At 46.9% G+C, this 109,504-nt stretch overlaps 1 protein-coding gene across 1 annotated transcript; it reads left to right on the top strand.

The window, feature by feature from the left end:
• The first annotated feature begins 5,856 nt into the window (after positions 1–5,856).
• LOC142769175 (uncharacterized) lies at positions 5,857–97,062 on the top strand. Its single transcript, XM_075872160.1, has 5 exons — positions 5,857–5,979; positions 59,640–59,791; positions 69,653–69,729; positions 78,635–78,751; positions 96,879–97,062. Exons 1-5 carry the CDS (start codon positions 5,869–5,871, stop codon positions 97,031–97,033), a joined length of 612 nt encoding a protein of 203 aa, XP_075728275.1. The 5' UTR covers positions 5,857–5,868; the 3' UTR covers positions 97,034–97,062.
• Positions 97,063–109,504: the final 12,442 nt, after the last annotated feature.

The raw sequence follows: 109,504 nt of genomic DNA, 5'->3' as shown, positions 1-109,504 counted from the left end.
CCTAAAGGGAACTAACATCTTTGTTCAGAACGACTACTCAAAGCAGACGTTGGCAAAACGTAAATTACTGTGGGAAAGTGCAAAAGCCGACAAAGAACAAGACAAGAAGGCATTTTTCATGCATGATAAGTTGCGTGTAGGTGATGATCTGTTTATTTAGAATGACGTAACAAACAAACGTCAGTTAATTGAAAGCCGTCGGAGTGCCACGGCATCGCCTCAGTCTATCGGCAGTGCACCCGATAACGAAAGTACGGGTAGCAAGTGTTGACCAGCTGCGCAGAAGCAAGTTAGGCTGATTAATATGAATGCTCGAAGCATCGGAAATAAAACCGCACAACTTGAGGCTGTACTCTTAGCATACAACCCTCAGGTAGTTGTAATAACGGAAACGTGGCTCCACAGCGAAATGTGTGAACAAGACTTAGTGCCTCCAGCTTATGAAATGTACCGCAGAGATAGGGCCTCAAGAGGTGGTGGAGTTGCAGTACTTGTTAAAACAGGAATTACTGTCATCCGTTTACCTGACGTTGAAAGTACAGAAAGCATATGCCCGAGGCTTTCACTCTTCAATAAGTCTTTTGTATTGTATGCAGTGTACAGGCCGCCGAATTCGTTGCCGGATTATTTGTTTAACTTGAAAACCCATATGAAAAATTACAGTAATCAAAAGCTAAATGTCCTCAGCGACTTCAATCTGCCTAATATTGACTGGAACCAAATGCAGTCGACATCAGATTTGATTAATGCAAATATACTGTTCGATATAATGCTTTCCCACAATCTCGCCCAAATTGTTCAGCAACCGACACGTGTTGGTAATGCTTCGTCCACGTTACTAGATCTTGTGTTCATGCATCGCACTATTCTTGATTGCTGTGTTTGTTTTGAACCCGGTTTATGTGATCACGACATGGTCACAGTTTCTTTTCCCTTGCATTGTAATCGCTCCAATAGCCCACCTAACTCTAAACAGGTCAAAAATTTTTCCCGTGCTAACGATACGAGCATCCAAGATTATCTTGAATTTGAATTAATGAATTTTGATGGCGACGACGCTGCTGTTCTCTGGGATAAGTTTAAGAAACTATGCTTCCACTGCATTGAACGGTTTATACCAAACAAAACAAAAAAACCCCAAAGTTCACATCATGAATCACAAAGCCAATAATACAAATGAAGCGTAAAGCCAAGCGCTATCGGAAAAAAGGTGCTCCCGCTAACATTCTCAGGGAAATTCGTAACTGCCTCTCCGAGGCTATTAAAAGTGCCAAGAACTTTTATTTTACTGTGAAGTTACAAAACTTCATCAAAGAGGACCGTAAAAAATTCTGGTATTTTATTAGGGACCGTAAAAGCTCTGTAAACCGAATAAAGTTTAACGGCACTATAATTGACAATCCCCAAACGATCGTGAAAAATTTCAACGACTATTTTCATAGTGTTTTTTCAACTTCTACCCGGCCTGTCTCAATTAGCATTGACGCTTCTGATTCAGATCCTAACCTCATTTCATTCGATGGTGTCCTAAATTTACTGATGCGATTAAAAGTTAAATCAACCCCTGGACCAGACAACATACCCAATGCATTTCTCCGGCGATATGCTGAAATATTGGCCAAGTACATTGTTGTGATCTTCCGAGCCCTAATAGGTTCAGCAACTTTACCCATCGATTGGAAATCGGCACGTGTTCTGCCCTTTGTGAAAAAAGGGGACCCAGAGTGCATACCAAACTACCGTCCAATTTCTATGACTTCCGCATGTTGCAAAATGCTAGAACATATAATTGCCACTCGTATAAACAGCTTCTTTGATGATAACCACATGTTATCTCCCTTTCAGCATGGATTTAGAAAACGGTTTTCCACAGTCACCCAGTTGGTCTCAGTTATTCATCGCATTGCTTCTGTTTTAGACAAAGCTGGTCAGGTCGATGTACTGTTTTTAGATTTGAGTAAAGCCTTCGACCGTGTTCCCCATAACAAGCTCATCGAGAAATTGCAGACTATAGGGCTTCCAAACTACCTAGTATCCTGGGTGTCTGCTTACTTGAACGGCCGGAAACAGTATGTCGACGTCTGTGGACAAACATCACCTCATCTCCCAGTAGATTCCGGCGTACCGCAGGGTAGTGTTCTAGGTCCGCTGCTGTTTATAATTTATTGCAATGATATTGTTAATGCTATTACTGATCCGGTTAAAATAAGACTTTTTGCAGACGACTGCATTATTTTCACAGATGTACACTCGCCAGATGACCAGGTCGCTCTCGACACTGCCCTTAACAATATTCTTTCGTGGTGTAACAAATGGGGCATGGTGCTCAATTTCGATAAATCTGTTTGCCTTCGAATTTCTAACAAAAAAAATCCCATTCAGTTTTCCTATTCCTCCAAAAACCAACCCTTAAAAGAAGTCAGTCAATACAAATACCTAGGTATAACGATAACGAATAAGTTGTCCTGGAAGGCACACATTGCCGATGTTTCGTCATCGGCTTTCCGTAAACTGTCTTTTAAGGCACAAACTCAGAGACGCCCCGTCGCAAGTGAAACTATTAGCTTATAACACTTTAATACGTCCAAAGCTTGAATACGCTTGTATTGTATGGGATCCGCATACTAAGTCTAACATATATTCCCTCGAAAAGATTCAAAGACGAGCAGTGCGTTTTATTTACTCGAAGTATGGTTGTGCTACATCAGTTACTGAACTAATGCGAGATAACAAATTCCAGACGCTACAATCGCGGTGCCAGCTTCTCCGTCTAAAATTCTTGGACTCACTAATTAACAATAAACTTGGGCTACACCCATCACATTACGTTACCCCAGCTTCGACCAGGCAAACTCGTCATTCTCATGTCCGATCTTTAACTCCGTATTTTGCGCGGACAGATTTATTTAAGTTATCCTTTTTTCCGAGTACTGTAACAGAATGGAATAACTTGCCTTCTGATTTCCTCCAAATATTCGATCTTGATGAACCCAATGTTTAATTCTGTGAATATTGACCCCCCCCTCCCAATATCGCTTGATTTTTTTTATGTTTCTCTTCTACTCGCTCTTCTCTTACACAGATGTATTTTAGTCAAGCTGTGTCACTCATGTACTGATCTTGTGGTTGTGTTTGTGCCCCTCCTGCTTAGGCCTTTTTGGCCTGCAGTATTTCACAAATAAATAAATTAAATGTACATGTATGTGCATGTGTAAGACCATTGTGATGAGTGAAGAAAACGACAACGACGGAAGTGCGGGAAAAGGCGCGTGTAATGTGCGCGTGAGTGTCAGCGAATCAGCTGATGACCTGTGGTGGCCCATAGAGGTGGCGTGCCACGATTGGGCCACGGGCGACCATCACGTGGCGGTGGGCTTTGGGGCTGGGGACGAGCCGAAGCAGCGGCAGACGGGAGACAGCGGGCTGAAGCGTCGGACGCAGGCGATCCAGGTTCCGGTCAGGGAACGCGGCCGTCCACGCTGCTGCCGTCCAACCACCAGATGGGCGGCATTGCCGGCACGAGTACTGCATCTCGGGGCGCGGCCTGGCCTGCTGTTCTTTTCCTTGTCGAGGGCATCGCGGATCTCGGCGAGGCGTCTCCACGGTCAGCCGTTCGAGACAGCGATGAACGTGGCCTGGCTAATGGTCACGATTGCGTCGAGCATCGCGTCTCGGCGCACGCTCTTCGCTGGACGGGCTGGCCATGCCCCGCATGGAGCATCGCGTCTCCGATGCGGGTTGACTGCTCCGTGGCCGCACCCATGCCATCAAGCGCCGGTGTCATCAGAGTGTCGCACATCGGCAAGGGACGAGCGAGACGTTTTGCCGGGCGGGACGCGGGAGTGCGCACAGAGGAGCACGGAACCGGGCGAGGTCCAGGGTGGCCGAGGATCCAGGTGCCAGGAAAGTTGCTGGCTGAATCTAGGATCGCCGGGCGGTGCCGAGTGATGCGCCAGACTCGGACGTGGGCCACGAGCTCATGAGCGGCAGTGTGCACCCGAGGGTACCTGGCGGTGCCCTGGCCAAGAAGAAGGAACGTGCGGAAAAGAGAGCTCGAGGGTTGAGGCCACGAAGGCAGAGGAAGCGGTCTGCCGCTCGAGAGGACGAGTGCCTGGGAGTGTTCCTGAGCCGGACGTGGGACCCGTACGTGTCGGCCAGGTCGAGCTCCGGTGTGTCCGGTTGAGGTCGAGTCCGTCGGCCTGTACAAGGTGCAAGGACGGGGCCTGCTGAACGGCTCCTTCCTGGGTGCAGTGGCCGGGAGCAGGTTCGTGGGCGAGGCCTACCGGGCGTGGTCCTCGTGAGCCGGGGCCTGACCCCGGACCTCCGGAGTTGCGACCCTGACTGCTGGGTTGGCCGCGACGTCCGACTCTACGGCGCTGCACACGGTAGCGTATCCGTGCGCCGTCAGCCGTTCCACCCATGCCATGAAATAAAAAAGTTCATGTTAATCCTTTCTCGTCCGCTATCAACAAACATAGTGACGAACGTGTTCAACCATCACAACTATGTATTTGCCTTAAATACCTTTTCTTAATAATAAACCTTCAGTTGTGACAGCAAACATGCACATGCGCGAAGGACCATGTATCCGCTTTAAATACCTCTTCTTATTATCACATTTTCAGTTGTGAGAGCAAGCGCTGTCTTTGTGAGCCTCTTCTTTCCGTCCATTTTTTAGTGCGCTTTAACAAAATTTTTAATTATGAACGTAATCCAAGTGGCCCAAGTTGCCATCTTTCTATCATATGAGACCTTACATTAAGCGTTATATTCACACTCTTGAATGCATTCAAGGAAAGGCTGTGCGATTGGTATTTAACAAGTTTCCCCTTAACCTACTTCTCAGTTTTAGTGCAAGCAAATGACATTCCCTTACCCCAGGCACGAAAAAGAAAAGCTAGCCTAGAATTTCTTTATCAACTTTGAAGCATGGAACTAGCTTTAAATCCATATCTGTATTTGACACCCCTAGATTGAAGGCTCTCCCGACACCATTACGCCAACACCTTAATTCCACATTTTGCTCGCACTGACATATCCTCCTCATTTGGAAGAACAGTTAGTGAATTGAGTTGTATTATTATTATGTGCGATCAGACTGCAGAGTGACATTGTTTCGTCTTGATTGCGTTTGTGAGATTACTGCTTATTTTTTGTTTGTTTTAATCACCCCGCATGAACCACAAGTCCGCAGTATTGAAGGAATAAATAAATAAATAAAAAATAACTGAATAAATAAGTAAATAAATTAGTAAATAAATAAATAAATAAATACTAAAATTTGAGGCACAACATCATTGCGTAAGTATTAGGTGGTGAGTTTTTAGTAGGAATACATAGACACGTTATTCTGAAGACAACTGTTTCCTACGCTGCGCTGAAAATGCGATGATATGCATGAAAAAGCGTTTTGCCGAGGATAAGGTGCTGCCACTTGACAGGACGTGAACAGTACAAGAACTACATCACGCATGGCTGCGTGTGAGACCAAGACTCATGTAGTATGGCTGACAAAAGGTTATCCTGATTTGGTGACGTTTGCAGCGAAGCACGCAAACTAGCAACGATTGTTTTAACTTTGTGCTTTTCGACATGCACAGGTAGTTAGTTTGACGTACATAAAAGGTAAGCAAAGTAGTTAACGTTAGCCCTAAAGAATAATCATAATCAGCAACAAGTAATTGTTTTCACTGTGTTCACTGAGCAGCAAAATAGCATTGTTTATGAAATTGAAAGGTGAAGTTATTTCAAAGGGCAGCAACTTTTTCGCAGTAACTTTAGTTTTTTAGGTTTATTTCATATCCACAGCAATATAAGCCTCATAATATTTGGGCAGATCACTTTAGGACGAAGCACTACTTTGCTAAAATGTACGCCTTACAAGAAATTCTGATCTTTCTAGCAATTTCGCTATTCCCTAAGATCACCGCTGAGATGAATGTTTCTGTTGCGAATGTGACGGTGCTGCCCATCGTTAACGTAAGAGAATACTTGTTTAGATACTACAAATTATTGTCCGTGTGAAATAGGGATTGGTTGACTTCTCAATTGTTTCCACGCCGACTGCGGACTAACACTTAAATAAAGCAGCATGCTTTAGACGAAACTGTATTCAGCATGTGTGAAATTAGTGCTAAATCGAGAATGGAATAACAGAATGGCTTTGGTGTGTAAATTTCAGGCTCGCGGTTGCTGACGGGAGGCGGTCGGAGTTCGTCGAAAGACAAATTGAGACCACAGGTTTACATTATTTATATGAGTTTCACTGGACTGCTGCAACACAGAAGTCATCTAGTAATTTTGATTATTTTTTTTATTATAGTAAACATACTGCTTCGCAAGGGTAGCGTTCATCATCAATCATGGAAGTTTGTGATAGGCAATCGAAATTAAGCAGCGGTGAGAGTACTGAAGAAAAGTAGCAGGTAGACAAAATTTTCTGACGGAGAGCGCCAAATTGCTGAAATGCCTGAAGCCTTCTTCCACATATAGTAATATCTCTACCACGCATTGCGACACTTGGGGATTTTTTTGCCTTGTTTGAGTAAGCATGCTAATGCACATGGAACGAACAACCGAGGCAAAGATTTTAAATTAACGATCCTTTTCCACGCGAGACAATATAGAAGTTAGCTCTTTATTGCGTACCAAAAAAAAAGCGTTTTACGTGGGGAGTTAAAAGAAAACACATGCTCTGCACTGACAACCCTGTACAAGTTTTTCTAAATTGAATTTCCAACTTACGGATGACTTACAGAATTATCTCCGGAATAATCGCACTTATATTCACACTGTTCAGTGCCTTCGATTGATATGTGGGGTTTAACGTCCCAAAACCACTATATGATTATGAGAGACGCCGTAGTGGAGGGCTCCGGAAATTTAGACCACCTGGGGTTCTTTAACGTGCACCTATATCTGAGCACACGGGCCTACAACATTTCCGCCTCCATCGAAAATGCAGCTTTTCAGTGCCTTCACCGCAGCTATTCGCGTTCCGTGCCATCAGCACACCACTTTTCACTTCAGCCGCCATCACTTTCATGAAGTGGCAGTACGATTTGCTATTTATAAAAGAATGCCAGACATAATGAAACCAAAGGCTAGAATGCATGCCAAAAAAGGTGCTAAATCCTGTCCCAGACTAGGAAACAGCGTTAGGAAGAACTTAAGGGGTACACCAAGGTGAGCAAATCCGGTGGTGTGTAGTTGTGAGGCCGGTGTGTATTGCCTTCACCAAACACCACGTAGTATCCCGAGCGTTCAAGTAAACGCTATGGCTTGGAATATTGCCAAGGTAGCTTTCTCTGTGTCCTGCGCATGATAGAGGTGCGCAAACGCAGGCATATATAGGCTGTGCTCCAATTACTAGACAGCACGTAGACAGTCTACGAAAACTGCTTAGAATACAGCATCGAGCCCATGCTGTCCGAAAAATGGAACACATTTAGGCAGCTGGATGGATGAATGGATGGATAGATATGGCTGTACCCTTTAGATCGGGTGGTGGCTAGCGCCACCAAGCTGTAATAATTAATGAACCAAAAACTAGATTTTTTTTCCTTAAATATTGAGGGTAAGGATTCGTACTTTGCAGCGAAGGGTTTAATTTTTACCCGTGCCTTGACTTTAGCCACCAATCAGATAACCTCCTTCTAGTTCATTCTACCCGCTTGAACTCTGTTTTGCCCTCACTGTCCCTGAACCCCTGTGCTTTCAAAAACTCTGCGCCCTTAACCTGAACTACAGGGTGAAGCCCTTTACAAAACATTATCAAGTGTTCGGCAGTTTCTTCTTCCTCTCTACACGCACTGCATACCGTGTCTACCCCTTCGTATTTGGCCCGATATGTCTTTGTTCGCAATACTCCCGTTCTGACCTCAAACAGTAGAGAACTACCCCGAGTATTATCATAGATCCTTTCCTTGGCAATTTCCTGCTTAAAAGTTCGATAGATCTCTAGTGCGGATTTCGTTTACGCGACAATGCGCCACCTCGCGTCGAGAAGAAAAAGCTAAAAGAAACAAACGTAATAGTTGTATTTTCTGAATTATTTCGTGTTGAAATCAAAAAACAAATAAACGTTACTCACATTGAGCGTTTGGGAAAGTGCCAGCTTGTTGGCAGACGACGATTCCGGCGATATCCGATGTATCTCAGCTGTTTGCTGAGCCACCATCTTGTTTAGACAGCAAAGTAGCCTGTATCGTATTAGTCTACGATGCGGTCTTCTCGGAGCTGTCTATTTTGCCGGCTACGTGAGGATTTGAATAGGACTTGAGATGGCCGCCGTCCATTTAGCTGTCTATATAGCCATCTACGGTAAGTATTGCAACACAGCGATAGTCAAAAGGTTAGCTTTCAAAATGAACGTATTTAAGGTAAAAATAAGATATTACAGTCCTCTTTACCGTGTAAATTTGCAGATAAGTGATCTGTAGCAGTTATTTTGTGCGGGGTAGATAGTTGACGACGTTGACGTGGTCTTAAACACTGAGGCTCGGCAGCATGCGTTCAGGCTTCATGTATTTTTACCTGAAGCGGCGATTTGTCAAAACGTCAAGCGGAAGGTTTTGACCAAAATGTTGAGGTACTTAGGTTGTGGAAGCTAGCCCAGCTGCTTCAGGCATCTTTTGCTGCCCCCTTCTTTCACGTACCAGAAAAAAATAAAGATACAAATAAATTAAAAATTGGCAGACCCCACGTACAGTGGGAATCGATGATAAGTGAAGCACGAAGGTGAAATGTTGATATTGCCACCCACACGTAGTGGGTCGACTGCAAGAGCGTCTCTACCATCTGGAGGAAAGAACGAAGATTTGCGTGTCTCGAGAGCCAGCCACGACTGACGCATCGTCCTAGAGCTAGCTACCCGGTTGTTCAATATATCTCCCAGTACTTGTGACTCATCGTGACAAACTGGTGGAAGGTGCTGGGTGTCTCACGGATGCTGCAGACCCCCCAAGGAAGCCGTAATACGAGTCCAGTGCCAGTCAATACTCCCGTGCATCGGACGAGCCGCCGAATCAGGGGATTGCCTCCGGAAGTCAACGATACTGCTACCACCACGTCAACAAACATGGCCAGCACTTCGGTACAAACCTTGCCAACTGGCACGGGAAGCACGTCGTCGAACCGATATACGTTGGAAAGCCCACGGGCACCGACGACGTTCCATGGTACGGAGAGCGAAGACGTTGAGGACTGGTTGGCGGACTTCGAGCGCGTAGCCAACTTGAATCAGTGGGACAACGCGGCGAAACTGGGTCGTGTCTACTTCTATCTCGAAGACGGGGCTCGCACGTGGTATCAAAATCGAGAAGAGCAGCTGACGACGTGGCCAGAATTCTCTCGTAGACTTCTGCAGACATATGCCAGCGCTGACCGCCAAGAAAGAGCTGAACGAGCTATTCTTGCCAACGTCCAGTCGCCAAACGAAACTGTGACCGCGTACGTCGAAGACATGACGCGTCTCTTCCGACGGGCAGATTCAAGAATGACGGAGGACAAGAAGTTGCGTCACTTGATGCGTGGTGTCAAGGACCAGGTTTTCGCCGGCCTCGTGCGAAGCCCTCCGAAGACGGTCGCGGAGTTCTTGTCTGAAGCCGTGACAATGGAAAAAATGCTACAGCAGCGATCAAACCAATACGACAGGCAAGTCAGTGGCATGTCCAGTGCTGACATTTTCGCCGCCGCTGGGACCAGAAATGACTCTCTACGTGAACTCATCCGTAATATCGTACGTGAGGAGTTGCAAAAGGCTGGTGTAACACCTCATCCTACGGTTAGCTCTATTGCAACCATCATCAAAGATGAGCTGCACCAGGCCCTCCGGGACACCTTGCCTCCTGACACAGCTGCGCCAGCTCCTGCTGAATACCACCGTAAGACAACCTACGCGGAAGCCTTGAAACGCCCTGCTGCATCGCCGCCCTTGTTCGTTCATCCTGTCCCTGCAGTTTCACTCGAGTCAGCGCAGCACATGCCATACTACGAAGGCACGTACACGCCACCGCCCCTGCCCTTTGGCCGTGGTGCTTCTGTTGCCCATCGTTCGGTACAACCGGTCCAGTACATCGACGATCGGCACTCGTATCCTCGGAAGTCTGATGTCTGGCGCACACCCGATCACCGGCCTCTATGCTTTCATTGCGGAGAAGCTGATCACTTGTACCGCCAGTGTCCTTATCGCCGTCTTGGGCTTCGCGGCTTCTCTGCGCACTCACCGCCCCCCCGTTACGGTCAGAGACCACGCGACATCCAAAACTACCTCTCCCAGCAGCATGAACCACCGTCTGCCGGGCGCCAGTCGCGCTCGCCATCACCGAGGCGATTTTCATCAATGCCCCAGCGGTATTCTACCGCACGATCTCCCAGCCCCCGCCGGGAAAACTAGCCGAAGCGACCTCTGGGGGCGGGGTCGCTGAACGTCGAAGCGCTGAAGACCTCCTATTGACGCAGAACCGTACAGAAACTGGTGCGACATCACCTGCTGCTACAAAGGATAGCCGGCTTTCACTCGACATAGCAGTAACAATTGATGGTTGTGTAGTTAATGCGTTAGTGGACACCGGCGCAGACTATTCCATACTGAGCGGGAAACTGACAACGCAGCTGAAGAAAGTAATCACGCCGTGGCATAACTCGCAGATTCGGACAGCTGGTGGCCATGCCGTAACTCCACTGGGTGCCTGCACAATTAGAGTACAGATTCAAGGGTACACATTCGTAGCAAGCTGCCTTGTTCTACGTGAATGCTCCCGTGACGTCATTCTGGGAGTTGATTTTCTACAGGAAAATGGAGCTATCATTGATCTGCAAGAGCGCCGCGTCACGTTCTCAGCCCAGCGAGCAATCAACGTGCAGGATGACGGAATGCGTGTCGACGTACTCCGTATTTCTGAACAGAGCGTGACGCTTCCTCCCCGAGCCAGTGTTCTAGTCGACGTAACATGCTGTGGTTTGAGCGATGGCGATGTGATGGCCGAGACAAATTTAGAACACCTCCTGCAGCAAGGCATATGTGTAGCGAGAAGTGTAATTCACGTTCGCGACGGCCGATCTGAATTGCTCGTTACCAACTTTAGCAACGAGCATCGACACCTTTTCCGTGGCACTTCGATAGCGTTTGCCCACGAAGTAGCAAACGTAACCAACTGTCCCACGTCAGAAATAGTGGATAACGCAGACACATCAATGAGCAACATTGACATCAATCCTGATCTGTACACCGATAACCAGACTGCGCTGCGAGCGCTCTTGTTTGAGTACAGGTCTTGCTTCGCAAGTTGCTCAAAGATCCGCCAGACGTCCATCACTCAGCACAGGATCATCACGTACGAGGACGCACGCCCAATACACCAGCACCCCTACCGCGTGTCGGCCAAAGAACGTGAAGCGATACGTACGCAAGTTCGCGAGATGCTTGATGATGGCGTTATCGAACCATCCAACAGCCCGTGGTCATCTCCAGTTGTGCTTGTTAAAAAGAAGGACGGATCACTACGCTTCTGCGTCGATTACCGAAAGCTCAACAACATGGCCGAAAAGGATGTGTACCCGCTACCGCGTATCGACGATTCGCTGGATAGACTTCGTCGTGCCCATTATTTCACTTCTCTCGACCTCAAAAGCGGGTACTGGCAAATCAAGGTAGATCAGCGAGACCGCGAAAAGACAGCCTTCGTGACTCCAGACGGCCTATACCAATTTCGAGTAGTCCCTTTCGGCTTGTGTTCAGCGCCGGCAACTTTCCATCGAATGATGGACACTGTCCTCACAGGGCTCAAGTGGCAGACTTGTCTTGTCTACCTTGATGATGTGGTGGTCTTCTCTGCCACGTTCGAGCAGCACCTACAGCGTCTGCACAGCGTGCTGGAGGCTATCTGATCGGCGGACCTCACTCTAAAGCCACAGAAGTGCCACTTCGGCTATGAAGAACTGAAATTTCTTGGACATGTAGTTAGCGCTGAAGGAGTCCGGCCCGATCCAGACAAGCTTGCCGCTGTTGCCGAATTACCAGCTCCTGTCGATAAGAAAGCCGTCCAGCGCTTCCTTGGTTTGTGCGCCTACTATCGCCGGTTCATTCATGGCTTTTCACAGATAGCAGAACCTCTGACTCGTCTCACAAGGGACGACACGCCGTTTGTCTGGGAAAACGAGCAACAAGCAGCTTTTGATGAACTGCGACAGCGCATGCAATCAGCACCCGTTCTCGCTCATTTCGGCGATGATGCTGACACAGAGGTCCATACTGACGCTAGTAACGTTGGGCTTGGTGCAGTGCTCGTTCAGCGTCAAGACGACATCGAAAGGGTGATAGCCTACGCCAGCCGCTCTCTATCCCGTGCCGAGGCGAATTATTCCACTACGGAGAAAGAGTGCCTCGCAGTCGTGTGGGCAATCACCAAGTTTCGCCCGTACCTTTATGGTCGTCCCTTCAAGGTAGTGACGGACCACCATGCCCTCTGCTGGTTGGCAAGCCTGCGCGACCCTTCAGGAAGGCTAGCACGGTGGAGCTTGCGGCTGCAGGAATTTGACGTCACCATCGTCCATAAGTCCGGCCGTAAGCATGAAGACGCTGACACACTGTCACGCGCACCAGTTCATGTCGTCAGTCAGGAAGCAGAGGAAGACGAAGGCTTCCTGGGCGCCATTAGCTCATCAGACTTGAGTAAACTGCAGCGGGATGACGCAGAGATTCGTCCGATCATCGATCATTTAGAGGGCCAGGGCACAATCATACCACGTCATTTATCCCGCTCGTTGCCGTCGTTCTGCCTTCGAGAGGTTGTGCTGTACAAGAAGAACGCTCGTTCGAACAACCGTACCTACCTCCTGGTGGTTCCTCGAGACATGCGAGACGACGTCCTTTTCGCTTGCCATGACGAACCCACATCCGGTCATCTGGGCTACTCACGGACACTTGCCAGAGTGAGCGAGAGGTACTATTGGCCAGGACTTTCGGCAAGCGTCAAGAAGTACGTCAAGAGCTGTCGGGAATGTCAGCGTCGAAAGCAACCATCTGTTAAGCCAGCTGGTTTGCTTCAGCCCATTGAAGCACCCTGCACGCCGTTCGACCAAGTCGGCATGGACATTCTCGGGCCCTTCCCCCTATCTGCGGACAGCAACAAATGGGTGATCGTCGCGACCGACTATCTGACACGCTACGCTGAGACGCAGGCGATCCCACGAGCCACGGCTTCTGAGGTAGCACAATTTTTCATGCGCCACATCGTGTTACGACACGGTGCTCCTTCCAGTATAATAACGGACAGAGGGACGGCATTCACGGCGCAGCTTATGGACGAGGTTTTCAAACTGAGCAACACCAGACACCGAAAGACAACTGCGTACCACCCGCAAACCAACGGACTTACCGAGCGACTGAATAAGACCATCGCAGACATGATCTCAATGTACATCGACGTACAGCACAAAACATGGGACCGGATCTTACCTTACGTGACCTTCGCGTATAATACCGCCGTGCAAGAGACCACGCGATTCACGCCATTTCGGCTTCTCTACGGCCGCGAAGTGCAGACCATGCTGGACTCTATGCTGCCGTGTCAAGACGAAGACGAGTTGACAACTGACGCCGATGAATTCGCAGAGCGTGCTGAGGAAGCCCGGCACCTCGCGCGACTACACATCGGCCAGCAACAGCAGGCAGACGCACGGCGCTATAACATCCGCCACAGTGAAGTATTTTACAACCCCGGAGACCAAGTTTGGGTGTGGACGCCCGTCCGCCGCCGTGGCCTTAGTGAAAAGGTGCTGAGCCGGTACTTTGGCCCTTATAAAGTGTTACGTCGCGTCAGTGACGTGAACTACGAAGTGGTTCCGAACTCAACATCGCAGGCACGGAGTAGGACACGACCGAGGTCGGATGTCGTTCATGTGTTGCGCATGAAACCATTTATTCCGCGTTGTTCATAACTTTTTTCTTGCCGTACAGCGTTCTTTGTGTTATTTATTTATTTTTGTGAACTTGCTTCTTCGTTCACTGATTTTTCCTATATTGGCACGCTCGTTCATTTCTATTTTTACTTTATCCGAATTTCCAATTTCTTTTTTTCCACGTGCCCATGTCGTAACATCGTGGTGGTGCTATGTACTTTTCTTTTCCCCTTTTGGGACTTTTTTTTTCGGACTTTTTTTTTTCTTTTCGAAAGGGGGGATAATGTCACCCACACGTAGTGGGTCGACTGCAAGGGTGGCTCTACCATCTGGAGGAAAGAAAGAAGATTTGCGTGTCTCTTCTCGGCTCGAGAGCCAGCCACGACTGACGCATCGTCCTAGAGCTAGCTACCCGGTTGTTCAATATATCTCCCAGTACTTGCGACTCATCGTGACAATATGTCACTTTAAAATCAGCACAACCTTACAAGGTAGAGGTAAATGATGCCGTACGTGACTTGCGTGTTATGATTATCATGTTTGGTGTGTCGTTTACCTTCGTCATCTATTCACGTCACGTGACACTAAATTCAGTATATGTGGAGGCCAGCGAAATGGCCACGAGCTCGCTATGAGCGTGGTATGTTGTCACGTTCTTACATGACACGCGTGTTAGGATTATCATGTTTGCACAAGTCATATATTTTGTCATCCAACGACGTCACGTAACACCAAATTTAGTATATGTGGAGCTAGCAAAACAGCCGCGAGTGCATCACGATGGAAGGGCCCAATATACTCCAGGGTAGCGTTGACGCGCGTGCATGCTGAGCACAGCGACGCGACGCTAGTAAAACGCGAGCACTCCACAGTCTGATGCCAGGCGCGACCAGCATCCCTCGGCACGGCCCGACGGCAACTGGCGCGAAATTCTTCATGCGGCATTTCGCGCCGATGAGTTACCCAGACGATAGAGTTTTCTAAAATTATTTAGAGGGGACTCTATCGCTTCGGTCGTTGAGCGACCATGGGAATGATGGGTATTACACAATTTTGCCTAGTCTTCGTACTTGCGGGCGGCTTCGTTTATTGCTGTGTTTTGCTTTTTTTTCGAAGGAAAGAACGAACCTTTTGAACTTCGCTACCCAATGGACAGTTTGAAATAATCTGCAAGTCGGCTCACGTGTAAGGATTGTTTTCCAATCAAAAACACTCGTTCAAAGATCGCTTTTCTCGCTCATTGTGCATCGAAGGCAAGCGAGCACGCGAATACGACAAAATGTCACTTCTTTGAGTTACAGTGATGGCACGAGAGCACGCGAGTACAACACAATGAACACGAAAATTATTCTGTAAACGAGAGTTTTTGGTTAAAAACAAACCTTACAGGAAAGCTCTCTTGCAGATTAATGCAAACTGTTCATTTGAAAAGGTCAGTCTAAAAAAATAAGGTGGTGAAGCGCAACTGGTGAACATTTGCTGTTTTTTGTTTCATGAGAAAACAGCGACAAGCCACACAAGCACACACGGAGCCACAAGCAGGCCACAAGTACGAAGATGGGTGTGTACCAAGGAGGATTTAAAAAAATTGCTGGAGTGGAAATGGTTGCGCAGAAGTGAAGCCGTTCCTCTGGCAAGATGGCGGCTGTGGCGGCCATCTTACTAGGGGCATGGTAAAGCATCACCGTTCAGCGATTAAAAACGGGGTGTTACCCTCGCACGGCCAACGAGTTTAATGTGGGAACTTTTTCGGGTCACTTAGTGCTCCAAGTGCGTCTTACAGGTACTAGTTTTCTTTAATAAGTCTTTAATGGGAATCAAAGTTCTTTGAAGATTCAGTCATCCATACTCGTTTCTGTATGTTATTCCGTCGGGAACAACTACCTTTTAACATAGAACTATCGCAGCATTTACATAACATATCAAAGCCACTTGATCTTCAAGTGGGCACTATCAGAAAAGAGCATGTTTCCGCCATCTTGGCAGTGGCAAAAGCTGGCTTCACTTCTGCTGGCAAGGCGATGCAGGAGCTTCCACTCCAGCAATTTTTCTTTAATCCTCCTTGGTGTGTACTAGCCATCACTTCCAGGCTTGCTGAAGCGCCGTGCGTTGCAGCTCCCATACACACTAGCGCCACAGTCTCCTTCAGTGATTATTAGAAAACTCAATGACCCAGAACACGCTGTGTCTCCCTCTTTTCATGACGGAGGGACGCCGGACGCGCTGAAACGCACATGCGTCGATGCAACGCAGCGCGTGCCTTAAGAGTATATGGCAGGGCCGGCACCTTGCGTGGCTACGCTGGAGTGACGCGGAGAAAGCAACGCCAGTGAGCACGCGCATGGCGTCACTTCAAAATTTATTAGCGCCTCAACTGTGGCATGTAGTCATGTTCTCACAAGACAAGCATCTTAATATTATCATGTTTGCACCAGTCACATGCACTCTTCATCCATTGGCGTCACGTAATACCAAACTTGGCATATGTAAAGCTAGCAAAACGGCCACGAGCGCATCATCAGTGTGGCATGTAGTTATGTTGTTACATGACATGCATGCCGACATTATCTTGTTTGGATGTGTAATTTACTTTTGTCGTCTGTTCGCGTTACGTAATACAGAGTTTGGTACATGTGAAGCTAGCGAAACAGCCGCGAGTGCATCATGAGCGTGGCCTGTAGTCATGTTGGTACATGACATGCACCTCATGTTAATGATGTTTGCACTATTATCATATCTTCATCATCCAATCAGGTCCCGTAATACAAAATTTTGTATAAGCGCAGAAACGGCCACCAGCGCATCATGAGCGTGGCATGCAGTAATGTTGTTACATGACACGCATCTCATGATTATCATGTTTGCACCAGTCACATACCTTCGTCATTCATTCACTTACTGTAATAATACTGAATTTGGTATATGTTACGCTAGCGAAATAGTCGCGAGTGCATCATGATTGTGGCAAGTAGTCATGTTGACACGCATGTCATTGTGTTCGTCATGCAAGCATGCCACACCATACCCGTTTTGCAACATGCCATGTGAATGAAAACACTGAAAGAGCTGCCTGACCATGAATTGTAAATCATGAAATTCACGGCATAGATGTCATGATTTTCATGTTATGACCAGTCAAATATGTTCTTCATACAGTCATGTTATGGCCTACAAAGTTTGTTATCGATATTACAATTGAAACGGCCAGGAGGGCTAAAATTCGTAAGTGGCTAGATAGATAAATAGACGAATATATATATATATATATATATATATATATATATATATATATATATATATATATATATATATATATATATATATATATATATATATATATATATATATTGTTACGACCTCAGTAGGCGTCTGGGGGTTTATTGATACACGGTTCGAGGGACGAGCCGTATCGGCGCAGGCAGATGATGATCTTCTTCTTCCACACCCCTTGCTTCTTTTTCCTTCTTCGTCCGGCACATACGTGGCGTAACATTTCCCCCCTCGCAGACAAAGCGCGCCGCGCGTTTCATGCAGTGTCGCGTTGACTGAAAGGCTTCAGGCGAGCGACATGCGTGACCTCTGTCTTTCTGGAACGTCTCCCGCTAGCTGTAAGACGTGCGATGCGGTAGTCGACTGCGCTCAGGCGGTCAAGGATAACAAAAGGTCCGATGTAGTGCGCGAGCAGTTTTTGGCACAAGCCACGTTTGCGTAAAGGCTTCCACACCAACACGAGATCTCCCGGAATATATGTGGCCTGCCGGTGCTTGCTGTCATAACGAACTTTCGATCTGTCTTGCGAGGCTATTGTACGTAAACGAGCAAGACGACGAGCTTCTTCGGCGAGACAAAGAGTTTCTGCTAGGGAGATTTCTGATTGGTCCCGATCAGAGAAGGAAAATATTGTATCCAGAGTATAACGGGGGGGTCGAACATAGAGGAGGAAGAACGGGCTGTAGCCGGTGGTCTCATGTTGGGAAGTATTAAACGCGTATGTGACGAACGGCAAGACATCGTCCCAGTTCTTGTGGTTCGAAGCAACGTACATAGAAAGCATATTCACCAGTGTTCGAATTGTTCGCTCGACGAGACCATTCGTCTGCGGGTGATAAGGCGTCGAGTGTCTGAGCTCTGAGCCACACATACGGAGAAGTTGTTCGACAACGTCTGCCGTGAATTGACGTCCACGGTCACTTATGATGACGCGAGGGGGCCCATGACGCAGTATGATAGAATGGAGAAGGAAGGACGACACTTGACCAGCAGTCGCGGATGGCAGGGCAGCAGTCTCGCAGTACCGAGTAAGATGGTCAGCACATACCACAATCCATCTGTTGCCTTTCGATGAACGCGGAAAAGGGCCCACCAGGTCAATGCCAATTTGTTCGAACGGAGAACTGGGAGGCGTCACAGGTTGTAGATGTCCGGCCGGAGCTGCTGAGAGAGATTTGTGCGCCTGGCATTGCGCACAACTGGCCACGTACAACTCAACTGACTGGCGCATACGTGGCCAGTAGAAGCGTTCCTGGGTACGATGAAGAGTGCGCGTCGTTCCGAGGTGACCTGAAGTGGCGTCATCATGCATGGCGTACAAAACAGATGACCGTAGTGCCTCTGGAACCACCAGCAGGAAGCGGGAACCGGTGCCGGAGATGGATTTCTTGTACAGTAGACCATCACGGACGCAAAAGCGGCTTTCCGGAGTGGATGCTTGTGCGATCACGAATAACGGATTCAAACTCACGTCCTTCCGCTGCTCAGTTTCAAAGGTGGCCTTATCCGGGAACGCTGGTGCTACGGACGCAATCAGATGATCGAAATCGTCAGCGTCGCAAACTGTAGCATCAACTGGCATCCTTGAAAGGCAGTCTGCGTCCGCGTGTTTCCTGCCGCTCTTGTACGATACCGTGAAGTTGTACTCTTGCAGCCGGAGGGCCCAGCGTGCTAGACGGCCTGACGGATCCCGAAGGTTGATAAGCCAGCACAAAGAATGATGATCCGTAACTACTTGGAAAGGACGACCGTATAGGTATGAGCGGAATCACTGCACAGCGAAGACGAGTGCAAGGCATTCTTGTTCGGTCACAGTGTAATTGCGTTCCGGCTTACTTAAAGTACGACTGGCATATGCGATTACGTGTTCCACTTGATTACATCGCTGTATGAGGACTGCACCTATGCCAATGCCGCTTGCGTCGGTGTGAACTTCAGTCGCCGCAGAAGGATCGAAGTGCCGCAGGATAGGCTGCGACGTGAGCAAGAACTTCAGTTGGTTGAAAGAAGTTTCACAATCAGGAGTCCATTCAAAACTAGCACCTTGGCGGAGAAGGCAGGTCAGTGGAAAGGCAACTTCTGCAAAGGCGGGAATAAATCGGCGAAAGTAAGAGCAGAGGCCCAAGAAGCTCCGAAGCTCCTTCACTGAGCCAGGTGTCCCAGCACCAGTGTTTGTCGAGCTCCGAAATGACACTTCTTTGCATTAAGAACCAAGCCAGCATTTCGAATACATTTCAAAACCAGCTCTACCCTTTCGTTATGTTCACTGAATGTACGCCCGAAGATAACAACGTCGTCAAGATAACACATACAGATGTTCCACTTCAGGCCGCGCAGAATGGTGTCCATGAATCTTTCAAATGTAGCGGGCGCGTTACATAGACCAAAAGGCATCACGTTAAATTCATATAGTCCATCCGGAGTAACGAAAGCCGTCTTTTCTTTGTCCATTGAATGCACAGGTATTTGCCAATAGCCTGAGCGTAAGTCTATGGACGAAAAGTAGGATGCTGAATGGAGGCAGTCTAGAGCGTCATCAATGCGTGGGAGAGGGTAGACATCTCTCTTTGTGACGGAGTTTAGACGGCGATAGTCCACACAGAATCTCCAGGTACCATCCTTCTTTTTGACTAGAATCACGGGAGCCGCCCAAGGACTCGATGATTCTCGAATGACACCCTTCTGCAGCATATCACGCACTTGTTCATCAATTATCTTGCGCTCAGACGGCGACACTCGGTAGGGTTTCTGGCGGATGGGCTGTGCTGTTCCCGTGTTTATCCTGTGGAGAATCCGAGACGCGGGAATCGAGGGCGCATGGTCATGGGAAAAATCGAAAATCGCCACGTATTTCGACAAAACGTCCAGAAGCATGCGGCGTTTGTCAGTAGTAAGTGACTTGTCGATCATAGGTAAAAGTTTTGAATCGGCCGTAGAAGTATTGGCTGAGGCCCCACCTGGAGCATCACTGAGGGCAGCCACTGCCATCGGTGAGTATGCTTTGAACTTGGCAAGCTTCAGTCCTCCTGGTAGAACCACCGACTCAGCTGAACAGTTTACCGCCCATAGTCCTGTGCGTCCTTGAACGAGTGACACTATGCAATGCGGCACCAATGTGTTCTTCTTAATGCAACTGAGATGAAAGGGCTCCACTAATGCGTCGAACGCACTGTCACTGTTTTCAATGCGTGAAGAGTATACAGGAACACAGACTGCAGAGAATGCCGGCACAATGCTATCTTCACTGACCCGGAGCGCACCGTGCTCCCTGTCTGAATTCTCTAATAGTTCTCCAGGGGCAGCATCACATATGTACACCTCTCCATTTCTACAATCAACAGTGGCGCCACACATTCGAAGGAAGTCAATCCCCAAGATTATGTCGTGTGTGCTCCTTGGAAGAATCGTAAACTCTGTGACAAACACTTGATCACCCAAGCACACTTCTGCGGTACAGACACCAATGGGACACAGCGAGTTACCACCAACGCCACAGAATGTTGTTGCCTTCTCCCACAAAAACATCACCTTTTGTCCTAAACGGTGTTTAAAAGCAGCACTCATAATCGAAACTGTAGCACCAGTATCCACCAAAGCCATCGTACACACACCATCAACAAAAACTTCTACCTTGTTCTTGAACATCAACACAGACGGGGGTATTTCGTTTTGCAGCAAGTCACCAGCGACCTCACCCCCATCGGCCGCACTATTTAGTTTTCCTGATGTGGTGACGATGGGCGGCGCCGTGGCGATGGAGACCGGTGGGATCGAGGCGCAGGAGGTGGCGTCACACTTCGATCAGAGGCAGGGGAGTTGTTGCGCCAGTGTCCGTGCCAGAAGCTGCTGCCGGGTCTTGAGTCGGTGGGCCAGTGTCCTTGAAAAGGTGGGACAGCAGGTTTATCGGTCAAGCTTGTCCACTGATCATAGCGTGGTATGCGCGAACGATCGCAATACCTCGATATGTGACCAGTCAGACCACAGTTGTAGCACACAGGCGCAGGACGAGGTCGTCGCCGTTCTTCGAAGTGTTCACGTCTGCGAGCGTTCGCGTAAGCCCGAGATTCAATGAAATCAGTTGTCGGTGGGTGGTATGGGCGTACGGAACGGAAACGTTGAGGGTACTGTGATCGCTCGTAAAAAACCGGACTTGACTGCTGAATACGCCGAGGCCCTGCAACCTCCGTTGCGTTGACGGATGGATGTTCATAAACTGTAAGCTGTGGGGCAGTGGTGTCCTGCGGGAAATAGGATGGAGACGTGGCAGCTGCCCGTTCACGTGTCATTTCGCCATGTCTGAGTAACTCTTCCCGAACAATTTGGCGGATGGTTGCCGAAAGGTCACCAGTTGAGGCCGCTTCTATGCTGGCTACTGAGGTGACATTTGCCAGACGACCAAACTTAGGCGCTATTCTGCGCTGCTTCAGGGTTTCAAACGTGCGGCAGTGCCGTACAACGTCAGACACTGAAGTCAGGCTTTCCCTGCTAATAAGGAAGTTGTAAACATCTTCTGCAATTCCCTTCAGCAAATGCCCCACCTTGTCCTCTTCCGACATGCTGGAATCGACTTCCCTACACAGCCTCAAAATCTCTTCAGTATACACGGTGCAGGTCTCACCGGATAGCTGGGCCCTCTGTGCAAGACTCTGCTCGGCAAGCTTCTTTTTGCAGCTGAGTTGCCGAAACACTTCTTGATTTCTTCAACAAAGCGTTCCCATGTTGTCATTGGCCCTCCCGGAGAAGGTTCGTGGCTCTCTGTGATACGGCCAAGAACTGCTGGGGACTGGTTCCCGAGCTTCTGTTTCGTCAGGCATGATGGCCAAAGAAGGAGGCAGGCCGGCGAGGCGACGACTCCGGCGAAATCCGAGGGGTAGCGGTCCCGTCGTTGGTTCCTATACCCAGCACCTCCACCACTCTGTTACGACCTCAGTAGGCGTCTGGGGGTTTATTGATACACGGTTCGAGGGACGAGCCGTATCGGCGCAGGCAGATGATGATCTTCTTCTTCCACACCCCTTGCTTCTTTTTCCTTCTTCGTCCGGCACATACGTGGCGTAACATTATATATATATATATATATATATATATATATATATATATATATATATATATATATATATATATATATATATATATATATATATATATATATATATATATAGATAGATAGATAGATAGATAGATAGATAGATAGATAGATAGATAGATAGATAGATAGATAAATAGATAGATAGATAGATAGATAGATAGATAGATAGATAGATAGATAGATAGATACGCTCAAATTCACCGAAGTTCGCCAAGAAATGCTTCGCATTTAAAAACTATATATGGAACTGAGTAAAGCATTCCTGCCACCGTTAAGTTGAGTGCTTCTTTGGTGTACAAGGGCTTTATTGTGAGTCGAGTTCAGCGTTCAATTCACATTGCTAGCTGTTTTTTTTATCTACTAGTGATGGATGAAATATGAACCCACCCACAAAAGGAGCCGCTTAGGTTTGTCATTTCACTGTAGCGTCACCATAGATCATCATCTTCATCATCATTTTATCAGCCATCGCGCCTTGAGTTACTCTATATGCTACCTTTAGGTAGCATAGCTGTGCCATTGATGAAACTCGTCGCTCGCGCCGCCACTTGCCCAGCGCGTTCACGTGCGCAAAAAGCGTCAACTTTAGGGAAAGTCAACGTTACGGCGATGCGTTGCTACGCGTTCCCGGCTCACCAAATCACTTATCTTCTTTTTAATGTTCGTCGAATCAATACCGCATGGCAACAGAGCGAGCGGACGCGCTCTGGGCTCGTGTGGCGTTTCTTGGGCGCACGCTGAGATGCTGCCATGAAGTCGGCCGTGTAAGCGCGAATGTTGCTGACAGAAGGAGTGGCTTTCCTGCATGACATGAACGTCTGAGTGGGCAAAATGGTGGACCTATGCGCGATTCTGCTACCTAAAGGTAGCATACACGGTAACTCTAATCGCGCTTTGCTTCTCACGCCCTCATGCGAGGGCTCGCGCTAGCGACGAGCTGACGCTCCTGGCGAACTCTACGCCGGCAAACGCAGCAGCTCCGTTTCGGCATCTCGAGTACAAGTAGTGAGATGGCGTTTCTCGTCTTGGTATCGATTAGTCCATGGCGTGAGAACAGCGCAAGTGAAAACATGGGACAACGAGACAAGGTAAGACGAGCGCTCGCTCCTAACTGACGTTTATCAGTGTAAACAAAGAATTTCTGAAAACGACAGCTTGTAAGAAAACCACAGCGTGTGATAAAAAGTCCCTCCTTCGAAAACACAATGCTAACATGACCAAGCACTCTAAACCATCAAACCAGGAACAAGCTCTAGCGTGCTTGCTCATCTCGGGTTCGTGTTTTGAAAAGGGTGTTTTAAAATGACATGCTGCTTTTTTTTCTGGCATGCTGTCCTTTTCATAAATTGCTTGTTGTTTGCCGTAAAAACGCCAGTCAAATAGGTCATGAATATGCGCCTCCTTCTATTCGCCATCGCTTTGCAGCCACCGCGTATCGGCAAACACGCTCGTGAAAGCGTGAAAAGTATGCAGTTCCTAGCACAGTATTTGAACCCTACGTTATCGCGAGAGTGAGCAACGCTCAGCTAAATGTGTATAACGTCAAAGCTTACGCTAACATGTCAAATTCGCAAACGACAGCGTTTCACAGAAAGAAACAAACACAATAAAGGTGGTGCTCTTAAAAAATCAATAGCATACCTTTGATTCGCGCAGAGAACACATAACGTCAGCGGGGCTTCCGGTCCCATATGGTCTCGGCCACCTTTGAATCAAATCAAAGTTCTCTCTCATTCAATTTTATACCAATGAACGGCAAGCTTTCTTATCGCTTTTTGGTTGTCTTTGGAGGGTGCGAACACTTCGAAGTCCGGTAAATTGTCAATACCAGCGACAGTTGGGTCCGCAGCACTTCCCCATTGGGACCTACTGCAGCTGTACACTACGCGAACATTCAGTGAACGAGGCACATCATATCACCTTGCAGCACGTCACATGCGTAAAAAAACACGGTCATCTTCATGAACTCGCAAAAAAAAAAACTCTTGAAAACCACGACACGCTTCGTCAGGGAGCATGTATGTACACGTTTACTCTGCGGAATGCACGGATCAAAACTGGGTGACGTCAGAGGCCATGCCCACAGTCGTGAGCATGCCTGAATTTTTTCCTAGGTGGCATTGCCCGGGTTCGAACTTCACTAGGACCAGACGGTTTTATTTTTTTTATTTAGATTTTCTCACTCCTTCAGTTGCCGAGAAGCTGATGAGTTTTGAGGGGGGGGGGGCGTGCATGCGCAATGAGGGTGTAAATGCCGTGAAGAGGGATGCCTCAAAGAGAGAGAAGGGGAGGGCAGGAGATAAAAGAGAGGGGAAGGGACGCGCATGCGCAGTAGGGGTGGTCACACCGCACACCAGATTGAGCTCCACCATAAGATACTTCACGTCCAAAATGTATTCGCACAGGGACCCCATGAATACCTTACAACTTACGAATAAACGTCAGTAAGTGTATTGTACGAAAGCGCACAAGAGGCGCAGGCGCTTAGACAACAATACAACGAAACTTTAAAGAAACAAGCTTGTCAACGTTATCACAACGCATTAATTTACCTTTATTCTCGCGTCTAGACTCAAGTAATTTCTCGGCATGGGTATTGGTGAAGTGGTGACTTGATGAAGAGAATCGTTTAGAGTGGTCCACCTTTAAATAGATTTCAATCTGTTTTCAGTGTTTTTAGGATAACCAGTAAGATGAGGACGCCGATTTAATAGTGTGTTTCAAAAAAGTTATACAATGCACTTGTATAGAAAGTAGAACAAACGCTGATTTTTGCTATATCTCTCATATAATCAAAGCTGTAGTGAAACGGCAGAGCTTTATATTTTTACAGCATCATTTCTGCCACAACAGTATTTTTTTAAACCTGCTTTGTTTTAACTTTTTATAAATAGTTTGTCAGCGTGGTACGACGACCTTCGATACCGCGAGCATCAGTTTCGACTTCGGACATCACTATAGTCCAGCTACGCGTCTGATCTGGGAGAGGTCCACTGCGTCAACAACGAACAGCGCACTTTACCAACTTGACATGTCGAGGCTGTTTCGCAATGAAGTGCCTTGCGAGACATAGAATGTATTCGTTTGGCGTATATTGAGGTTAAAAAAAGCTGTAAATGTTACTTTCAAGTAATCGCCCACATGAAGAGAATGTTTCCGTCGTATATATTTCACTGAGCAGCAGAACATGAATCAATATAACAAGAAAAAAGTTACTTAAACTTAGCTTTGATTTAAAGGGACTTTACTTTGTTTTGTGTAACCAAGAACTCCATCAACATAAGCTTCATCACTCTGCGCTGATAGTTTGAGCACAAGGCACTACTTTGCTAAGGTGTGTGCGTTACAAGGCATTCTGATCTCTGTAGCAGCATCGCTATTTGCTCAAGTCAACGCCGAGACTGAGGTTTCATGTGAAGTGGAAGACGTCTTACCTACGTGAATATAAGTACACGTATTTTCATTAGTAGTTTTAATACTTGTGAAGTATACAGTCACAATGATTTTTCAAACGTTGGCATGCCCTTTCTTCCTTGTGGAGCGTTACTTCCATAAAACCGCTAAACCAAGTAAAATGCCCAGTCGTTTATCTGTTGTCACAAGACATGGAATAGAAGAGAATATTGTAAGCAGCGATCCGTAAAGGGTATCAGGATGTTTACATCGGGCCGTTCGAAAATAATCAAGTCCGGTATGATTTATGCTGCTCTGCAAGTCACGCTCCAGTGAACGTGCACGCATACGATAATAGAAAGTTTCATGAGCCAAGCAGAAATGCTTAAGTAGGTAGGCTACACTGACACGGAAATCGCCAGGAATGGCCAAAATCTAATGAACTGAGTGAAATGGGTGAGTTAGACGCGCAGGTCCTAAATTAGGCAGGTTCTTGAATTAGCGAGTCTTGAAGGGAAAAAACTTAGCTGATTCCTGTCTGCCTTGTAGGCAACATGACTAAACGGTTTGTAGGTGATTGAGTGAAAGAATAAAAAGAGCAGTAGAGACAGAAAAAAAAATACGTAAAACGGGGCACTCACGGCAAACAAGCGAAGAAACAGTGGAGGAGACATAGGAAGGATGGGAGACATGGTCGAAGGAGTCCCAGAACGAACCACTGATCGGCGAGAGCTACATGGCGCCATGAGATGAGAGGAGGGGCACAAGCAGCTGATAGGTGCGCGAGTGTGCCAATCAGCCATTGTGACCTTTGCCTGTGCTTTTTTCTCTGTGAATACATCTTGTACAGAAGTCACCAACCCCGTAACATATTGGTGAGAGGTGCTGGGTAACCACCAGGCAACGAAGCTCCGCTGCAGATGTTGCATCGGTTTTCCAGCCATGGCCAATGCTGAGCCCTCCGCGTCAACGTCAGCGTCTCCAACGAACACGGCGTCGCTACCATACGTTTTTACACCTTTAAGGATCCCAATACATTCTGCGGGGCTGATGGCGTCGACGTTGACAATTGGTTGGCCATGTTCTAATCAGTGAGTGCACCAAACGGATGGGATCCCTCACTTCACTTGACTAATGTGCTGTTTCACTTGAGAGGAACGGCCAAGGTGTGGTATGAAAACAACGAAGGAGAACGCACAAGCTGCAACTAACGCAGAGCCCCTCAGCGGTGATCTAGTGGCTAAGTTACTCGGCTGCTGACCCGCAGGTCGCGGGATCGAATCCCGGCTGCGGTGGCTGCATTTCCGATGGAAAGTGGAAATGTTGTAGGCCCGTGCGCTCAGATTTGGGTGCACGTAAAGAACCCCAGGTTGTTGAAATTTCCGAATCCCTCCACTACGGCGTCTCTCATAATCATATTGTGGTTTTGGGACGTTAAACCCCACAAATCAATCAATCAATCAACCAATGCAAAGAAAAGAGGCAAGAGGTGTTTGGCGAAACCGCCAGTCGTAAAATCGCCGCCAAAAAGAAATTAGCCTGCCACGCCCATTCCACCACAGAATCATTATACCTCGCATACATTCAAGACGTGCTGGCCCTCTGCCGAAAGGCCGAAAGTGACATGACAGAAGGTGACAAGGTCGGGCATGTCCTGAAAAGGGTTGCCGACGACGCGTTCAATCTCCTGATATGCAAGGGCTGTTCTACCGTGGACGGAATCATCAAGTGTCGTCAGTTCGAGCAGGTGAAAATTCGCCGCATTCTGGAAACAATCGCCCGACTTCCAAACACCGCTGCAACCGGGAGGCACCGGGAGGCCTCACGCGCATTGTTAGTCGCGAACTGGAAGCTATAGTGTCCTCTGCGTTCCATATTTCTATTTATTTATTTATTTGTTTGTTTGTTTAACAACACTGCCAATATCATTAGAGATTATAGCAGGGAGGGCATATGAAAGCAAATATTTGTTTACACAAAGTGCATTGACGACTTCCCCAGCAAACTCTCTCTTCGTTCCTACCAGATTAAGTGTAATAGACGTTGTAGTAGACGGCGTACTTCAACAAGCACTTGTGAACACCGGCGCAAGCATTTCAGTCATGAGTAGAAGCGAATTACCGATGCCACTCCTGTTACTGTTCCTATTGTTAAAGCCATCGTGCACCAGGAGCGTGAAAACATCGGAGTGCATTTCGAGTGCCATGTCACCGCGCCCAGTGTCAGCGAACGCTCTTTCACGATGCGCTCCTCCGACCGACGGTTTTCTCCACGTACTTCCGACCCAGCTGAGTGGCGAACTGCCGATGACCGCCCTATATGTTTCGACTACCACCACGTTGGACATATTGCTCGTTACTGCCGCAACACTTTGTCCTCGGCACCTCGTGCTACGACCAATATGAGCCGTTTCGACGGCACCACCCGCACTTCTCCTGCCCAAGAGTCCAATGCCGTCTCGGAACACTGGGTACAGCCACTCGCCTTCACCACGCGGGCACCACTCTCGTTCACCGCAAACACGTCGCCCAACATCCCGTTTGCCGCATCCACGGCGCTTGTCGTCCCCCGTGGCTTCCCGCCGCATCGTCTCGGAAAACTGAGAAATGCAGCCCCCCGCAGGTGGTGCTGCATTGACGACTTCCGCAGCTGATCCTCTCTTCGTTCCTACCAGACGAAGTGGTATAGACGTTGAAGTAGACGGCGTACCTCTACAAGCACTTGTCAACACCGGCGCTAGCATTTCGGTCATGAGTTCAAGCCTATGCACACGTTTAAAGAAAGTTCTGAATCCAGCGGCTGCACAAATGCTCCGTGTTGTCGATGGCAGCACGCCGATGGTTCTCGGTCTGTGCACTGCCCACGTAAGTATAAAGGACTACACTACATCTGTCATATTAGCCGTGATTGACCACTGCCCTTATGTGGTCATCCCAGGCCTGAACTTGTGGAATTATTCTGCTCTTATCGATATTGCTACCGGCGTCCTTCAGCTAGAGGTGCCTCAGATAGTCGCACCCCACACTGGCCAGCCGCGTCTGTGCTCTCATCAGGGTGTGTGGCTGTCACCTCAGGCAGCCACCTACGTCGTTTTGACCGCACAGAACAGGTTCCCGATGGTGAATATGTCCTTCTCCCTGTCGCCGACGTTCTTTCAAGCCGCAATATCACCATTATTTATACGCTTGTGACCGTCAGTAATAACTGTACCTCTCTCACACTTCTGAATTTCAGCTTCCATCTTCAAGTGCTTCGATTGGTTGATATGTGAGGTTTAACGTTTCAAAACCACCATATGATTATGAGAGACGCCGCAGTGGAGGGCTCCGGAAATTTCGACCACCTGGGGCTCTTTAACGTGCACCCAAATCTGAGCACACGGGCCTACAACATTTCCGCCTTTATCGGAAATGCAGCCGCCGCAGCCGGGATTCGAACCCGCGACCCCCTCAAGTGCTTCCACGTGGCACGTTCTTGGCCAGCGTATCTAATGCTGACAAGTTTGAAATAGCGGCTCTGACAACCGAGATTGATTTACTTCAGTCTCCTGTAGCTAACAGCACCTGTTCTCGGCTGGATCGTTTCTCGAAGATGATTGCACTCGACCTCAATCCTGCGCAAGCCAACGACATCCATCGCCTTCTCACGTCATATACCGACATTTTTGATTTTGACGACAGAGCTTTAAGGCAAACATCTACCTTTCCGCACAGTATACACATTGTTGACGCCAGGCTTATTCGCGACGCCCCTATCGCGTCTCCCACACCGAGCGCAGAGTTATCCAAACGGATGTTGACAAAATGCTGAACAAAGGTGACATGAAACGATGAAGTAGACCTTGGGCCTTCCCTGTCGTCCTTGTTAAAAAAACGAACAGAACCTGGCGCTTCTGCATTGACTGTCGCCAGCTCGACAAGATCACGCGAAAAGACGTATACCCGATACCATGTATCGATGACGCGTGAGACTGCCTGCATGGCACTACATACTTCTCGTCTATTGATCTTTGGTCCGGCTAATGGCAGATTCCTGTCAATGAAATGAACCGCGGGAGACGGCCTTCATTACACCGGATGGTTTATACCACTTTAAGGTCATACCCTTTGAACTATGTAACGCCACTGCCACATTCAAACGGATGATGGACTCCCTCTTGCGTGGGTGTAAGTGCTCTACCTGTCTCTGTCACCTAAAGATGTGATAGCCTTTTCATCTGCTTTCGATAGCCACCTGACCCATCTCACTGCAATTCGCGAAGTCTTCATAACCGCTAGGCTACAACTCAATTCCGAGAAATGTCTATTTGGCCGCCGTCAGATTGCCGTTCTGGGCCGTCATGTAAATGCCTATGGCGTACAACCAGATCCCGAAAACATCCGCGCCGTCCATAACTTTCTGGTGCCCCGTTCTACATCTTACGTCCGGAGCTTCATTGGCTTATGTTCGTAAATTCGTGTTCGTCTACGTTGCCAAGCCACGCAATTATTTGCTGAAGAATGTTACCACATTCTCGTGGGGCCCTGAGCAGGCTCAAGCGTTCACCGCTCTCATTGGCTACTGAACTACACCACCCATACTTGTCCGATTTAATCTTTCTGCTGCCACAAAATTTTGCACCGACGCCAGTGGCCATGGTATCGGCGCAGTTCTCGCACCGTGGCACCGCGGCAGACATTGCGTGATAGGTTACGCCCTTCGCCTGCTTTCCCCCCCCTGATAGGAAATATTCCATCACCGAGAGAGGGTTAAGTTTTAGTTTGGGCCATCGATAAGTTCCAGCCATACTTATTCTCCGTTGTTGCGGGCCACCACACCCTCTGCTGGCTGACTTCTCAGAGGAAGCCGACTGAACGTCTGGGTCGCTGGGCTCTGAGGCCCCAGGAATTTTCGTTCAGCGTCAGCTAAAAGTCTGGCCGTTTGCACAAGGACGCTGACTGTCATTCTCGTCATCTGTTGGATCCTCCGGAGTCTGTTGTGCCTTACCTGGAGAACAGCGTAATGGCGTTTACTGGCATCAGCGATATGTGCACAGAACAACGATGGGGGGACTCAGTGCGCACCATCATCGATTCCATCCAGTCTGACAAACATGACGCTGAATCCCGCATGTTGGTGCTGCATGACAGCATCTTCTACCACCGCAACGTCAGCACTGAAGATTGTGAGCTTCTACTTGTCATCCCTCGTCGTCTATGGCCTGCCATGCTTCAACGCCTTCACGATGCACCAACAGTGGGACACCTAGGTGTTTCACTGATATACGACCATGTGCGACGTCGGTTCTTCTGGCCTGGACTCTACCGTAGCGTGCATCGATATGTCGCCTCTTGCGACCTCTGCCAGCACCCGAAAAGACCTTCGCTGCTGCCAGCGGGATTTCTCCACCCAATTTAAGTCCCCTCTGAACCATTTAATCGCTAGAAAATGGGCCTTCTTTGCCCTTTTCCAACGACAACACTCGGAAATAAGTGGATCGCCGTCGCCACAGATCATGCGACCCGTTACGCGATGACAATGGTCATGCCAACTAGTTGCGCCATTGACGTGCCAGTTTTTCTTCTTCATGACGTTATCTTACACCACGGTGCACCTCGACAGCTGCTTACGGACCGAGGCCGCTCTTTCTTGTCCAAAGTGGTCGACGACCTTCTTCAATCGTGTGCCACAGCACATCAGCTATCTGCCGCCTACCACCCACAAACTAATGCCCTAACTGAACGTCTCAACCGCTTGCTCATAAAGATGCTTTCGATGTACGTCTCCGAAGATCACCAAGACTGGAAAACCACGTTGGCCTATGTGACTTTTGTATAGAATTCCTCTCGACATGACACCATGGGATTCTCACCTTTTTCTCTTTTGTATTTTCGCGGCCCCATATTGCCATTTGAAACCACCTTGCCTCTCGTGCCATCTGCTTCTGAGTACGCTCGCGATGCCATTGATCGGGCTCACATGGCTCGTTAAGTTTCCCAGTCTCATCTTACCAGGTCACTGGATATGCAAAAAGCCCGCAACGACCACCCGCATCGTGATATAACGTTTGCCCCCGGTGACCGCGTGCTCCTTTTGTCACCGTGTTGTCGTGTAGGTCTCTCCGAAAAACTTTTGTCCCGACACGCAGGACCCTACCTAGTCTTACATCAAGTTAGCGACGTAAACTACGAGATAGCGCCATTGCACTCCAATACGTCACCAAGTTCGTCACTTGTTGACATTGTCCCTGTTTCACGCATGGAACCCTATTTCTGTCACACTTCTCTGGACTCGCGCCGAGACGGCACGCCAACGCATGGGTGTCCTGTTACGGAGATGAAGTAAAGGAAGAGGAAGGGCACAAGAAGCTGACGGGCACACCAGTGTGATAATCAGCCAATGTGACTTTTGCCTGTGGTTTTTGCTCTGTGAATGCATCTTGTACAGAAGTCACCATCCCCGCGACAATATGTACAAATGCACGCACAGACATATCTTAAACGTCACACGTGCTTTATATAACAAGTTGTTTGCAGTTGCATAGCTATGCCGACAACACGAATAGTGGAACTACCTGTGGTCATAAGCTGATATGAAGTGCTGGTGTTCGCTAGGATCGTATAGCCCCGGACGCTGCTACATAGATCAAGTTCAGCGAATAAGCACAGTTGACGTTTACCCTACGTGGCGGCGATATGATATTAAAACATATGTAATGTTTTAAAAACTGGATAGCCAATACTGCTGCCACAAGAGATGATGTACGATTATTAGCGTCTCTTTGAAAAGTAGTTCTGAAAACTGGTACAATATTTGATTGCCACGCACAATGCCGGGATCCGATTCTGGCATAGACACTGGCATTTATTTTTTGGATTCATCGCATCAATGCTGGTTATGTAAGTCCTTCTTAAGACCGATGCTGAAAATTTCGAATGTATATTCTCGCGTTCTTGCCGGTGGCACACAACCGCATACGTGCGACACATACATGGCCGCGTGTACCCTTCATACGCCTGGCAGGAAAGATTTGTCGACGTGCACGACGGGATTGTGACAATATTCAAGTCACAGCCAGCGAATCATATTTGTCAAACCATCTTACTCTCTCATTCTAATTTTAGATAGATAAATACGTGGTGCTTAACGTCTCAAAACCACCATATAATTATGAGAGACTACGTAGTGAAGGTCTCCAGGAACCTATACAACGTGAGGTTCTTTAACGTGCACCAAAGTCTGAGCACACGGGCCTACAGCATTTTCGCCTTCATTGAAATTGTGTCCCTTTGTCCCTGACTCAAGAGGCTGGCCCTCAGGCCCTCATGCCGAAACTTTGGAAGTAATAAATATTTGCGCAAGTTCGTCCGTCGTTTCTCTCTCTCTCTCTCTCTCTCTCTCTATATATATATATATATATATATATATATATATATATATAAACATATATATATATATATATAAATATACATATATATATATATATATATATATATATATATATATATATATATATATATTGTGGGCATTGATCATGCGCTTCTTTTTATATATGAATTATTATCCATCTGGGTCTCTTGGGTCTCTGTCCTCATCTTCACTGGGTGTCACCACAATCATCATCGCGTGTGTGCACGCTCACTCTCAGACTGCCCGTTCGCTGCTGAGCCCTTGGGCTGAATAAACGCTGTCTCAACCCAGACGTCATACGTGGTGGAGGTAGATTTTAGGTCCTCGGTCCTCTCCCACTTCGCTCGACTCCCTGGAGCTGCGTTCAGGCCACCGATTGCCTCCACTGTCTGGCAGCATGTCACAGAACGAGCCTGCCGGCGCTGCTACCATCACTGCTGCCATCTCTACCCCGCCGTCTTCAGCCGTGCCTCCTGTGTACGTACACAGCCACCAGCGTGATCCCCCTCTTTTCGCTGGTCTTCGCGGGGAAGACGTGGAAGACTGGCTCAATGAGTACAGCCGCGTGAGTGTTGCTAATCACTGGGACGATGGCGCCAAGCTCTGTTACGTCTCTTTCTACTTCATCGGTGTGGCAAAGACTTGGTATTTCAACCACGTGATTGACTTACCCGACTGGGCGACATTCCAGCACCAGCTGCAACATGTTTTTGTGTTACCGGCCATACCCGCCGATAACATCCCGGCGAATCTTACACTTCCTACATTGAGGATGTCCTTTGATTGTGCCGGCGTGTCAATTCATCTATGACGAATCGAACAAAAAACGCCACATCTTGAAAGGCATTGGACGTGTTGTTTTCAACGCCCTCATCGCGCAAAATCCAGCTACCATCGCTGACGTCGTCACGACATGCCAGCGCCTTGATTCGCTGGACTCCGTTCGTCTCTAACCGCACATTAATGACCACCACTCCACGTCCCATGGCCATCTGCGTGACCTCATCTCGGACATTATACGAGAAGGATTGCGGTCTATGGGCTTCACACCTCCTTCATCGCGTTCAACACAGTCTTCGGGAGTTTCTTTGTGTGACCTCATTAGGGATGAACTTACATCGCTGACCGGCTCTGATCTCGTACAACCACCTGTTTCTCGCCCCATATCAACCTACGCTTAAGTCACTGCCGCGCCTCCGAACAACGTACACGTGACATTGCCGCAACAATCTTACGCGTTGGTTGCGGCCGCTCCCCCGGTCAACTACTGTTTGATGCCATCTGCCAAAAGCATCAGCAAGATGAGCGTCGGGGTTACAACAAGCATGAACGAGATACCTCGTACTATCAAGGTCAACGCCATTCATCACCTCCACACTAGTCTCCCTCTCCGCCCACATCGAGTGCACCTCGGAACAGCCGGAACTCAAGACACCGTTCACCTTCACCCTTTCGCCGCTCCTCCTCCCCACTTCGGCCTGCCTCACTCGCCAAAGCCAGTCATTCGGAAAACTAAGTGACGCAGTTTCTGGGGGAAAAGCTGCATTCCAAATTAGGACTGATATTCCTCCACCAGGTACTTGCAACATGATTTCGGTGGTAGTGGAAGGAGTGTACTAGGATGCTCTGGTGGACACGAGTGCAGCATTTTTTGTTGTGCGTTTTGAGTTAGGCCAACGTCTGAAAAAAGTGATGACCCCTTACAATGGACCTACGCTGGTTACTGCCCAGGGGTATACTATTCGCCCTTCCACTTTCTGTACAGCCCACGTTTGTATTGATGATATCCGACACCACATTCAGTTCATCGTCCTGACTGCTCTCACTAAATAATTTTAGGGCGGGATTTTCTTTCTTCTGCTTTCGCGCCTGTTTGCTGTGGCCAACGCGTCGTCGACCTCTCCGACACGGACTGCACGCTCAACGACGAACCCCAGAGGCCACTTCGTTTTACAGCTGCGAGAAATACCGAATCACCACCAGGTCAAGAGCTAATTGTAACTATTACCTCCAAAGACATTGACCATGGTGACGTCTTGGTCTCACTATCATTTAGTTGCGTTGGTAAAGGCATCATTCTCGCTTCCGGTGTAGTTCGTTTTTTTCATGGGTTCTGCGCTTGTCACCACCGTGAATACAACATCCGAAAAAATTCTACTTCCTCAGAACACCACGGTGGCCTACGTGACAGATCCCGAGCCTGCGTGCATCAAGCCACTGCATGCCGCATCCTCCAACTACATCCCTAGTGGCAAGCCTGCTTCTTCCGCCTTTAGTGCAGCTATTCGCGACGACTTGGCACAATCACAGAAGGAACAGCTACTTGCTTTGTTAAAGAAACACGCACGTTCCCTCAATGTTTACTCCTGGACGTTGGGCCACACTACTACTACAACGCATCAAATCCACACAGTCGGAACATCTGTTGTACGCCGCCGGCCCTACCGCCTGTCTCCTGCTGAGAGAAAAATTATTGAAGAAAACGTAGCCGCTATGCTCAAACGACAGGTAATTCGCCCCTCATCTAGCCCTTGGTCATCGCCTGTGGTTCTGGTTCGTAAGAAGGATGACTCTGAGCGCTTTTGCGTCGATTGCAGGACGCTCAACAAAATAACTCACAAGGATCTGCACCCAAGGCCTCGCATTGACGATGCCCTTGATTCTCTACAAGGCGCGAAATACTTTTCCAGCCTCGACCTGCGTTCCGGATACTGACAAATTGCTATGCACGAAGAGGATAAAGAGAAAACGGCATTCGCAACCACCGAAGGGCTATACAAATTCAACGTTATGCCATTCGGGCTGTGCAACGCGCCCGATACATTTGAGCACATGATCGATACCATGTTATGCGGCCTCATATGGAAGACCTGCCTCTGCTACTTGGGCGACATCGTCATTTTTTCGTCAACGTTTCCTCAGCACCTACAACATTTGGATGACGTTCTGACGTGTCTTGCCGCCGCTGGTCTCCAACTCATCACAAAAAATGCCGTTTCACAAAAAAAAAGCTATCAAGGTTTTGGGCCACGTCATGACAAAAGACGGAATTCGGCCCAATCCGGACAAAATAGTTGCGGTGCTTCGCTTTCCGCGCCCCACAAGGTCGACGGAGTTGCGAAGTTTTCTTGGTCTCGCCTCCTATTTTCGCCATTTTATACGCAGGTTCGCATCAATAGCGGCTCCACTGCACCAGCTTCTTGCTTCCGATGTTCCCTTTCGGTGCTCGGAAGAACGTCCAACAGCATTCAACCTTTTATAATGTGCCCTCACGTCCGAACCTGCACTCCGCCACTTTCATGAGAACGCACCGACCATATACATGCGGACGCTAGCGGCCGTGGTAAAGGTGCTGTTCTGCTCCAACGGGACACCTCTTCACAAGAGAGAGTAGTTGCATATGCCAGTAGAGTTCTAACTGCGACCAAGAAGAACTATACCATAACAAAGCAGGAGTGCTTGGCTGTGGTCTGGTCAGTGCAAAAGTTCCATCACTATCTCTACGGCCGTCATTTTACGATCGTTACAGACCACCACGACCTATGCTGGCTTTCCACACTGAAGAACTTGTCTGGACGCTTGGGTCGGTGGATTCTACTTTTACAGTAGTATGACTTCGATATCACTTACAAGTCAGGTAGTAAACATCAAGACGCCGATCCGCTTTCGCGTTGCCGCTACGAAATACCCAGCTCAGCAACGGTCAAAGTTCGGCCATCACTTCTACTGCAGCGCCTGCACTCACCTCAATTGATCAGCTATTCTAGGATGACAAGCGCACGTTTCACTCCTGCCAGTTGTCTGATCTGTACTGTAGGCGTATTATGAACCAGCTCTCGGGAGCTTCCCATCCATCTTACACGTGACATCGTCGTCAACTCTTGCGATTTAAGCTGGAGAATGGAGTTCTGTACCGTCACATCTACCACCCAGATGGTCAACGCTGGGTTCCCGTGCTACCACACTCTCTTCGTCTTGACGTGCTTAAAGCCTTCCAAGACGACTTGACTGCCGGACATCTTGGCATTCAAAAACATTACGACCGTATTCAAAGTTGCTTCTACTGGCCTGATATTTCTACTAGGATCGCGCACTACGTCAGTTCCTGTGTCCTGTGCCAGCGCCGTAAAATCCAGACAACTGCAACGGCCGGGCCTCTGCAGCCAATTCCGTGCACCACAACGCCATTTGAGGTTGTAGGTATTGACCTTTACGGCCCTTTTTCCGTCACATCTACTGTCAAACGATGGATAGTGACCGCAGTAGAACACTTGACACGCTACGCGGAGACAACGTCTGTATCAACTGCTTCTGCTTTGGAAGTGGCCGACTTCGTTCTGCACGCCATACCTTTGCGCCATGGCGTCCCTCGTATATTGCTGAGTGACCGTGGAAGGGGTTCCTGTCAGAAGTGCTAAATAAAGTCTTGCGCACCTCTGGAATAACACACAAGACGCTTCAAGCTACCACCCTCAGACCAACGGTCTCACTGAGAGGTTTCACCATACTCTAGCTGATATGATAGCCGTCTACATCAGTCCAGACCACAAAAACTGGGATACTCTTCTGCCGTTCCTCATCTTTGCCTACAACCCGACCATTGAGCGCACCATCGGATATTCGCTGTTTTACCTCGTTTATGGAGGTTCCTTTACTTTCTTCCTCGACGTTTCCTTTTTCAACAGTTACGTCAACTCGTCTCCGTCTTCCCGCGAGGAATACATTTCAAGACAAGCGTGGTGTCGCGATCGAGCTCGCATCAACACGGAAACACGACAGCAAGATCTAAAAGTCATTTATGACGCACCCCATCGCCTTGTGTTATTCCGACCTGGTGACGAGGTGCTCATATTCACACCTATTCGTACACCTGGTCTGTATGACAAGTTTCAGCCACACTTCTATGGGCCTTACATAGTTATCAAGCCGACTTCGCCCGTTAATTATCGTGTGACCCCGCGTCATCCCAACAGACTGCCATCACCGCACCACAGAGATCGTGCACGTGTGTCGCATGAAGCCTTTCAGGCGACGTTCTCCGTCACAATGACTTGCTACGACCAGGTTGGCCACTTTTATGAGGGGAAATTAGCGTGGGCATTCATCATGCGCTTATTTTCATATATGCATTATCATCCGTCTGGTTCTCTGTCCTCATCTTCACTGGGTGTCACCACAATCATCATCGGGTGTGTGCACGCTCGCTCTCACAATGCCCGTTCACTGCTGAGCCCTTGGGATGAATAAACGATGTCCCAACCCAGACGTCAAATAGTAATATATATATATATATATTGTTGCGAATGTATTTACTACTTTAGAGTAGAAAAGTACTCCAGCAGTCAAGATGGCAGCCGTTGTGTGTTTTCGAACAGCCCAAAAACGTCGTCGTCTTCTTCTTCGCACCGCCCGCATAGCTGCATAGCCGCGAACCCGCAACATCGACCTCCGGCGGCGAAAAGCGCCGACCCGGCGCTTGTTAGCAGGTGTTGGACGAGATGTACGGCTTGAGGCGAGCGACGTGGACGATGTCGGAAGATGTGGAAGGTATCGAAGGGTTTAGAGGTGCTATTTCATAGGTAACATCAGTTACCTGCCGTAGCACACGATAAGGTCCGGAATACTTGGGTAGAAGCTTTTCAGCCAGACCAACATGTCGCGACGGAGTCCACAGAAGAACGAGGTCACCTGGACTAAAGTGGACGTCCCGATGGTGGCTGTCATAGCTACGTTTCTGACGGAGCTGCGAGTCCGAAAGGCGCTGGTGGGCAATCTGACGGGCTTTCTCCGCGGTGCTAATAGCGCGGCGAGCATATGCTGTGGACAGGTCGGCAGGGTTGGGTACAAGCGTGTCGAACGGCAATGTCGGGTCTCTTCCATACAAAAGGTAAAAGGGAGAATATCCAGCAGTGTCGTGGCGTGAGCTATTGTAAGCGAAAGTGACAAAGGGTAGCGCAATGTCCCAGTCACGATGATCCGTCGACACGTACATGGCGAGCATGTCAGTGAGTGTGCGATTCAGACGTTCTGTGAGGCCGTTTGTTTGAGGATGGTAGGCCGTCGTAAGCTTGTGCTTGGTTGCACAAGAACGAAGTAGATCGTCAATTACCTTAGATAAAAAGTAGCGACCGCGATCGGTGACCAGTTGACGAGGAGCACCATGATGTAAGATGACGTCTTGAATCAAAAAGTCGGCGACATCTGTAGCGCAGCTGCTTGGAAGAGGTCTCGTAATTGCGAAACGGGTCGAGTAATCTATGGCGACGGCGACCCACCTGTTACCGTCGGTAGAAAGAGGGAAAGGGCCCAGCAGGTCGAGGCCGACACGATAGAAAGGCTCGGCAGGTACGTCGATCGGTTGAAGGAGCCCGGCGGGGTGTACCGCTGGCCTTTTGCGGCGTTGGCACGACTCACAAGACCTAACATAACGTTGTACAGAACGGTAGAGGCCGGGCCAGAAAAAGCGTCGGCGGACACGGTCGTACGTTCTGGCAACACCAAGGTGGCCAGCCGTTGGTACATCATGTAGTTGCTGAAGTACGGTCGAGTGCAAATGAGTGGGTATTACGAGTAGTAGTTCGTTTCCCACATGGTGCATGTTGCGGCGGTATAAAATGCCGTCTATGACAACGAACATGCGAAGCGAACTGTCTGTACAGCCTGTGTTCAGGCGGTCGATTAGCTCGCGTAGGGACGCGTCACGCCGTTGCTCACATCCCATGTTGCCGAAAGCAGAGAGCGAGGAAATACAGATGGACGCGTCGTCGGTTACTAGATCTGGAGCGTCAACGGGGTACCGAGAGAGGCAGTCGGCGTCTTGGTGTAAACGGCCAGACTTGTAAACCACTGTGTATGTGAATTCCTGGAGGCGCAGAGCCCAACGAGCAAGGCGCCCCGTTGGATCTTTGAGGGCTGAAAGCCAGCATAGAGCGTGATGGTCAGTGGTAACTGTGAAAGGCCGGCCATATAAATAGGGGCGGAATTTACCAACTGCCCATACAAGCGCCAGGCACTCGCGTTCCGTAATAGAGTAATTGCGTTCGGCAGGAGAAAGGAGCCGGCTGGCATACGCAAGAACTCGATCGTGACCGGATTGACGCTGGGCTAAAACCGCGCCAATACCGTAGCCACTAGCATCAGTGCGGACCTCGGTTGGAGCAGACGGGTCGAAGTGGGCGAGAATCGGTGGCGTGGTCAGAAGTGTTATGAGCTGGGAAAAGGCCGTGCCTTGATCAGGACCCCACTCAAATGGTACATCTTTCTTCAAAAGATCAGTGAGGGGGCGTGCGACCTCTGCGAAGTTTCTGACAAATCGTCGGAAATATGAGCATAGGCCCACAAAACTTCGAACGTCCTTGACACAAGTCGGTACAGGAAAATCCAGGACAGCTCGGACTTTGTCGGGATCGGGGCGGATGCCGGAGGAGTCAACGAGATGCCCTAGAATAGTAACTTGGCGATGCCCAAAATGGCATTTCGAAGAATTAAGTTGGAGCCCAGCCTCTCGAAATACTGAAAGAATTGAGGAAAGGCGCTCGAGGTGAGACTTAAAGGTTGGGGCAAACACAATCACGTCGTCCAGATAACACAGGCAGATAGACCATTTAAAGCTGCGCAAAAGCGTGTCCATCATCCGCTCGAACGTTGCCGGCGCATTGCACAAGCCAAACGGCATTACCTTGAATTGGTAGAGACCGTCGGGCGTTACAAAGGCGGTCTTCTCCCGGTCGAGGTCGTCCACGGCGATCTGCCAGTAACCGGAGCGTAAGTCTATCGAAGAAAAATAGGTTGCGCCATGAAGGCAGTCCAGGGCATCATCAATACGAGGAAGCGGGTAGACATCCCTTTTGGTGACCTTGTTTAAATGCCGATAGTCCACGCAGAAACGCCAGGTATTGTCCTTCTTTTTAACTAAGACTACAGGGGACGCCCACGGACTCGATGAGGGCTCTATGATGCCTTTTGTGAGCATCTTATTCACCTCCTGTTGGATAACTTGGCGCTCTGATGGTGACACTCGATAGGGACGCCTGTGAATTGGAGCTGCATCACCGGTATTAATGCGATGTTTGACTTGCGATGTTTGACCTATGGGCCTACCGTCAAAGTCAAATATGTCCGAATAGCTCGTGAGAAGATCAGTGAGGTCTTTGACCTGAGACGGCAACAGGTCTGAGGCAATCATCTTAGTTACATTGTTGAGCCGTGTAGAGTTGGCTGCGTCGGTGCTATGCGGGTTCGGCGAGGCGACTGTGGCCAGTTCACGTGACACTGATGAGATCTGGCACTCGTGTGACGGTGAAAGAGTGGCGAGAACAATGCCTTGTGGTAGGATTTGAGGGCTGAGTCCGAAGTTCAGAAGAGGAAGGCACGTCTTGTTCGCTGTGACAGTTAATATGGTGTACGGGGAGGAAACGTTGCGGGCCAGTAAAACACCAGGAGAGGGAAAGACCACGTAATCCCCATCCGGAACACTGGGATATGGTTCAACTGTGACACAAGTTAGGGCTTGGGGTGGGAGGCGAACAAACTCAGCGCACGAAAGCTTGTTCTGTACCATCTTCGACTCTTCGGTGGCCGCAGGCAAGTCAAGTTGCACGACGCCGGCTGAGCAGTCAATTACAGCGGAGTGGTCGGACAAAAAATCGAGTCCAAGGATGACGTCATGTGGACAGTGAGCGAGAACATGGAATAGAACGGACGTCTGGCGGTCGGCGAATCTCACACGCGCGGTGCACATTCCGAGCACAGCCGGGGTCGCTCCACTAGCGACACGTACAAATAGGGACTCTGGCGGCGTAAGGACCTTGTTTAATCGTGCACGAAGGTCAGAGCTCAGAATTGAAATATGTGCGCCGGTGTCAATAAGGGCAGTAACAGGAAGGCCATCCACTTCTACATCAAGCAGGTTTTTGTCCGTAGTCAAGGTCAGCAGAGGGTTTTCAGGTCGGGAGTCCAATGCAGCGTCACCTCCGGGAGCTGCATTGCTCAGTTTTCCGAAGAAGGGCGTCCACTAGGGTGGGGCGACGAATAGCGGCGGTGCTGAGGTGACCTGGAGCGACGGTCATGCGGGGACGGCGAACGGCTGGACCGGCGGACTGGTGTCGCAGGAGTGCCATTGTACGGTCCATCGTCACGAGCGCTGTACTGCAGGGGCCGGTGGTTGTCGTCACGTCGATAGCCAGGAAACGACCGAGGTGGATACGTGCGGAAACGACAGTAGCGGGAGATGTGTCCTACACCATGACAATGAAAACATATAGGCTTGTCGTCCTGTGTCCTCCACTGAGCAGGATCACGATAGCGGCGGAATCTTTCTGGTGCAGGAGAAGGCGCTATGGTACTGACCCGAGGTTCCGTCAACGAACATACAGGCTGCAGCCCAACGTTTGCCAGCTCCTCTCTCACGACCTGTTGGATCAACGAGATCGTTGGTCGATCATCAGATGGGCGGGTCAGAAAAGACGGAGACGCGGCCTCGATTTCTCTACGAACGATGCGAACCACACTCTCGTTGTTATGTGGTTGACTGCATGGCGGCTGAAGGTCCTCGCAAGATGACGTAGCGGCCGTGTTCGGAAGACGCAAGAAATTCTTGGCGACCCGGCGACTCTTCAGCTCTTCGAATCGGCGGCACTCTTTGATGATGTCATCAATGGTGGAACAGTCTTTGGAAACCAGTATGTTAAAAGCATCATCTGCAATGCCTTTAAGTAAATGGCTTACTTTGTCTTCCTCGGACATGTTGGGGTCGGCACGATGGCAAAGGGCGAGAACGTCAAGGATGTAGGTGACATATGATTCGGTCGTAGTTTGTGCCTGACCAGAGAGTTCTTTAGAAGCGGCCCGCTGGCGTCCGACGGCCTTACCAAACAGGTCACGAAGCTTCTGTTTGCAAGTATCCCAGCTGGTTATGTCCGCTTCATGAGCCTCGAACCACGCGCCAGCTGTTCCGCAGAGATAGAAGCCAACGTTGGCGAGCATCATCGTAGGGTCCCACCGGTACACTGCTGCAAACCGCTCGAACTTCGGAATCCAGTCGTCAACGTCAACATGGTCGGTGCCGCAGAAGTTGCCAGGGTCGCGCGGTTGCGTCAATACGACCGGCTGTACAGGCTGCGCCGGAGTCGCGGCTGAAACAGGAGCGGCAGAATTGGTTTCTGTTGCCATGGTCGGGCAGTCGAGAACACGTCCGCTTCGAAGTTCCGTCTTGCGTCGTACCCAGCACCTCCACCAAAATGTTGCGAATGTATTTACTACTTTAGAGTAGAAAAGTACTCCAGCAGTCAAGATGGCAGCCGTTGTGTGTTTTCGAACAGCCCAAAAACGTCGTCGTCTTCTTCTTCGCACCGCCCGCATAGCTGCATAGCCGCGAACCCGCAACAATATATATATATATATATATATATATATATATATATATATATATATATATATATATATATATATATATATATATATATATATATATATATATATATATATATATATATATATATTGTACAGAAGAGGAAGTACTCCGGCGCAGAAGCAGCAGCATCGAGTGTGCAGCAGCGGCTCGAGCTTGGAAATTGCGGCTGGTGCATCGCCTTCCAAGCCTTCCAAGCATCAACCTTTCTGCTTAATAAATCTCCTTTATAATTGGTGGAGCCGTGCCGGGTACCGTCCCTTACACCTTCCCGCTACCATCCTGGAACTCCGTTCTCGACGGCTACCTTCTGCTATGCCGGACGCCGATCAGCAGACGCTTCCATCTCTTCCGGCCACCTGTCCAGGCAGTGTTCCTCAGCGGGAGCCTCCAATCTTCAGTGGAACAGATGACAACGACGTTGAAGAGTAGCTCTCGACTTTCGAACGGGTGAGCGCTTTAAACAGATGGACGGACGCGGACAAGTTGACACGCGTTTCGTTCTACCTCGCGGGTGTAGCCAGCCTTTGGCTTAGAAACCACCAGGCAGACGTCCGAACGTGGCCGCAATTTAAAACGGCGAATGTAGCAGTCTTCGATCGACCTGCCGTCCGAAAACTTCGTGCCGAGCAACGTTTACGCACACGCGCACAAGAAACGGGTGAAACCTTCACAAGTTACATAGAGGACGTCGTCGATTTGTGCAGACGCGTGAACGCCGAAATGACGGAAGCTGAAAAATGTAAGCACATCCTCAAAGGGATTGACGACGACGCTTTTCAAATGCTCTTGGCGAAAAGACCGACCACTGTTAACGACGTAATTAGCCTCTGCCAAAGCTACGATGAATTGCGGAAGCAGCGAGCTCTGACAAGACGTCCTCCAGCGCACAATTTGGCATCACTGTCTAGTATGATCAGTGGTCATGACCACGCGTCACTAATAGCCGAAATAAAAGCATTTGTCCGCGAAGAAGTTGCACGACAGCTTTCCTTGGTGCCTTTCACACCAGAAGCTACCACAACTTTACCATCGTCTCTACGTTACGTCATTCAAGGAGAGGTCGGCGAGGCCTTACCAGCTGCTCGCGAGCCTAATCTTGTGACTGCTCCTCTCACCTACGCCGCGGCTGCAGCCATGCCAACTCGCAAGGCGCCTGCGCCTCCGTTCTAGCCTCGCGCGAGCTATCCCCCAGCTCCAGTTCACTGGACCAGCACTAACACCGCCAACCCGTGGTGCACCCTCGATAATCGCCCGATATGTTACGCTTGTCGACACCCCGGAGACGTCGCAAGGTATTGCCGCCGCCGGACGCATATCACCAATGAAAACCGCCGTGAGCCTTTCCTTCCCACTTGACTCCAACGCGCGATACGGTTCCTCAACTCCAATGCCAGCCCGCTACCAGGACGACCACCGCCCTCGGCCGGGACGTCTTCGCTCGCCCTCTCCACGCCGCCGCTCGACTTCTCCTATGCGTCGACGGCCCGCACCTAACGAGGAGGAAAACTAGACGACGCAGTTCCTGAGGCAAGAACTGCGCAAGTTTCGGTTTGCCGAAGTCCTCATTTGTCACCTACCAACGTTATTGATGTGTTCGTCGAAAATATCCCTACTGTCGCTCTTGTAGATACCGGTGCAGCTGTTTCGGTTATAGATGCTGGATTTTGTCGCTCAATTCGTAAGGTTACGACGCCTTTCTTTGGATTATCGCTTCGCACAGCCAGTGCTCGACCTGTTCAACCGACCGCAGTATGTACAGCCCGCGTGACAATTCAGGACGTTCTGTATACGATAGAGTTCGTGGTTCTTTCATCATGCTCCCATAATATTATTTTGGGATGGGAGTTTTTGTCGCGTCATAACGCCGTAATCGACTGTGCTAGGGCTGAGGTCGAATTTTGCTCACTGGATGACCAAGCGTCCGTCGACACCCAGTTTGCCACTAAACTTGTCGTTAGCGATGACACTTACGTCCCTCCATGCTCTTTTGCATTCGTGCCAGTTTCATGCAGCGCCATATCCGACGGCATGGTCTTCTTCACACCATCTCCAATATTCGTCGCCCGAAGAGCCCTCCCCTGCCTTTTGCTGCTCTCGATCTTGTAGAAGGGTCAACCACGATGCCAATTTATAATCATGAGTCGTCGTCCTTATCCCTACTTTGTCACGAGTGCCTTGGCCACGTCGAGACAATCAGTTCTTCCAGAATTATATCCGTCCCCGATGAGGTGCCTTCTACCTCCGTCTGTGAACTGGCTGTCGTCTCAGCGCCTGACTGAACGTCGGCAAACATATTTCAACCATTCATCGCTGCATATTTGACATCTTCGCAGCGTTCACAACTCCTCACCATTCTTGAGAGCTACCGCCACTCTTTCGACGTTGAACAAACATCTCTCGGCCGTGCCTTAGCAGTAAAACACCACATCGACACTGGGTCCCACTCACCGCTGCGACAACGACCATATCGCGTGTCCGCTACAGAACGCCGCGTCATTGCTGACCAAGTAGACGACATGCTTCGCAGAGGCGTCATTCGACCTTCACAGAGCCCATGGGCGTCTCCGGTGGTTCGCGTCAAAAAGAAAGACGGTTCTGTTCGTTTCTGCGTCGATTTCCGGCGATTGAACAAGATCACGCTGAAGGATGTCTATCCACTACCGCGCATTTACGATGCTTTGGACAGTTTGCAGGGTGCTGAGTTCTTTTCCTCGTTAGACTTGCGGTCAGGCTACTGACAGGTGCCTATGGCGGAGGCCGATCGCCCCAAAACCGCTTTTGTCACGCCAGACGGCTTATATGAATTCACCGTCATGCCCTTAGGACTTTGCAATGCACCTGCAACGTTCGAACGAATGATGGACAACATCCTGCGTGGACTAAAATGGAAGATATGCTTGTGTTACCTCGATAATATCGTGGTCTTCGCCCCTAACTTTGACACACACTTACGTCGCCTTCAGCACGTCCTTACTTGCTTAACTAACGCCGGTTTGCAATTAAACTTCAAAAAATGTCGATTTGCCATGCGTCAACTGAACATTTTGGGCCACGTTGTTTCCAAGGAAGGCATCCTCCCGGATCCCGAGAAATTGCGAGCTGTTACGGCGTTTCCTAAACCGGCGACCATCAAAGAACTTCGAAGTTTCATCGGCTTGTGTTCGTATTTCCGGCGATTCGTCCGAAACTTCGCGTCTATTATATCACCTCTCACGCATCTTCTCAGCAGCTGTAAAGACCTCTTATCGTGGTCCCCTGCCTGCGACGAGGCTTTCACCACCCTGCGACGGCTTCTTACGACGCCACCCATTCTACGCCATTTCGATCCTGAAGCTCCAACTGAAATCCACACCGACGCCAGTGGTGTAGGCCTGGGTGCTGTGCTCGCACAGCGTAAACCGTAACATCCGGAATACGTCGTGGCATACGCTAGTCGCACACTTACCCAGGCTGAGAGCAACTACAGCGTCACAGAAATGGAGTGCTTGGCCATTGTGAGGGCCCTTGGAAAGTTTCGCCCATATCTATATGGTCGTTCTTTTGACGTCGTGACCGACCACCACGTGCTGTGCTGGCTTTCGACGTTAAAAGACCCATCTGGCCGCCTCGCTCGCTGGGCGTTGAAAATTCAAGATTACGACATACGCGTGGTTTATCGGTCAGGACGGAAGCATGCTGACGCCGACGCCCTTTCCCGTTCCCCCCTGTCCCAGAATGCCACAGCTGACTCCGCTTGCGATTCCACATTGTCATCGCTTGACCTTGACACCATTGCTATCGAACAACGCAATGACCCGTGGACTGCGTCTCTCCTCAATTATCTCTCCGACACTTCTGAACTCCCAAAGACGCGAACGCTTCGGCGCCAAGTTCCACACTTCTCGATACGTGACACGCTTCTCTATCGACGTAACTACGCACCAGAGGGACGCAAGTGGCTGCTCGTCGTTCCACGAACCCTGAGGTCGCAGATTTGTTCCTCTTTTCACGCTGACCCACAATGTGGCCACGCAGGAGTCTTCAAGACCTACGAAAAGCTTCGACATCGCTACTACTGGCGTGGCATGTATACCTTCGTCCGCAACTTCGTCCGCTCTTGTGCCGAATGTCAGCGCCGAAAATCTCCACCACACGCCTCCGCCGGTGAACTGCAGCCTTTACCATGCCCTTCCCGACCCTTCGAACGGGTTGAAATAGATATTTATGGGCCACTTCCATTGACTCCGACTGGCAACAGGTAGATAATAGTTGCTATCGACCACCTAACGCGCTATACTGAGACCGCTGCTCTTAAAACGGCTACAGCACAGGAGGTTGCCACTTTCCTACTGCGTCATTTTGTGTTGTGTCATAAAGGCCCTCAAGAACTTTTCAGTGACCGCGGCTGCGCCTTCTTGTCCGAGGTCATTGAAAAATTGCTCGCTGAGTGTGCTATTGTACATCGCACATGTACAGCTTGCCGCCCACAAACCAATGTAATAAATCTCCTTTATAATATATATATATATATATATATTGTGAGACGACGTCAGGTACGAAGGAGCGACCGTTTTATTGTCAACCCAGACGCGCGAGCCAGCAACCGAACAAGCAGCGAGCCGCTACGATGATGATGATCACGGTGCTTTGTATGCGCAGGTGAAAGTGAAAATGATGAGCAACACAATCAGCGCTCACACTATTTCCCCCCTACACGAAAGCGGTCTGCAAGACGTTCATTTAGTAAGTGTATGAGCGCTGGATATAAGGTTTCAGGCGAGACACATGGACGATCTCGGTCCCGCGACGACGGCGATCAGAAGCCGAAGTAACCGGCGCGACGCGATAATTTACGGCCGATGTTCGTTCAAGCACGGTGTAAGGACCCAGGTATCTGTGAATGAATTTTTCACAGAGGCCGGGTGTGCGAACAGGTGTCCAGAGGAGCACTTCGTCGCCTGGGTAGAATGACACAACTCGACGTGTCGCATCACAACGAACTTTTCGCTGGGCCTGAATGGTAGAGGTGTTGGCGCGGGCGATTGTGCGGCAGTGGTTGACACGGGCAGCGAATTCTTCCGGAAGGGACGCAGATGGGACAGAAGGCGTGGACAAAAAGCTGGTGTCTAGAACAAAAGATGGTGCACGGCCATACACAAGAAAAAACGGGCTGTAACTTGTAGTGCGTTGTATGGCAGTGTTATAGGCAAACGTGACGAAAGGTAGTATTGTGTCCCAGTTCTTGTGATCGGGTTGGACATACATAGAGATCATGTCTGACAAAGTTCTATGAAAACGCTCAGTAAGACCATTGGTTTGCGGATGATATGCCGAGGTGGTCTTATGGATTGTGTCAGAGGCCTGTAAAACTTCAGCGAGCACACGAGAAAGAAATGTCTTGCCACGGTCACTCAGGAGAACACGAGGGGCGCCGTGGCGCAGGATAATGGCACGCAGAACAAAGTCGGCTACTTCGCTGGCAGCTCCAGTAGGAAGAGCTGCCGTCTCAGCGTAGCGAGTAAGATGGTCTACGGCAGTAACAATCCAGCGGTGACCGGCGGCGGTAAGCGGAAGGGGTCCGTATAAGTCTATGCCGACGAACTCGAAGGGAGCGGATGGGCACGGGAGAGGCTGTAGAGGGCCGGCGGGAAGAGATGTCGAACGTTTTCGGTGTTGACATGATGAACAGGAAGTGACGTACCTGGAAACACTAGTGGAGAGGCCAGGCCAGAAGCAGCGAGTCTTAATGCGATCGTAGGTTTTATGAAAACCCAAGTGGCCAGCCGTCGGGTCGTCATGAAAGGCTTCTAAAACTTGGAGTCGAAGTGAGCGAGGTATGACCGGGACCCATCGGCTACCGAGAGGATGGTAAGTTTGTCGAAGTAGCGTTCCGTCATGAAGTTTGAAACGCGTGAGTTGTCGTCGCAAGCGGCTGTTGGGAGCACGAGATGAGCCGGTGAGCCGATCGATGATTGTACGGCAGTATGTGTCTGCACGTTGGAGCGAGGTGAGGTCTGCGGATTGAAGGAAGTCATCCGGTGCAGTGGGCTCGATGGGACTAAGACTGGTCATCTGCGTGGTCTCTTGGCTGGGAGGTGCTGCGCAGCAGGTAGATGCGTCATGATTTTGCAACAGCGGACAGCGTGACAAAGCGTCGGCATCTTGGTGTTTGCGGCCCGACCGGTATGTGACACTGTAGTCATACTCCTGCAGTCGGAGCACCCAACGACCGAGGCGTCCTGACAAGTTTTTTAATGATGACAACCAACAGAGCGCATGATGATCCGTGACGATCGTGAAGCGGCGGCCATACAAATAGGGGCGAAATTTTTGCACGGACCATACGATAGCGAGACATTCCTGTTCAGTGATGCTGTAATTGCGTTCCGCTGGGGAGAGAGTACGGCTCGCGTAAGCCACGACTTGCTCTTGTGAAGCCTGGTCACGCTGCAGCAGAACAGCGCCGATTCCGTGCCCACTTGCGTCAGTGTGTAATATAGTAGGGGCTGTGGGATCAAAATGGCGAAGAACTGGCCCTGACGTGAGGCATCGCTTCAGGGTCTGGAAAGCAGCTTCACAGTCATCTGTCCAAAGAAATGATGCACTTGTGGTCAGGAGTTTGTGAAGAGGAGCCGCGATAGTGGCAAAATCACGGACAAAACGGCGGAAGTAAGAGGCTAAGCCGAGGAAGCTGCGAAGGTCTTTGAGCGTGGTGGGCTTAGGAAAGTGCAGCACAGCGGCCACTTTGTCGGGATCAGGTTCGATGCCAAGCTTGCTGACAACGTGGCCTAACACTTTGATGCTGCGGCTCGCAAACCGACAATTCTTGGTATTTAGCTGGAGACCGGCTTTGGCTAGACATGTGAGCACCTCGTCTAGACGTTCTAGGTGTTGCGAGAAGCTGGATGAAAAGATGACGATGTCATCCAGGTAACAAAGACAGGTCTTCCATTTTAGGCCACGCAGCACCGTATCGATCATCCGCTCAAATGTGGCTGGGGCATTGCAGAGCCCAAAAGGCATCACATTGAATTCGAAGAGACCATCAGGAGTAGCAAACGCTGTCTTCTCTTTATCAGACTCATGCATCGGGATCTGCCAATACCCAGATCGTAGGTCGAGACTTGAGAAATATTCTGCACCCTGTAAGGTGTCAAGTGCATCGTCAATTCGAGGCATAGGATATACATCCTTGCGCGTAATTTTGTTTAGTGCCCTGTAATCAACGCAAAATCGCACTGATCCGTCCCTTTTCTTAACTAGGACAACAGGAGAAGACCAAGGGCTTGTGGAAGGTCTGATAACGTTGCGTGCGAGCATGTCATTGACTTGTTCCTCGATGACCTTGCGTTCTGAAGACGACACGCGGTAAGGGCGACGGCGGATAATACGAGAACCGTCTGTGGCGATGTGATGAGAGGTCACCGTAGTTTGACCTAAGCCATCCGAACAAACGTCAAAACAAGTCTTGTGTTTTGTTAAAAGGGCCATTAAGTCATTAGTTTGCGTTGGAGTGAGATATGGACTCAAAGTGGCTTTAAGCGCATTAGATGAGCCTCCTGGTGGCGTACACTTAGCGACTGACGGCGGAGACGATACAGTGACGACACATACCGGTGCTATGTCGATAAGGCTGGCAACAGTGGACCCCTCTGGCAGTAGTTGTGGCTCTGTTGTCGTGTTGTAGGCGGTGAGACTGGCATGACCACGCGAAAACCGCACTAGACAACATGCGATGGCGATTCCTCGGAAAATGCAGCGCTGATCGGGGACAACCACTGCGTCACCGTCAATGGTATCGCTGGATCTAATGGTGAGGATACGTTCTTGGGCCGGGGGCAGTACAAAGTCTGCAGCTGCAACAAGGTGAGGCGACGAAAAATCGTAAGCACTAGAATTTTCAGTGTCCGTAATGCGAATAACGGGCGGACCACACGAAATGACAGCGGAAGCGGCTGACAGGAAGTCCCAGCCCAATATAATCGGATGAGCACATGAAGAAAGCACAGCCAATTGTATATGGTGACGAATTCCGTCGATCAGAACACGAACAGTGCATTGTCCAATAGGGTAAATTCTATTTTCATTAGCACCACATAACACCGGACCAACATATGGAGTTTGCACTTTTCGTAGACGATGACATAGTTCGCGATCAATGACCGAAATGGCTGCTCCAGTGTCCACGAGTGCGTCAACCGAAATGCCTTCTACACAAACAGTTAGTAAATTTGCAGGGCGCGCAGGAGGAATTGGGACACTTCGACGACAGGCAGTTTCTCCTCCAAAAACTGCAGCTGCTAGTTTTCCGAGTGGCTGTCGAGGGGCATCAGGGCAGAACGTAAAGGCGAAGTAGTACGGCGGAAGGGCGATGGTGAACGACGGCGGGGTGAGCGGGAAGAACGAGGTTCACCGTGGGACAAAGGAGGCGAAGGCGAACGTCGTGACGAGGGAATGTAGGTTCCTGGAACGTAGGGGTCAGACCTCGCAGCCCGGTCACTCTCGTACGAAGAATAACCTCGTCGTTCATCTTGCTGGCGCCGACGGCAAAAGCGGGAGATATGTCCTCTTATGCCACAGTAGTAACAGACGGGGCGCGTAGGGCGCCAGGCAGGGAAGTGTGGTTGTGGTGGTGCCTTGGCTGCCATCGCGGCCAAATGGTCGTATACGACGTCCGTAGTTACAGGTGGAGTAGGTGGAGGAGGCCGTGACACGACTTCGGCATACGTAGGCACATGTAAGGGCACAGGAGGCGGGGCACGTGCGACGCTCGTCATCGACGCCAATTCGTCCTTTATAATTTCCCGCAGGTTAGGAGGGGGTGAGCGGGCAGGTGAAGTCGGTGCGCTGGCAGGAACAAGGCTGTGAAGTTCCTCTCTCACTATGGTGCGAATTAGAGCTCGCAGCTCATGCTCGCCAGTAAGACGAGTGTCATAGGAGGCGTGTGGAAGGCGCATTGAGTAAAGTGCGTCCAGGCGCTGGCAGGTGGTAATAATGTCCTGAACTGTTGTCGGGCTCTGCATGACAAGAGCATTAAAGGCGACGGAGTTGATGCCTTTCATTACTTGCCGAATACGATCGGCCTCCGGCATGTCCTTTTGGGCGCGGCGGCAGAGGGCCAGAACGTCTTCAATGTACGATGTGTACGATTCGTCAGGCCCCTGGATGCGGGTAGCGAGCTTCTGTTTAGCTACCTCAGAGCGTCCTGTAGAAGTGCCGAATATTTGACGCAGCTGCACCGTGAATGCTGACCAATCAGGAAAGTCGCGTTCGTGGTTATGATACCACGTCTTAGCAACCTCCTTCAGATAAAAGGGTACATAGCGCAGCTTATGTGCCTCATCCCAGTAATTGCAAGCACTGGTACGGTCGTAACTGTCCAGCCATTCTTCTACGTCCTCACCGCGAAGGCCAGAAAACACTGGAGGGTCTCGTTGCGAGGTACTCACGGTGTGGTGAGGCCCAGCAGGCTGAGCGGGTGGTGCGAAGAAGGCGGTAGGGGGTGGGTCGTTTTGCGCCATCACTGTTGGCAAGCACAGCCGTCGACCTGATCGGAGCTCCAGGGGTGACCGGTAGTGCACGAGGACTTGGGAATCACAGCACGCTCCACCACTTGTGAGACGACGTCAGGTACGAAGGAGCGACCGTTTTATTGTCAACCCAGACGCGCGAGCCAGCAACCGAACAAGCAGCGAGCCGCTACGATGATGATGATCACGGTGCTTTGTATGCGCAGGTGAAAGTGAAAATGATGAGCAACACAATCAGCGCTCACAATATATATATATATATATATATATATATATATATATATATATATATATATATATATATATATATATGCCTTTTTAATATTTACTATGTAAACCTAGGGAGGCGCTGCGATCGCCGAGGTGTGCGGACGCGCTCCTATCGGCTCCGTCGTTGTCAATGTTCTGCAGCGTTTTTTTGTACACCAACCATTGAGCTTATATCATCACCGTATCGGCCTGAGCACCAAGAACCCGTGGACACCCAGTTTTCGAGGTGGGCGCCCTGTTTCATCATTTTGGGATGACTTGTCTGCCAGCATCGAGTAGGCACCGAGCTAAGCCTGGGCGTTCGCGCCAACTGAGCGCAGGGGTTCACGACAGCTGGGGAACGCACGGTGCGTTCCCGCTATTCGCCGTCGTGTAACCGCTTGCGTCATGTCTATGCAAGTTGCGGTAGAAGGAGAAAATGTTTCTCCCGAGAAACTTCAATCTCCTGGTTGGACCACGGCTGTTAATCGGCGGAAAGTCAAAACCATACCCGACACTATGGGTGAGGCGCCGAGAGCGAAGCCCAGTGTGGTGATGGTGTCGCAGCCTCATTGGTTACCCACGAACGTCAAAAAGCAAGTCATAGCCGCGTCAATGATGCCACAGCTTCCGAAAGATCGTTTGCGGGTGATTGTCTGCCCAAGGAATGGCTTCGAAATGAGGCATGTTAGCCAAATCACGTTTGCATTCACCCTCGCCAGGGCGGCGAATCTGGGCGAGGAAGAAATCGCCGAGGACGTATTTTGTCCCAACGTCATGCAAAACATTGCGGTGGTGAGCACTTCGATGGAAAAGAACGCCAGGGCGTATGCCAGCATATGCAGTGTTGCGTTAAGCGGTGTAGAGTACGAAGTCAATGCATATATGGCTGCCCCGGACGACACTTGCAAAGGTGTCATACGAGAGGTAGACCTCGACATCGTCCCGGTGAAACTTCAGGCGCTGATTGTTCATGACAGGAACCCAACAGCTCTTGAAGGAAAGCGAATCAAAAACTCGAAAGCGGTGGTAATTCTGTTCGATGGACTCAAAGTTCCCAATCATGTTATTTGTGGTGTGAGCATGTTTCGCAGCACATTGTTCAGAAGGCATACCGATGTTTGCTACGCATGTGGCAAGGTCGGACATCGTACCGACGTATGTCCTACGCCAGATGAAGTGATATGCATGGCATGTGGCAAGAAATCCTCATCGGAGGAACACCAGTGCAAGCCGATATGCAAACTTTGCGGAGGAGCAAACGTAACAGCAGACAAAAAAAGCAAGCAGCGCTTCCAGATCCCGTATGTTGTGCATCACAGGAGAAAGGAAAGACAAAGGCAAGACTCCAACCTGGGTTTTCATCGACGCTACGCCGCGAAGAAGACTTCCCACCACTGCAGACGGACAAGCCAGGGGGTGCCAGTGCGACACAGCGCGGTCGCTCCCGAACCAAGGGCAACAGATCACGATACAGAGGGCGATCAGCCTCCAGGGCAAGATCCCTATCTAGGACTTCTTCGGGTCGCATCACAACACCAGGGGCTGACAAGGAACTGTGGGCCACCAAGGCCAAGAAGACGTCACAGTCGCAGGTAAAGGGGGGTGCTGACTCAGAGCATGTTAGCTTCGAGCTAGTTTGTGGTATCCAAAAGGAGAATGCTACTCTCAGAAGCATTGTCGAACAGCTCAAGGCTGAAATAGCAGAAATCAAGGGAGCTAAGGTGGTGAATGCCGCTCCTCTATCGCGGCCGAACAGGCCCGCTGAGAATATAGGGGAGTCGCCAATAGCTGAGATTCCAATGGACACCCATTCTGAGGTTAGGCCGGCAAAGAGAAAGGCCACTACTGAGCATATGAGGAACGAGGAGCTCGATTTTCAGGTGGAAATCACAGATTCTTTGGCGGAGATAAAGGAGACTCTTAAGCAACTGACCAAGGCGATGGCATCTCTTGGTACTAGGACTTCCAAGCTTGAAGAAGAGTTGAGCAAACTGAGAGCCAAAAAGGGCGTGAATTCGCTGGTTAAGAGTAGGGCTACTTCATTGGGGGCGACCTATGGTAGCACCCAGGCTGGATCAGCCGACATCACTAATGATGGCTGCGAGTAACGGCATATTGAACTTCACGATCTGGCAATGGAACTGTTGAGGCTTCTCTCAAAAAAGGGCGGCCTTACAACAGTTCCTCAGATCGAGAGCATCGGGACCGCAGATTATCTTATCACAAGAGGTATTAACGGATACAGTTTCTCTGTCGGGCTACACATCATACGTAAACAAAGGGCCGGAAGGTAGGGGGGTCTCCACCCTGGTCTCTAACAAACACACTTTTATCGAGCATGACTTAAAGATGGGTAGGTGCAAAATTGAATGCCTTTTTGGCGAGAAATACCTTTTTGGCGAGATCAGAGAGGAAAGAGGGGATGAATCATCGGAAAACTTCCAAGATTGGATGGCTAGTGTCAGAGGGGACGTAGAAGAAGCGACCAAGTTGATACACACCGAGCTCGAGGTTGATCAGATGGATAGCAGATTAGCACACTTACTAGAGGCCAAGGATTTTCTGCTGTCTCGATGGAAAACGCCGAAGCTCAATCGCAGGCTTAGAAAGAGGCTAGCCGTGCTAAACAAGGAAATTATGACACATTGCCAAGTACTTGAGAGACAGCAATGGCAGGAAGTGTGTAACATGGTGGATGGACAGATGCGTATAGGTGGGAAATGGAACCTACTCAAGAACCTGCTCCATGGAAATAAGACCAAAGCCAGCCAGAATTGGCTGGTGGATAGAATTCGACATGCGGAAAGGCAGCACCACGGGGATGAAGAAATCGCCACGCGCTTAGCACGGAGGTATCTTCCTTTGACGTGTGATGCTGGATCTCCGGGGCTGGCCTGTTCACGATATGAGGGCAAACCAGCCGTGCGCATTGATAGGCCGTTCCAAGAGGCGGACGTTCGCGAGACACTACAAAAGCTCAATGGCCGGTCAGCCCCGGGACCCGATGGTGTAAGTAACAAACTGCTGCGCAATTTAGACGACAGGTCGATAAAGGTCATAACGACAGAGATGAACCGTATATGGGAATCGGGTGTCTTTCCAGATGAGTGGAAGGTTGCGTCCGTGATTCTTATTCCCAAGCCTGGGTGCAGCCCCGGGGCTGAAAACCTCCGGCCAATCTCTCTCACGTCTTGCTTGGGCAAGGTGGTGGAGCATGTGATAAATGATCGGTTCTCTAAGCACATTGAGGACGAGGATCTTTTTCCAAACATGATAGGCTTCAGGCCCCACCTTTCTGCGCAGGACACTATGCTACTCATCAAGCATGATATATTAGAGACACCCGAGACATGAGGGCCATTCTCGGTCTCGATCTGGAAAAGGCCTTCGACAAAGTGTCACATAGGCATATTCTAGACTCGATCTGCCACCTTGACCTGGGAGAAAGGTTTTACAGATTTGTGCAGTCCTTTTTCGGAGGTAGGAAGACCACCATCTAATTGGGTGACCTAACATCAAAGGCTTACGATCTCGGGCAACGGGGTACGCCACAAGGGTCGGTTATTTCACCGCTCGTGTTTAACGTAGCGATGCAGGGCTTGGCAGTCGAGCTTGAGCAAACGGAGAGTATTGGCTCCGCAATCTATGCAGGCGACATCGCTCTCTGGTGCTCTGGCGGGTCGGCCGGCAGCGTTGAAGAAGCACTGCAAGCGGCAGTGCATTGCGTCGAGAAACACGTTAGTCAGATGGGCCTCCGTCTCTCACCTTCTAAATCAGAGTGGCTCCTATATCGTCCCACTAGAAGGGTACCGAAGCCTAAAGGATGGAGGCCTCCCGGAAAGACAGATATTAAGTTACGAACTTCATCCGCGTGCGAGATCCCCAGGGTTCGTTCTTTTCGGGTGCTAGGCATGATTATTGAAGCTAACGGTCAGCACGGGCATACTATAGATAAGCTTACAGAACATGTCGAAGGAGTACTCGGACTCATTGCAAGGGTTTCCAATAAATAAAGGGGGGCTTAGCGAAGATAATATACTCAGGCTATTTCACGCGTTCCTCCTGAGCCATGTGAATTATGTCACTCCCATGCACAGATGGCAGACACACGAGAATAACAAGCTGAACACGCAAATCAGGAAGTGTATTAAGAGAGTCCTTGGACTTCCAATGCACACACGCGCAGAAAACCTAGCAAGACTTGGCATACACAACACATTGGAAGAAGTGACTGAAGCTCAGCAGACCGCACTTATTTCCAGACTCTCGTCTACGATGGCTGGAAGGGGAATCCTGACTAAGGTCGGGCTCAGTACGACGACTTTAAAGGATAGGACCACTCAGCTTTTGGATAGTGTGCGACAGGCTATTACAGTCTACCCTATTCCAAGAAACGTGCATCCAACTTTCCACGTTGGCAGGGGGATGGCTCGCGCCTCCGCGCTTCTGCGGTACGCGCATGCGCATGAGGCAGAGTCGTGTTTTGTAGACGCTGCCCAGTACGAAGGTGACTCCAATCGCTTTGTTTCTAACGTTGTGGACCCAAAGGGACGCGTATTATCAGCCGCGTCAATCAGCACGTCGTCGGCTTGTAAGGCAGAGCAACTGGACATTGCACTGGCAATCCTCAGGTCGGACAGAGAAGACATATTTACGGACTCGAGATCAGCCCTTCGAGCTTTCTCAACTGGGGCTGTTTGTGAGGAAGTTGCTAGGGCACTTGAAGGTAAGGTGCTGACTCACCACGTCATTACATGGTTCCCGGCGCACGAAGGCGCCGAGGTAGGGGGTTGGCCAACGTCAATGAGTTGGCCCATGCCCAGGCGCGAGGTCTTGCCGGCCGCGCCGGGCACTGGGAAGCCGGTGTGCCGGGTGGGACCAGCGACGTGCTTGGTCCGACCCTTTCGGAAGCTGACCCACCCCGCTTCAGGGACATTCTCTACACCTTTAACGAGATTACTAGCCACTACCAGATGAGCCGCAGGGCTTTCCCCTTGCCACATGAAATCTCAAGAGGCCCCAAGCCGTGACTCTCAGGCTTCTGCAGACAAAGTCGTATCCCACACTCTCCGTCTTCAGTAGGTACACAGAAGTCTCCCCTCTGTGTCCCGACTGTGGGGCGGTTAGCGACTTTAAGCACGTGCTCTGGGCGTGCCCCTCTTTGCAGCACCACACAATCCACGGCTTGACGGAGGAAGCCTTCTCTGCTCTCCTCACGAGCCACGACTGGTTTGACCAACTCCGGGCTGTCCAGAAGGCCCACGATGCGGCGGTGAGGCTTGGCCTTCCTGTCCCAGCGTGGGAGCGGCCCGCAGTCTTGCCCATATAAAATGGGGTGAAGATTCTTCCGTACCCGAATAAAGTTATCTATCTATGTAAACTTAGCTAGATATAGGCCTTAGGCCTTGACAGCAACACGAGTGGTTTTTGGTGGTGAGTCCCAGCCGACTGCGTGCGGCATACCTTCTTTGCGCGTATGCTTACTCCGCTCTTTTTTTCTTCTTCTTCGCCTTACTGCTACATCACGCTGCGCACCACGCCTTCTTCCTGCTCCGAGTTCCCCGTGTCCTTGTTTACGTGGGCCGCTCGGAGCTGCCTGAGGACTTTTTTTTCCCTTCATGCTTCTTTTTTTATCTTTTTTTCTTCCTATTCTACGTGGGCGCATTCAGCCTTTGCAGCAAACACTGTCTCCCCTTCACTATCAGTTCGGGAGCGCCCTACCTTCTTTCCACTTGTCCAGTAGTTTCTTTTATTTTTCTCTCTTTTTTTGTCTCCCTTCCCCTTGACGGGTGCATCTCCTCACCCCCGGCTTCTCGGCAGGCCTTTCTGTATATCGCGCTTCCCACGTTTGTTTCTTACGCGCGTGCGCGATACAAGTGATCGAATGCTTCTCACCACTCTACTCTTACCTCTTCTCTTCTGGCTCTTTAATTCCCATCCCCCCCTTCCCTGCGCTTAACTGTGGAGGTGCCCTCGATTAAGAGAGGCAGCAACGGGACCGCTTTTTTCTTCCTTTTTCATCTTTCAAAGCCGCTTGGTTGGGAAGTGGTGTGATTTGTCCAAATGTGGTCACGTAAAGCGTCCCTGAAGTAATGCTCTTGTGTACCCGTGCCATTCAGTTCTACTAATTTCAGGTCAGAATGCACGGGAATCAATCTTCAGGCGCAGGCGTGCTGATTAGCTAGCTAGGTGACGCAAAGTTTGCTCAGCATATCATGTTATATATATATATATATATAGATATATATAGATATATATATATATATAGATATATATATATATATATATATATATATATATATATATATATATATATATATATATATATATATATATATATATATATATATATACTGGAAGAATCAATCGGCAATTGAGGAACATTGCCAAGAACTTGCTTTTGGTGTATTTTACTTATATGCAGGTGTTCAACACAACTGAGCGATTCTGGTTATATCAGAAAAGCTCCATACTTCCCGATAATCTCAATAATTGCATATTTTATAAATTGATAAACATTACAGCGAGCGACTACTATGCTTGGATCTTTGAATCAGATTCTTCAGCGGCTATTAGGTAAGGAGAACTAGAGATTGTTGAGAATAAAAATTGTTGTTGTTTTTAAAATTGCGATTCACTAAATGCGGCGAGTAAGATAGTTTAGTTTATGAAGGAATAATCAATACGTGCGTGACTTACATCGTGGAGCACTTATTGAAAAAGATACGAGTCCACACACAGGAAATGCTGATGCGATAGCAAGTATTACATAAACTGGGGTAAACCATTTGCTCTTGTGATAGCAACCCATATTCAAGCAATCTATATGTGTAGTGTTGTTTTATTTGATGAAAATAGTAAAGTGATTCCGAGAAGCACAATGGGAAATAGAAATGTCACATGATCACTTTGACGTAGCTCCTAAAGCCAACCTAGCTGATCGGTAGCCTTTTTTGTAGACGCAGGCACAATACTTACAGCTTTGGTGACTTTCTTAGCAGTTGGTCACCAGTCTTAGTCATTCTTAGCGAGATCCTCAATGCGCTGTATACGAACATGGGAATACCTCTGGGCGACGTGGTTACATTATTTTTATTCTGAATAATATATTCAATGGCTGCAAAATGTTTTTCATCTTTCGGCACAAGAACATGACCCACACGCGATCAAGATTAGATTGAATTGTGGCAATTACGCCCGAAAAGGGCGCACAAGATCGTAAGATGTTGTGGAAAAGGTAACACGCAACGAAAGGAGACGAAAACATGAGGATATAGTTTTGGTAAAACTGTGGTGTGGTTTGGCCTTATAATAACAGTTGTGGGGGGGGGGGGGGGGGGAGGCTGAGATTTCCTGAAAAGTTGTTTGTGCCGCGCAGCGCGCTTGCTTTGAGCAGAAGCCGTATTTTGAGGCCACAACCATTGAGTGGTAGGTGGCTTTGTACTTGCGAGCGTTTAGTACAAACGTCAGCGTAAAAGTACAGACAGGCAAAGGGTCAAGCGAAAGTGCAAGAAACATTTACGGCTAAAAGGGAAAGTGGCAGGGCGAATGACGCTCCTGGGTTTTGTATAATTGTGGACAGGGGCAACAGCCAGAGAGAAAAATTAACAAATAATGCAGTGCATAGGAAATGACATTGACAAACTAGGAGAAGAGTGCGAGGTAATTATATTAGGAGATATAAATGCGCACATAGAAGGTATGGATGGATATACTGACCCAACAGGCAGAATGCTATTGTATATGTTTGAAAGGCATGATTTAATCATTTGTAACGGCACCGAGAAACGCGAAGGGCAGATAACATGGAAGGTGGGAAGGCTGCAGTCGATGATTGATTACGAAATAATATCACATAGGATGTATGATCGGCTAAGGGTGATGAACATAGATGAATATGGGTCCAGAAGCTTAGGTTGTGGTCACAAATGTATCAAGCTTAGTTTTAATAGAGAAATGAAATTGGAAAGGCAGCATTACGAGCAATCACAGGGTAATATTTATTGAGAAAGGCAAAAAGTAATAGTAACTAAAGAGATTGAGAAAATATTCACCGAGGATACTAAAACAGAGTGGACGTACACAAATCTAACTCAATTGTTTGAGTTAGAGCTTTCTACGGTACGAGTCAAATCAACCGGGAAAAGCAGGCAAAAACCCAAAAGCTGGTTAAATGAGGAAGTTAAGGGAGCCATAGTAAGACGTCAGGAAGCCTTCAGGAAACAGAGGTATGCCTAACAGAGGGGTGAATCGGAAGGTGATGTAAAAAAAAATAACTTTTGGAGCGACAGAACGAAAGTGTCCAATTTGATCAGTGAAAAAATTAGAAGAAAGGAAGCCTAATAGATGGCGGCAGTGAACATAAAGGATAGAAGGGGAGCTGCAATGTTTGGGAACCAACTCAGGTTTTTGAGTAATAAGACAAGCATAAAACAGAGGTTTAAAAACCACAGTTCAAGAGGTCAAACTAGAAGAGGATGAGGCAATGAAATATATAATAACAATGTTGACAGAAAAACTTAAACACCTAGAAAGTGCCGCATGCACCGTACCAGATGAGGATGGACCAATTAGCTCAGTTGCTCCACTGGGACAACGAGAGTGGGAAAGGGCAGAGAAAAGAGTTCCTATTAGCGCATCAACAGGCCCTGGCGGCATCCCAATCATGCTAATAAAGAAACTAGGACCAAACTATAAGGGAACAATAAGAGAGGCAGCGAGAAAAGCAGTAATGAATGGTGAAGCTCTCAATGGGTGGAAACTAAGCAGGATGATTATGATCTATAACGGAAAAGGGACAAAGGTAGTATAAACAACTACCGTCCTATAAAAGTGATATCAGTAGTTTACAGGCTGGTGACGGAGATAGTAAAGCAAAGACTACAGACATGGGTGGAGAATGAGGGGGGGGGGGGGCTGGGAGAACTACGAAATGGGTTCCGTAAACAAAAGATGTTGGAGGACAATCTGGTTTCATTGATGCAGTGTATTTAAATAGTGGAAAAAGAACACAGGCCCCTGTGGCTGCCATTTATAGATATCAAGGAAGCTTACGACAGTGTGATTCAAGAAGACTTGTGGGGGATACTAGACACACTAGATGTGGAAGACGGAATAACTAATCTTTTAAAGGATATCTATAAAAGTAACAAGGTAATTATCAGATGGGAAGAACAGGTATCTAAGCCTATAGAAATACAACGCGGGCTTCTACAGGGATGTTCCTTGTCACCTTTGTTATTTATGTTGTAACTCCAAGGACTTGAAGCCAAATTAGAGGGGAGTAGACTCGCATTCAGCCTCCCTTTTGCCATTACCAACAATGATGTATGCAGTCATTACCAACAATGATGTATGCAGATGACATAGTATTATTAGTCGACAGCAAGGAATATCTGGAGAGATTGATAGACATCTGTAGTAATGAGGAAGATGGGTTAAATTTGATGTTCAGCAGGAAAAAATTGGCAATCATAATTTTTAATGATAACAAAGGCAGTTAGCATAAGATCAGCAAGTCACGCTAGAAATAGGGGATAAATACAAATACTTCGGCATATGGATAAATAACGGGGCTGAGTATCTAAGAAAGGCCGAAAGATACGTAACGACTAAGGGCATCAGGAATGCAGCTGTAATAAAAAATAGGGCACAGTGGAACTACAATAGGTATGACGTTGTGCGAGGGATTTTAAAAGGTGTCATTGTCCCGGGTTGAACGTTTGGCAATGCGGTAGTCTTGTGCATGAAATTAGAAGCTCAAGTAAGATTGAAAAATAAACAACGTATCATAGGTAGACTTGGTTTTGGAGCACACGGGAATGCCTCATGTCAGGGGATACAGGGAGACACGGAGACACGGTATGAACATCGTTTGAGTGCAGAGAAGCTAGCAGGAAGATAGAAATAGAAGAACAATTGAGAAAAATGGGAGAGGACCATTGGGCTAGAAAAGTTTTCAGTTACTTGTACATGAAGAATGTCGATACTAAACGGAGGAAATGAACTCGAAAATTGTCAAGCGAGTATTTAGATAACAACAGAATAGCAAGCCAAAAACGAACATTGGTTAAGAAGAAGGTGATGAAAACAGCGAATGACTTGTGGAAGATGGTAATGCTTACGAAGTCATTACTGGAAACCTACCAAACTTTTAAGCAGAAAATTGCAAAAGAAAAGATCTACGATAATTCTCGGGGTATTTCTCTGCTCTTCGAGGCTAAAACGGGAGTATTGTGGACCAAGACGTACCGAGCAAATTACGAAGGCACAGACACGGTGTGTAGTGCGTGTGGAGAGGAGGAGGAAACGGCTGAACATTAGAGAAAGTTCTGTAAAGGGCTCTACCCTATAGTCGAAGAATATGGCGCCAAATTTTTCAAAGCATTGGGGTTTAGAAACAGTGAGGGCAAAATATACTTTAAACGTGTAGAAACAACCAGGAGGAGGATAACTGATTGGTGGCTACAATCGAGGCGCAGGTGAAATTCTGTCTTTACACACATGGTGATAGTACTTAACTTTATGGCTAGAAGGTGTGGGCCACCAACCGATCAAAAAGGCACAGCCGGATACATCCACACATTCATTTTTTACGGCCACCATCATCACCATGGTTAGAAAACAATTAGCGCCGGCGGCGGCGCCCGGCGGGAAGCTTTGGTGGCTGTGCGCAAGAAGTAAGCTGGTCTCTTTTGGCCTGGAGAGGTAGCGCGAACGGTTGCCTCCAGCGGTGGGTCAGCGGTGGACGGCACTACGGGACGTCTGCGGGGGGCCCACGTGGTCAGTCATACGTTAGCGACACCGATTTGGTTGTTATGTTGTTGAGTGTTGTTTAATATTGTGTAAGGATGTCTTAGGGGGAATATTACAATAAGTATTGTAGTAATTCGACTGACGATATCGTCACTTTAAAAGTAGTTAAATAAATGCGTATTTTTTGGTCTGTCCGATTCGTGTGTGCTGTGCCCGTTCACTTCAAAAGCGTGGCGTGGCTCTCCCAATATCTAGACCCCACACAGTGGATGCTGCTATATACGTTTAAAGGTGTCTGAGCAAAAACATGAACAAGTTGGCATTCTTGTTGAGTGAACTTAGATGTAGTTTGCAATTGACACATTGCTGCTATTTTCATGTAACTTTTGGTGGAGGTTCAGAGTATTTTTTCTGTTTGTTTTTTGACAATATATCTCTGAAGTGGACGCCTCTTTACGTCTTACACCATGGCTCCGGGTCAAGTCACGATTTCGCCAACTACGGTTGCAACGCCAACAACAGCATCTGAGTTCGTCATACTAACGCGACCATGTGATACCGGTAAATGTAGAGGCGAGAACAATATTGCCTTGTACAAGTAGTTCAGCATGCACGATCTATCATCAAGCAATATAGGCGGCACCCAAACACTATGGCGCTAAGTGTCGTATTCTATATCTGAGAGAATCATCGCGTCTGGTTAGAGGACCATGATCACGAAGTTACAAGCTGAGACACATTTAAACAACCACCTTGCCACCTTTTAGGCAACCCACTTTCTGTGAAACCTGCTACCACTGAACCACATGGCGTACATTTTCAGACGTCTTTCGAACCCTACTTCACCTAAATTCAAGACTTGTTATAACCTTGATCAGAAGGCTGATTGCAACATGTCAGAGGCTCGCAAGACCTTTCAAATTTGAAAGTTATAAGACGAGGCGCTTAACTTGATCATTTTTTTCCCCGTAAAGACTATCGATGACGTAATTCAAGAGTGCCGCCACCTCGAGAAAGCGCCGTCTTGAGAAGGCACCCCATTTCAGCCGTTCACAACTGAACAACTGACACGTATACTTTGCGACGTGCACTTAAGGCAGCGCACCCTGCTGCCGAACAACTGACGTTCTCTGACACCTGAGCATGACCTGTCTCCTTGACCTAGGTGAATATCGGACAGGATTGTGCAAACTTTAGATTTTCCTCCACTCTATGCGCTATGAATAGTACATAGCCAATGTAATGAGCAGCTTTCTCTAGGCTTGTGACTCGGCGCACATCCTCTTCTACCCAGGCCTATTTCGACACTTGGGAACTTTTATAAAACCGGGCTTCACAGTTTTGTCAGTAGTCATTTACAATCCAAAGTTATTTCCAGAAAGTGGAGAGCTGACGAACACTGGATTACTGCAAGCGTAAGGAAGATAAATCATAAAGAGATCTGACGTTCAAGCGTTTCTGTTGATCAAGAACTGCGGTTGAATAAGATAAACTTGAGGAGCAATATTGACTGTAAAAAAACACTTAGGAGAAACAAAAATTAACATTTTTGTATCCCTGGAAAGAACTCTGTTTACTAATCCCAAGGAAGCATGGAAACATGCGAAATCATATAAGGTGGACTTTTTTTCCCATTCCTGATATAACTGATGGTGAAACAACCTTTCCGGGGGATGCAGAGAAGGCAGCCCGGCTTAAACAAATATTTTCAATCTGTGTTTTCTGAACCATTTCGAGGTGAAATGCCACATACGACACCCCAGGGATGTTCACCTATGGTTAAAATTGTGATGACTGCTAGTGGTGTGTGAACTCTGCTTGAACGACTTCAAGCAAACTCGGCTGCAGAACCGGATGTCATTTCTAATCACGTATTGGAGAGGTGCGCAAGAGCTTCAGGACCGTATTTAGCCGTCTTATTTTAAAATCAATTGAAGATGAGAAACTGTCGCCTGAATAGAAGCTAGCAAACGTTGTGGCAGTACCAAAGTAATGTTGCCAACTACCGTCGAAATTCTTAGACCAGCGTATGTTGTAAAACTATTGAAAACATTATATATACTGATACTATAAAGCACTTGGACACAAATGATTTTTTCTGTATATTACAGCATGGTTTTAGATCTAGTTTGTGATGTTACTCAACTGGGCAAATTTTCTGATGTTTTAAGTGGATGTGATAAGGGTAATCAAGTCGATTTGGTATTTTTGTGGACTTTCACAAATTGTTTGACACCGTTTCTTATGCTGTTTTATAAAATAAATTCTTTTTTGGGTCTGCCTGCATCTGTTCTTGGTTGGTTGAGGGATTATTTAACTTCTGAAAAATAGTTCGTCTGAGTGAATGATTCGTCTTCCTCATACAACAGCGTAACTTCCGCGGTGTCATAGGGCTCGAAGTTGGGTCCTTTACTCTTTCTGATTTATATTAATGATTTATCAGAGACGCTAACATCGAACGTGAAGCTGTACGCGGATGAATGTATTAGTTATAAATCAATACACAGTATCGACGATATTTGTGCTTTACAACGTGATCTTGACACTGTGGTAAGGTGGTGTGAGAAATAGATGATGTATTTGAATGTAAAAAAATTATTGCTTCCTTAGTTTTACCAGATAACGCAAACCTTTCGCTCAACCTACAGCTTGTCAGGAGCACAACTCAACTGTGTTCAACATTTTAAATACCTTGGTGTACACTTGTCTGCCGATTTATCTTAAACTAAGCATTATGGTTACGTAACTGCCACGGCCCATGGTGTGTTAAACTTTGTGGAACGCAATTTCAAGTGTGCCCAAAAAAGTCCGAAAGAGGCTTTGTATGTCACAAATGTCCGACCTGTCCTTAAATATGCCTGTGCAGTGTGAGATCCGCATGGTCAAACTGTAATCTATAAACTTGAGCGCATGTGTGCTTTTGGTGAACGCACAGGCGCTGCTGCGAAAATGTATGCCATTTTCAACAGCGTGACCGTGCGGTTCGTTCGACTGTAATAGTGTTTTTTCCGTCACCCCCACACAATAATGCCCATTCAAGCGACAGGCGATGTAGGTTGCGTATATAAACAAATAAATAAATAAAGGAATAAATAAATAAATAATAAATTCAGCTCAATGAAAGCGCGGGCGGCATAGAATACTAGCTAACTTCAGTAAGCTGCAGGTCACCTAGCATGAATCACCTAGCATAAATTATTCGCCTTGGTGTGCGCAGTCGTGAAATTTTGCCCTTACCTATACGGCTACCATTCTTCTGTTCTCGTCGAGCGCCACGCGTTATGTTGGCTCACCTTTCTGAAAGACTCCAATTGTCCCTTACTAAGCACACCGCCTTCAAAAGTGTTCCTACATCGTAGTTTAAAAGCTTGGAAGACTGCATCAAGAAGTGGACTGCTTACAACGCTAACTTCTGGCAGATGGCCTCTCTACGAGCAACGTATTCGATTATACCGTGCCCTTGATGTTTCCTGGAACTACGTTGCAGAATGGGGGAGGTATGAATTTAATAAGAACTCCTCCAGTAAACAATTTACATTGTGAAAAGACGTTTGGCTCTGTAAGCTATCACACACTCTGATACATTATGCAGACTAAGGTGGTCGTTACAGTGAACTTCCTCAGAACCAAGGATTGCCGCAGACAATGGTGGTGCTGCCAGAGTCTCGAACTTTATGTATTGCCCTGATATCTGGTAGCCCTTCCACAACCGCCATATATACGACACAAATTGTCTTAGAGGGTTGTCTTCATGTACCATTGATAATAGGTATTATTTCGGGGTCTTGTAAAATGACCAACGCCCTTATGTGGTTCAGGAGTCGAGGATTTCTGCTTCTATCACAGCATACGTGAAGCTTAAACATTGCAGAACATTATGCTAGAGAATATGACACTGTTATGACCACATTTAAACGGGCATCACATCAGCTGGAAGTATTCATTTTTGCGCAGGTACAGCAGTCAGCTCATTCGTGTCCTGTCTTTTCACGCCGGGAACATCTACTCCAGCTTATGTAGAATCCTAATCGACTTTGGCTTCGAAACCGACGGTCCTGGTTATTTTCAAACACGTTATTTCTCATTGTTTGTGGGTGTCAGCACTTCTTAAAATTTGTGAGCAGGCTCGCAGATTGAACTTAGTGTCTCGCAATTTATTTCCTTCAGAAATTTCATGAGTGCCAAAGAGCAACTATTCGTAAATTGCTTAAATATGATTAGTCGTCTTAGGCCAGAAAAGCTTGTGTCGCTTCGCAAATTTCAAGGCAATGGTCCAAGTTGCCGGGGAGTATTGCAGCATACGGCAAATAATAGTGTTCTTCTTTGCGGAACCTCTCTCGGTATCTTTCCTCGGTAGACCAGAACCTTTGAAGCAGCGCAGTCGTTAGCCGATTCTAGTTCGGATGCTACAAGCCCATGACAATTAGAATCTCTTCGGAGACACATAGAATGCGTGAAAGAGCTTATTTCTTGCAAGGTCACACTTGGCACGTTCCTACCCGTTCAGAGCACTTCAGGTACGCGGTGAGGTCTTCGCCTGTTTCCTGTAAGTTGACAGTTTAGCAGTACTGCTGGCCTTCGCTTTGTCTTTGGTGCCCATGGTGAATCCTCATTGCTCATTTGCCTCATTTGTAGCATGTCCCCGCTCCTTTCCTGAAATCGAATTTTCCAGTCCAGTATCTACAGCCCGCGTTTCTGCACTTTATTATGATATCCAGTTTTTCTTTCACGACTTCAGGTGCCTTAAAACATTTGCCCACACACTTGAGAACATTATTGTTCTAATGATACTCAAAGCGTGGTGAATTTTCAACACTAATTGTCGGCCAAGCGCAATTTTATTTTCACTGTGGCTGAAGCTGTGTCTCAGTAGTGATGTCAGATTTTAATGATGCATCCAGGCAGACTCACTATGTGTGGGGTGATTCTATCAATCTTGATGTGGCGCTATCACGCCACCGTTGGCTGCACTACGTGACAAGGAATACGGGAAGCCTTACGAATCCCGGTGGCCGAGTGATGTGACGAGACATTCCACTCAAGCGTTGGAGTTTCCTTCCGAATTCCATGCGCAAAGCACATTTGGGGCCAGCCTCGTCATCCACTTCACAAAATGCTGAAGTATTTGCCTCGGAGCAGCGCAGGTGTTTCCAGCAAAGCCGTGGTACTCTCTTTGTGAATGACGCTTTCCAGTATTGCGGCAGAAAACTTACAAGTGTGCTTACCTAATTTTCAAGCCACGTATTGGGACCATCCTTTAGTGTTTGTAGAATTGCATGTCACGCTTCGAGCCTACTTTTAAAAAAGCGGAAGCGTTGTGGAAACAATTTTTTTAGCTTTCTGGCTGTTGCAGGCTAGGCCTGGACTGAACGCTGACAAATGTAATAGATGCAGTAACCATCATAGCGAAATAAAATCCCGTACACTTGTCATTATTGCCACAGAGAATGATATCACATATTAAAATGAAGTGGACCATGCTGAGGTGATTCATGAGCACTTGAACTGCAGGTTACCATTGCAGCAATTCGCTGTAAGATATCAATAGTGAGCATAAAACGTGTGAGTTAAAGTAATAAATTTTTAATATCAAGTACACAGTGATTACTTTCAGGTAGCTTTGTAAGTGTAAAATTACTGGTCATGTTTTTTTTGTTTCACTAATGCCATGTCCTCTTTCAGCACAACACAACTATGCCACGGAAAATTTAAAAATGGCACTATATGTGACTTTGGCACTGTGGAAATTTCATGCACACGTAAGGGCTAAATGTTTCATCGATGCTACGGGAATACTTATGGTGAATTACGTCGTGAGCATATTTCATAAAAATAACTAGAAAATCTGTGTTTAGGTAAGACCTTAAGCAGACAAGCAGCTTGAGGAATCAGTGACACATAAGGTAGATGTGTGAGCCATACCTAGTAAACTGTGAGACCATCTGCACCACTTCAAAAAGACATCCAAGTTTTCCGGGACAGTTAGTTTATATTTGCTGAGAAGTAAAGTTGGCGTTTCCGGTGTCACGCCTCCAGCCCCCGTACCCGAAAAGAAAAAAAAAACGGCGCTGATGACAAACTGATACAACCGGCTCGCTTAAAGGAAACAGGTTTTTGGGTGGCCGGCCTGAGATGGCTGACCTTAGTCTCACGACGAAAGGGACTGGGCACCGAGTGTACACTGGATAGCCCAAGGCATCGTGAATGTGCGTGAGTAGATAGCATCCTAAAGCGTTGTAGTGACTGACCGCAAATAGATACAAGAGAGAGTGAAACCGCATTTCTCTTTGATGAGTGAGACGGGAAAAGCCCGCGATGATGATGATGATGTTTGATGTTTTATGGCGCAAGGGCCGTTTCACGGCCAAAGAGCGCCAGTTCATCTTGCTAAAAAATAATGGACAATGATTGTGATAAGCGGCTGTATCAGGGCCATAAAATTCCTCGCGGTAAGGCGGGTAAAAACATACAAGTAATAAAATCATGACCATGCCGTGAAAGGTGTGTGTGGTGTGAATAGATGACAAAAGTTGGTGATAATAAAAGACGATGGTGGATATGTATGGCATTAGCACAAGTGCCTCACTCGTTCATACCCTTGCGTCCAAGGGCCGTGAGGCAAGTGCTTTCTTGTGTAACCACCGCAGCAAAAACCTCTCTGGAGAGGTCATGCTACGGGATGCCTAGGTATATGATATGGAAACTATGAATTTCTTTAAAAAACGCTAACAATGATTTGTGACTAAAAAGCGGTTCCCTACCGACGAACATTGCAGGGTGTAAAGGTATATGTTGTCGGTAGGGTAATGGAAAGTGTTGTTCTCTTACAGTGTCCAATTGTTTGCACTCAATTAAAATGTGAAGGACTGTCAATGGTTCACCACATCTGTCACACAATGGTGGTTCGCCACCAGACAAAAGGTGTGTGTGTGTCATGTATGTGTGTCCTATCCTGAGTCTCGTTAGTATTACCTCTGTATGACGCGATTTCGATACGGGCAGCCAATGACCAAGGTGTGGCTTAATAACGTGTAGTTTGTTATGTGTATGTGTATCCCACTTACTCTGCCAGTATACTCTGAGGTTTCGTTTGAGAGACGGCTTAAGATCGAGGGCCGGGATTGATATAGGTGTAGGGGCAGTGTTTTTGTGGGCGGATGCAGCGAGCTGATCCGCCCTCACGTTGCCTTGAATCTCACGGTGCCCTGGCACCCAGCACACTACAACATGTTGTTTGAGTGTGTAGAGTGTGCACAAAATGGAGTAAAGTGAGATGAGGACCGGGTTTTTTTGTTTTTTAAGACTGTGCAGAGCCGTTACCACACTGAGGGAGTCTGTATAAATTACTGCTTTTTGTATGTGTAATTGTTTGATGTGTTTAGCTGCCACAAGTATCGCGTAAGCTTCCGCTGTGAAGATACTTGTGCCTGGATGTAGAGGGCCAGCATCCGAGAAGGATGGGCCGACAACAGCGTAGGACACAGAGGAGTTGGACTTGGAGGCATCTGTAAAGAACTCAGGACGTGTGTATTTGTGTTGAAGTTCCAGGAAGTATGTTTGGATATGGGCAATAGGCGCATGTTTTGTAACTTCAAGAAAGGACACATCACAGTCTATAGTCTGCCATTGCCACGGTGGCAGATAAGCTACAGGAGCCATTAAACTATGTTCAAGTGAGACTCCAGTTTCCTCAGCTAGACTTTTCAGGCGAACTGAGAAGGGCTGCCTCATCGAAGGCCTGTTTTGAAACAGAATGGAGCTCGACAAATCATTAATAGTGGAGTATGAGGGGTGCTTCTTATCTGCTTTCACTTTAAGGAAATAAACAAAGGACATGTAAGTTCTCTGCAGATGAAGCGACCACTCATTTGACTCAACATAAAGGCTTTCTACGGGGCTGGTGCGAAAAGCACCCGTAGAAAGGCGGATGCCCAAATGGTGCACGGGGTCCAGCATCTTCAAAGCACTTTGAGTCGCAGACTGATAAACAATGGCCCCATAATCTAAGCGGGTGCGAATGAGGCTTCGATACAGAGTCATGAGACATTGCCTGTCACTACCCCACGTAGTACGTGACAACACTTTTAAAACATTCATGGCTTTTAAACATTTTGTTTTTAGATACTTGATGTGCGGTACGAAGGTCAACTTGTTGTCCAAGATTAATCCTAAGAATTTATGCTCCGCATTGACAGACAGACGTTGACCGTTCAATTCAATGTCAGGTTCTGAGTGCATGCCTCTCTTTCGGGAGAACAAGACACACGTGCTCTTTTGTGGGTTCAGTCGGAATCCGTTTTCCTCTGCCCATTTGGAGACCTTGTTTAAACCTAACTGAACCTGTCGCTCGCACATTACCAGGTTGCAAGATCTAAAGGCAAGCTGGACGTCGTCGACATATGTACAATAAAACATATTGCGAGGGATGGACAAGTGCAAGGAATTCATCTTGATGAGAAAAAGTGTGCAGCTAAGTACACCACCTTGTGGCACGCCTGTTTCCTGGACGAATGTTTGGGAAAGAGCCGTGCCCACTCGGACACGGAATGTCCGGTTTGACAGGTAACTTTCGATTATGTGAAACATTCTTCCGCGCACGCCAAGGTGGGACAGGTCTCTTAGAATTCCGAAACGCCATGTAGTATCATAAGCCTTTTCGATATCGAGGAACACAGAGAGAAAATATTGTTTATGGACGAAGGCGTCCCTGATCTGTGCCTCGATACGAACAAGGTGGTCTGTGGTGGATCTACTTTCTCGAAACCCGCTCTGAAAGGGGTCGAGCAAATTGTTTGTTTCAAGGAAATGTACAAGTCTGCAGTTTATCATTTTTTCGAAGATTTTGCACAAGCAGCTTGTGAGTGCAATAGGCCTATAACTCGAAGGTAAAGAAGGGTCCTTGCCCTCTTTCAAAATGGGAATTATAATAGCCTCTTTCCAGGAGTTAGGGATAGTGCCAGAAAACCAGATAGCATTGTACAAACAAAGTAAGGTTTTTCGTGTTTCGATCGGTAGGTTTTTTAACATTTCATATACGACACGGTCAGAACCTGGGGCAGAAGTACTGCAGGAGTTTAGAGACATTCGCAGCTCAGCTAGACTGAACGCTTGATTATATGCCTCGTATCTAGTGCATTTGTGTTTGAGTTTCTGCTTTTCTATTCTTGTTCTGTATTTTTGGAAAGTGTCAGTATAGTGGGACGAGCTGGATACCCGTTCAAAATGTGCCCCGAGGAAGTTTGCCTGATCTTCCAAGGTATCACCTTGAGTGTTTACGAGTGGAAGTGTGTGTACTTGTTTCCCTGCTATCCTACCGACCATGTTCCAGACTTTGGCCTCTTGTGTGTAAGAATTGATCCCTGACAAAAACTTCTGCCAGCTTTCTCTTCTGGCCTGCCGACGGGTTCTCCTGCCTTGAGACTTTATTTTCTTGAAGGTTTCAAGATTTTCGGCTGTCGGTGAGTTCCGAAGCAGCCTCCAAGCTCTGTTTTGCTGTTTGCGCGCGTTTCGGCATTCAGAGTTCCACCATGGCACACATCGTTTTCCAGGGTGTCCATTTGTTTGTGGGATGCATTTTGTTGCAGCATCAATCAAAAACGCTGTGAAGTATTTCACAGCAACATCAATGTTCAAAGTACAGATGTCATTCCAACCTAGACAAGCGATAGTATGAAACTGTTCCCAGTCGGCTCTGTTCATGAGCCACTTGGGAACACGTGGTGGACACTCAGTTACTGTCGTTGTGCTCAAAACTACGGGGAAGTGGTCACTTCCGTACAGATTACTGACAACTTTCCACTGGAGTAGAGGCACAAGAGATGGAGATACTATGCTCAGGTCTATGGAGGAGTAGGTGTTATTAGCGAGGTTATAATAGGTTGGTTATTTTCGATTCAGCAGACACGCGCTCGACGAGAGAAGGAACTGTTCGATCAGTCGACCTCGCGCGTCATACCGAGAATCACCCCATAGCCTGCTATGCGCATTGAAGTCTCCAAGGAGAACATAGGGCTCCGGAAGTTCATCAATTAAAGAGTATAAATCACGTTTTTGCAGCTGATAGCTAGGAGGAATGTAAATACTGCAGATTGTGATCAGTTTATTGAAAAGAACCGCTCGAACAGCCACTGCCTCAAGGGATGTTTGGAGTTGTAAGTGTGCGCATGCAATTCCTTGATTTACTATGATGGCAACACCTCCGGATGATGTCATGGCATCATCTCGGTCCTTTCGAAAAATAACGTATTTACGAAGAAAATTTGTGTGTTTTGAATTTAGGTGTGTTTCTTGTACACACAGCACTTTTGGTGAGTGTTTGTGTAGGAGTTCTTGGATGTCGTCAAGGTTTCTGAGGAGGCCCCTGACGTTCCATTGTATAATTTGAGTGTTCATGGTGAATGTAAAATAATGCTGTGTGTACGAAAAGCAAGTGGCTGTTTAGACGGGGAGTTTGAGTTCACTTAACAGGGCCGTCATCAGGCCCTGTTATTTGCTTTTTTGTTTTCTTGGCGCGCTCCAAGGAGCCACGCCGCTGTTTCGGCACCAAGGGTGCCGACGTATCCATTGCCTCCTCGGAGGCACTGGATGCCCGCACGTGCGGGCTGTTAGTTTGGATTTTGGGCCTCGCCTGGTGAGGGGAGGCCTTGAGACCCGAAGACTCTGGAGTCTCCGGTCTCTGTTTGGGAGTAGGCGGTGTAGCCTGGGCTACAGCCGCCTTGGGGGCAGGTGCCACAGCCGACGGCTCGCTCTGCGCGGGCCGAAGGGGTGGCGAGGGCTGGTGCGGCGTTGCCCCCTGACGCGCCGCATCAGCATATGTTGCGCCGTAAAATGGCGACACTCTTCGTCTTGCTTCCTTGAATGTAATGTTTTCTTTGACTTTAAGAGTGGTTATTTCTTTTTCTTTCTTCCAGTTAGGACACGAACGCGAATACGCGGCGTGTTCCCCGTCACAATTCACGCAGTGAGGCGTAGTAACACAGTTATCAGATGGGTGGCCGTGGCTACCACATCTTGCACAAGTTTCCTGACCCCGGCAGTTCTGCGAGCCATGACCAAATCGTTGACATTTATAACATCGTCTTGGATTTGGAATGTAGGGACGGACAGAGAGTTTGATGTAGCCTGTGTCTATAGATGAAGGCAGTGTGCTAGATGCAAAAGTGAGTATTATATGTTTGGTAGGTATTTCTTTGTTGTCGCGTCTGATGACGATTCGTTTCACATCCGTGACATTTTGCTCTTTCCACCCTTCAAGCAGTTCCTGTTCAGACATTTCAAGAAGGGTTGCTTCTGAAACAACTCCGCGTGAGGTGTTCATCGATCTATGAGGTGAAACAGATACTGGGATATTACCAAATGCTACGAGACTGCCAAGTTTTTCATAGTGGTGTTTTTCAGGCAGCTCAAGGAGAAGGTCTCCGCTAGCCATCTTTGTAACCTTGTATCCTGGGCCAAAGAGCTCGGTCAGAGATTTAGCAACAAGAAATGGTGATATGGCTCTGGCTTGTTTTGTTGGGTTTTTGCTGTGCACAACATGGAATTTGGGAAAGCATTGTCTGGGTTGGCTGAAAATTGAGATGTCATCGGTGCGTCCCCTCTTAGGCGGAGGACGATCTAGGAGACGGGGAAATGCAGGTGTTCCCATAGTAGTGTACTTTTTTTCGGCAGCAATGGCGACCACCCACCATGGAGTCCAACCAGGGGACGCTGAAGCACTTAATAGCATAAGGCTGCAGACGCCAGCCGTACATTGCCACTATAACCAAATATAACTACTCAAGGTTGAGTAATTACACAAGGTTAACCCTTGCCGCCAGGAAAAATCCGAAGTAAATGGAAGAGAGAAGAAGACAGGACAGATTTAAAGACGAGAAAAGACTAAGATGTAGGAAGAGAGAGATAGGAAAAGGCGACTGCCGATTTCCCCTGGGTGGGTCAGCCCAGGGGTGCCGTCTACGTGAAGCCGGGGCCAAAGAGGTGTGTTGCCTCTGCCGGGGGGCCTTAAAGGTCCAATCACCCAGCGTCGGCTCAACCCCCAGGATCCCCTTTTCCCCGGACACGGCAAAGCCACGCACGGCTAGGCGTGGGAGGGAGTAGAAACTCCCCCGTTAGCTCGGGTCCGTGGTGTCGCTACACACCAAACGCCTACTTGCGCAGGCGCCCCTGCGGGGGAAAAGCCCGCGAGCTCTATGGAGGTGAACGCTCGGCTTTGCGAAGCGTGTGCTTGGGCTGGTCTGCAATAGTGCGAGGTTTATTGTGCTGAAGCAATATTGGCGTACCCGATGCGGTGAGTGAGAGCGAGTGTTAATGTGGTGTTTGGCTGTTAATGCATGACCTAGGAATGCTCCCGCAACGTGAAAAAAAAAGGCAGAAATGTCGATGGATGGTATGAAGTTGTGGCTGCTGCTTTGGTTCTAATTTGTTATACTATTCTGTGTCATAGTGCAACATCCCAAGACTGCATTTTAAGAATCGCAGTACACGAATAGCAGTCAAACAAAAGATTGCATATCTTGCCGAGAATGAAATAAAAAGACCTTCATTTACAGTCTTGTGTACCTTTTTAAAGAGAAGTGTAAACTTTGCTTCCTGCATGTCGAGTTCAAGAAGAAGAACATAAACTTTATTTGTCGAATTCAGACGATTCGAGTCCGGCGTTTATTAGTGGGCCTGGGCACCCACCGCGGATGCGGTTCCAAGACCTTGTCTCGAAGCGGCTTCCTCAGCACGCTGTACGGCCCAGAGTTGTGCTGTCAGGTTCGAGCTGAGCAGTGCGGCCTTCCAACGCGAGCGGAGGCTGGCGGTGGAAGAGTGAGTAATCAATCATTTTGGCTACAGTGCAGCACAATCAGACGAAAGGTGTTGATGGTGATGATGATCATGGCCTATGCGTGTGGCTTACATCCGCTCTGGGGGATCGGCCGAGAAATGACTATTTCGGTAGAAAGGATCACATATTTGTTGTAATTATAATATATACATAATTATATATATTGAAAGGATCACACATATGTAGAGTGAAGTATTATTTTTTTACTAATTCAGAGATGGGGAATCAAAACAGTCCTTATTCTATAACAATTTTAATATTCTATTCCTCGGCAGGGGAACCTTAACTTGGTGAAAACGAAGTAATGAGAATGCTCCCAGGGAGAGTGTGTTACAAATATTAAAATGTGTTTTATTTCATCGAAAGCCGTTCAACACTAGTTATCTTAGTAAATTTAGGCGGCTACACAATACAAATATAGCTGAATCATTTCATCCTTGCTAAATACTAGCAATGAGGGGAGAAGCCAGACCAGCTTTATAGATATAATAAGTTATTCTGGAGCTAGACGTCGTAAAATTGTAAAAATACCTTCACCTTTACCTGTGAACCAGAAATCCTACGCCGAGGGAACGAGAGATCTTGAAATTTGTTTAAGTGAGGGAATAATTATTCACCAGAGTCTTGGACTATGGCACGTCTTCGAAAGTCGTTACGTATTATGAGTGATGGTGGTACAGTCATTCAAACTATTCAAAGTATCAGACCACTGAGAGCGGCTTTCACCAGAGTATCCGCCATTTCAGAGGGTTGATGGTCAAGGCCCTGCTGCATGGAGGGAGAAAAAGAGAGAAGAGAGCATCACGTCACGTTAGTGAAGCCCACCTTGTCGGCCCAACACGTGATCAAAGTGTCAGAGCTTGCGGTAGGTTGTAGTGATCTCGTTGCTGTTCCGCCTTTGAACCACCCGCGTGAGCTGGACGGTCTGTGCCAAACCAGCGCATTTTGATTAAAGGCTACCGGGCGCCGTACTCCGAAGCATCGGCAAGTCTCGTTGCTGGCGTGATTTTGTGCAAAAGGTCAAGTATTGGGCCGACTTTGATGGCTTCAAAACGGGTTGGCTTGCCAAGGCTTGGTGCGTGACGTCATGCTTCCTCCTTTGTTTTTTCCTTCTTTATGGGTGTGTTCCAATACTCACCGTAGACGGCTAAATAGACAGCTAAATGGGCGGTGGCTATATTAAGTCCCATTCGAATTTTCACGTAGCCGGCAAAATAGACAGCTCCGAGAAGACCACATCGTGGACAAATACGATGCAGGCTACTTTGCTGTCAAAGCAAGATGGCGGCTCAGCGAATCGCTCAGATAGATCAAATCTCGTCGATGGTCGTCTGCAGACAAGCAGACGATTTCCCAGTCGCCCAATATTAGTAAAGTATATTTGTTTTTTACTTTGACACAAAATAAGCCAGAAATCACAGTTGTTACGTTTGTTTAGATTAGCTTTTTTACATTTTACGTTTTTTTTATTTTAGCATCACCACATAAAAGCTGCCCAGAAGTGTCCCGATTCTCGGACAGCATGGGCTTGGTGCTGTCTTCTAAGCAGTCTGCGTAGACTGCCCAAGTGCTGTCTAAGAATTGGAACACAGCCCATGCCGTGTTGCATCCTCCTCATTGACATTCTCTGGCACTGTAGCGCTGTAGGTCTGAAGTGGTGTAGCCACAATTGTGGTATCTAAAAAAAATGGAAGTTTTTTTTTCGAACTTCATCCTAGATATACAACTTGTCAAAATGGTTGATTGGGAGAGTCGGTGACTTAAACTATAAAAAATACATTCTAAAAGGTGCGAAATCGATATCGTTTCTTGAATCCAGTTTTCTTTTTGTGCAGGCGTTAAGGATGATGGCATATACTCAAAACGACACGACCTGATGGAGCTCATGTACATTGAACCGAACTGTAGCGTGTTTTTTACAATCTATCTCACGGGGAACCGCAGCAGAGGAGGTATGAAACTGTTTTGGAATATCTAAAACGCCCCATTTATGGAAAATGGTGTAAAAAATTGGCAGCATATCCACGGATTGAATGATGGAGAGTGGGGCAAAGCATTCGTCCGTCCATTCGTTCTTGCTTCCGTCTGCCCATACGTCCGTCTGTGCGACCGTCCATGCGTCCATCCGCCCGTTCGTGCGTGCGTCTGTTCATGAGTCCGTCCCTGCGTTCGTCCATGCATTTACCCCTAAGTCCGTTCATGCGTCCATCCATGCATCTGTCTTTGTGTCCGTTTGTCCACCTATTCAACACTACAAGTACCACCATCTCGCATCTTTTCATCATATATCCCGCATGTAGAAGCACTGCCATCCAGCGGACATTCCAAGGACTAAACGAGAGGTGGCACACGCACACTTTCTTACGGCTTGCGCTGCGGGTCTGCTTCCCACCTTTAGACACCTCGAGTGCATGGTATATACTAGTTCACTGTATTCATGTCACTGCGGCCCAACGCTTGCTGAACCTTTCCAAAACTAAGGAGGTTACGCCCAGAGAGTATAACGTAGCAACCTTTTCCTGTCAGATAGTGCTCAATGTACATGCCAATGGCTGCTAATGGGAAACGAGAGACAGGAGGATTCGGCTTTTACTTTCTTGCGGTTTGCGCTTCGTGTCTACTCCCCACCTTTAAACACCTCGAGTTCATTCATGGTATATACTAGTTCTTTGTATTCATGGCACTGCGGCTCAACGCTCGCTAAACCTTTCTAAAACTGAGGAGGTTACACGCCTCGAGTATAACGTAGCAACCATTTTTTGTCAGATAGTGCTCAATGTACATGCCAATGGCTGCTAATGGGGATCGCAGCGTGCGTGTTAACTAAAAGCCGAATGCTCCAGTCTCCTATTTTCCATTAGCAGCCATTGGCATGTACATTGAGCACTATTTTTTATTGTTCAACAACGCACGGAATAAATCTCTCGCCGGCACCACCTTGGAGGTCAAAATGTTATACTTGCTACATACTACAACGGCTACGAGGGACGAACAGATGCCGCTATAAGGAGTTTCGCCCCTAAAAAGCATGTACAATTATGTATGTCACAATTCATATGCCACTGAGGGCGTTCTGTATGAACCATATTGTCTTTAAATGAAACTACATACCCACTTACAAAACCAAGCTCAATACCGGTGCATTTATTTATACCATGGCGCTTGAATTTCAACGGCTTTTGATAGACGCTTGTTTTCTTGTTAAATGAATGTTTTAGAGTTTCTAAGGGCAATCCCTAGTTATTTCAGAGTTCCTGTTAATGCCAACATTGACCGCCTATGTGCCAAACGTTGAGTAAAGCAGCAAATTTAATCTTCCTTTAGCTGTTCTCACTTATTTGCAATGATATTCCCTACAAATTTGCGGCCTCTTTGTGACCCATATTTGCTATCGCTGAAGCAATGCTGTTTTTTTTTTGTAGTGCATTTAGATAACCATCTATGTAGTAACCTTGCATGTTGACATGTTAATGAAAAGTTATTTTTCGTCAAAAACGTTCGTTTTTTTTTCGTGATGCTTTCTTAATCAAATCACTCATGGCGCAATCAGATGCACTATGAGTTTTCGTCTTCGCTTCGTCAAGCTATAATTAATTGGCGCACGTCTCTTTTGACTTGAGTTTCTCAAATGTCACAAGCTTGCACATTTGTTTAGAAAAATTTATTGCCACAAACGTCAATAACACTCAACAGAACATTTGCTTCCTAGACATACTCTAACGATGATGACAAAACAGACGTCATTTACATGAACATGGATATGAGATGGCGTTGAAAGAACATAGGGCGAAGCTCCTTATAGCGACACCCGTTCATTCCTCGCAGCCGTTGTAGTATGTAACAAGTATAAAATTTTGACCTCCAAGGTGGTGCCGGTGAGAGATTTCTTCTGTGCGTTGTTGAACAATAAAAGATAGTGCTCAATGTACATGCCAATGGCTGCTATTGCTGTATGAGAGACAGGAGCATTCGGCTTTTAGTTAACGCGCATGCTGCGGTCCCCATTAGCAGCTATTGACATGTACATTGAGCACTATCTGACTGAAAAAGTTTGCTACGTCATACTCGCTGGGCGTAACCTCCTTGGTTTTCAAAAGGTTTAGCGAGCGTTCGGCCGCAGTGCCATGAGTACAGTGAACTAGTATATACCATGAACACGAGGTGGTTAAAGGTGGGAAGTAGACCCGAAGCGCAAGCCTTAAGGAAGTGTGCGTGTGCCACTTCTCGTTTAGTCCTTGGAATGTCCGCTGGATGGCGGCGCTTTTATATGGGGAATATATGAAGAAAAAATGCGAGATGGTGGTACTTGGGAGTGTTGAATAGATGGATGAACGGACACTCAGATGCATGGATGGACGCATGAACGGACGCAGGGGCGGATGCATGGACGAACGCAGAGATGGACGCACGAACAGACGTGCGGACGGACGGGTGGATGGACGCATGGACGGTCACACAGACGGACGCATGAATGGACGGAAGCAAGAACAAGTGGACAGACGAATGCTTCGCCTCTCTCTTTATTATTCACTGCGTGGATATGCTGCCAATTTTTTGAAGCCTAATATATATATAAATAACTTAAGCTTTGAAGAATGTTAAGGTATCGTCTTGTCGGCGTCTGCTGTTGTATGGGTGTGTCATGAGTCACTCTCTGTCAGATATAAATATTGGGTAAATATCAATGCTATGAACCGGTTCCCCCCAAAATTAAAATAGGCAAGAGATGTTCCAACAAATAGCCGATCACGCTAGTAGTGCTGAATGCACACTTCATTGCAAAACGTAGGGGTCTAAAGCTATAGACTGTGTAAAAGAAGAGAGAGAAAAAAGGGCGGGCTGCTTGGCAGGCTGTAAAGGCCTGGCTGACTGGGTGTTGGCTTGCGCTTCTGCCAAAAAGACAGACGGTGTATTTCGAATCCCGTTGTTGAGTGCAGCATTTTCATTTACATTATTTATGTTCAAGAAAATTCGCAGAACCCACGTACAGTGGAAATCGATGATATGCGAAGCGCGAATGAGAAATGTTGACATGTCACTTCAAAATCAGCCCAACGTTACGATGTCGAGGTAAATGATGCAATACATGACTTCCGTGTCATGATTATCAATTTTGGATGTGTTCTTTAACATCGTCATGTATTTACGCCCACGTGATACCAAATTTAGCGTATGTGGAGCTAGCAAAACGGCTTTGAGCATGGTGTGAGCGTGGTCTGTTGTCTTGTTCTTACATGACATGCGTGTCAGGATTATCATGTTTGCACCAGTCATATATTTCGTCATCCGTTGGCATCACGTAAAAGTAAATTTGGCGTATGTGGAGCTAGAAAATGTCGTCCGTTCATGTCGCGTAATACAGGGTTTGGTATATGTGACGCTAGCGAAACGGCCACGAGCGCATCATGATGGTGGCATGTAATCATGTTGTTATATAACACGCCACTCACGATTTTCATGTTATAGTGTGCCGCTTGTGTTCGTCATGCAATCATGTCAAACCATACCAGGTTTGCAACAAGACATGCGAACAAAACCACCGCAAAAGCTGCATGACCATAAAATGTATATCATGACAGTCATGACATGATATATAGATAGATAGATAGATAGATAGATAGATAGATAGATAGATAGATAGATAGATAGATAGATAGATAGATAGATAGATAGATAGATAGATAGATAGATAGATAGATAGATAGATAGATAGATAGATAGATAGATAGATAGATAGATAGATAGATAGATAGATAGATAGATAGATAGATAGATAGATAGATAGATAGATAGATAGATAGATAGATAGATAGATAGATAGATAGATAGATAAGCGGTTTATTGGCGGACACTCAGCGATGATTAACGACAGCGACAGTCAATGCGGGGATCGACTCTCTGCGCGAGCTGCTCTTCTTATGAAAAGGGCGACCCACTAGAAGGCGCTGAAGAGGACGACCCACTATTCAAAGGCTTTACCACAACTACCCCGGGTACGAAAAGGGAGCCACCTGGCGACCTAACAGGTGGTTACAATGAGCGGGTCATGGTAGGCCTTCAGGCGCTCCACGTTAACAATGTCGCGTCCTCGACGACGCATGTCCGAAGATGGTTCGATGGGTTCAATCAAGTAGTTGACTGGGGAAGTGCATTTGATGACACGGTAGGGGCCTTCATATTTGGGCAATAGTTTTGAAGATAGGCCAGTTGCAGTAGTAGGGATCGAGAGCCAGACGAGCGCTCCAGGGAGGAACGTGGGCGCAGTAGTGCTGGCGTCAGCGCGAATGACTTTTTGCCGCTCTTGATCATGCGCTGTAAAGGTCCTTGCAAGCTCTCGACACTCTTCAGCAAGCTTGGCTGTAGCAGAAATAGGCGCCCACTCGGACGGATCTGGCTTGTACGGAAGTATAGTGTCGATGGTGTGCGACGGGTGCCTTCCATATAATAAAAAAAAGGTGAAAAGCCAGTAGAGAGACCTGGCGGGCAACTTCCTCACGCACGAACGACTTGATTTCGGCGAGCAAGGTTGCGTGGTCAGGAACTGCTGACAAGGCCGAGAGATCAGCATCACGTGGTGGCGGGCGACGGGTCATCAAGCGCTGCCGCCGCAGCTCGTCGTAACTTTGGCATAACATGATGACTTCTGCCACAGTGCGGGGGTTCTTTGCCAGGAGCATGGTGAAGGCATCGTCGGCGATGCCTTTTAGAACATGCGTGATTTTGTCAGCCTCTGACATGTTCAGGTCGATTTTTTTGCACAAGTCAAGTATGTCCTCGATATAACTTGTGAAGGACTCGCCTGTCTGCTGGGCTCGTTCACGTAAACGCTGTTCAGCTTGCAGCTTACGAACGGCCGGGCGGCCGAACACGTCGACGACAGCGGTTTTAAAAGCGGACCATGTCGGGAAATCAGATGCGTGGTTGTTGTACCACATGCCGGCCATACCTGCGAGATAGAAAAACAGGTTGCCGAGTTTACCTGCCTCGTCCCAATGGTTGGGGACGCTTACGCGTTCGTACATGGCCAGCCAGTCCTCGACGTCGGTGCCATCCGCTCCGGTGAAGACAGGAGGGTCGCGAATGCGGGGGACACCGGGACATGGCGTCGGCGTAGCAGGAAGCGTTTGCTGGGCGGCGTCTTGGTACATGGTTGGAGGCACGGTACGGGATCGAAGCTCCAAAGGCATCGAATGCGGACCAAAGGTGTTTGAAGGGCAAAGCACTCTCAGCACTCTCCACCAAATTGTTAAGCGGTTTATTGGCGGACACTCAGCGATGATTAACGACAGCGACAGTCAATGCGGGGATCGACTCTCTGCGCGAGCTGCTCTTCTTCTTATGAAAAGGGCGACCCACTAGAAGGCGCTGAAGAGGACGACCCACTGTTCAAAGGCTTTACCACAAGATAGATAGATAGATAGATAGATAGATAGATAGATAGATAGATAGATAGATAGATAGATAGATAGATAGATAGATAGATAGATAGATAGATAGATAGATAGATAGATAGATAGATAGATAGATAGATAGATAGATAGATAGATAGATAGATAGATAGATAGATAGATAGATAGATAGATAGATAGATAGGTTCAAATTCGCCGAAGTTTGCTGAGAAATGCTTGGCATTTAAAAAGAGGCAGTAACTTAGCGTAAGCTGCATTCCGGCGAAGTTTTTGATCAACTTCAGTCTAGCGGAAAGCACCTTCCTTGTATGTGGGGTTTTAGGCCGAGTACCACTAGAGCCCCTCATCACGCATCTTCTTGGAATTCTTGCTCAAAACGCAGCACGCTTCACGCCTCCACAGTTTTCAGTTTTCTTTTGCACTCGAGGCTGCTTTCCGCCGTATATATATATATATATATATATATATATATATATATATATATATATATATATATATATATATATATATATACATAGATAGATAGATAGATAGATAGATAGATAGATTAGAACCAATGGATTGTAAATAAGAAGAAAAAGAAAAGTGGATGAAAAAATAACCAGCCGTGAGCTGGTTATTTATTGGGTTATGGTTATTATATATATATATGATGAAGGCCAGGCTCTAGGCCGAAACGTCGAAATAAACCACGTTGTGACCGCTCACGGAGGATCTACTGGACTAGTATACGTATATATATATATATATATATATATATATAAATATGAAAGTAGATGCGCTTTCACATAACAACTGTTTATTGTGCCGACGTTTCGACAGGAACCCTGTCTTTTTCAAGGCAAGACAGGGTTCCTGTCGAAACGTCGGCACAATAAACAGTTGTTATGTGAAAGCGCATCTACTTTCATATTTATAACCTTGCGGCAACCGAAGTTATTCTTCTATATATATATATATATATATATATATATATATATATATATATATATATATATATATATATATATATATATATATATATATATATATATATATATATATATATATATATATATATATATATATATATATATATATATCGCTTCAGCTGTTCTCACTCATTGCAACGATAGTCTGCTGCGTATGTGTATATATGTAAGTATAATTGTGAGTTCGCGCTCATCCTATGAGTGTATGAGTGTTTGTTGCGTGCGTCATTTGTTCTTGGGGTACGCTCTCCAAGTTTCAATCTTCCTGACGTTCTTCGTATTACATCCCGATATGTTGCCATCACATTCATGGCTTCGCCTGTGCGGGGAACCATACTCTACTAACATGGTATCGCGTTGTTTAGTCGAGACTTCACTCAACATAAAGGAAACAAAAAAAACAGATGCTGCGTGCCCTCGTGCCGCATGGCTCAGACCCTCAGCTGAGCTGGGCGTATCTGTTTTCTTTCATTTCCACATTTCTTCATCGCCTCATTATTTCTTGTTTTCATTTACGTTTTGCATATTTCTTTTGTGTCTCTGTTTTTTGTATTTGTTTCTTTCATCGTATATCTGTTTCACTTTTTCTCAAGTGCTGCTGCCTATAATTCCTATTTGACGAGGGTGTCATGCATGAACATTGATAAAAACAATTACTGTGAAGACTTCTTTTCTCCTTGCAAATAAGTTCTTATTAGGTAGCTCATGATCAGCCTAGGTAGTTAAAACATACCAATTGAGCAAAAGTAGGTAGCTAATGCTGCTTCGGTTGAAATGGCTGCGGCCCACATGCAGCCACTTTGACAACGATGCTATGTAAAGGAGGTTGTTGTTTGTTGTTGCTGTTGTTGTTGTTGTTGTTGTTGTTGTTGTTGTTGTTGTTGTTGTTGTTGTTGTTGTTGTTGTTGTTGTTGTTGTTGTTGTTGTTGTTGTTTCCCTGTGCAAATGGCTCGTACCCAAAGAAGGGGATTGGCCGATTATAAGGTGAATTTGCCCTAAACTTTCAGCAATGCGTCATTCCTACAAATTTTTTGTAACTTAATTTTGATTTGAAATACTGATATCAAGTTTGCAGAAAAAAAGAAGAAAAATAGTGAGACAGTAATTTAGCACGAAAATCGATTAGCCGCAGTGATCTATTCTTGAATGGCGAATAAAACATCCCTGTGGCTGAAACCCAGTGTAGAGGCTCCAAATGAAAAAAGATCAGGTTGTGATAGTTGCAAGCCCAGTATTTGAAGAGGTGGTGCTTGTATGCTTTCCCTGAAAAAATCAAAACAGCGACAATGTAATTCTTTCTCCTTCTCACTTCTTGTTTATATGTTTTTTCACTGTTTTCATTTTTTTCTAGATTTCTCTCTACCTCTGTATATTTCTAGTTTTTTCTTTACATCTCTTTGTGTTTTGCCTATCCCTTTCGCTATGGATTCCTCCATGTATCTATTTTTTTTCTTTCTCTTCATTCGCCCTACCCAAAGTTCAACCCAGAGTTTTTCAATCATATTTGTTTCGAAACTACCTATATACAGGCTCCATGTATCGAAATACAGCCACGTCATTGGTTCCTCCTTAGCCACTAGACCACTGCGCCCCGCCGCGGTGGTCTAGTGGCTAAGGTACTCGGCTGCTGACCCGCATGGCGCGGGTTCGAATCCCGGCTGCAGCGGCTACATTTCCGATGGAGGCGGAAATGTTGTAGGCCTGTGTGCTCAGATTTGGGTGCACGTTAAAGAACCCCAGGTGGTCGAAATTTCCGGAGCCCTCCACTACGGCGTCTCTCATAATCATGATGTGGTTTTGGGACGTTAAACCCCACATATCAATCAATCCTGTCGGGGTAGAGCAGATTGTTGCTCCACCTGTTGATGAGCACACCAGCTAATATTTGCATTATTAGTGTTTTATGTTGCTGCTCCCAGGTGGCGCGACTATGAGCTAAGTGGCGAAAAATTGGGCCAACTGCGTGTGTGGGTTTCGCAAACGCTGTTTCACCACTGGTATGATCGAATAACCCTGACACATACCTAGTTGTTGTGTCCTACGCCGCACAAATCGGTATCGTAGAATAGCGCGTGCAAGACGCATGCGTTGCTGCAGGAATGCAGAAGATGAAGAAATTGAGAACTAGCATGATGATGGTGACGTTTAAGAGTGTTCCATAGGAGTTTGTCAGCCATAAGTAGCTACGCTGTTATGATCCCTGCCGTTAACGAGAAACAATCTGTGCCGGAGCAAGAAGCACGCACGCAAAGCAGTCGTAGTGGTTCCTGAAATTTCGACTACTACGAGTTATGCATGTAGTGTCTATAGACCATCACACCAGCAATCAAGTGATTGGTCATCGGAAACTCGTTCTGTAGCTTTTATTCGTTCGCATCATGGCACGATCACACAATAGAGCGCAAATAACTGTGTAAACATGGCATGCTTCAACAGCACTAATTTTGTACTCTTCCTAGGATATTGACCTTGCACATTTTTATTGGAGACATCGTATCATATTAGTCACTTCAACTCCAGATGTTTTGTAGGCCCGTGTACTCAGATTTCGGTGCACGTTAAAGAACCCCAGGTGGTCTAAATTTCCGGAGCCCTCCACTACGGCGTCTCTCATAATCATATAGTGGTTTTGGGACGTTAAACCCCACATATCAATCAAACTCCAGATGTTTGCTAATCGGTTTCTATTTAACTTCTGTATACATATTCTCACAAAACATAAAACCATTCCCATTTTCCGACTCTTATCGGCAGTTTGCGATCATATAATGTACAATGCAAATCGGCAAGAAATATTTTTTTTACTTCGCTTCATTTTTCTTGCTGGTGCCACTTCGTAATGCTTGTACCGGCGCTTCCAGAATGCGGGAACTTTGAGTTGGCACCTAATATAAGAGCGCAGCGTGTTTGTAGTTCCCTGCTGGTTTCAGAAAGCGGATGGCCTGCGTTGCCACTTCGTGTAAAGACACAGTGTGTCTGAAATTATCTGCTAGTTTCAGATTTCGGATAGCCAGCGTTTTTCCTTCATTGAAAAATGCAGTGCGTCTACGTCTCCCTGCTGTTTTCAGAAGTTGGATAGCCTGCGTTGCCACCCCATCTAAAGGCATAGTCTGTCCTCGATTCGTTGACCTTCCAGGAACTTTTTAGTGAGAAATGCATGGAAGTCATAGTGAGTAGGTGTAATAGCTGTAATGTCTTTAGCATCATCAAACACATGCGTTAATCAAGTAGTATAGAACACTGCTTTGACTTTGGTCGAAACGGTATTGAGCTTCTCGAAGTTTGAGCTACCATTTTTGAACGTTCTCCTGGGGCTGCCTTTAGCAGCCGTAACATACCTAATCAGAAGCTTCCAAACTATCAAGTACTCTCTCAGTAAGTTTTCATGTAATATGGCTCACCACTAAATACTTTTGAGTTGTAGGTCTCGGAAAATCAGGTATATGGACTTGGATTCCAAATAGTGTCCTTAGAAATTGTAGTAATGTCAGAATTTAAACCACATGGTGTTCGACACCGTACGAAAAAAGTGCAAAAAGTCATTAGCGACGAAGGGAAAGTGATGGCTCTGCAAAATTTTTAAATGGATGTTTGAACTAATTCATTTTAAAAGTATCAATATAAGAGTATAAGTATTTCTTTAGAATGTTCCAAGACCGCTGGTCCACCGGAATCGACGCTTGTGTCTTGTGACGACTGTGATGGGCCACTGTCTCGAGCACAAACAGCACCGTTGAGGTGCTGTTTGTGCTCGAGAATATTCAGTCTAAATTGCTCAAAAATACCAAGTTCAGTGTGATCAGTGTGTTCAGTATTCAGTGTGATCGCCTTAAGACAACGGGGTTTCTCACTGCTTTTTTGGTTTCTGCTTCTGAGTGTTTGCTAAAGAGAATAAAAAGTAATGCGCAGTCTACCTACCAACCAGTAACCTCTCAATGTGGGCGAAAACGTTTCATTCTCATTCCTTATGTTCAATCCATTTCACATGGACTAAGGTGGGTCGGGGGGCAGTATGACTTGATGTTGACTTATTAGGCTGAAATAAGCTGGGTAGCCGATGGCAAGATCCAAAGCCGCGTGAAGAGAAGTTTAAGGGCGGTTGATAACGCTTGCTGAATCAAGTACGTTAACAAGTACAGCGCGTGCTCGACTGGTGTAGTTTTTCAAACTCTTTGCACGTGCGACAGTGTCTACATCAGACGGACCAGCAGATATGTGAATATTAGGTTGCGGGAGCATGACAAGTCCTTAAAGGGGGGGGGGGGGGGGGGTATCGTCTCACCTCGCAGTCGTGGAGGTGAGTACGGTTGCACCTTTTTTTTGAGACGTCAATCATTCATCGCTATCACATTCAACGGACACGCTAAATGCCATGGCTTACTACATGACAAAGTGCGTTGGCGTTTGCACTATCCAGCCATCTGTTGCTTTATCGGAGGAAGAAGTTTGTTTCATCGATCGTCTTTAATGTTACGTGCCGCACGACTTATTGTATCCATATTTATATGCTTTCCTTCAAATAAAAGTTTTGGTTGTTAGACCAGCGCTTGTCCTGTATCATTTTCTTCTGTGTTTCCTTTTGTGCGCTGCTCAATTATAGATTTTCAAGAATGTTTTACATTATTTTAACACAGTAATGGCCTCTAAGTCAGCAGAACATTTCACGTACGTCAGCCAGTGTAGCCATACCACAACCTAAAAGAATGACTTCTTTGAGCAATAAAAGACGCATAGACCATTTTCTCAAGTCCCCTACCATCAGATAATGTGACGGTGTCTTCGTGAAATGCCCGTGAGTGCATGATCTTCAGCCATGCTTTAATGAAGGGTTTTTCTTGCGCACATGAAGAACGTTCCAGTCGAACGGAAATGTCAAAGTTACAATTGTGAACACACCTGTGAATAGACTCTGATAACCAAAAAAATTTGGGGGACCCTTAAGCTTCGCCTTTAAGAGTTGAACGCGATAGCGAAATCTGACATTAGTGCACACTTCAACCGCTGAGTGCATACTTATTATTATGTTTTTATACACACACGCACACACACAAACATGCACACAATAGATTGCACCAGCGCACGCCATTATCGCCGAATGGGCTAGTTTTCATTGTGATACCTGTCGACAAAGTGCATTAAAGGGGCCCTGCAGTGACACACTTTTTTAAGTATCCATGGAATTAAATCACTAGAAAAGCTTATTGCCTCACGAATTCAACACTGCAAAAATATTAAGAATTTGTCCTGTGTGAGTGGAGTTAGGAAGGTTTGTCGCATGCAGACTGCATTATCTTTTCTCTCGGCAGAACTTTCTTTGTAGAGACGGAGAATGGCACAACAACACATCATTGCATCCATCGGGGTGTACCTCAAGATGGTGTTCTTAGCCCCACAATTTTCAATCTAGCGCTCCTCGGCTTGGCTGACGCACTTTCAGAATCAGCCCATCTATCAATATATGCAGATGACATCTGCATCTGGGCGTCAGGTGGACCACGCCTTCACATGCGTGATTGGCTTCAAAGAGTGGCTACACTAGCGACAAAGTACCTGGAAGAACAGGGACTAGGGCTGTCACCAAAGAAGTGCTCGCTTATAGCATTCATGCGTAAGGTGATGAGTCCATATGTCAATAAAAACAACGGACACACGACCAACTACGTGAAGAACCACCGATTCCTCGGAGTCATAGTTGATCGCGACCTTTCTTAGAACCCTCACGTCGCCCACATGAAAACGAAACTCACCATGATCACCCACGTACTGAGGTTTCTTGCTGGAAAAACGTGGGGTACATCGGTACGAGTGATGCTTCAACTCTACACTATTCTGTTTTTCGGTCAAATGTGATACAGGTTACCCGTGCTTTGCAAGATCGGAAGAACAAACTTGCGCGTTCTCCAGTCGATCCAAGCCCAAGCACTGCGAATATGCCTTGGTCTCCCGAGATGTGCGTCTACAGCAGCGACAGTCATCATTGCGTGTGATTATCCAGTCAACGCATATATCCGCGTAGACGCTTTGAGAATGCACATAAGACATTTCTCTCGGCTTCCATCACACCAACTCGCCTCACTTCGAACTTTTAGGCCCTACTCAGCGTTCAGCGCAACTGTAGCTTAGCATTGCACAGTGCTTGCATTGTACTTCACGCATGCAGCACGGCAACCGATACCATTGTGATGCCTACGCCCACTCAAAGCCCTTCTTACAATTCTTGGCATCCAAAATAAGAAAAAGTCGTCGCATCTAGCCCTGAAACAGACCACATTACTCTTCCTGCCAAAGAAGCACAACGGACGCCTTCACATTTACACCGATGGTTCTGTGTCTTCAGTAAGCTCAGCAGGGGCGGTGATTATTCCCGCGAGGCACATCACAATGAAATTTATGACATCGAATTTGACGTCATCGACAGCTGCAGCACTCGCCGCCATACATGCGGTTCTGGAGTTTATAGTTGAAGATCCTTCGGGAACTTGGTCTATCTGCTCAGACACGAAGGCAGCTCTTTAATGTCTTATTTCACCCTTTTGCCATGAACCTAATGAACATTTAGTAGCTGAGATACAACTTTTTCATGACCAGGCCATCGAGAAAAAGCACAACATAGTGTATTAGTGCATATCAGGTCATTGCAGTATACATGGCAATAACCGCACAGATGACCCTTCTAGATCTGCGCACGATGGTACCCAATACAAAGTCATCCCGTTCTCAAGAACCGACGCAGCTACAACACTTCGTTCGCTTGCACGTGATCTCACATTGGCACAGTGTATCTCAACAGAATTCGCAAATGCGCGCCTGCATAACTTGGATCCCGCTCTGCAGCTTCGTCTTCCCTCAGGGATATCTCGAGCTGAGGAGATTCTTCTATGCAACCTGTGACTTGGAGTAGCCTTCAAGAACGCATACTCCTATATCAAAGGAGTAGACAGCTCTTCTACATGCACGTACTGCAGCTGCAAAAAAAACATCGTGCGCCTTCTATATGAGTGCACCCATTTCAACGCGCCAAGACAAGAATCGACTGCAGCTCTGGATAGACTGGATGATCGACCTTTGTCGGAACAAAGGATTCTGGGTCATTGGCGGAGCCCATCCTCAGCCCAGAAGGCTTTGAAAGCTCTGATATGCTTTTTACGGACAACTGGCCTCAGAGACAGACTTTAGTGTCCTATACTCTATGATGTTGCCTTTCCTCTGTCGCAATTTTTTTTTGTAATTCCTCTCTTTCTCACTATTCGGAACTTTTATTTTTATCATATTTTATTCCCTTCACCCCTTTCCCCAGCACAGGGTAGCCAGCCCGTCTAAGAACTGGCTAAGCACTCTGTCCTTCCGCTTAAACTTTTCTCCTCCTTCCTCCTCTCGTCCCGACGAAAGCGATGGAAGCTAAGCAGGGAGGAGTGGCAGGGCAAAGAAACTACCACGCCTCGTGACTTTGAGCACTTTTTTTTCTTCGGACACGCGGCATTTTCAGTGTGGTTGCGCGCGCACGTGTGGACAAGTAGCGGTCTTCCGCGGCAATCTCGGCAACTTTATTTTTTGGTCACAGTGGCACAGACGAATTTCTGCTCACAACAAACGGGGCCGACTTCGGCGGCAAGTTTTCTGCGACACGTGCTCTTTATCGCTATCGCGTTAAAAGGCCAGGCCTTCATAGAAGGTTCAGCACAGTCACAGCGAAAGTCAGAAGAGCTGCATTTCAGTTTCTTTTCTAAACACTCATTGGGTAAAGGCTGCAAGCATACTTGCTGGGTACCCACTACTGCATTAATAATTATTTCTGGGTAGTAAGCTGGCATTCTCCATGCTATCGATCGTCAATCTTCTGAGAAGCTGGAATCCGCTAAACACTTGGAAGGACTTCATGCAGTGGCCGACAAGGATGAGGAATCATGCCTCAAGTGGGTATGCGCCACGTAATAGGTAATGAAGAACAAGCTTTTTTAGAGGGGTTGAGACTGATCGACCCACTCGTTACGTGAATCGCATTGTTTGATGCCTGGTTGTTTTTTTTACTCTTATAAAATACTTTATTACTCATAATAACGCGATTCTTTTCCCGGCATCAAGCCTGCCCAAGGCAAGTTTGCGAACAAGTCCCAAACACCGGCGATGCTCAGTGGTAGAACAGTGGGCTCGCACGCAGTGGACCTGAGTTCAAGCCCCAGTTTGTCCTTGGTACTAGGTTCTTGTCTTATTTTTGCGATAGCGGTTACGAAGACCAGTGGCGGCGGCGGCGGCAGAGATCAATGACGCCGCTAGTGACCCGAGTTTTAGTCCTATAACAGCTGTCGCTGTAAAAATAATCTAGCGACAGCACTTCTAACACAAAAGCGTTTTGTGCCAGGGCTGATCAAGGCTTCATGAACCAATTTCAGAAACGAAAATTACATCCAAATATACGCACAATCAGAAATGAAAGTGAACAGGACTCGAACCGGTGACCTCTAGTTCCGCGACAACAGATGCTGGTCCGCTGCCCACTGGTCCGTGGACAGGGTTTTTTTTAATTTATTTTGCACCATGCCCACATAATGTGAAAGCTTTACAAATGCATCTTTTATTTCTAGCATTGTCTACGCATAGTTTCCTTCCTAAAGTGAAGTAATGCATGATGGCTCCACGTTTATTGCTATGAAAACGTCGTTTGTACGCCTCAATCCCAATCGGCGCATTTTCTCGAAAAGCGTAATTTTGTTGACGCACAACACTGCCAGGTGGTGAGATGACTCCGAACGTCGGCCTCATTAATACCACCTATCCATACCAAAAATAGCTCTGCATAGCTCGAGTTCTTCGTTACTGCGGGTTACAAACGTACGCTCACCCCTCAACGAATCGCAGCCGTTTGAAGGAGAAAACACGACGTGCCTTGGTTGTGTTTGTGTGCTCCTATTTAAAACAATCATGTATCACCAACTCTCCCAATCAACCATATTCACTTGCGTTTTCCTCTCCCGTCGAACAGTGGCATTCAATAAATTTAACATGCCACGAGCAGACGAATCGAGTCCAAGCTCAGCTTCCAATCATTGACGCTCTTCTGGCTGACACACCACTTTCTCCGATTGTTTCAGTTTCAGTTTATTATACATTTCCTTTATAGAATTGTGGAAAGAAAACGTGCCCTTGCGGTGCTGCTGCCACAAACATATATGACCACTAGGGTTTGTTGAATCTTTGATAAGCACGTTGTCATCGCTATAAGATGTACCACCTGGCGTCGAAATGGATGCATCCACGTTAAACGGTGCTAAAACTGACCCACAAATACAATAATCGTGCAAGCTCTTTTATACCAATCTACAAGGAACGTAATCCAACTATTTCTGTCAGGACTCGCTTCACTTTCATGTAATACTGATTCCTGTGACGGAGAGAGCCACCATGTTTTTTTTTCTATTTAGCGTTGAAGAACATCATGTGCTGAAACACCAGCAAACTCTCATTTAGACCAGCAGTCTCAGAAGCAGTAAAACTTAACCTTCTACCCACTCCTTCTGTTCCCTTGATCTCAGCTGCGTAGTGGTTGTTGCTATACAAAGGAGTAAAAGGTTGCTTGCATGGTGTCCGCCATGTCTTGTCGTAGGTTCTGCTTGTAAAAGGTGGAGACCAGCGCCTTTCGATACGTTGCAACAACTTGACTTTACGGAAACGTATATACAAATTTGCAAGACTCTTAACCGTTGGAACCGTCAGATGTTGCCTCGGCAGAGCCGATAGTGCAGAGCACTCTTTGCTGCGACCAGAACGACCGTGAGGAAACAAGAGCCAGGCTTTAACCCCTCGGTTGTTCCTCCCTATTCTCCTCACGGCCAACCAAAACAATTCAGTCAGTTTATTGAACAGACTAAACACATGTCGCCATCCTCTCCTATCACTCTCTTATTCAAGCACTCGACCACTCGGTCTGCGAAAGAGGGATAAAAAGACCGGCCTCCACATGATGTTCCGCGAACTGCACAAACGCACACAATGGTGGCGCCGTTTTGGCTGCGGCCTATACCATTACTGCGAGATGATTACTCTGTCCAGCGTGACAGCCGTACCACGGACACTAATCCAGATGGATGAATGTCGATACACAAGATGTCCTCACGTCGCCCGCTGGCACTCCACTGGCTGGGGACCACCTAGCTGGTTCTTAAAAGCGCCGACGAACCATGGTCTTCTTACCAGAACGGCCGTCCTGCCGCCGGGATTATCGTCTCCCGAGAAAACGCTCTTTGGGATGCGCACACTTTTGCGACAAAGAAGGCTCACCCCCCTAGCCAGCGACACCACACCTTACCGAAGCTTTCAAGACTTAACATTATTTTATGTCTATTAAACTAAGCTGTTTCAAAGCGCTAATTTCTTTGAGAAAGCGCACGACATGTACTGATTAGTGCAGAGGTCGAGGCTAAGAGCAAGAGGGAAATATTTTGACTATGTTCGGACAAGGTCCCTTAAGATGGACGTTAGCACCAGGTTGTAAAATTTGTAGACTTTCCTTTGTGCTGGGTCAAGACATTTAGAAGATGCCTTGTTCACGCTTGCATTACAGGCTCAAATTTTGAGCAGTCAACCTAACTAATACTATAGCACTGACCCTAAAAATGCCTACTCTGCGAAACGTATCATTAAATTCGCGTATTTTAAAAGGCATAGTAGGTTATGTGGTATATGTAAGTTTTTACATAATATTTTGAAAAGTGCTCGAAATATTCACATAAAGTTTCACTGCTCACAAGGAACTGGTTATCGCGTGACAACACTTTATAAGCCCAGATTATGCCTATCAATCTTGTAGCCTACTCCCAAATTATATAGTGGAATCACTTAATAAATGTACAATTTCTCTGTAATCACCGAAAAGAATGTATTCATATTCAGCTGTGTTATTGTGGACACTCACAGGTTCTACTTGAACTAAAGATACATAACATACTTTTTTGAGGTTTTTGTAAAAAAAATTACTACGCGTACAAAGCCACAGGGGGTGCACAGTGCTGTGTGATTTTTTGTACAACGTCCCTTTTTCGAAAAATCACCAATTCTTTTATTTTGGATTGTTCCCAACTTGTTTTAGCTCATGAATGCAGAGTTTCATCAAAATCGATTCAATAAGCGTTTAGAGAACTTGTAATAAGGTTGAAAAAGGTACACAAATGCAATTTGAGTTTTGTGCGCGCATACCTCTCACACCAGAGGTCACGCCGCGCACTATGGCGAGGCATTTAAATCACTTAGAATCGCCGAATAACGTCGGGCTTCAACAAATTTGGTCCTTACCGTTAAGTGTACAAGTCACTGTAAAAACTGCAAATTCGGCTTTTGGGACGGTTTAGGTTACCGTACTGCTTTAGTTGTCTCACATGCAGCATCACAAAACTTTCAAGTTGTTAATATAGCCCCAACATATGTTTTGAAAGTAGCAGCTGTATTGATATGATGTTTCACATGAAAACATGAACGAGTAGTAACTAAGGCAGCTCATGTATTCAGCATTCAAAGCTTAAGAAATGTGAAAGATTGGTAGCTTTGAACTATAGAGCTACAAATAAACTTATATTATTAGTTTTGGCACCACAAATATTTAAGCGCGACGCTTCTATAAAAGAAAAGATAATGAGGCAAACTATGCGATATTATTAGAAAAATGTAAACACTAACATTCTATATATCTGTCTTTCGCTCTCTATTAGTGTGCGACATATTCATAAAGGACAGCGCAGTTAGCAGAGGCCCTACAGAAAACTGCAAAAAGCATTTCAACACAACCTGCCAAGATTACGCCGCTGTTTACTACAGCTCCGAGAGGTGCATCGATGATTACATACCACAGGAATGGCGAAAATAAAGGTCGACTTTTTTACCATATCACTAAACAACTTTAGGAGTGTTTTACTTCTCTAACATAATGTGTGCATGTCAAAAAAATAGAAAAACAAACGGGGGGCTTTTTTTTTTGGACACAACCTATGAGGTAAAAATTATATTGTTTAGCGAAAATGACACGAGGCGTGTCTATTTAGAATGTATATTGAAACTGATGCGTACAGCATCCACTAAGATGGAGGACAGCACGCACAACCTACAGACCACTTCCTCGTTGTCGTCTTCTGACCCTTGATATGTCAGCTACGTAGCATTACCCCCCCCACCTCCCGGCGCTAAAAGCGCCGCCTCGGTGCACATTACCTAAGGTCTTCAGTAGGCAGGTGGTAAGGTTTTAGCCTGCTGACGTGCACAACATCACTGGGTGTGGTTGCATGCAGGCAGGCTTGTGGTCTAAGATGCAGGAATGATCTCATAGGTGACGTTGGTTACTTGGCGGATGATACGGTAAGGACCCATGTAGCGAGAGAACAACTTCTCTGATAAGCCAACTTGACGAACTGGGCACCACAGGAGAACGAGAGAACTGGGGGAGAAGTGAACGTCAGCATGCCGGCTGTCGTAGATGGCTTTCTGGGTGGCTTGCGAAGCCAAAAGTCTAGAGCGGGTGATCGGACGTGCGTGGTCGGCACTAGCAATAGCGTCGCGTGCATATTCGATTGACGGCGTTGCAGTGGTTAAAAGTAGGGTGTCGAGTGGTAACGTCAGGTCCCGGCCATGGAGCGAATAAAAGGGTGAATAACCAGTGGTGTCGTGGCGCGAAGAATTGTACGCGAAGGTCACGTGAGGTAGCGCCAGGTCCCAGTCATGGTGGTCTGAGGACACACACATTGTGAGCATGTCCGTTAGGGTCCGATTTAGCCGTTCGGTAAGGCCATTTGTTTGAGGATGGTAGGAAGTGGTCAGCTTGTGGTGCGTCGAGGAAGAGCGCAGAAGATCGTCGATCACACGGGACAAAAATGCGCGGCCACGATCTGTGAGTAATTGGCGAGGAGCGCCATAATGTAGGATGACATCGTGGAGCGAAAATTCCGCAATGTCAGAAGCAGTGCTGGTGGGGAGCGCTCGAGTGATGGAATACCAAGTTGCGTAGTCTATAGCGACAGCGATACACTTGTTTCCCAATTTAAACTCGCTGGTAAAAAAAGTATCTGTAAAGTAAGGATAACGTAACACCTTGTGAAATATGGTGGAGTAATCGTGTTAAAAAAACTGGCCGCATTACGTAGCGAGCGTATCTTGACAGTAAGGGTACCATAATTTTGTAAGAACGCGTGCAGGACCTTAATTCATAGTAAAGGAAACGTCAAGGTCCTGAAAATTAACAGGTTGATAAGCTTAATGTCTGTTCTAAACAAGCTATTCACAAAAGTAATAGCAAGTTGAAATAAGGTGACATGAAAGTTTAATCAACCAAAGAAGCAAGCAGGATTTCGTGCAGGCTACTCTACAATGGACCATATTCATACTATCAATCAGGTAATAGAGGAAAGCGCGGAATACAACCAACCCTATACATAGCCTTCATAGATTACGAGAAGACAATTGGCTCAGTCGAGACATCAGTAGTAATGCAAGCACCACGAAATCAGGGTATCGAAGTACCCTACATAAACATACCAGAAGAAGTCTACAGTGGATCCACAGCCACCCTAGTTCTCCATACAAAAAGTGACAGCATCCCGATAGAGAAGGGCGTGAGGTAGAGAGACACGATCTCTCCAATGGTGTTCACCGCGTCTTTACGGAAAGTTTTGAAGAACCTAGGTCGTGAAGAGTTAGAGATGAGAAATATAAGAGCGTATGTTAGTAACCTGTGATTTTTTGATGATTTTCTCTTCATGGGTAACTCAGGGTACGAACTACAGCTCATGAATACAGAACAGGACATGGAAAGCAGAAAACTAGGTTGGAAAATAATTTGCAGAAAACAAAATTATTGTGCAATTGTCTCGGCAGAAAACAGCACTTTGCGACAGGTGGAGAAACGCTTGAACCTGTAAAGAAATATTGTGAGGCAGGGTCTCGTTAGGACATGTAGTAACCTTGGAGCGAAACGATGAGAGTGGAAGAACTAGAAGAATAAGAGTGCGGTGGATCCCATTCGGCAAGCATTCTCAAATCATTAATGGTAATCTTTCACTAAACCTCAAGAGGAAGGTATATAACAGCTGCATCTTACCAGTACTTTACCTATGCAGCAGAAACCTGGAGTCTTACCAAAAGGGTTCAGCTTAAATTGAAGACGACGCAGCGAGCCATGTAAACAGACTATATAGTGGTAACCTTTAGAGACGAGATTAGGGCGGAGTGGGTCAAGAAACAAACCGGGTTAAGGATATCATGGTTGAAATTAAGAAGAAGAAATGGACATTGGGCGCGCACATAGCACGTAGGGAGGGTAACCGCTGGTCATAAAGAGTACATTATGGAAGATAGAAGTAGGGTGCCGTACGTGAAACGGACTGAAGGAGAGAACAACTTATTAAGGGTAACTGACTGGATTACCAGAGAGGGCGAACCCACGAAGGGGAGACAGAAATTTCAGCTTTGATACAAAGGCGAAGCAATGAACGCGATAGCAATAAATTGGAAGGTGACGCGCAGAATGGCAAGCAGATCGAAATGTGCCCCGTGTTTCTCAAGCACGTATGACGCACGAAACGTACTCACAGGTACAGATGAACGCGAATAAGCCTCTCAGTTGTTACTTCGCTGTGTCTGAAAAGCGCGCCCTTTTCGCAAACGGAGGCTGTGTGACGATTTCAGTGACCTTTGTGTTTTCCGAAAAAATTTCGTGATCTTAGTAATTATATACTCTACAATATGAACTGCATCCACAATAACTCCTAAAATAAGGATAAATATTCATTACGTCCTAGCTGTCTTTTTGGAATACATTTTTCTTAACAATGCTACTTCGTTTGCAACCTGACCATTTGGTCTCAGTTGTCACTGTTCTTACCTCGAGTATACATAGCCAGGTTGTCATCTACGTTTCAGTAACTTGCACAGATGAATTTTCAGACATCATGAGAGTTCAAAAGAATGATCGGGAACTTATGCGGCAGAATTAGTCAACAGTGAGTCACTTAGTCAATCACCCATAGATTGGCTGATGCATAAAGAGCGGAACGTCCACACAGGAGTGGAAACACCAGTAACACAAAACACCAGAAGTAAGAAAATGTAACTTTGTCATCACCGCTGCTGTTGGATGTGCAGATATTTCAATTACGACACACCATGTATTGGTTGTGCAGTTTCAAGCAAAAAATGCATTAAAGGCGTTTCTTCAACATGCCAACTCGATTAAAAGAAAGTGGTTGCAAAGCCCTTCTGCTAGTAAGAACTTGAGGGAATTACTTTAAAAAAGGGGGCACGAGCAAAACAAGGCGTGATCATTTAAAGCTTCTTACACGTTTACGATAAACACACTGTCGCTAGCCAATCATCTTCGTGGACGCAGCTTTAGGATACTTATTGTCACCACACATTTGTCTCTAATTTATGCATAATATAATGCGATAAGTATGAGATCGCGCGAGAGCGAGTCCTAGCAGAGTGAAAGTCTCTATAGTGACGCTGATTATGACATATTAAGTTATCTGAAGTGAGCTTAGCTGCTCCTATGATCGAGCATCACTCACATTAACTTGTTTCTACCAGTCCTGCCTCTATTTGAGGGAACCTTTATCATTTATATTGCTTTATTGCGAACCAATTCGAACTGTGAGTGTCAAGCCAAAGTAATATTTGTTTTTCTGTCTGATATCACGACGAGAAAAAATGAGGGCAAGTGTTAACACAAACCTAGACGGTGTTAACGCTCGCAGGAACAGTCAAACCCTACATCGAAAACATGCCGCGATTCATGGCACTGCACAACCTTGCAGTTCAAAGCGCTCACGTGGTGTAGCTCATACTGAGGCGCAATACCCAGCTCATCAGATCACATGTACTAACAATTCTATTCAACCTATAACTTTGATAACACTCCCGTTCAGGCTGTATGGCAAAACTCACGCCTATCTCCGACATGCAATGACTATGGTCCATCGGTCGCTGTGCTCAGCTGCTGATCTTACTTCCACAGATGCAATTCAGGTCATTGTGAATGCATTTTAACGTATGTGAAATGCTAGAGGCTTGTCTTCTATGCCATGTGACTGAACGTCAAAGAATACTGAAGCAAAGGTCAAACCCTTGTGCGCTTCAAAATGCCACTCAAGAAACTTAGAACCAAAGAAGACTAAGAGAATTGAGAGGTTGGTTTAACGTCTATTCGTACACGTGATTATTTCGTGATAAACGGAGTATATTACGAAAACAATCAGTCCATTGTCTCCTCGAGTGTTGTCATGGGGCATAAACGATAGCGTGGTGTCGCGTTCACGACATAGATTTCTGGTGACGTTTTGTATTGGTGATCCATGACGTAGCGCGAGCAAATATTTTTACCGGGACGTAGCAGCGGTTATGGGAGATGGGTTGAAGTGATAATTTATCTGATGTCTTTAGAGACGTGCGCCTGGCATTAGAAAAAAAACCAAAATGTTCAATTTAATTTAGACACACTCAATAACTGAAATATCTGTAAGTTTACGTACATGTGTGACTCAAATACTTTTCCTCAACGTGTTACCCAATGAAAGGGTGCACTCGTAAGCATAGTTTGGCTGCCTCTTATTCAGTAAACACTCTGGATCCGATTGGCGGCGGCATTGCGATTCCTGCCGTCTTCCCATCGAAAGTTCTTTGCCTGCCTTCCTGTAAACTCTGTATACTAATGAGGTGAATGCACTGTCATAGGCTTCATCACTGTCCCAGGTCTCAGTGAATATCACAATATAAGAATCGGTAACTGTAGTGGGACCCTCAATCTTTGCGCGTTCATTAGCCTAGCTCCTACAATCGATGTTCAGAAGTTTCAAGAATCGGACATCAATTTATTTAGTAAATCCCGTCTCTCGCTTTTCAGCCTTGGCGTAATTTCTTGCCACAGTTACACTTGTGCATAGCACCATTTACACTTAGCTTACCATAGACAAGCTTAGCCCTAGCCCCCTTTATGTTTTTCGTCAAGTGCCTTTTTTCAAAGAGCCCTTCTTTGTTCACGAATATTTGCGAGAAATTTTCCGCAATACACACAAAAGCGCCTTTTAGTCTGCCCGAGGCTTTTCAAATTGATAAACTCTCTTTCTAATTCATGAGCAATTGCAATTGGGCGTGATTCATTTTTTATGCTGTGGCTTGTACTAATGGTTCCCTCAATGATGGCAGCTTTATTCGCAGTTTTTCTTTTGACGTATTTAGAATATTTCTGATTTAGGTGCAGATGTGTCACGTTCTTGGGTTCATAAATACAATTGATGTGTAGTTAATTCCCACGGTTCTGATCTTGAAGATCATGAACTTTTAAAGAGCCGCAACGTTTGTGTCGAAGTAACCCATCATTTTTTACTTCTTGTTTACCTTGTCATCCAATGTGACAAAAGTAGACAGCCGTTTTTCTATTGTCTCCACTTTGTCGCTTACTGCAGATGGTTTCTTTTATACCTTCGCACACAAGTATTGCATAAATGACATAGTTTCCATATTGTTACAGTGAAACCTGTTATGAGATCACAACCACGGTCACGGGCGGTATCTTCGTCCACCGCCGCCGGTGTCCATAACCACCATCGCGCGATATAGAAATAAAAGTGAATTAAAGCACCAAGGACATAGTAGGATAACAACCTGGGGCAGCCCAGTATTTTACCAGTGAGCTACACCGGTACTAGGGAATCGTTGACACACTTGCATTAAGCAGGGTTGATGCTAGGAAAAACTCCACATAAATATAAGATATAAAGTGTTTAGAACAGCAAAGCAACGACCAGTTTTCACACAATGCGAATTGCATAACGAGTGCGTCGTCCAATGCCCCAAGCTATTCCAAAAGCTTGTTCTTCACCACCTATTAAATGTGGCACATACACCCCTCAGGAGTACAAATCTTCATCGTCATCAGCCACTGCATAAAACACAAATTCGTACAAAATTCACATGAAATTTGTTGCAAACGTTTAGCGGATACCACGATTCTCCGAAAAATGACGACAGATAGCACATTGAACGCCGGTCTACAACAGAGAAAATTTGATTTTTTATGGCGTAGTGGGTACCCGGCAAGTCTGATTCCAACATTTCATGAAAGAGTGTTTAGAAAAGGCTTTGAAAGACCGCTCTTCCAGCTTTTGCTGTGACTGTGCGGCGCGTCCTGCGCAGGCCTGGCGATAATTTTATGTTCTTGTCTAAAAAGTAGTTCACGCAATGTGTCACTGTTTTATGTTGAGTTTTAAGGTTTTTTCTACGTCTCAAAAAAACAAAAAAGATTTTGCTAGGATGAAAACATGCGTAAGAGCATTCAGTACAAAGTGTGGGCTAGGTAGCAGCAACAAGTAAGGATTAACAATACAAAAGCAACGCCATGGCCGGTTATGTCTAATCAGAACAACGAATGAGATGAGATGACGTGGCATCGCGCTTGTAGTGCTGCTTGCTCGCCCACTAGGGAGGCTTGTCGATGCCCGCCTTTTTGTAGCCTGCGCGACGTATATGTAATGCGACGTCAGTAAAGACGGTTGCCGTGGCCATTTCGCAGTGGTCGGAAAGTTACTGCCTGGCCCACTCAAACGCAAGAGCTAATAAACCTCATACGAGCATGAAATTGGTTAATTTGCTTGATCTTAGCAATTACTTGACCTGTTTGTTTTTCTAAGAGTACTGCGGCAAAATCAGCAGTGACCATAGTTTAGACAGTTATACGAATCGCGCTGAAATCTTTGTCACTCAAATCTTTCAAAAATTATGTCAAAACATACCTTCTATTCAATCCTCAAGATTTACAAGTAGTATGTTCCTCTGGTTTCGTTAGTTGTGGTGTTATGACCCTTTGTTTGTTACTTTACAAGTACGTACTTTGCTCACTCTGTATAAAACTGTGTTTCTCATGTAAAGATAGTATATGATAATGCGTCTCTTCCGCAGCCCGCTGCAGTGGTCTAGTTGCTAAGGTACTCGGCTGCTGACGCACAGTTCGCGGGATCGAACCACAGCTGTGACGACTGCATCTTCAGTGGAGGCGAAAATGCTGTAGGCCCATGTGCTCTGATTTGGGTGCACATTAAAGAACCCCCGGTGGTTGTGTGTTTTTCCAGAGCCCTCCAGTACGGCGTCTCTCATAATCATACGGTGGTTTTGGGACGTTCAACACCACATATAGTCAATGTGTCTCTTGGTCGAAGCTCTGAGTGGGCGAATTCGGGTGCGGCGGTAACGTTACGCAGAGCACATCGGCCTTTTGCCCTTGTGTCAGAGACATAGGCTTGTCTCAAATATAGACGCAATTTCGTTGGCACCGCATAGCCAAACCTTTTGTTTAAACACCTCGGCCGTTAAAATATCTCTGAAATTTTTTATCTCTCTTTGTTGTTATCTTGTCGATCAGCATGTTCGCTTTCCGCGCCGAACAACGCGCACGGCTTCTGGAAACTATAGCATAGTTAAAAAGGGGACCAGGCAAAACTAGGCAAATAGGGTGCGAGACAGCTCATGACAATGATACTTTATGATCGCACTACCCAATGTAATGAAAATCTTGAAAAGTTGTTTTTTTTTTAAATTAGCCCTTTCAACTGGAAATCAGGTGGGCCAACGTGTCACGAGTGTCCCTGCAATACGAATACAGATCTATCGCCTCCGCCAAACACCTGCGACGCTGGTCAACAGAACGAACATTTTCTCGAAACGTGGGAGGCCAAGCTCGCTTTGGAGGACCTGGACCAACAACGACGTCTCGTCGCAAGGGCCAAGGAGGCAGCGAAGGCCAGAGGGTTCCTGGAGTGAGGAGCCCTCCTACCTAAGGTGGACGCGGAACCTACACCGCTACACTATTTCGAAAAATAAACGTTTCGTCTTCCTCCACCTCCTCCACTTTTAACTTGAACACAGAATTCTTTTGTTTACACTGTATCAATAGGACCTGTCCTTTGGAGCCACAGCGGCAATTGGCCTGAATACATAGGTGGTTTCCTCTATGTTGCGAGCCGGGAACAGGTTGCACTTTTTTACTGGAGTGTCTGTATTTTTGTGAGGCATTTATGCCACTATACTTCGAAAGAAATTTAACTCAGCAGGTGATTACAAAGTCTTTACTGGTCCATAAACTACTGGAGCAAAACCGCCAATTCAGTTGTTTTAGAATCTTAAGTGAAAACGTGTATAAGGTAAAAAATGGGATAACCATGCAGGAAATACCTTTTATGCCTCTTTATTCAATAAATCTCCTTTTTTGGTAAACACGAACACTCCGGTAGTCGGCCAACGCGTTCACTTTTCGCAACCGGGCTATTGTGCTGTTACACTGACAGTGTCCTACAAAACTATCAACTAATTTTCTGTAAAATAAACTAACACGTTCAAATGAACGCGTCATACTAAAGGAATGTCGTATATCCGAGTGTGTGTACTCAGAAGCAGACATCTAGTTCGGTGACTGACGACGTTACGGCGGCCAAGACGCGATACAGACTACTCATGCCTTCGGCATTTCCGCACGGGGCCTAACTCTGTCCCCGATAGAATAAACATGTTTATTTCTCAGCACACAGGTACGTACTTTTAGAAATATCTCTCGACGGTGATGTCAGCTTTTACATTAGCAACAAATGTTGAACCCTATGGTGACGTCCGTATGTGACGTGACAGCTGGAAGAACTCCAAGAATTATTACTCATCGATGAAAGCCAGATTGTCAGAAATATAGAGAAGCAAGCTTGACAAGACCACAATGCAAAATAAAAAAGCAAAAATTAACAGTATTTCACACTAGTGATGCAAAGCGTAAAAGAAGTCCGACGCTGGGCAGTGTTTGTTTCTGTTTTTAGGGGCGAAGCTCCTTAAGGCGTGGGCTGTGCGTCCCCTGTATGTAGCCACCTCTCGTTTAGTTCTTGCAGTGTCCACTAGATGGCGGTACCGTCTCCCGTATGTCGCCTCCTCTCGTTTAGTTCTTGCAGTGTTCACTAGATGGCGGCACTGTCTCCTGCATGTAGCCACCTCTCGTTTAGTTCTTTGAGTGCTCACTAGATGGCGGGACCTGTAGCTGATGATGAAAAGATGCAAGATGTTATAAACTAGACGGCGGTACTTGTAGTTGATAATGAAAGATGCGAGATGTTATAAAATAGGAATGATGTCACATATGGCACGTGTCATTGGTGGAAGGCAATCGTTCGATTTAGCGCGGCGACGTACGCTAGGGGGAGCATTGTAATAAAATCGAGTAGGCAAAATGTACGGAAGATTCATGGTTTACCAGGTTTTCCTCCAGAGCTTCACCCACTCATCATCATTCACTTCGTGGATATGGCGGCACTTTTTTTTCTTTCTTTCTACCTGTTCCTTGATTCATGATTTTCTAGTTTTTGTTGACTTTTTTATATGTATTTTCCATTTTGCCGTTCTTTCTCCCTCAACTTATGGCTCACTTTTCTCTGTTCTTTTATTAAATTTTATAGGTTTTTTCTTTAATGTTGCAGACCAAATGTAACTGTAATTGTGCTTGAAGAACAAGAGTAAAATGTGTCTTATGATGAAAGCTAGTTGTCATTATGCTACAGATAACTCTAATGTATGCGACTTGGCATCCGTCAATATAATCATCAGGACTCTTGAATAACTGCAGGAAAAAGACCACTTTTTAGCTCCAGTGAACGATGCAGATGGTTAAGGGATATGTGGTTTTGTCTGCTTGGTGTCAAGTGACGACGACAGCACGAGACAGCCTGTCTTCTGAAGTGCTGCTAACTTAAAATGTTGTCAGAGCTTTGTATAGGCTAGTAATGAATGCTATTTTTGTGGCTATGATGGCACTCAATTGTGCTCGGCTTCTGAACCACAGGTGCTGACTAGGCATATACTACGAAATAACCAGGCAATTAAGAAAATTGGTGAGGTCAAGTCAAGAGATCAAGACGTGATTATAAGGGAAGCCGTAGTTGAGGGCTCCAAAACTGTTGACCACAAGGGGTTCTTGAACGAGATGGTGTTTAGAAACGTTGTGCGAAAAATATACCAGGTTCAAATTGTGGATTCTCGGCTCCCAAAGCACGTCCCCACATCTGCGAGGTAGCAGATTACATCAAGCTGTCGTCTGCAGGCGCCTTCAGCGTTCAAATTCTTGAAAGTTGCCATTTCCCCATACGTCTCCAGCCGGCATTTTGGTCATGGTCAAGAAAGGTGGCTGCGTACAGGTAAAGTGATCCACTGAGAGTATGCGGCTCCCGTGGCGGTGCCCTTACGACTGTAATTATGTACACTATAGCCATCGTTGCGGCAGTTTTATTCACCGTAGTTGTGCGATTGGCCAAGTGCGCCCACACTGGTTCAAAACGTTGAGGCCATGGCTGGCGTGTTGCTGTAGAAAGCCTTCCATGTATTCTTGCAGTTATCGGCTAGGTTTTTTGTTGTCTTTGTTGTTGGCTAGGTTTTTTGTTGTGGCCATTCGAATACTTACGGATTAGGCCCCATCACCAGATGTCATGTTTTGTTTTCGAAATCGTGCTTTTGTTGCTGAAAAAAGGTATTGTTCATTGGTCTGGATTCAAAACCGTGAATTCTCTATTTGAAGGCAGGCGTCTTAGCCACTTGTATATCAAGACACCCTAGCAGTGCGCATATTAGAGCATTGTATAGTAGATTGTGGCAAGAGGGTAGGACAGGGAAGGGAGTGTAAGTTGGGCAGATGTGGCGCAGGAGTTACAGTGAAACATACTACAGAAAGATTTATTCATAAAGAAACTGAAAAAAATAATAGCACACTTAGAAAAAATATACAGTGAAACAAAGAGAGCAAGAAAAAGAGTGAGAGATAAAGAGACAGGATGAAGATAGAGGAAGAAAGAAAGAGAAAGTAACAGAGAGGCACAAAACTAAGAAAAGTAAGTAAAAATAGAGAAAAAATGAAGAGGGAACAAAGAAGAAAGCAAGGAAAGAGGATAGAGAGAATTTGCAAAACTTAACAGAACAAAAAAAAACGCCGAGGACTATAATATAAGTTAACGCCCCGTGCATCGCAGACTGGCATATCGTTATGATTTGCGTCACAACCAATTATATGCCTCCATAATCTTCATGTACCTCTCTTCAGCTACCAACTACAAGCCATGCTGACATCTGTGCGGAGTATTTTGCGCGAATTCTTTTAATTGCGTACGAATGAAACTAATTTTGATTTGATTTGGTTAAATTTCACACTTAGGCATCAATTACCTTACATTCCTTTGTCGCTTTGCTCTTCCAGCACAAGAGAGATTCACTGTGGTCATTCTCGGAAGATTGCTGGGCTGTGCTCTCACTTAGGAGCTAACAAAGAGACCATGGCGCCTATTCACATATCAACCTCGGCCTCATTTCACGTTCTCCTCAACCTCCTGTACTCTCTACACGCGTTATAACAGCACAAAAATGCTAACAGGGCGAAAGATAAGGACAAGACTTGTTTATGAACACTGGTTCAATTTGTTTATCGTGCGCAATTAAAGTTTAAACTGATAAGGAAAACTCGAGAAAAGGTTGAGGTTGGTTTGTGAATACGGACCCGTGTTTTTCGGCAGCTTCCTTGGCCTGCTGTGTCGCTGAGCACAAGGTACACTACTAATCTTCAGCACAATGAGCTTGTTATTACAAGAATTTTGGAAATGGAGTGGTCGTTTTTTTGAGGACAAAATAATAGTTGCTATTTTTCGTAATTTGTGTGCATAAGTATTACAAAGTGCTGGTATTGCATTTCCGAAACACTGAAATGCAGTAGCCTGGTCACGATCAATGATGTTATTGATGATTCTTGTGATACTGGCACACACCCACAAAGGGGGATCGGCCAATAACTACAGAGTACTCGCCGGCGCCACTTCATTCTTCTCGTCTTTGCACGCTTTTCGAAAAACTGATAAGTAATAAATACAAAAAAGAGTTCAAAAATGCGTCCACTATTACTGAAAAATTGCAGAAAGGGTGGTTTCTGCGTGCAAGCAGCGACGTTAACTTTACTGCTGCTGAAGGCAATATGACTAGAAATATTAATTCCGGCAGCAAGTAAAGAAATTGGGTAAATGTTTTTTTTTCAGCCAGTGCAAATAAGCGGTCGAGACAGCTATAATAAAACTTGTGGCTGTGCGAGTTGGTTCATAATTCTGCGTAAATTGGTGTGCGCAAATATAGACAAACAACTGTCTCTTCTGCTATCGTTTGTCTTTATTCGCGCTCGCCAGTTTACCCAGAGACCGCTACAATTTCGCCGATCCTGAATGAAACGGTGGTGTTCCTCCATTTCTCCTAAAATGAACTAGTTCCTGGAACGTCGTTCATCGGAACGCCCTTCCATACA

Source organism: Rhipicephalus microplus, chromosome 8, assembly GCF_043290135.1.
Source record: "Rhipicephalus microplus isolate Deutch F79 chromosome 8, USDA_Rmic, whole genome shotgun sequence".
Lineage (NCBI taxonomy): Eukaryota > Metazoa > Arthropoda > Arachnida > Ixodida > Ixodidae > Rhipicephalus > Rhipicephalus microplus.
This window is presented reverse-complemented; position numbering and strand designations above follow the sequence as displayed.

Coding starts and splice junctions, on each gene's coding strand:
- LOC142769175 (XM_075872160.1), top strand. CDS start 5,869: ATGTACGCCTTACAAGAAATTCTGATCTTTCTAGCAATTTCGCTATTC. Junction 59,792..69,652: donor GATTCTTCAGCGGCTATTAG/GTAAGGAGAACT, acceptor GTCCTCTTTCAG/CACAACACAACTATGCCACG. Junction 78,752..96,878: donor GGGGAACCGCAGCAGAGGAG/GTATGAAACTGT, acceptor GCTCTCTATTAG/TGTGCGACATATTCATAAAG.